This window comes from Simochromis diagramma, unplaced genomic scaffold (assembly GCF_900408965.1).
Source record: "Simochromis diagramma unplaced genomic scaffold, fSimDia1.1 OVJJ01000683.1, whole genome shotgun sequence".
Classification (NCBI taxonomy): domain Eukaryota; kingdom Metazoa; phylum Chordata; class Actinopteri; order Cichliformes; family Cichlidae; genus Simochromis; species Simochromis diagramma.
Window position 1 is genome coordinate 1 of NW_024387158.1, and position 118,834 is coordinate 118,834.

The window sequence follows — 118,834 nt, forward strand, 5'->3', positions numbered from 1 at the left end:
TGCCGAACGCATATTAGCCTGAGAGGCTGGCGTTGGATGTGCATTGTACACCGAGTTTTAAATCCCAACTCCTGGCTGTTAGTGAAAAATGCGAAGACCTTCTAGAGGAGTGCGTGCCTCACCATTACACGGTTCAGTAAAAGCAAGTTGCTTTTCTGGTAAACTGAGAGATTTTACTGACACTTCATACTTTTGCTCATACCCGTGGATACACAAAACTGACGTGCACTTGGCCAGTTGCACAACAAAACACGCCCAGAGGCCACAGTAATCAAACAATCATTATGTTGGTAGTACGCATTTCTCCCTCTGTGTCAATAGCTGTGCAAGAACTTCCCGCTAAGCCACCACAGTATATCTGATCCTCCGTGTTGTATTGCATCTCTTTCTTGTTGTTGTTTTCTGTCTCAAGCGGGACTTGTCTAACGCAAGTTATTTGACACTTGCGGTGGAAAAAAGCGTGTGAAAGAGACAGTTGACCTTTGCGCTAACATGATGCATTGGTCGTCGGGTCACTGAAGATGCCTTTAACGGCCTTGACCACCTCATCCAGAGGCTCAGGAGTAAAGATGCGGCGCGCTATGGGACATGACACCTTTCTTGGTTTGTTCTCCTTTTTTTTAATGCAAAAACTGCTAACACCAGCGGCACAAACAAGAAGCCCTCTAAATTGAATTCTCCAACTTTTAAATACAGAATGACCACTTAGCTTCTTAATTCATCCAGGATTACCTCTCCGCTCATGCTCCCACCATAACTGACTTTCAATCCAAGGAATGTGTACTCGTTGTCGTCAACTATAAATCATTATAAGTATCAACTAATCAGATGATTAGAGCTGAGGCTGCTGTTGCTGGCTGCAAACTGGACACATTTGAAGCATTGGTAGACAGGTTGTCACCATTGTCCATTATGGATAATCCTGACCAATCACTGTACCAGCTACTCTAACAAACAGATTTAGCTCTGCTGCTACAAAAACAGATATAGGAAATCTTTTATATGCCATCTCCCTCTATAACACTATATATGTCTGACCATACATTATTATAATTATAGTTAGTCGTTTCAGTGGCTGTAAAAAAAAAGAATTTCCCAAATACAGGATTAAAACATTTTTTTCTCATCAAATCTCATATGCAGTGGGTTTCACCACACAAGCAATTTTTATTCAAGTGAGTGTGATATTTAAATGCATCCTGTGTAGTCTCTGTCTGGTCTTGCGTATTATTACAAACATTTCATCAACTGTTGTTGTGATTTGGTGCTGTATAAATAAAACTGAAAAAAATGAATTGACAATATTTCTCTATTTCACACTTCAAATCAAACAATATCAAATGAAATGCCACTTTTGCTAAAAACTTGACAAACAGAAAAATGACAGAATTCATCAGAGTATTTTTTCGCCATGAACAGCAAGAATATAGCTGACGAGGAAGCCAAGTCCATAATGACTAGAGTGAGAGCTACATTATGGTGCAGGACAGTTGGAGGCTGATTAATCACCATCAAGATGAATCCTTTGTTAATAAAACAAAGGGAATGCATGTTAAAAAAAAACAAAAAAAAAAAACACTGACTTTGAAGGCGGACAGCAATCTAACATCAGCCTTTAACAGCTAATGGGGAAACGATCTCATTCTTTTAACAGATTTGCATTGTTATTTTAACGCCAAAACCCAACTCCAGATTTTTCAAAAATATTGTTAATAATCTCAGTAAAAGCAGGTTTGATTTGGGGAAATGAAATGAGTGACACTGTGACATGAGTAGATTATGCCAGAAAAGGCTGTATGAATACCATAGCTGAATTAAATAAATAACTTATCAAAATATTTTTACATACAATAACACACACACACACACACACACACATTGGCAGCTGGTACAACAGTTACACATGTGATGAATAACTACATCAGCGATTTTAGCAGAAGGTTGGTGGAAGGTTTGCAGTTGGCCCCAGAACATTTAAGAGGAGGACTGAGGCGGCGGCAGAGCAGAGTATTCCTCATTTTCAGAGTCACTGCTGTCCTCATCATTTCTCTCTTGGTCACTGCCTTCAGTACTCAGCTGGTCAAAGCCCTGACGACTATAACCCTTATGGGATGGAAAGAAGTTTCCCAGATTCAGACTGCCCACTGCTTTACCTAGTAAAGGTTAAATACCAGAGAGGAGGAAATGAAGATGTCAATATGACGATAAAAATCTACAGATTTAAGAGAAATAATTCTCAACTTAGAATGATGGCTTCAGTTTACACACTGGCAGTGCATTATATTGAGGATATTCATTCATCCCTGTGTAAAGCTATGGTCAATAAGATGATGACATAAGAGAGTAGGGCTGCTCGATTATGGCAAAAATGATAATCACGATTATTTTCACTGAAATTGAGATCACGATTATTTGACGATATTTATTTAACCCTTTAAGACCTACCATAGAACCAAGTCCGCCAGAGCTTATATTATTTTATTTTTTTTACATGCTGTAGTGCCATTTGTGGGAGCATTTCAAGTTGCTATACATCAATACAACTGTTATAGCCCATATTTTAATAATATGTATGCATTAAGTCCATAGTAACTACATTAATTGCAAACAAGTGCAATAAACTACAAAAAAATTGAAAATCGTTTTTGTTTTGTTTACATATATTTCTACTTGGAGAAATTTAAGAGGTTTATCCCTCAAAACTTTAAATACAAAAAAGTTGCAAAAAATAGTTTACAACAACAGGAAATTTATTTTGAGTGTCTTCATAGTTTTATTTTGGAGATACAGCAATTTTTATATACTGCAGGAAAAACAAAAAAAAACAATCCTATGATGCAAATTTGCAAAGAAAACAGCACGTGCATCAAAATAAACTATTTCCAGCAGTGCAATTCGAGTTCTAAGCATCCCAGAAACTATTCAGAAAAGTATAGAGTCAAACATGACTTATAAAAACACCAGTATAAGTATAGTATAGTATAGTTTTTTACTTAAGGCCTACAAGTAAAAAACTACATTTTCCGCAAAAATGACATCACTTCCGGTTTCGGGCAGGAAATGCGATAGTTCGAGTTGACGTCTTTTTCAAAGTGGGAAGTGTTAGGAACAGCTGATGGATCGGCAAAGCGTGTTTCTGGAGTATTATGTTTTTGTTCCTGCAAGCGCTTTTTATGCAATTTTTGCAAAGCTTTATGTGGAAGGAAACCGTGACCGAGGACAAGCTGATGGCATAAGATGTAAGTACAACTCCTCCGGTTTCATATGCAAAACAAATTATTGTGCTAGCTTACGTGGTTCAGGTTCTACAGGGATTTAAAAATAGTTACGCAAAACGGAGTGTGCTGCTCTGACCGGCTTTAAAGGGTTAACAATAACAATGTGTTGAATAATGACTTTAAAAAATAATATAATCCATAACCATAACCCATAATGTTTCCACACCACTGAAGTTTGTTTTTTTTTACCTCTCTTTTCAACCAACGGCAGTCACTCTCCTCTCCAAATAACTTCTGCTTAGCTTTCCGAGCTTCCCTCGGGTCCTCTTAATTGTTGTGAAGCGTGTTCGAAATGCAGAGGTGCGCTTGACTTACCACACGGAGCAGCGCGAGAGTAAAGCATGAGGGAGGGTCTAATAATCGGCTCAGTCATTTTTAATGATCGTTGAAAGCCCAGATCGTAATCGTGATTAAAATTCGATTACGGCTCTATTTTCATTTTCTGAAATGTTTTCTAGCCTGGTCATGCCTTCAACAGACACTAATGAAGATGAATGAACACTGCTTTAGACATAATGTGGTAAAGGAAGGGGCAGAAGGGGGTTAAATGTTAAAAGTTTTTATATATGACTGACATTTTACAATATTTTTCCTTAATAATGGTTTAGTATCAAAACATTTTTTTAAAGAAGACAAAAGAGAAGAAAGAAGGAAGAGTGATAACCTAAATTTGTGTTGGTTACAAGTAAATGGGTCTTAGCTAAAACAAAGTCAATAAATGATCTTCTCTCATAGCCTGTCGGTACTGCAAAACTGTTGTTTTTTTGTGACAGCTGAACTTTACAGTATGAGCATACTACTGGAAATCCAGCTGAATATATTCGGTAGTTAGTATATCTGACAAATGAAAAAAATACATGAAGTATCATAAACCTTATATTAAATAAAAACGAAGTCTGGTATTTATTAAATATTTAATGTAATGTAAACAACATACCCCTTATTTTTCCCAAAATGCCTCTCACTGAGCTGGGTTCAGCTTTGACCTCACGTTGATCTGCAAATGTTCAACAGTATTACCTTTAATGTTCATTGACTGTTAAGATAACCAAAGACAAGAGAGGAAACAGAGCAGAACAATGTGCACTGACTATAGCAAGAAGACAATGCAGTCAACAGTAGTTAAAATGGCCTAATTTCTATCTCATTTGTTGTTCAATATTAAAAACGAATGGATTTTCTGCACAGACTCCCATGGGTGTTTTCATACATACTTTTTTTCCTCCAGGAAATGAAGACTCCTATGGAGATCACAACAACCAGAGGAATGAGCAGCAGGGTGGTGATGATGACTGGGAGTACACGCTCTCCTTTGTTAAGCTTAGCTGGACTCTTCCTCTCTTTGTCTGCCTCTAACTGTGGTTGAGTTTTTTGGACCACAGTTTGCTTCTCTTGGATGGCTGCGGTCTTTGATGTGTCTTGCTTTACCTTAGTTTGGACAACGGCGTCCATTTCTATAGTGAGAGACATATTCTAGTTATCAGTGTTCCTTTTACACCAGTTCTGTAAAGCCTCAAAGATCCCAGCAACCACAACTGATAAGTGTGTGGCTGTAGCTCAGGAGGTAGAGCAGGTCACCTACTGATCAGAAGGTTGGTGGTTCAATCCCAGGCTCCTCTAGTCTGCATGCCAAGTATCCTTGGGCAAGATACTAACCCCAAGTTGCTCTCCGATGCATCCATCGGAGTGTGAATGTGGTTAGACAGCACTCAGTTTGGAGACAGTGCTTGTGAGAATGGGTGTAATTGGGTAAATGTGAGAGAGTAGAAAAGCACTATATAAGAATCAATCCAATAACAAAGGTGTTTTTATCACAAGCAATTGTGTCACCAGTCAACTGTGACGACCTTATGATACGTTACTTCCTTTGTGATGCCAGCTGAAGCAAACCTTTGATTCCTAGGTCTAGGCTGCTGGGGGCTTCCGATGACGAGTGTTTCTTATTCACTCATTTGTTTCACTCACAATGTGCTTACTGTTAGGAATAAAATGATTAAGTAAAGCTGTTTTTGTGATTTATATACATTTTGCAATTGTGACCATTAAGAGTTGGCACTCCATGTAATAAGGGTCAAAAGCATCAATTCAGTGCAATGATTGAATTGAATATTAGTTATTATTAATCTCTGGCTTTCTTCCACAGCTTTCCTTTGTTCCTCCTCATTCTTCCTCTCACCACCAACCGGTCGCGGCAGATGGCTGCCTCTCCTCTTTAAAAAAAAAGGGAGTTTTTCCTTTCCACTATTGCCAAAGTGCTTGCTCAAAGTGGGTCATCTGATTGCTGGGGTTTTCTCAGTAGGATACAATAATCTATTAACTGGTCTGTCTGATCATTATATGATTTTAACTGTTAGGAAATTGACTAAAAAACAACTGCAGTATTTTAGTACAAACAACCCTGGCCATGTAAAGACATTTAATCCCAAGTCTGAAACTGTAAAACTTGAACAGGAGTTTGCAAATTGCAATTGGGATCATCTTATAAAAATAGATGATTAAATTTGATAAATTAGCTTTTTCAAAGCAAGCAGATGATTGGTTTGAGTCGTATCTTCTTCAAAAGAGAGCAGAGTGTGAGGGTTGATAAAGGAAAGTCATCCATGTTGGAAAATAGAATGGGTATTCCTCAAGGATCTGTTCTTGGCCCATTGCTGTTTAGTTTGTTTAGGTGATGACTGGCGTCTTACTACTGGCAACGGCTCTATTCATCAGACTATCCTACCTGGAAGACGGCAGAAACCCATACACAAGCCGAGATAAGAGATGGACACACGACAACTTCCATCTAATGGACATGATACAAGACTAAATCTATCCGTGGATGAAAATTGCCTGATACAGATACGTGCTTAACAGGACCACAGAGAAAGACTGCTACGTCTGCTCACACATAAAGAGCACATCAAAATACCTAACCATATATGGGAAACACGCTGAAACATGTGCACTAATTCTGATCTCTGATCACACCTTCAGAGTGACTTGTGTAAACTGCACATCAACATCAACATCCTCATCCAGGAAGGAGCGCTCTCAGAATTGCTGTAATGCAACATCATGTAGCACTGGACATGATCCTGGCTGAGAATGGGGAATTGTGCGTCTTATTCAACACCGTGTGCTGGACCTACATACCAGATAATGTACATTCTTTAAACATGGCTTCAGATGCCATAGAGACTGTTGATCGGCGTTGGACTTTTCCTGATTTTATTTTATTTTATTTCATTTTGTTTTGTTTTATTTTATTTGTTTTATTTTGTTTTGCTTTTCTTTACTTCTATTATACCTTGTTTAAAGGCTGTAATCCCATAGATGATAAGTTTATTACTCACAGCATATGCAGATGTACCCGAACCGATGAAGATCATGAAGTCTTTCTTTTCCTATTTGTAATATGAAGATGAAGTGCAACTAATGATGTAATAACTGTAAATGCGAAAGACAAGTAGTTGCTTACTGATGACTAGTACATTTCATTCTCTGTTCAACAGGTGGGAATGTCAAGAGATTTTTGTTTTTACATAATTTGATCAGCTTCATGAAATGTGTTTTTCTTGTTTACTAAGCAATCTAAATGTCTATGTGACTTTTCACCTAATAACTTCTATGATGAACTTATCCAGCTACTGAAACCACTTCCTGTTTTTAGAGAACAGATGTAGAAAAGGGAAATAACCCGTTGCTTTGAGTCTGTGCAAAGACCTGACAGGAAACTGCAGGTTTGCAGAGCGTGCTTTTTCAGAAGTGAAGCTATAATCTTAAGTGTGTATGCGCTGATTCTGTTGATTCTGAGTGATGTTGTTATTTTCACACACACACACACACACACACACACACACACACACACACACACACACGTATAAAATAAAGTACGCAGGCAGTTGCAGCGCGCAGTTCGCAGGGTGCGTTCATTGCTGCCCACGCGTGTAAAAACGACTGCAGTGTTTGTGTTTTCTAACTCAGGTGTCTAAGCTGAAGAATTACAGGGTGATTTAAAGAAATCCCCTGTCAAAATGCTTTGCCTGCCAGTTGTCCAAAAGCAGTGTTGGGACTAACACGTTATTAACTACATCATTATTGTGGTAACGAGCATGGTAACTAGTTATTATACCAAAATCAGGAACGCGTTAGTCGTTACTGGGATTTAGATAGGGTCATTGTTCATTACTTTGTGTGGTGGCTATGCGGAGCTTCCACAGATTCAGTAACATTAGCAAGTGGTGGAGGCCAGCAGGTGGATGAGGGAAAGGGGACGCAGGAGGAGCAGAGACCTGAGGCGGCCGCCGGGCCGAGTGTGAACTGAACTTCAGGTAGTTATGACCTGCAGTCTCTCTGGGTCAGATATAAACCAAGTTTAGGTGGAGTTTATTTTCGTTATGCTGACTTTTTCCGTACTGCGTACTAGCTAGCATGCCGGAGTTTCTATACAGCTCATTTTGTTCATAAGGTTAATTATTAGAGTTGCCAATCGTACCGTAAAAAACAGAATCGTCTCGTATTCAGAGAAAATATTACGCGTTTCGTTTTGAGGTGAAAAGGAGCACGGTTTGTCCCGTACTTTAGCTACAATAAAAAAAGACACAAAGCTGGAGCTGCACAGCTGCCTCTTCTCCTCTCATTCTCTCCCCTCCCTCTCCCGTTTCTACTTCAGTCACGAAACTGACCAATGATCAGCTGATCGGCTTTTCTCTCTTGTTTGTTTATCTCCTACTTTGCGCCAGAAAGAGGAAACCAGCGGATGTCGCGCTAAACAACAGCAGCACGTTTAAGCTTGATCAGCTGTTGTTAGAATTTATTTAATATTAATTTCTAGTATCAGCTGATGTTTGCTGGAGCCACAGCTGTAAAAGCTGCTGGTCACTATATCGGTTTGGATATGTGGTGAGAGGGAGACATGAAAATGAAGCCAGGAGATGTCCTTACTGAATCATCAGAGCTGAACAGGTGATGGAGAAACAGGTTTACCTTTTAGGTGACATGAATGAGTTGAAGGGAAGTTATGAACTGTTTCTGAGAGACAAATAACACCAGGATCCTTTTTTTACGTAGTTGACAGCTGGTAACTGTGCAGGGCGGCTCTAGCAAAGTTTTGCCAGGGGGGCCAGGTAGGGCATTAACAGGGAGAGGGGGGCACAAGTAAATACTTCTCTTTCTTATTCTCATTTAAAATATCTAGCTTTTAAAAAATAATTATCTGAATCTTACAACAAACGATTGATAGATTGATGCATATATACCATCAAAACAGTGTACACCACTGTCACAACAGCGTTTGTTTTCATTCAAAGGCTTTACGATTTTTCCTATAATGGCGGGCTGGTCTCTAGTCAAAATGCCCGGGCCGATTTTTTGTCCCAGTGCAGCCCTGTATGCAGCTCATCTACAGTCTGATGTTGCCTACATCTTCCTATTCGGAAGGCAGAATTTCCGAGTTCTGAGTACAATCGAAAGCACCACGACTGCAGTTTTTGTGTTGGATGTAAAAAGCGCACATGACACTGTGATGCAGGCTAGAATCATGGCAGCGGTCAATGATGGTCCAGCCGTGGGATCTCTCTCCTGGAAATATGCACATTATTTTTTCCTTTATATTGGTAGGTGGCACAGTGCGCTTGTGGCAAGTAAGCAAGCTAGAAGACTGGCAATCTTGCTGGGTATCCAGTTAGGGAAGCAACACATTAACAAGAGAATTCTGAGTAAAACCAAAGTTACTTTCCCTAGTAGCTAGTTACTTTGAAAGTAACGAGTAACTTGAAGTAACTGAGTTACTTTTGATAGAAGTCACTAGTAATGTAACTAAGTTACTCATTTAAAGTAACTTACCCAACACTGTCCAAAAGCTAGCTGCTAGCTTTCTGCAGATAATGCCAATATACCAGCTAAATCACCTTGTGAAGCAGCAGACACTTTAACGGCACATCTGAATGATGTCCAACAATGGCTGGAACATAATCATCTTGTATTGAATTTTTAGAAAACAGTTTCTATCTGTTTTTCTATTAGGAAACAAAGTTTATCTGATGATTTTAAAATCAAGTTAAGGAATGAAGAAATAAAGAAGGCTAAAGATTTTAAGGTTTTAGGAATAATTTTAGATTCACATTCTAAATTTTATAAGCATGTAAAGAAGATTTCAAAGACGGTTAAGGTTAATCTGAATTGTTTTAAGTTAATTCGGCATTATATACCTACTTCAGCAGCTCAGTTATTTATGCATTCTATTGTATTATCCCATTTTTCATATTATATGACAGTTTGGACCCAAGCAGCACCATCTACAATTCAGCCTGTGATATCCTTATATAATCATTCTTTAAAAATAATGTATAAATAATCTGTTTGGTGGCATCATTGTCACATTTTAAAGAAATATAATCTACTTAGTTTTAGGAGTTTTAATCATTTGTGTTTTCTTAAATTAATTTTTTAACCCTTTAAGACCTACCATAGAACCAAGTCCGCCAGAGCTTATATTATATTTTTACATGCTGTGGAGCCATTTTTGGGAGCATTTCAAGTTGCTATACATCAATACAACCATTATAGCCCAAACTTTAATAATATGTCTGCATTAGGTGCATAGTAATTACATAAATTGCAAAAAAGTGCAATAAACTACAAAAAAATTGAAAATCGTTTTTGTTTTTTTAACATACATTTCTAGTTAGAGAAATTTAAGAGGCTTATCCCTCAAAACTGTAAATACAAAAAAGTTGCACAAACTAGTTTCCCACCACAGGAAATTTATTTTAAGTGTCTTCATAGTTTTATTTTTGAAATACACCAATTTTCATACACTGCAGGAAAAACGAAAATAAATATTATAATGCAAATTTGCAAAATAACAGCATATGCATCAAAATAAACTATTTCCAGCAGTGCAATATGAGTCCTAAGCATCCCAGAAACGACACAGAAAGTCATAAACTCAAACATAACTTTTAAAAACACAAGTATAGGCTCATAAGGCCCCGATCGTAAAAAACTACATTTCCGCAAAATGACGTCACTTCCGGTTTCGGGCAGGTCATGACGGACATGCGACAGTTCACGCTGATGGACGTAGGAAGTGTTACAAACAGCTGATCGGATCGGCAAAGCGTGTTTCTGGAATATTATGTTTTTGTTGCTGCAAGCGCTTTTAAGTGTGTTTCTGGAATATTATGTTTTTGTTGCTGCAAGCACTTTTTATGCAATTTTTGCAAAGCTATATGTGGAAGGAAACTGTGACCTAGGCCAAGCTGATGGCATAAGATGTAAGTACAGCTCATCCGGTTTCATATGCAAAAAAAAATTATTGCGCTAGCACACGTGGTTGCAGTGCTACCGGGATTTAAAAATAGTTACGCAAAATGGAGCGTGTCCGCTCCGACCGGCTTTAAAGGGTTAATGTATAAATAGGCTGGCCCCAGAGTGTCTTAATAGATACACACAAAGACAAGATAGTAATTGTATTACTAGGAGCATGGTGAACAGCAACTGCAAGATATCATATTGCAGATCTAAATTTGTTCATTCAGCATTTTCAATAGAGGCTTGCCATCTGTTGAACACACTTCCAACCAGTGATGGGAATAACGGTGTTACAAGTAACGGCGTAACGAGTAATCTAACTAATTACTATTCCTATCGTTACAACGCCGTTACAGTTACTAACAAGAAAATGCAGTCTGTTTCTATTTTTCAACAAACAGACGGTTGAAGCTGTGTTCAGCTTACCGCATCTTATATCAGCTGCACGGAAGTAGCTGACTATGTAAGTAATCTGGACGCTACAGCTTTAACCATCTGCGTGCGCTCCCGCGGACGATAATCACGATCACTGTCTAGCACAACACCTGGAGCTCAGGGGGCAAAACAATCGCATAAGTGCTGCTGTTTGACTGAGGAAGAATAAAGTAGTCGTGGTAAGCCAATCACATGACCACTTAAAGACAAAGCAAGAAGATGATATATACCAGTTTTTAAATTGTGTTGATAGGCCACGAGTCATGATAAACAATATATACGCGGCGTTTTTTCCTCAATAGTTTCGTCACGTTTACTGTCTAAGGACAGTGCTAGCAAGCACTCTCTGCTTATGACAAAACAAAAACCAAAAAAAACAGGGGAAGTTTTAGGAGTGACGGCGAGAGAGAGAGAGAGAGCAGAAAAAGAGAGAGAGCGAGTTTTATTTGTGATGTTTAGCATGTTTGGAGTGTGTAGTTAATGTGTTGTCTTGCGTAGTTAGTGTGTAGTGTTGTGGATAGTTTTGTATTGTGTGTCAGAACAATGAGGCGAGTGCTGTCTCCAGGTAGAAAAAGGAGTGATACACCTGCTGCTGTCAGACCTGCACCTGCGATGTTCTCCTTTATTATAGTGGACAGAAATTATTTTTTTGGGAGTGGCACAAATAATTTGTGTGGCATCTTATTGAATGCAGAACAGCTGATTGTTCTGTAAATAGTTTGAAATGGTTATTTAAAAAATCAAGGTAAAAGGTAAATGGATGCAATAATGGATAACTTTGTTGTTTGCAAAACTTGTGCATAGGATTTTAAAATTGACAATTTATACTTGCATTTAAGGTTATGAAATATGATTCATTAAACATGTTCGTGGTTGTTAGAGTATAACCTTTATAAAAATATAACCTTTTCTACTCTGATTTTATGTTTTTTGTCTGATTTTAGATCAATTGTGTTAATACAGTATGTCAAAATGAAAACATAACTGTAAATTCAGACATGTGAGGTTGTGCTGACAAGGATGATACCAAACAAGGCAAAGTAAATAGTTTTTAAAGGTAAAATGTGGAGGGAAAACCAAAAGTAGTTCAAAATGGCCAATTATACCCTGGACCCAGAGGGTTAAACTTTTTTTTAAAGTAACACAATAGTTACTTTTCAAGTAATTAATTACTTTTAGAATATTGTAACTAAGTTACTAACTCAGTTACTTTTTTGAAGAAGTAGCAACTATAATTAATTACTTTTTCAAAGTAACTTGCCCAACACTGCTTCCAAGTACTTAATGATTTTTGTTATTGCTTTTGTTGTTTTTTCATTTATTGTCTATTAATTGTAGTTGTATTTATGATGTATTTTGGTTTTATGAAAATATATGTTTTATTGTAAAATGTATGTATTGTGATTGTAAGACCAACAAGGGACAATGATTGTTACTAGGATAGCAATAGCTATAAACTTATGTGTGTTACATCAGTTTCATGTTTTGTACTTGGACTACGTTAAACTGCACAGTCCTTTTTAAAGAAATAAAACAATAAAATCCACAAATACCGTTCTGGTGTAATATAAATAGAATTGAACTGGATTGAAAAATTCCTTGATTCCTTAAAAAAATCCTTGCCATATATATAAATATTTCAGGTCTAAAAAATGGTATACAGCTGTTGAAAGAAAGAGGGGCATCCTAGTTAATGGAAAACGCAAGACATAGGTGAAGGAAAGCGATTTCACAGTTTTTCTGTGATTGCCTTGTAGCCGTCCCTGAAAATTTCACTATTTGGAATTCTTAAACTTCCTTTCTTGTAAGTGTGATGGATATCACCTTAACACTGTTTCAGAATGTCCAAAAGCAGTCATGTCATGCTGTGGAATTCTTCAAAGGTTGTAGCAATGGTACATGGTGACCTTAATCTGACATTAATATTCAAAAATATCCCATATAGGCAATGAATTTTGTATTCTGAATGCGATTATAGGCAGCATGGTGGCACGGTGGTTAGGTAGCACTGTTGCTGCACAGCAAGAAGGTCCTGAGTTCAACTCTTTCTGTGTGGAATTTGCATTTTCTCCCCGTGTTTGTATGGGGAGCGTGAATGGTTGTCTGTTTCTGTGTGTTAGCCCTGCGACAGACTGGCGACCTGTCCGCGGTGTACCCCGCCTCTCGCCCTATGACAGCTGGGATAGGCTCCAGCGCCCCCCGCGACCCTAAAAAGGATAAGCGGAAGCGAATGGATGGATGGATGGATGAATAAATGGGATTAAATGGGATTATTACATAGAAGACATTACGCTTTGCGCTAAGGCATGGCAAATGGATTGGTTCGTATATAGTGCTTTTCTACTCTGAGCTCCACTCAAAGAGAGAGCAACCTGGGGTTAATATCTTGCCAAAGGATATTTGGCATGCAGACTGGAGCAGACTAGGATTGAACCACCAACCTTCAGGTTAGTCGGTGACCTGCTCTACCACCTGAGCTTACAGCCACCCCCCTTAAGTGCCATCTATACATTATGATTGTGATATGTGAGCAAGTGATATGATTCACTCGTTGCACATTGCTTGCATTGGTTGCTAGTACACATTCCAGTTTCCTATGCCAAAAGTGTCAGTCAACATTTTCCTTTGATCTCATTAGGTCTCAATTTAAGTGGTTGCCTCAAAGTTAGGAAACTTTTAATTTGAAACCTTTTTCTTTTCAAATCACTATTTATTCCATCAGGCATCACTAGAAGTCACATCTTAAATGTCTGTGACTCACTGTTATGAATAGCTGCCTGCCCCTTATGGATTCAAAGATTATGTACCTGCTGCCTCCAGGTATCCAATTACTGACCTTCAAGTTCTTGAACTTCAATTCCAGCTTTCTTGACAGAATGATGCAACTCTTGAAAATAAAAGGTAATAATTAAAACAAAAAAATAATTGATGTATACAACCTAGTACTACTGTTCATCTGCAAAGCCAACAAAGAAGCAACCATAATTCAAGTCTTATAAGTCCGAAATAAATTAATCAATCAAAATTGGACTTAATACCCAAACATACTGTATGATAGATTTTGCTAGAACAATTAAAAGTTGGCAGCATTATTTTGATGAAGATAAACTTACTCTCTGTTGTAAACTTGTAGACAGATTTGCTGCTGGCATCCCCAACAAAAACACTGCCATCCCTAGTTTCAGCTATATCGTGAGGCATTTTGAACTCCTGCAATTGAAAGAGAAATACAAGTCACTTAAATTCTAGACAAAATGCATAGAGTGAAAGCTGCAGTTAGTTCGCACTTATTGCATTTCCTGATTCCGGGAACTGGCCCGGGTTTAATAACCTGTTGGGCCATTATGTGACAATGCGACCATGACAGTGTAGTGTCTGCACTGTCATGGTCCTAGGTCATTTGACCCAGTGTTTTAAGTTTTCTTGTGTTTTGATTTTGTATTGTTATTTATGTTTAGCTCCACTTTATTACTCTTGAGTTTATTCTGTAGTGTCTACGTTGTTTTCTGGGACTCTCCACCTGGGACTCTCCACCATTTGACCTTAGAACTGAAGAAGCTTCTCGGATGAGAGGTGAAACGTCTTCAAGCAACTTAAAGAAGTCCAGACGCTTTTCTTTGCAAGCTCCTTTGACTACGATGACCTGGATGACTGAGAACCTTCACAGACATCTACATTGTTTTGTTTAGCTTTTTGATTATAGATTGCCTCTTTTGTCTTTGCCCTTTATGTCTCTCTCTGTGTGTCAGTCTTTGTATATTTTGTCTGAGTTCTTGTGTCTGGTTTCCCTTCCCTTCTCATGTTTCATTCTATCGTCCCCCTGCTTGTGATGTTTATCAATGTTTCCCCAGTCTGTCATGTCTCTCTCGTCTCCTCTCACACTCCCTCGTGCTCTTTCGTGTTCCTTTGCTTCCTCTCGTCTGCCTCTCCTTCACTCCTGTGTCATGTTCCTCAGTTTCCTGTTTTGTCATGCAGGCCTTATGTCAAGAGATTTTTGTTTTTATATAATTTGATCAGCTTCATGAAATGTGTTTTTCTGTTTTTTAAGCAATCTAAATGTCTATGTGACTTTTCACCTAATAACTTTGTGATGAACTTATTCAGCTACTAAAACCACTTCCTGTTTTTAGAGAACAGATGTAGAAAACGGAAATAACCCGTTGCTTTGGGTTTGTGCAAAGACCTGACAGGAAACTGCAGGTTTGCAGAGCGTGCTTTTTTGCAGAAGTGAAGCTATAATCTTAAGTGTGCATGTGCTGATTCTGTTGATTCTGAGTGACGTTGTTATTTTCACACACACACACACACACACACACACACACACACACACACACACACACACACACAGATATAAGACCTATAAATAAAGAATGCAGGCAGTGGCCAGCCGCAGATCTCAGAAGTGACTGCCCACGCGTGTAAAGACGACTGCAGTGTTTGTGTTTTCTAACTCAGGTGTTTTAGCTGAAGAATTACAGGGTGATTTAAAGAAATCCCCTATCACCTTACATTTTCATGTTTGGTGTGTCTAGTTTTACTTGCCCTGTGGTGTAATGTTAATTCTTGTCAGCTGTGTCCCCCGTGTGTTCTCACTTTTCTCATTAGCCTTCTGTGTATTTACAGTGGCTTGCAAAAGTATTCGGCCCCCTTGAACTTTTCCACATTTTGTCACATTACAGCCACAAACGCGAATAAATTTTAATGGAATTCCACATGAAAGACCAATACAAAGTGGTGTACATGTGAGAAGTAAAACGAAAATCATACATGATTCCAAGCATTTTTTACACATAAATAACTGCAAAGTGGGGTGTGAGTAATTATTCAGCCCCTGTGGTCTGAGTGCAGTCAGTTGCCCATAGACATTGCCTGATGAGTGCTAATGACTAAATAGAGTGCACCTGTGTGCATGTCAGTACATGCCAATGTCATTACAAATACAGCTGCTCTGTGACGGCCTCAGAGGTTGTCTAAGAGAATATTGGGAGCAACAACACCATGAAGTCCAAAGAACACACCAGACAGGTCAGGGATAAAGTTATTGAGAAATTTAAAGCAGCCTTAGGCTACAAAAAGATTTCCCAAGCCTTGAACATCCCATGGAGCACTGTTTAAGTGATCACTCAGAAACGGAAGAAGTATGGCACAACTGTAAACTTACCAAGACAAGGTCGTCCACCTAAACTCACAGGCCGAACAAGGAGAGCGCATCAGAAATGCAGCCAAGAGGCCCATGGTGACTCTGGACGAGCTGCAGAGATCTACAACTCAGGTGGGGGAATCACCTGAACAACTATTAGTCGTGCACTGCACAAAGTTGGCCTTTATGGAAGAGTGGCAAGAAGAAAGCCATTGTTAACAGAAAACCATAAGAAGTCCCATTTGTCCCAAACTAACACTGCACATCACTCTGAACACACCATCCCCACTGTCAAATATGGTGTGGCAGCATCATGCTCTGGGGGTGCTTCTCTTCAGCAGGGGCAGGGAAGCTGGTCAGAGTTGATGGGAAGATGGATGGAGCCAAATACAGGGCAATCTTGAAAGAAAACCTCTTGGAGTCTGCAAAAGACTTGAGACTAGGGCGGAGGTTCACCTTCCAGCAGGACAACAACCCTAAACATAAAGCCAGGGCAACAATGGAATGGTTTAAAACAAAACATATCCATGTGTTAGAATGGCCCAGTCAAAGTCCAGATCTAAATCCAATCGAGAATCTGTGGCAAGATCTGAAAACTGCTGTTCACAAACGCTGTCCATCTAATCTGACTGAGCTGGAGCTGTTTAGCAAAGAAGAATGGGCAAAGATTTCAGTCTATAGATGTGCAGAGCTGGTAGAGACACACCTTAAAAGACTGGCAGCTGTAACTGCAGCAAAAGGTGGTTGTACAAAGTATTGACTGAGGGGGCTGAATAATTACGCACACCCCACTTTTCAGTTATTTATTTGTAAAAAATGTTTGGAATCATGTATGATTTTCGTTCCACTTCTCACGTGTACACCACTTTGTATTGGTCTTTCACGTGGAATTCCAATAAAACTGATTCATGTTTGTGGCTGTAATGTGACAAAATGTGGAAAAGTTCAAGGGGGGCGAATACTTTTGCAAGCCACAAATGCAGAGTTGTCCGAAACCAACTCCGGGGAAGAGTAGGATGATTCACCCCACGGAAGATTTTCCACTAGAGCAGGCTTGTGACGACACCCTACACCTGAGCTTTTGACCAAGGGATTGAAATTGATGGTAACTTTGTGCGTCCTGAAGCCATGTAGACACATGCTTTGTATTAAATAATTTATCGAGTAAGTCGTGACACTCGCATATGGGTAATGACAAAACTTGGGGGCGAATAATGGCCTGATTTTATTGGCCAGGCATCCAGGTGAATTTGTGCCGGTGGTGTGCATCCTGCCTGGAGCGTCAGATAGTTAAAAATCCCGCCATTCCAAAACCCCCTTTGCTCTCGTTACTATTGATGGAGGTCATGTTCGAGTGCACTTGCATGGACCTCATTGGGCCATTTCACTGGAGTGCATGCGGCTATGGCTTTGTATTAGTTCTGATGGATTATGCAACACGATGTCCTGAGGCCGTGCAGTTGCTCTTTCAGGTAATCTCCTGAGTTGGTATCCCGAAAGAGATCTTGACTGAACAGGGCACACAGGGTACATGTCTTGCACACTAAAGGAGCTGTAGGAATTACTGGGCATTAAATCTGTTTGGACCAGTGCCTACCACCTTCAGACTGACAGGTTGGTGGAGCGGCTGAATAAAACTTTAAAGTTGGACTTGATTAAGGAAAACTGGGAGGAAGGTCCAAGCCCAGCGAAAAATGAGAAATTCAATAAGTCCTGGACCTGAGAGCAAAGCTACACAATCTGGGGAGGTTATGATGGGAGAATTTGCTCCATGTCTAGGAATTTCAGCAGCACCTGTACAACCTAAGGGCTAACGTTTTCACCAGGAGATAAAGTGCTTGTGTTACTCTCATCTTCTAGCTTGAAATTACTCACCAATTGGCTACATGAAGGGTCCTTCCTTCATGTCACACAGCGACATGGAAAATATGTTTCACTCCTTTTTGCAGCGGCCTTCTTCATGTCAGATCTGTAGCATGATGTCTTGATAGCTCAAAATGCACTAAAATATTTTTAGACAATGTTCCCTAATCACTTTGACCACTCACCATAATTGCCTTCCAGCAACTGCCTACACTTCCCACAAAAACATAAATCAAGTTGAAGGAATACTTGGGAGAGAAGAACCAGAGGCACAGGTACAAGGGGACATAGAAATAGAAGTACTTCCACAGAGATCTTAAAATAGCAGACGCAGGCAGGCTTTTGATTTCAATAGACCTGTTATTAGAACATTTTGGGGGGGAAAGAACCTTTGATTGTATTAAAAAGTGTTTTTACCTTTTTGTTAGGGCTAAAGTTGTCCAAAATATCCTTGGTTGAATAATCTATAACAAAACCTCTAATTGGAACTGGACGAGATAGCGATTCCCCATTTACTGCAAAAATCAAGCCATCTTCACACAGAAGAAAGACACACACACATACACACACACACACACACACACACACACACAATTGTTAAGCATGTATACATGTAAGGCAGAAAGAGAGTTGTTGAGTAATAAAATAAATAAAAAGAACTCTTAAAATGAATGCATCTTGGATATTAGTTCAGAGTACGCATAAAGCTTGTAAACACCGGATCTACATATTTTTGCTAGAGGATGTCATTGTGACCTAACACAACAAAGGATGAACATTGATTAACATTAAAAAAAAATATTGAGGACACCACTTAGACTGAAAAGTAAAAAAAAAAAAAAAAACTGCAGAAGGTATGCACAAAAATATATTTTACAATAGCTTATTGCAGTAAGCAGCAAGAAAACAAGCTTAAGAGGAAACAATACGACTACTGACTTCTACTGAGTATTCAGTTAGTAAACTTACCCCCAGTAGGGCTGTAGGAGATAGCAAACACTTCCCCTCCAAATTCATCTTTTTTAATTTCCTTGACAAACTCTCCAGTTTCTGCTATAAAGCACTGGATGCGTCCATTCTCTCTATCTGCCACACAAATTTCCTTTTTATCAGGAAGTAACACCAGGCTGTGGGGAATATGAAAAGGTATTCGCCTTCTCCTGTCTGATGAGCCTATAGTCCAAAAGATAAGACAAGGTTAAAATAATGTAAATTGTGTCTGGAGACACTATGGTAGCAGTAATCTCTTAACCTTCTGGATCTATTTGTGTTAGTTTCATAAATCAAGAAACAGCAATGTTTGCAAATACAGCTTTGCATTTAAAATTGATACATGTACACTCCACAGCTAACACAAGTATAACTAATTATAATCTCCACAAAAACTTGTGTGGCAGAATAATAAAGAAATTATATTTTATGAGATGTCACCTTAGTGTCTAATACTTCTTTTTTTTTTTTTTTTTCTGAATAGAACTATATTGTTTGTAACAGCTTACAAACGACATTTGAAAATCAAATCATACAATATCTGCTGCTTCTCATACGGAGAGACATCCCCAATCACTGGGATTCACTGCATGGAGTGAATGAATCTACTGAAATATGACAAAGTGTGACAGCAAATGTAGCCCTCCCCTCCCCCACCTCTGTAGTAAACAATACATTTCCCAACGAGTTGTTATCACTTCTCCCGTAAGAATTAGAGCAAAACAAAAACAAGGTGATTTCTCGCGTAATAACTGTGATTGAATATGAAGATATAGACGAAACGGTGCAGGGCTGTGTCTAATACTTCTTACTACTTGTATGGTTTAAGCATTGTAGCAAATAGGCTAATATCCAAGCTTTGCAGAGTGTGTGTGTGTGTGTGTGTGTGTGTGTGTGTGTGTGTGTGTGTGTGTGGCTGGTGAGATACCTGCACCCCACTCAGACAGGTATTTGCCATCAGCAGAGAACTTTATTATCCTGGCATTACAGTAACCATCAGAGACAAAGATGTTCCCACTTTCAGTGTCAACTGCCACATCAGTGGGCTGGCAGAAATGGTTGTTGTCACTCCCTGGTATAAAGGCCTCTCCTAATGCCATCAAGGTTTTGTCTTTGCCATCACTGCTAACTTTTAACACCTGATGAGTATACAAAGTGAAGCATCTTAAACTTTCCCTTTTGCATTTGTGGTCATTTAAACTAAGTTAATTGATACAACATCCGCTTTAAATACGTAATCCTCAAACCTTATTCTTATAGGTAATATACAATTTCAAAATGTCTCCATCTTTTAATTTATTGGCAAATATGAAGTGCAATCTATACACACTCATTGAGAATGCACCTTACAAAAACAGCAGCTTACCTGATGAAGAGCCACATCAGTCACCCAGTAATTATTCTCTTTGTCTGCTGTTATTCCATGAGGCAAAAAAAACCTGCAACATCAGAGAAATGCTTCATTATAAGACAATTATGACTGTGTTTGAGATAGGGCTGCCACGATTTGTCGACTAGTCACGATTACGTCGACTATCAAAATCGTCGACGACTGATTTAATAGTCGACGTGTCGTTTGAAGCTTTGTAAGATCGCAAAAGACGCAGAAGTAGCAGGATTTAAGAGTGTAATAACGGACTGAAACAGAAGATGGCAGCACTGCATGTACAAGGATGCCAGCTGCCGTTAAACCCCGAAGAAGAAGAAGCAGCTGTGTCCCAGAATTCATAGCGCGGCCCAGCTTAGTTTCCAACAATGGCGGTAGCTAGTTAGTTTTAATATTACTCTTATTATTCTTTCTGGGTCACAAAATAAACGTTTAACATATTTTCAGGCGAGAATGTAGCTGTGTAAACCTCAAATATCGGCTCAGTTTATCAGGACACCACATATTTTCAAAAGCGCTCCGACGTTTTCGGAGACGTCTGTTACCCACTAGCTCGATAGCTAGCCGGGGGCTAGGTCACTAGCGCCGTGAGAACACCGGACTCCCGGCAAATTGTTTTCAAACCCACCGCCGTCTTTCGCGACTCAGGTTAAATATATATGAGTCACTTAGATAAATTAAAAATGTTGTTGTTTGGCTTTTTTTTTTATTTTTTTATTTTTTTTTTTTAGTATTTTATTTGTTCCTGAGTAAATCGGTTTGGCTGAGATTAAAGTTATAGTTTTTACACAGCTGAATAAACGTAAAGCAGACAGCTGATTATCAGAAGTGTGAGATGCTCGAGAATATACTCCGGTGTCCTGTTATATTTTAGATAGCAAGGAGTTTATTAAACTTTACCGAAACAATCTGCAAATTTCATTAAAATTGAATAAACTATCATCTTGTCTTTATTTTTAGTTAGCACCTTAAAAGCTTAAAGCTGTAAGCTAATGATAGTTATATAAGAGCAGATGCTGCTGGTGCAATAAGCTGTAGTTTTACGTCCAGTGGATGATGATCTGATTAGTCGACTAATCGCATAAATAATCGGTGACTAGTCGACTATCAAAATAATCGTTTGTGGCAGCCCTAGTTTGAGATGCCTGGTTGTCGGCACTCTAATTCACACACAAAAAAACAATAACAAAAAAACACAAAAGCTCTGTATCACTTACATGTTTCTGCCAGAAGCCTTCAAGATACTGCCCTTGGATGGATCCACAACTAAAATGGCAGACTGCTGAATTGGTCCTAGGGACCTCTGCTGGTATCTTGCCTGATTGTTAAAAGAGCTGGAAAACAAAAAACAAACAAAGAAAAAAAAAAAACATGAATGTATTTTTGCATTTTTATAAAAACAATGTGTGGTGATTTTTCTAGACGTCAAATGCAACAAAAAGTATTTTTGTTTAATAAGTAAATTGTCATCCACATCACATTATACAAAAAAGTGATTAGAGCTGACTTCGATTATGCACTTTTTTTTGTGTTATCTCATACTTATCCTTTCATCCTACAATCTACTGGTAAAAATCACTTTTTCAGCTTCCTTTCCTCCTATTCTTCATTTCTTAGACATGACTGGTAACTGGCATCCTATTAGACTAAAAAAGGTTGCGGTCTGAGGAGACACTAAATGCTTTTCTTAACTATAATAGTAATTTTTTGAACCATCAAGACTAAAACTTATTTGGATTTTTTGTTATACAATTAATAAAAATTGAATCGCTAATACGAGATCTGTGTTCTTTGCCAGTAAGGTGAAGGCATTACATTAGACTGAGAGTACACAACAATACTGAGAGGGTTTTTTTGGTGTTCTTTTGGTTGAAAAAGCTGTTTAAGAGAAGAATGGTTATAACTTAAGTAAAACAAACTTACTCTGCTCCCCAGTGGTGGTCACCTCTGTGAAAAATGACCAAGTTAGAATCTGAGTCAAGAGCAAGTCCTGACACCTGTCCTAGCTGAAGTGAACTCTGTGGCCAAGCTGAAACTTGCTCAAAATGGTAGTCTATAACAAACACACACACACACACACACACACACACACACACACACACACACACACAAGTTAAGGTATGCTCAACACAGTGTCAAAAGGTGGTACCTGGTATCTGATGATAATAAATAAATGTACACAGTGTGGTAAAGTGCACATACAATATATCAATAACAAAACTAGGGTAGTACCACTGAATCATAAATAACTGTTTACGGTGTTTACTGTTTACATAAATAACTGTTTACGGTGGCAGACAGAGATGGCAAGTAAAGTAGAAATCCTTCGTTACTTTACTTAAGTAGAATTTTCATTTGTACTTGAGTAGTTTTTTTCCAGATGTTTTACTTTTACTTTTGAAATGTTCTTATAATTTCTGATTTCATGTTTTTAAATCAGATATTGGGTTTGTACACATGACATTATGTTTTTTCATATTGTGAAATGTGATGCTAAACAAACTGAGGTAGACTAACTGTGTTATTTGCTGTACTGTGATGGCTTTAAAGTAAATAACACTGTTGAATTGCACAGAGGCCATCCAGTAAAATATTAGTATAAGCAGTAAATCAGCCAACAACTTGTAAAACATCAGCTGACATCTGGTTGAATTCAGGTGTGTAAATCTACAAAGAGCAGCAGGTCAGCTGATCACAGCCTGTACACTAAGAAAATCCACTGGAGCTCTCAATAAAAATTATTCTGAGTTGTGATTTTTTTCCCCCATAATGAGCCATTACAACTGATTTCAGGATTCCCCCACCTAAATCCTACTTTAACCCCTGACTGTACTTGTTTTCGTGTTTAATGGCAAAGTCACCCTCTACAACAGTGGTCCCCAACCTTTTTTGCGCCATGGACCAGTTTATGCCCGACAATATTTTCACGGACCGGCCTTTAAGGTGTCGCGGATAAATACAACAAAATAAAACTAGTACCGGTACCGAAAAAAAGAAGATTTATTCATAACACACGTGAAAAGACCCAGGAAAACCGAGTTAACGAAGAAAAAAAAAAAGATAACAAAATAATGCTAAAAACCAATAAAAACACTGAAAACCATACATTTCACACCCGAGTCTCACTCTCGCGGCCCGGTACCAAATGACTCACGGACCGGTACCGGTCTGTGGCCCGGGGGTTGGGGACCGCTGCTCTACAATGTAGGCAACAGAAAAAAGATACATGCATATTTACATACTTCAAATTTATGTAAGTGACTGTGCATTGGGCTTGTAATGCTTTTTTCAAGGTGTAAGAAACGTACACTTGCCTGAATGCAGACTGCACTGGAACTAGTGCCTACACTACAATTTAAACATCATTACATTGTTATTACATTGTTATCCTTAGCTTAAATTCAATTCAAATTTTTTAATTCAATTTTATTTATATAGCTACAAATCACAACAATAGTTGCCTCAAGGTGCTTTATATAGTAAGGTAAAGACCCTACAATAATACAAAAAGCTTCATATTCTTATAGTATTTGTGTGTGTGTGTGTGAGTGTGTGTGTGTGGAGAGAGCGAGAGAGCAAGACAAAGAGAGAGAGAGTGCAAAGTGTTAGAACTTACCCTGATCCACAGTTTCTAGTTTATTTGTATCCAGCACAACTGCGTAGTATGAGAGAAAAAAACCAAAATATGGTAACTAAATATGGTAGTTATACAATTAATTTTAAAAAGACAATGGACCACAGATGGAAAGAATTGTGAAAAATGACTAAAAATCTTAAATTAGCATGGATTTTATTCTACAAAAAACAACAAATGCTAAGTTAACAATTTGGATTAGAGATGGTTAGTATGAACAATATTTGATGTCGCTGTACCTGTGGATTGTCCCAGATGCATCACAGAATTCATATGGCTTGGACTGACATTAATGGGTACATTTGCCTCAGGGGGAATATGTTGGAACAGCTCTTCAGAACCCATCTCCATGCAGTTCATGTAAGGGATAGCATGTCTGCTTTCCATGTAATACATTATATAGAAGTTGCACATTTCATCATCAGAAGTACCGCTGTATTAAAAAAAGATAGATACCTGGTATTGATTTCTCACCTAGTTAGTATATGCAAATAATGTTTGTGTAAATAGTTTTATGTTGTAAGTGTAACATTAAGACCTTGTCTACAAACTTCTCAACATAGAGTACTATATTTCAGCAGCTATCCCTCTATAAATTAGCAATAATCACTGACAATTGAGGACTAGCATATTTATTTTAAATGACTAACTGTCACAGTTGGACACAATTTATTAATATCAACTACCAGCACAAGAAATACAAGATCCTTATCGGGGTCACAGGCCGGCACGAGCCTATCCCAGCTAACATTGCGCAAGAGGCAGGACATTACAGGGCACTTAGAACTAGACGTTTTTAATCATCTTACAATTTGTAAATGTCAGATGAAATCAAAACTAAAATGTGAAAGAAATAAGATGGTTGCATCTTAAGAGCTTTAGTCCATGTTAAGAAATTAGCATTACTGGGCCTTCATTCATTTCAATAAGGCAAGTGCAATTACTGGGCGATCGTGGCTCAAGAGTTGGGAGTTCGCCTTGTAATCGGAAGGTTGCCGGTTCGAGCCCCGGCTCGGACAGTCTCGGTCGTTGTGTCCTTGGGCAAGACACTTCACCCGTTGCCTACTGGTGGTGGTCAGAGGGCCCAGTGGCGCCAGTGTCCGGCAGCCTCGCCTCTGTCAGTGCGCCCCAGGGTGGCTGTTGGCTACAATGTAGCTTGCCATCACCATTGTGTGAATGTGTGTGTGAATGGGTGGATGACTGGATATGTAAAGCGCTTTGGGGTCCTTAGGGACTAGTAAAGCGCTATATAAATACAGGCCATTTACCATTTTACCATATACTAGCTGGCCTTACGGGCCAGGCACATACAAAAAACCCACATTCTAGATACATTCTTATGTGGAAAGGCAGGGCAGACTTTGGTACGAGACATTTTTTTAAATTAAGATCAATACAATTTTAGCACAGTGCTTTTTTAAATCTTAATGCTTGGAAACTTAATGCTTGGTTTCTTTATGCCTTCAGTGCATACCATATTGAGAAAAACAGTAAATGGATATAAGTCTTATACTTTTTCACTAAGGTTACATTAGGTTGAAGAACTCACCCAATGTAAGTTTTTGAGGTTTTACCCTCACCAGTGAACACACATCTGGCAGCAAGGGTATCACCATATTTCACAGTCACCTGCTTGTTAGCAGGATAGAAAGCCTAAAGAGAAAAAATCAGTCAGTCAGTGGTGAGCAAAGAGAAAACTAAACTGTACTTGAAAAGAAACAGACAACGTGGGCAAGAAAGAGAGGGAGCGTTAAAGAGAAAGAAAGAGAGGACCTGCTTTTACATTAGGTTTCTTGCAGTTTTTGTACCTAGGACAATTTTTTAGTTGTTTGTTAAGGTATTTAAAATTGCTGTATACATTATTCAGGCCTAAAAAGGCACCTACTTACAGTGCCTAGACGCTAGAGTTGTGTCTTGACGTAACAGATTAATCTCTTCATCATAGCTTCTGTTAATGAGTGAACATTTTGTCCTTAATCTTAATGTGTTAGAAGCAGGAAAAATGGCTGAGCTTAAGGATTTGAAAGATTTTGACTAGGGCCAAACTGTGATGCGCACATGATTGGATCAGAGCAGCTCCAAAACTGCAGTTCTTGTGGTGTATTCTGCAGTGGTCAGTATCTATCAGAAGTGGTCCAAGGAAAGATAACTGGTGGACCTGTCATGGTCCGGGTGAGTACGGGGTTTTTCCACTCCGCTGGGCTCCACCTTCAGGCAGAGACTCCAATCAGCTTCCACATCTGGTTCCAATCAAGTCACCAGCATATAAGACCAGCATTCACAACAGACCTCTGCTAGATCTTCTGCTAACTCACGTTCGTTAGTGCTAGGCCGCCAAGCCCTTGTGAGAGCCCTTAACTACTGCTTTTCTCCTCACCGTGTTTTCTTTGTCATAGGACCCACCTGGCAGTCGCACTTCCCAAGCTAAACTACTCACATCTCCGCCTGGACGCTGGTTTTGTCATCTGGTTGCTTCCTTTCCATCATTGGACTACACCTGCCTGCCTCCCTGCCAAGTCCCTCACTCCAAGTATATTCTGGATCCTCTCTGGACACTCCTCACCCGGAACCCCTTGGACACCCCCTCCTCACATGACACTTTAACCTGCAACGCGTAAGCCCTAACCACCATAGTCTAATCCTTCAGCTGTGATTCACTAGACTGCCACTGACTACTTGTCTCCTCTCATTATAGTGACTGCGTACCTTCATCCAAGCCGCTGCCCCTTTTTCCATTCCCAGGATCCATCCGTGAAATCTAGCACCTAGTCATAGCACTCAGAGTTTCATGTTCACAGTTTGGCCTCACAGTTCTCCGTTCATAGCATTCATAGTTTCCTGCTTTGTAAGTTCACTAGGCACTGTAAATAAAGCACTGTGTTCACGCCTGTTTTGCCTCCCTCTGTGTCTGCATTTGAGTCCACACCCACAGCCTGGCCCTCTCGGCCCTAACAGGACCAGCAACAAGGTCATGGGCAGCCAAGTGTGTCACTCCATATACATCACTGATGCACATAGGGAGCAAAGACTGGCCTGTGTGAATTGATCCAACAGATGAGCGAATGTGGCTGAAACTGCCAAAAAAAAGTGTGGTTCTGATAGAAATGTATCAGAATACACAGTGCAGACCAGTCAGGGTTCCCATGCTGAACCCTGTGCACCTCTAAAGCACAAACAATGGGCATTGTAAAGCATAAGAACTATAACACAGAGCAATGGAAAAAAGGTGGCCTAGTCTGGTGAATCATGTTTTCTTTTACAGTACATTATGTGGATGGCTTGATTTTCCAGTAATAGACATTCACACCAATGCTCTGTGGGAGATCTTTTTGTAGGGATCTAGCAATGCTCATACTGTTCCTTCTTGTACAAAGGAACACATACCAGTTATAATTGGGTAAGGAACTTGTACTCCCCAGCTCTCCTAAAGTAATTGCCTTTCTCCTTCATGCTCTTGAGAATAAGCTGAGAAACACAGCAAACCTTTGCAAATGGCACATATGAACGGGCCATCCTAGAGGAACTGGACTATCTATCCAACATTTTTTAAAGTCTAAGTATCACCTGGATATAAAGTATATATACAGTCAGGAAAGATGAGGATGGAAAAAATGTCAGGGCCCTCAACCTGGAAAACCATTGCCGTTTTGGGGCTTGTCTCATTCTTGACTCTCTTTTGTGTACCTGTTGTTCTTTTCACCAACATCAAGCAGCTGAAATTGATTAACAACCTTTCTAATATTTAACTGCCCGGATCAGTATCCCAGAAGTTTAATTGACTTGATACTATACTTTAAAAGTGTTCCTTCAATTTATTTAATGTATTTGATCCCCAAGCCAACCATGATTTAGAAACATATTTTTGAGCAGTATATAAAGAAATGAGAGTTTGCTCAAGCACAGTACTGTGTGGTTCCCAAAAATGGGCCTTTGATTTGATGACCTACCTGTGGTAGCTGAGGGGATTGTCTCCCAATCAGGGTCCACTTCCCATCTCGGATTCTGTAGCCACTGACCACTTTACCTGTGAAAAACAGACTAATTCATACTAACACTCATACTGATAAAAAAAAAATGATCTGAAAAAGTTAGAAAAGTATTTGTTTTTTCTCACCAAGGCGGTGTGTGTGGGTCCTGAAGGCAAATGGGTAGATTGGATATGAAGTATAATCGCATGCGACATCTGCATCTGTAACTAACACAGGAAAGCAAAGCAAGTCAGGACAGGCATCACTTTTCTTCTGACTTATCCATTCATGCATTCTATCAAGCATTTGTGAACAGACTGAAACAGCTGGCTTTACTTTTAAATATTTATTCAATTTGTCATGATGCATGCTCAATCATCCAGATAAGTAAATTCCAAAAGGTTGATTCTGTTCATCTGGACATAGTATATTCAAAGGGAGAAACGTTTCGTCACTCATGCAAGTGACCTCTTTAGTTTCAGCTGACTGCAGGTCTCCCCAACCTTATAAACAGTATATTGCACAATAACTGAAACCAGCCCACTAAACAAACACTGGGCTGTGAGGTCAGTTCCTTGATCATTAATATGGAAATTCTCATGACCATTGATCAACAACCATTGATCATAGACGATAGATCAATGGCCATGAGTACCATTCACAGAGAGTTATGGAATGGCTGCAATCACAGAAAAAAATGTGCAATGTACTGTTTATAAGGTTGGGAAAACCTGCAGTCAGCTGAGGCTGAAGAACTCACTTGGATGAGTGACGAAACATTTCTCGAAACGCTACGTCCAGATGAACAAAATCAACCTATTCAATTTGTTACTTACAAATAAAGACGCTATCCAAGTTAGTTTTGTTATATGACAAAGTACATAAACCCGTAAATGAGACTTTGTCACACACAAAACACACAAATGATTTACTGCAGGTTGGACTGTGCTATGTTAAAAGACTTATAGCATACCTCTTTGTCCTGGAAGGATAACTGTGTCCACAGACATGAGCAAATATATGCCAGCAATGAATGGCTGCCTTTTTAGAAGTCCAACAGAAGAACAAAAACAAAAAAGTTTATTTTCAGGTTATCGATGTTTATATTCTTTGATGTTCTCAACCAGAAAGCAGTCTTGAAGAAACAACTGTTAAAACATCTTCTAATTTATTTTGTTTCATTATTAACTGAAAAGTTCATATATTTAACTCATTACTTACGGCCTAGAAGTCATCCTTAAAGTAAGTCCTGAGCAATCTCTATGGTGATCTGCAACAGGCAAATAAGAGGGGACTATGATATTTATACAGTTATGCTGCGATTAACATAAATGATCAGAGCCTAACCAATGTAGATTTGGAGAAGATACTGATATTTGGTGTTTTAAAAATCTGATCTTCTAATGTATCAGACAATTTCTTTTTCTTTCCAACACAAAACATAAACAAACACTCATTATGTGAAGTCCTTTATTTACTCATTCATGCGCTGCACTACTCTGCTCATATCAGCTGGTGTGTTTTTGGCATTTCAAACACAGGTGTTGCAACTGGCAAATTGCAGTGCACCATCTGGTGGACAAATATGCAAAATCAACACTTTTGTTTACTTTATAAATTTTTATTTATTGGTTGTTATAAATGTTGATAGAGAGGGATCAATAAATAGCTAATATTAATAATATCAATGGCCCAATATTATTAATATTAATAATTAAAAATATTGGCCCATTGAAGTCAATGAACAAGTGACACAGAACAGCAGTTTCCTTGGCTTGCTTGGTTAGCTCAAATTGATCAGCCCAGGCTAGAAGGCCAGAGGCTAATTGGTGAAGTGCCAGTGTTTAAGAAAGTTGACACATTTTTACCAAATTTAGGTGGTACCCAAGTTAGATACAACTTGTGTGATATAGAGAAGATGGACTGTAGTGCGTGAAAGTTTGTAATAACTCCTTTAGCAAGTTAGCAAGGAAAGCCTTCATAAAGAAGAGAAGGTGTCAAATCCAGTTTAATAAAACTGGCAAGTGGAAGCTCAGCTAAAACTTTAAGAATAGCATTTCTGAGAAATCACTTGGTTGAGCAAATGTGCACCGTTTAACCAACAGTTTTGCCTTGTCTCTTGTAGATATAAAAACTTTATAAACTATATATTTTAATACGTTTTTTAAATCTGTTTTTCTAAGTTCTTAACAGCTGATTTTTTTTCCCAAAAGATATGTGTTCCTCTCATGACATATTTTATACAATCTGATGCATTTACTGTAAATTAAAGAAAGTATGAAATGTTTAAGCTCAGTCCTAAACATGTTGAGGAGAAATGTTAATCCATGGGGAACATTTTTATGCAAAATAATATTTTTATTTTTGATAATTTATGTACAATTTGCCAGTAATGAAGTGTTATGTGTAGTGAAGTGTTTCCTTGCTTCTTTTGCTAAAGGAATGGTTCTAAAAAAAATCCTGCACCTACTGTCATTGTCCACTAATGATAAATCATTTTGGGTAATATAGTAGATATTTATTTAACTATACAAGTAGGAAAATGTTATAGTTCTTCAGATAGGAAGGCGTGCAGAAAGGCAAAGGCATCCATGTAGAGTGAAGCTGAAGCATGTTATAGGAGGCCGTCAGCAGACAGGCAGCACAAAACAGTGTTTTGTGCACCTACTTCCCATTTCCTAGCAAAATATTAAGAAATGACTGGTGACTCAAGACTTTTGTACAATACTGTATTTAGGTTTGAGAGATTCACCAAAGGTTAAATGTAGAGAACCTACAACTGTGTGTTTGGTTGAAAAACAACAGAAAACTAATGTTAGAAATATCAGAAATGACTTTTATATACATCACCCAAAGCCTCTATAATCATAAATGGTAAATGTTCACGTTATTTTAAGTTGACAAGGGGTACCCGTCAGGGCTGTCCAATTGTTATTCGCCCTGGCCATAGAGCCCCTCTCTATTACACTCAAAACCCTGCCATCAATTGCGGGTATCCATAGGATGGATAAAGAGCATAGAGTGTCCCTTTATGCAGATGATCTGTTAATGTATGTATCTGATCCTGTTTCATCTGTCCCCAATATTATTCACACCTTAAGCAGCTTTGGCTCCTTCTCTGGGTACAAACTGAACTTCAGTAAAAGCGAATGTTATCCTGTTAACGATCTGGCTCTTCAAATACAGAATAGTGCTGCACCTTTCAAAACAGCCAAAAATGGCTTCAAATGCCTAGGCATAAATATAACAAGAGATCTGCATAATCTCTATGAAGAAAATTTCCAATCAGTCCATTGTTATTCGCCCTGGCCATAGAGCCCCTCTCTATTACACTCAAAACCTTGCCATCAATTGCGGGTATCCATAGGATGGATAAAGAGCATAGAGTGTCCCTTTATGCAGATGATCTGTTAATGTATGTATCTGATCCTGTTTCATCTGTCCCCAATATTATTCACACCTTAAGCAGCTTTGGCTCCTTCTCTGGGTACAAACTGAACTTCAGTAAAAGCGAATGTTATCCTGTTAACGATCTGGCTCTTCAAATACAGAATAGTGCTGCACCTTTCAAAACAGCCAAAAATGGCTTCAAATACCTAGGCATAAATATAACAAGAGATCTGCATAATCTCTATGAAGAAAATTTCTGTCCGTTATTTGAAAAGGTCAAATCAGACTTAAAGAAATGGAAGCCACTTCATTTGTCGTTGGCAGGGAAGGTAAATTGTATAAAAATGAACATACTCCCCAAGTTTCTTTATCTTTTTCAGTGTATCCCACTTTACCTTCCAAAATCATTTTTTAAATCTATTGATAAAGCTCTGATCTCTTACCATATACATACCATTATACATACCATAATAGACCCATTTCTGTAATATACTTACATATCTATATTATTGTTAATATATATTGTAATATATCTATATCACTAAAGCACTTCTGGATGGATGCAAACTGCATTTCGTTGCCCTGTACCTGTGGATGTGCAATGACAATAAAGTTGAATTCTATTCTATCTCATTTATATGGGATGGGAAAAAAACCAAGAATATGCCTGGATCGGTTACAGAGGCCTAAAGACCTAGGCGGCTTAGCCCTCTACTGCATGACTTTTTAATTTTTTGGGAAAACAATATTTCTCCCTATTTTGGGGGAGCTTTAGGGTCCCTAATAATATATCAATCATAAAATTTGACACCCTGCCCCCCCCAAAACAGATATTGGTTTGTTGCTTCAAGGCAACACTGTGTGACAAGGGTAGTAAAATGCCAAGTTATTCTATAATAAGTTGTATTAGTACAACAAGGATGAACAAATAAATAAACAACAAATAAACAATGTAAACCTTTCACAGAACAATAAAACACCAAAATACATCCAACATTTGACCCTAACCCCATGCACGCATGCGCGCACACACACACACACACACACACACACACACACACACACACACACACGCACGCACACACACACACGCACACACACACACACGCACACACACGCACACACGTTGTGTTTCCATCACTTTTGGGGACATTACATTAACTTACATTCATTTCCTGGAGACTTATCCTGACTCTACCCATCACAAGTCCCTGCCTGAACCTTACCCTAACCCTGACTCAAGCCTTCACCATGAAATTAAATGATTTACCTTGCAATTTGTCCCCATAAAGTAGGCGAGACCTCACAATGGGAGTGTGTAAACAAATTTGTGTCCCCACAACAATAAGTAATACACGCACGCCCACACACACACACACACACACACACACACACACACACACACACACACACACACACAGCAAAATTGGTTTGGCACGGATCTGGCCCACACAATGTGCTTACACATGACTCACATACCACAATGAATGGCGGCCCTTTGGTGGCCCAGACCTGGTTTGCCAGAGGTGACCCACACATGGGCCAGCACAAGGCCAGTTTCAGACACACTGGTGGTCCTGTGCTGGCCCATTTGTGGATTACGTCTGGCAAACCTGATCTGGGCCACCAAAGGGCCGCCATTCATTGCGGTATGTGGGCCATCTGTAGGTGATGTGCAGCCACGGGCAAGTTTTAGACACACTGCTGGCCCTATGCTGGCCCTATGCTGGCCCAGAACGGTTTCAGCTCTGGCCCCAGATGTCAGCCTAATGTGTACCTTAATCAAGCCATGCAATAACAACATGTGCCAGAACATGCAAAACAGTGCAAAAGTAACATGCCGAAACTCTGTTCAGACAGTGAATGGACTGATTTTTATATAGCGCTTTTCTACTCTCCCAGATTACTCAAACTGCTCTGTACAACATGCCACATTCCCCCACTTTTGCTTAACTGAGTGCTTCCTAACTACATTCATACACATTCACACTCTTGATATGCAGACTGGAGGAGCCAGGGATCGAACCACTAACCTTCCTATCAGTTTGTAACCTACTGTACCACCTGAGATATGGCATGCCATCGCATAAACAGTGGCGTCATTGCCAGACCTGGCACACATCTGGTTGGCATACACTGCCAAAACACCAGTCAGTCAGAAGTGCCAGCTTGATACCAGATCTGGGCCAGACCTGTTTTCTGTAGGCCTGGGCCACATAAACCAAGCCACAATCAAGCCAGATATGGCATGCCATCACATAGACAGTGCAATCTATGCCAGGCCTGATGACATACGTCTTATCATGCCAGAAGTCGGCCAGCAGTGCCGACTTGATACCAGATCCTGGCCAGACCTGCTTGTGGGCACTAACACACACACAGACACAGTTACTTTACCAACTGACCCCTGAGCTCCTAAGTATCCCCCAAACCTCATTCAGGGATCCACTCCTCTACTTCAATATCACTCCCTGAAAGCCATAAAAGGTATTTACATCCATGTCCTGTAATTATGAGTAGGATGTAAAGTAGAAAACATTGACTATGATCATATAAATGCACACAAACACATCTCTACACTCATATGCAAATGCATTATATTGCCTGAAAAAAATTGGGCTAACTGCGCAGTTTTGCCTTCAGGCAACGAATGAAAATTAACAGTTTTACTGTATAAATAAATTTACAAAAGTAGAACAAACGATCAAATATGCTTCTTAACATATTCATGCACATGCAAGTATTTTTTAATATACATTTATTTCACTATAAACATGTAAAATAGTGATCTTTATCTTGCCTCCTAATGGAGATGTCCCTCATGTAATGCAGCTTGCAGAAAGGGGTCCTCCCCCACCAAAATTAAAGTCACACCACCTTCAACTCCTCATTTTATTGGAAATAGATGTGTCTGGTAGCATTATTTGGAAAAAAAAAAGTTGTTTTTTTTTGAAGGGCCAGTGTAAGGCATGAAAATGTGGTTTTTTGCCTCAGGGCAACGCTATGCTGTAGAGGGAAAATTTCTGCCCGTTATTTGAAAAGGTCAAATCAGACTTAAAGAAATGGAAGCCACTTCATTTGTCGTTGGCAGGGAAGGTAAATTGTATAAAAATGAACATACTCCCCAAGTTTCTTTATCTTTTTCAGTGTATCCCACTTTACCTTCCAAAATCATTTTTTAAATCTATTGATAAAGCTCTGATCTCTTACCATATACATACCATTATACATACCATAATAGACCCATTTCTGTAATATACTTACATATCTATATTATTGTTAATATATATTGTAATATATCTATATCACTAAAGCACTTCTGGATGGATGCAAACTGCATTTCGTTGCCCTGTACCTGTGGATGTGCAATGACAATAAAGTTGAATTCTATTCTATTCTATCTCATTTATATGGGATGGGAAAAAACCAAGAATATGCCTGGATCGGTTACAGAGGCCTAAAGACCTAGGCGGCTTAGGCCTTCCAAATTTCCGCCATTACTATTGGTCCTCAAATGTTCAAAAAAATCATATACTGGCTCAATACCCCTGATGAAGACTGGTGCCAAATTGAAGCGGCATCTTGCATCGCCACCTCTCTTAGAGCCTTGGTCACCTCGAGCCTTCCAATCTCCTCACGGGAGCACACCACCAGTCTTATAGTTATTAACACCCTCAGAATATGGGCTCAATGTCGAAAGAACTTTGGGTTTGAAAATCTTCTTCATTTAACCCCTATACACAATAATCACCTTTTCCTTCCCGCCAGATTAGACTCTGAATTTGCTCTTTGGCAGAGACGAGGCCTCCATAAGTTTTCTGACATGTATATAGACGGTGTCTTGGCAAGTTTTCAGGATTTATCACACAAATTTGACCTCCCTCGGCCCAGCTTATTTAGATACTTCCAAGTTCGTCACTTCCTTCAGCATCACAACCCTGACTTTCCAAATATAACTCCACTTACTGCTCTAGATGATCTGTTGAAACTGACATTTAAGCCTAAAGGCCTAATCTCAAGAATTAGTAATTGTATAGCCTCCTTTCAGAATATAACAATGCCAAAGATCAAAGCAGACTGGGAGAATGAGCTGGGGATGGTTTTGGAGGAGGAGACCTGGGAGAGCGCCCTTTTAAGAGTAAACAACAGCACTTTCTGTGCCAAATTAAACATCATACAGTTCAGGATTCTACACCGCATTCATTACTCCAAGGCAAGACTAGCCAAAAATATTTCCAAACATAGAGATGCTGTGAGAGATGTAGAAATCCCTCTGCCGATTTAACACATATGTTTTGGTCATGTCCAACTTTAAAAGCCTACTGGTCAACAATTTTCAAAACATTGTCCGAGGCATTGAATGTTGAGCTTCAACCCAATGCAGTTATGGGCATATTTGGTGTCACAGAGAGAGGATATAGAACACTAAGGAAGAGTCATAAAAACATAATCACTTTCACTACACTGCTTGCACGCAGAAGGATACTGTTGCATTGGAAGTCAAAAAAGCCACCCAAAGCGGCTTTGTGGTTTAGTGACCTGACACAATTTATACAGTTGGAAAAGATAAAGTACGCTCTCAAGGGGTCGAAGGAGAGATTCTTTGCTGTTTGGGATACATTGCTAAAACATTTAAAGTAAATTAAAACCATATCCACCTGAAAGATGCTTGACAGCTGCCGTAAATCCTTTTTTTTTTTTTTTTCCTGTGTGATTGGGATTCATTTTGTGTAAACTATTCCCCTTTAAGGGCACATCTTCAAAAATGGTGAACTTCCTTGTACCTCATTTAAATTCACTTTATTCATTTATTTATTTTAATTTCTTTCTCCTTCTGGATCAGTGTCCAATATGTTCTTGGGGTGGAGTAAATATATAAAAAGGAGCATTGTGGCCTTGCTATATCTATGTCTTTGTACTACATTGTTGATGCTCAATAAAAACAAAAAAAGAAATATCAGAAATGATATATACACTACACTACACTAGAAGAAGTTATTGCACTTGGTATAAAAGATTGCAACATTTTATTTCAGAGGTGAATGGTCTTAGTGTAGTATTTAAAATTACTTTTCAAACTCTGGATCTTTCCAGATTTTTACTGAATTACTGCTGCTTTAATTTGAGCTGCTTAATTTGAGCACATAATATATATTTTTTTATTACATTATATTTATGTTTCAAAAGGACTCACCTTTGAAAGCACTAATATCTCCGTAATGAATCTGCAGTACAAAGTAGGACATTCCTGAACTTCTTCCAACTTTAAAGCCAACATCTGATAAAATACAGAGAATAGTGGTTAACAATGGACATAAGACCTCATGAATATAAACAGTAAAAGAAGAAGAGGGGAAAAAAAATGAGTAGCATACACTACATAACAATATTATACATAAAACCTACAGATTCTTCTTTTAACATAAATGTCAAAAATAAAACTCCACCCCCTTTCACTGCAGCAGTTCAATACAGAAAAAGTCATAGACGTACCTTTGGGTAATTTGGTAGGTGGTGCATTTCGAGCCCAGGCATACATAATTGCTGCTTCATCCTCACAAGTGCCTTGCACACTGCCACAGTCCCTTAATGAATTACCACAAAACAGTGAATCCCAAAGGCAGTTACAGAACAAAACAAACAACTATCTCCAGTTTAGCCATTTGCTGTGGAGCAAGCATATAGAGGCATTTACATAACGAAAGACAAACGCACAAGCAAATAATATTACAATATGAGAATATTTGTCATTAAGAACTCAATAGTAAGACTAAGTCAAGGACAGGTTGACCATTTGTCATTAAGCAATTCTACGGCCAAATTACAGTTGTATAGCATCAAATCAAAAGAACCATGTTGCATCAGCTGCACCCTTTCGGGTCGCCACAGTGAATGACCAGGCTCCATCTCATCATGGCATATGTCTAGCATCCCCCTCCCACACCAACCTTCTACATATCCTCCTTCAGTACATCCATTCAAAACTTCTCTGTGTTCTTCTGCTTTTTCTTCTGCTTATCAAATTCATATTCATGCAACATATTCAAGAATTTTTGTCCAGTATATCCACCATCTCTTTACTGCACACTTCAAAAATAGCTAAGCTTTGCCTCTCTTTCATTGGATCTTGCAGCATCTGCTTGCAGTCAGCATACATTATGTGTTCAGTGTAGCTATAAGGTAAATTTACAGTGACATTAGGAAAGACATAACCTAATAGAAAATTGTCCAATAGAATTTGTATGTTTTTTAGTTTGTGAATACATGTTGCTTTTCATATGTACCTTAAGCAAAAACAGCAGTCAAAACCACTGCTAAGCATTTTCACTTTGAAGTCATAGACGGTATATAACTACCAGGATGAAACTACATTTTCAGAATTAGTAACAAGGTTTAGTTTAGTTATTTGAAAAAATATTCAAGCCAAGGACTCAATTGATCTACAGTTCATTTTATTAGAGCACCTGTCATAAAGATAGGAAAATGTTATCAATCTGTCAAAAACTTACTTAAAATAAAAACATTAATTTCTTAGTTTTTTAAGGCAAAGTCTTGACACAGAGTGAAGTCTAGTTTTTATACCCAAATTTGAGCCAGCACACAGGATTTCTCTGAGAATAACTATAATTTGGCATCATATGATAATGTGCTTTACTACTTTTTCCTTGCTATTTTTGGAAATAGTAACATTTAAAAATTCATTGATAACAAGAATAATTACAGTTTAACACTAAAAACATAATTCATGTTAAAAATCTTGTGCACACAGGTTCTTAATAGATGCACCTAGGGTATAAATTTAAAAAAAAGTGTGCATATGAGACAAATATGTAAGAGAGCTTTCTTCCATTTGTACAACATCTCAAAAATTAGAAATCTCACATTAATGCTGAAAAACCTAATCACTGCTAAAGGGTTTCTCACAGTAATGTTTACAATTCTGTGGAAACGAGGAAGCCTGAACCAGCAACAGTTGTCATCACTCACAGAAAGGGGCGCAAGCGTGCTACTGAGGAAGGGCTGAGCTACCAGCTGACATGCAACACTGTAGGTGAGGCATTGTCACTGTGTCTGCAGGGAAAGGTATCACCTGCCTAACCTGGCTCATTTGGCCTGCAGGCTGAGGATTTACAATTATTTAAGAAGAATACTCATTTTTTATTGATTGTAACATTTGAACATTGTTGGAGTCACCTTCTTGGTGAACAGCAATGAAATACAATAATGAAAACAACTGACATGGTACCTTGAACATCTAACACGCTAACTGGGAGTTATACCTGAGACAGTAAAAAAAAAATACTTTTGTGTGCAGAGAGAGAAAGTTTTTGTGCTTGAGAGACCTCTTGGACTGACAACCTGAATAGAGCTTAAGTGGGGCCTCTTGGGTGGAAACATATCAGGTAAAATAGCGTATCCCTGCCAGTGGAGCCCCTTTAGGGACTGAGGCTTCCTCATTCTGAGGGTCGGGTGCCTCTAGGTGCCCAAAGGGGGACACAGAGACCACTCCCTTGCTGGTGGTGCACATACAGCTAGAAGGGGTACTACTCTCGTGCCAATGGGCAGAGAAATGGCAGGCCTGTGAGAGCTAGGTGCAAGTTTGGGATTCATATTACATTTGAAGATGATGCTTGCTTAAGTCATTTTTTATGCTGCATTTACATTTCCACAGTCAGTGGTTGTGGGTAACTAAAATAAAAAGCTATTATTGGTGCACTAAACAAAACTAGATTTGATCTGTGCTGATGTTCACAGCTAGCCATTATTTTAATAATGGTTAGGTATTTAAATAAGAATATAGCCTAAGATTACAGTTTTTTCCATTACAACTGTTGCTGGGTTTCAAAAATGGTGGTTTTGATTTTTCATGAATGAGATGCTCTTGTGACTCATCAAGTGGCGGCACTGACCAGCCAATTGGTGGCATGCAGTCTGACGACGTCACATTTTAGTACCTGCTCTGATGACTTTAAAAACCCAGCTGAGCAGATAGTATTTCAGTACCTGGTACTATGACCTAATAGAAACCCCTGAAAAGCATGGAGAACTGTGGCAAATCTATTCGAGTAAGTAATAATAAAAAAGGGGCTTAACTTGCACTTCTTACGCAAGGTCCTTTTTTTTGTTCCTGGGTCCTGGCTTTTTTCCTAACAACAAAAACACTAACAAAATTAATTTAAAGTTGGGCATTACCAAAAGCTGTGGGTGGACACAGGGGTCTGACAGCCAAACAGCAGCATGTGATGGACTGTATCCATACTGGCAAGAGGTATGAAGTCCACTGAAGAGAAAAACACTGGTTAAAAATTTCCACTTCAAATTGACAGTGAAGTTCACACATAACAAATCGCCTTATCGACTAACAGCCTGATTCTTTGAAAATACATCAGACTGGTCAATTGGAGAAAGATCATCACCACCCTCTAATTAATTTAAAGCTAGCAATGACTTAGTTCCCTGAAAAATGTTTCAAAATATGAAATTTTATCAAATTTTTTTAGTGAAATTAATAAAATATTATATTGTGAAAAGAAATTTACACAGGAGATATACAAAAGGTAATCATGGTGACACCATGTGATAGCAATGATGCCTTTAAAATTTCCATTTCAACTGTTGATATAAATTGAACTTGTCATTACTACTTTGTATCCAGCTTATAGGTCAGCTAGAAACATTTTTTTCTGTAATTGCCAATCACTGTAGGTTTTATAATATATAATAAATTAATAAAAGATAAAACTCACCAATATATGCATCTTGCCTAGTTGGAACTGGAAATGCCATGCAAAGGTAAGTGTCCGACTGAAATATTAAGGAAAACAATGACATCAATGAGTCCTAAATGGAGAAAACAAATAAACAAACACGTACACACACACACACGCACACACACACTAGTTAATACCCCTTGGCTTCAGCAGATCCCAGGAGGGATATCCAAGATTTCCGTCCAGGAAAGCGCAGTCTTAGAGCCTCTACTAGACAGGACCCTGACTAGTATCTAGGACTGCACTCTGGGGTCTGCTGAAGCCACTCACCTAGTTTGGGGGTCACTGCCCCACAGAGGTCACTGTGCTCATGGGGACCAATGTTGTTTTAACACTCCACATCTCTCGAACTTCTTGTGTTACTTCTTCTTGATGTTGCTATTAGAGCAGGGCGATATGGCCAAAAATATTCATCACGATATATATTTGAAAATTTGCGATAACGATATAACTGACGATATAATTGATGCGAGACAAAATACAACTCCACAACAAAAAAATGCCATCCATTTATTTTCACTTAAACAAGCAGCCGTTTTTTAGATGCATTAAAGCTATATAGAAATTTAACAGTGCAAATGCAAATTCCTTGCTGAAAGTTTAACCAAAAGGCATTTCCAGTAGAAATGGGCTGAGATATCCTGAGCATAACCATGTATAATATCCACTGAAGTTAAAAAGAGGTGCTTTGCAACATTAAACTGCAGTGTGCCAAATAAAAAAGTCAAATATGTATTTTTCGGACTATAAGGTGCACGGGATTATAAGACACATTAAGCGAAACAAAGCAGTCAGATAAATCAAACTTCATTCAACTCATTCTTCTTGTTTCCTCCACTTAGGTACCTTTGATTCATTAATGCTGTATTCTATCACAGCTGCTCTATTCCCATGTTGTTGCAGTATATTAATGACTAACCTCGTATTGTGGATGGATTATCTCAGTTGTTCTCCTAACTGAAGTTTGGTCCGTTTACAGCATCCTGCCATGCGATTGCATTTGTCTCTAACCATCAGGAACCTTCACGTTAACTTTTATCGAGTGGAAAAGTGTTAGCGTTCATCCTCTAGCTTCACTGTTTATGTTATGCTAACATAGCTGTATCGCTAGCGATCACGCAGCACATCATTATATACCACCTAGCCCAACTTCAGTAACCTTACAAACGTCACTGCTGTTTAGTTTTCTGTCTTCATTTATGTTGGAAGTGATAGCAGAGCTGTACATTTGAATTTTTTCAGAAATCTCTCAGTCAGAACATGCTATATCATGCTTAGGTAGTGAGCTAACTTCCGCTAACTTCCTGCTAACTTCTAACTCCATTAAATGTAATAAATTCTGTTTTCATGGATGCCTGGATGTTAAACTTCATAGTTACACCTGGCAAAGCAGCAATGCTGATCGTTTTATTAAAGATGAAAGAATTTAGACAGTTTTTAACTCTCAGTGATGCTGCAGTGTTCGTTTGACTTTGGGACTTGAAAGGGATGGAGTTTAGGACCAGTGTTGCCAACTCCTCAGTAAGGAAAATCGCTATTGGTTGTCCTAAAAGTCGCTAGAAGTCACTAAATGACGCCATCGCCTAATTTGCATAATTGGTCATGCTAATCTAATTGTAACCTATGTTGTTGGAGAGAGAAATAACATCGTGGAAGAGACATAAAGTGAGTAAAAAACGTTCTAAATGCATTTAGAGTTTATTTAGAACTACAAATTAAATTTCTTTTAGCAATTATTGTTTTTTTTAATGTCACAATTCCAACCCTGCTCCTTTACCCGGGCTTGGACCGGCAAAAGTGACCCGAAATAGGCACTCTGGTGGAGTTACTTTGTGTGTGTGTGTTTATAAGTAGTTTTAAACCTTGTGATCCACAAAACAGCATAAGAGTAAAAGAGTAAAAGAAGAACTGACTGCGTTGCAGCACCCGCTGCTTGTTGAGAGTAAAACGATACGCGCCTTCACGTCTTTTTTTAGCAACTTTTTTTAGAAAAAAAGTCGCTAAGGGGTCTGAAAACTCGCTAAATATAGCGACAAAGTCGCTTGCATGTCCAACAAAAAAAAAAAAAAGTGCTTTGGTGGGTATCTGACGGACAAACACCAAACCAGTTCCACACCACTGAAGTGGCACCATTTTTACAAAGCCATTCTGGCTCATCCGTTTCACTCAATGCGTTTTCTCCCTTCTCATTTTCCGCTGCCGCTATGCTTTTTCGGCCATGTGCGTATGAAAAGAAAGGCACTGTGCATGCACGTTTTATCCATATTCCATCGCGATACTTCATTTTCTTATCGTTGCCTAACATTGTACTGGTATTACTGTGAACAGTATAATATGGCCCAGCCCTAGTTGCTATCACTTTGTATCTATCACTACGGCCTTTTTCCTCTGCTTATCCACCACTGCTATGTCTGGTTGGTTAGTCAACTACTAGTTTCTCCATCTGCATCTGGTCTCACGAGATCTTACTTTTGTCATTCTCACCACCTTTACACAGCCATACTCAGCACAGATGTTCCTGTATGCCCTGTCTGAAACAATCTTGCACCCTATATTTATATGCCAGATTGTTTCAGGGTCATCTTTGACCCTGCATCTGGGGTTCCTGTCTGGTGTAGTGGACCCCAGTCTCTATAGATCTTGTGCTTAGAGCTTGTTCCCATTGCTGCCATGAGTCATGCGTCTGAGCCATCTTTCAGTCCAACCTTCTCCAACCATTGGTAAGAATTTTCTATATCAGCCACCTTTCCTGTCTATTGGTGGTGCATGCTGTGCAGGGCAGTTTCTGTTCTTCCTCAGGTTTCTGTTGCCCGGGGCATTTACATTTTAAACTATTTATTGGACTAGAACAACTTGAATTGTAGTAAATAACTGGAAAAATTGGGGTGTTCTAAAACGTTGACCAACTGTGTAAATAAAATTGAGTTGAATTTAACTGAATTCAAATCAATCCCAGTGAAAATCTGTGAGGTAAACTATAGACCAAAGGCCATGCCAGAAGACCATTACATCTGGAGGAACTTCTTTGAGATTGCCTAAATAAGGATGGGCTGGCATTGCTTATGAGATGAGGCCTGGCTTCAGGGTGGGGCACCCTATCCGGGGCAGAGTGAACTGTTCCTTGATGTTCTACTCTTCTAAATCCCTCTTTGTCTGGTCCCTCACCCAGAACCAATTTGCCATGGGAGACCCTACCAAGCGGCAAAGGCCTCCAGACAACATAGCCCCTGGGATCCTTGGGACACACAAACCCCTCCAGCACCAGCAGGTACCAATTCGCGGAGAAGCTATTCTATTCCATTCTATTTTAATTCTAAGCCTTCTTCTTCAAAGGTGTCTTCCTTTAAATGCATTATAGATCTTATACGTAATATCTTATAAGTATTTCAAGGATTATTGTCGCAGTGGTATATATGCGCTCACTGGTTTCAGTGATACTGTTAATAGGGATGGTGCATAGCGCAGTGTTTACATTTGTATACGTCTCCTCTGATGAGACATTGTGAGTGAGTTGGGGCAGTTGTGCTCTTGGTTGGGTGACTACTTTTAGTCTGGCCACATTGTCAGCTCAGTAGATGCATCGCAGGTGGCTATGTATCATCTAGTATGCCTTAATCAGTATTTAAAAAAATAATAATAATAATAAAACCCTTTCACTCTGAGGGGGGGTGATATGTTTCTCAAGCATGGGTGCTCTACCAGATGCCTGGAAGTTTGAGGCTTTGGCACAGTACTAATTGTGTAATTCTTGATAATGACCTTTGTTGTGCCTGAAATCTGCTTGAGCCAATCTTCCAGTTTCGGGGTTAGAGCCCTCAATTCTTCTATTATTAAGGAACACTGTGGATTTTACCTTCCAGATCTGCTTCAGTTATTCATTCAACCCTGGCACTTCTCCATTTTCTTGTGTTCCTTCTGGCTGATGTTGCTGTCCCTTGGGACTATCACATGTATCACAACTGTGGTCTTCTATTCCTTGTCAACCAACACTGTGTCTGGTTGGTGGCCAACCAGATCTGTCTGTCTGGAAGCCCTTCAGGACCTTAGCCCCATTATTCTCAACCACCTTTAGTGATGTATCCCATTAGGGGATACATCTGTTGTCTCTGGGGCAAAATTTCTCTCTTGGCTCTTGATGGAGGCAGTCGCACTTTCTCGCGTATTCTCTATCCCTAAGAGAGTCTCCCAGACTCTCTAAAAACCTAAAGAAGAATTATGGATTTGCTCAATTGGTCCCTTAATGGAACTGACAACTCCTAGGCTTGGGAGAGCCTAATTGTCCTGCAGAGACGTTTGCTGCCGGATACTCGATGGTCGGTTGCGTCGTGTGTCTTGTGACACTCTCGATGGAGGACATTGAATGAGATCTACCAATTCGGAACTATGATAACAGAGTTCTGGTTGATTGGAGCTGTCTCAGACCTGGCTTATCGAAGAACAAGAAGCGGCTACAGCTGTTCAAAATCCCATAAGGCTGGCCGACATGATAGACGATGGTCAGGGCTGTGAGTTTTTTTGGAGTAGTTGTTTGGATAAGAACTTGGAGAAGCTCATGGCTCTGCAATCTGGATAACATCTTGAAGAAGAAAAATGGGAATTGAGAGACCTGGTGACCAGTGACGGACATTAGACTACTGTAAAATTGGGAGCAGTTTGTTCGCACTAACCAACTACCATCTCATCTCATGCGCCTGAACACGGAACACACACACACACACACACACACGCATGTACACTGACACAGACCTACACACACACACACCCCACCCCCTCCAAACGCCTTCAAAGCTTATGTCTTCCGTGTTGTGAGATGTGATGATTCATGTGCTATGTGCTGAGTAGGGCTGCCACGATTAGTCGACTAGTCACGATTACGTCGACTATTAAAATCGGCGACAACTAATTTAACAGTTGACGCGTCGTTTGAAGCTTTGTAAGATCCCAAAAGACGCAGGAATAAGTAGTAGTATTTGCATGTACAAGTATGCCAGCTGCCGTTAACCCCCAAAGAAGAAGAAGCTGTGTCCCAGAATTCATAGCGCGGCCCAGCGCAGTAGTCAACAATGGCGGCAGCTAGTTAGTTTTAATATTACTCTTATTATTCTTTTTGGGTCACAAAATAAAGTTTAACATATTTTCAGGCGAGAATGTAGCTGTGTAAACCTCAAATATCTGCTCAGTTTATCAAGACACCACATATTTTCAAAAGCGCTCTGACGTTTTCAGAGACGTCTGTTACCCACTAGCTCGATAGTTAGCCAGGGTTCAAGGCTCATTAGAGCCTGTGAGAACACCGGACTCCAGGCAAATCGTTTTCAAACCCACCGCCGTCTTTCGCTACTCAGGTTAAACATGTAATATAAGTCACTTAGATAACTTAAAAATGTTATTGTTTGGCTTTTTTAGTATTTTATTTGTTCCTGAGTAAATCGGTTTGGCTGAGAAATAAAGTTATAGTTTTTACACAGCTGAATAAACGTCAAGCAGACAACTGATTATCAGAAGTGTGAGATGCTCAAGAATATACTCCGGTGTCCTGTTATATTTTAGATAGCAAGGAGCAGACGGCAGAGTTTATTAAACTTCACTGAAACAACCCGCAAATTTCATTAAAATTTAATAAAACTATCATCTTGTCTTTATTTTTAGTTAGCACATACCTTAAACACTTCAAGCTGACTAATCGCAAAAATAATCGGTGACTAGTCGACTATCGAAATAATTGTTTGTGGCAGCCCTAGTGCTGAGACGTTTTTTTTCTGTTCTCAAACTGATCTCCCTGTTGGAGCTCAGTCTGGGGGGAGTTCTTTTTCATCCTCATCTTTCCTCATGTTGTGCATTTTCCATTGTTATACCTCTCTGACCTGTCTTCCCCGTGTGATGTTTGTGTATGGTCGGAAGGGTAAGATGGCGCTGGCAAAGGTCAGAAAAGCAGAAAGGTGATCATGTATCCATCCAGAGTTGTGCCAGAAACTTGTTAATGGCTACCAAAAGCATTTGGTTAACGTACAACTTGTTTAAGGACACTGAATATTACTGGGCGTATATATAAATATATTTGAGCCTGCATGTATTAAATGTGTGGACAAAGAAAAATCATGTTTTAAAAATTAAACTTGTGCACTAAATTCTTTTATTTTAAAGTCATTAAATATATAAGCTATGCAATCATTCTACTTTATTTAAAAGAACAGGTCAAACAACTAATTATAAGCCCCAAATTACCATGGCATTCATACCCTTGATAAGTGCGCATAAACTTCTGAAACAAACAACTGATAGATAGGGCTGTTCCATATAACGATATATATTGGATGACGATATAAAAACATCTATCGTTTCATTTTACGCTATCGTTTGCTTCATGGTGTCGCAAAATAAACTGTTTACGGCAATATTTTTTCATCGTTTTGATGGTCACTGTAGTGGCTATATTAATTTCTTAAAGTTCTTTCTTTCTCTTATATTTAATATAACCACACTATGGACGGACAAGCACAACAACAAGTTAGCAACAACGACGGTAAAACCACCGCATGTCCGCTTGTTTATTTTCCACATAAACCTTTCACAATAAAGCTCAAGATCCTGTTGAGACTTTTCAAAATAAACTGAATCACGTGAAAGAGTATGAAGAGTGTTTACAGATGAGATGCAAAAAAGAGCCGTCAGGTGCTAAAAAATAAACCTTAGAGTCAAATGTTAGAACAGGCTTTTCCCTGCAGCACGCCGTGTAATAAATACTCACAAAGAAAACGGTGGCCATTACATCTTATGTTTGAGAAGGTATAGTTTCATGTATCGGTTAAAACATTAGACTCCAGGTACAAGACGCCCAGCTGGAAACACTTCACGCAAGTCGAGCTGCCCGAGATTCACAGAATATACAGAAAATTTTATATTTTTGTGATTTATATCATTATCGGGACGATAGATGTTTTATATCGGGATATGAGATTTTGGTCATATCGCACATCCCTACTGATAGACACACACCAACATTGAGTGGAAACAGACTTACCCCAGTTGGGATAACACCAGGCATGCGAAGATCCACAGAGAAGTTGTATGGATTTGCTATTATCTGCTGCTGATTAGTCCTGGACACACATTTACTGGGATTCAGAACATTTTCCTGAGAACTTCAGTAATACAGACACAATCAATTATTAATAACATGTTCAATTACACCAAAAACACATCAAAACAAGAACCAGCATACCATATCATATACCAATCCATACATTTTTGTGTTTTTATAATTAAAGTTGCTTTAACAGCCTAGTAAGGCTGTAGCTAGACAAAAAATAAAACAATATGTGTATATTTTTACCTTTTAGACACATGCAGAGTACTTTGTATTTTCAAACTGTGGCTGTAAAGAATGAATGTTAGCACCACCACACAGGATGCAGGAACTCCCATCATTCCAGTGATAATCAGTGTAATGTCTCTATGCTGAAAATGTAAAAATAGATGCTGTCACTGTCAAACAAAAATCCTGGAGCAGAAACCTGGAGAACAAAAACAAAAAACAAAAACATGCTAAATGCAAAAGTGACAGATATAGAACCCAATAAGGCAGCAATATATAATTATTTTGTTAACAAAATGTGTCCATTAGACAGTAAACACTGTTTAATTGACACATCTACCTGGTGAGTTTGATATAATATTAAAGCTTAGGGGAGTAAAGTTTAATGCGAGATAAAATATCATGATATTACAGAAATCACAACATTTCACGTTACTGAAAAGGTCAAGGTTGTTTTTGAATAGATGTAGAGATGGAAATTGATGGGAATTCACTTTCTATACTAGTCTTAGAATTTAAATCATAATGGAATTATCACAGAATTTTTCAACTGGCCCAAATTGGTTTCAGATTCATCTACAACTACAACATCTACAACTCTTTCCATTCATAGAGTGTGTTAATTATTATCCAGTAAGGATACCATTGTTCCCTAAAGGGTGGACAGGAAACTGCAGGATCTAGGATTGAGCAGCTCTCTCTGCAGCTGGATCCTTAACTTCCTGTCTGACAGACACCAGGTGGTCAGACTGGGCAGCATCACCTTATCCCCAGTCATAATGAAAACTGGTGCTCCACAGGGGTGTGTACTGGGCCCTCTCCTGTACTCACCCTACACCACAACTGCACGGCCACTAGCAACTCCAATTTCATTGTTTCAGGTTTTGTGGACAACACGACAGTGATGGGTCTTATCACCAAAGGTGATGAGGCAGCTTACAAGGTGCGAAGAGAATCATCTCATCCTTAATGTCACAAAGACAAAAGAGATGATAGTGGACTTCTGAAGGTGTAGAGAAGCAAATTTCCCCATTACCATCAATGGCGCTGCTGTGAGTGAGCAGCTTTCGTTTCCCAGGTGTACATCTGGCGGAGGATCTCACATTGTCAGTTCACAGGAACAAAATAGTGAAGTAAACACAGCAGCGCCTATTCTTTCTCAGGAGACTGAACAGATTCGGCATGGGCCGCCGCATCCTCAAGACCTTCCACCGCGGTGCCATTGAGACCATCCTCACTGGATGCATCACTACTTGGTATGGCAACAGCACTGCCTACAACCGCAAAGCTCTTCGGAGAGCGGTGCGGTGTTCCGAAAGGATAATTGGAGGGGAGCTTCCCACCCTCCAGGACATCTACAGCAAGCGGTGCCTGAGGAAAGCGGGAAGGGTTATCAAAGACTCAGGTCACCCCAGTCAAAGTCACTGTTCAACTACTTCCGTCAGGTAGGAGGTACTGGTCTATCTGGTCCGGAACCAGCAGATTGAGGGACAGCTTTTTCCATCAGGGCATCAGACTGCTGAACACTGACCACTTCACTGTCACTTTATTGAAACTATGACATTTTATGCACTCCATAAATGGCGTTTTGCACAATATTCATCTTCTGACTTTCTGCATATTCAGTAATTTGCACATATTCTTTTCATTTCTACATATATTTATACCATTCATTGCATATTTATCATTGGTATATTTATTTTTTACATTACATTTATTTCTGATATATATATATATATATATATATATATCTTATATTTTTGTTCATTTAATCAATTCAGGATTTATTGAATCGATATTGCATTATTTAAGAACTAAAATCAATTTGAATCGGGGAAATCAATTTTTTAAACCCACTCTAAGTCACATATGACATCTAACGGTCTTGTGGACATAATGGTTGATTTTGTAACATGAGGGTGTGCTGCCTCACGTTGTTTGATGAGCTCTAACAAAAGTTCCAAGCTAAATAATGCAATCATCACCACAAAAGTGATAAACTAAAATGCTCCCCCACGCCCCCGTATGTTTTGTGTCATTGTGGTATTTTAATGTCATCAGTCTGAAATGCACTGACTTCCTCAAAATGTCTTGCTTAACTCATAGCCTCATTGGTCCAACACAAGTACTAATTTATTAGTATTATTCATACATACAACAAATGCAGCAAAACAATTAACAGCAATGAAAAAGTAGTTCACTTCAGGTGAGCAGACTAGCAGGGCAAAGTTATGTCCATATGGTGTGATCAATAGTCCAATATAAAGCCCTAACCCCTGAGTCCAAACCCTATCCCTAATGCCTTGACTGCCACAGACAAGCAGGGATGAGGCGATTGGCATTTTGACTGCTAAAATGAATCCTGCAACTGTAACCAAATTGCTATATTGTTCCATTTTCAAGACCTCTTTGAATATTTAACCCAAAAGAGTTGATGGGCATGCCATGAGTCCAAATAAAATGACAGATTTTAGATGACATAGCACAAGACGCACTCTCATCAAGTCAGAAGTGCAGACTTAAAACTATGGGCTCAAATTGTGGTCATAAATATTTTGTACTTGTAAATCAGGATTTGTATGTGTAAAAATAATTTGTGTGTGTGTAAAAAAGTTTTGTATGTGTAAAAATAATTTGTGTGCGTGTAAAAAAGATTTGTATGTGTAAAAATAATTTGTGTGTGCGTAATAAAGATGTGTATTTGTAAAAAGAATTTGTGTGTGCGTAATAAAGATGTGTATGTGTAAAAATAATTTGTGTGTGCGTAAAAAAGATTTGTATGTGTAAAAAGAATTTGTGTGTGCGTAATAAAGATGTGTATGTGTAAAAAGAATTTGTGTGTGCGTAAAAAAGATTTGTATGTGTAAAAAGAATTTGTGTGTGGAGTTAGCCAAAAAATACGTGTGAAATTCTGCACTCAAGTTTCAAGTTACAAGTACGAATTTTGACCCTATTTTTCTTAATTTCATCTGATTGGCCAATGTCATATCAATCACAAATTTAACAATCCAATTGGAGAACAGATGGGTTTGGCTAATGGAGGGGTGCTTTATGGAGCTTCAGGTCCTTGAAGGGAATAAATGCCCTTTTACATGCCAGCCCAGCATTTTATTCATCACCACGATGGAAAACAGTCTGTGGTGGTCCGAGTTTGGTGATTTTTGTGTCACAGGTTTACGTGCTTAATACAGGGACCTCCAGAGCCTTTTCAACATCCATTGGATGTACAACGTACAGCTTATTGCACCAGCATGCATCTGCTCTTATATAACTATTATTAGCTTACAGCTTTAAGCCCCACGCCCCCGGTACCGGGGGCGAAAAGGAGGAGATCACATTTAATCGGTTATAACACGGGGTGAGAAATATAAGTCCAGACATGTGTGGTATCCACAGAAACCTCTGAATCTCAGCTAAAATGTCATATAAACCATTTCTACAACCACCAAACACATCGAAAACAAGCCATGATTAAAAGAGCAGTTACGTAAATGTGCAGAGGACCGCCAAACAAACAAAATCAAACCGGAAATTCTCCAGACTTCATGTAACCGGCTAAAGATAGGCTGGTTAGCTTCCAGAGCTATCACTGACTCCACACACCAAGTTTCACCACGATCAGACCAAAATTCCCTGAATGAGCCGCAAAAGAAGACCACAAAAACACATAGCGACGCAAATGCACTAAGACAGAGATTGGCTTACCGTCCCAATTTCCTCCGTTATTTTCGCTGGTAGACGGTAGCCACGTGATTATCAGAAGTTACCACGCCTACCTAGCCGCATCAGAGCCGTTTTACGTCAACAATCTCCATTTTAGACCCACCTACAGACACGTGACTGGACAGACGCCACATGCAGCAAATTTGGGCCCACGTGGATTTTGGCATTGTAACGTCTGATTGGTTGAAGTGACGTGAACGTGGCATCGTTACTTTGATTCTATTGGCTAAAACGATTAAAAAGAGGTGTCAATCATGCAAATTGACCAAAAGAAACCAAAGTTACAGCCCCTCTGAGTTTAAAGGGCCAGAGACCAATTAAACGCTTCATGCACACTGCAGAAAAGGGCCATTGCCATGTAAATGTGTGGTTAATTCTTCAAAAATATATTTTAAAAAAAGCATTTTTAGGCCTGTTAACCCTTTAGAGCCGGTCGTAGCGGGCACGCTCTGTTTTACGTAACTATTTTTAAATCCCGGTAGCTCTGCAACCACGTAAGATAGCGCAATAATTTTTTTTGCATATGAAACCGGAGGAGTTGTACTTACATCTTATGCCATCAGCTTGTCCTAGGTCACAGTTTCCTTCCACATATAGCTTTGCAAAAACTGCATAAAAAGCGCTTGCAGGAACAAAAACACAATATTCCAGAAACACGCTTTGCCGATCCGATCAGCTGTTCATAACACTTCCTACGTTGAAATAGACGTCAGCGCGAACTTTTGCATGTCCGCCATTACCTGCCCGAAACCGGAAGTGACGTCATTTTCGCGGAAATGTAGTCTTTTTTACCATCAGGGCCTCAGGGCCTATACTGGTCTTTTTAAAAGTTATGTTTGACTTTATGACTTTCTGTGTCGTTTCTGGGATGCTTAGGACTCATATTGCACTGTGGTAGGAAACTATTTTGTGCAACTTTTTTGTATTTACAGTTTTGAGGGATAAGCCTCTTAAATTTCTCTAACTAGAAATATATGTTAAAAAAGCAAAAACGATTTTCAATTTTTTTGTAGTTTATTGCACTTTTTTTGCAATTTATGTAATTACAATGCACTTAATGAATACATATTATTAAAATCTGGGCTATAATTGTTGTATTGATGTATAGCAACTTGAAATGCTCCCAAAAATGGCACCACAGCATGTAAAAATATAATATAAGCTCTGGCGGACTTGGTTCTATGGTAGGTCTTAAAGGGTTAATAAAATTTCCGTATTTTCACGACCATAAGGCGCACTGTGCTAAAAGGCGCAGTCTCAGTTATGTGTGCCCTTACTGTATTTAACACACACATAAGGCGCACTGGACCATAGGGCGCATACAAGTACCGTATGCGTATTTAAAAATAAAGCGGGAGCAAACCTGAATTCGGTACCTTACTCACATTTCTATTGCCGGTAATCGTCATCATCAACAACACACAAGCATACAAGTGTGCGTATTTAAAAATAAAGCAGGAGCAAAACAAAGTTTGGTACTCACATTTTTATCATCAATCAAACCCATCAAAGTCCTCATCCTCTGTGTCTGAATTGAACAGCTGCGCTAAATCTCCATCAAACATGCCAGGTTCACCGTCTTCACCGTCAGAGTCACTTTCCGTGCCGTGCGGCTCCTCGGAAACGATGCCGGCTTTTGCGAAAGCTTGAACAACAGTGCCAGCAGACATGTTAGCCCAAGCATCTACAATCCATTAGCAAATTGTGGCGTAACTCGCCCGGCGCTGCCTTCCACTCTTAGTGAAACTGTGGTCTCCACCGGTCATCCATCGCTCCCAGGCCGCTCGCAGCCTTACTTTGAACGTGCGGTTCACACCGATGTCCAGCGGTTGGAGTTCCTTTGTCAGGCCTCCCGGAATGACAGCAAGCTCACAGTTCATTTGCTTCACAAGTTTTTTCACATCGGCTGTGAGATGGGCACGCATAGAGTCACAGATCAACAGCGATGGTGATGCGTGGAAAAAAACCACCTGGTCTCCTTACATACACCTCCCTCAGCCAGTCTTTCATCATTTCCTCATCCATCCAGCCCTTTTCATTTGCCTTAATGATGATTTCTGCTGGAAACTTCTCTTTAGGCAAAGTCTTTCGCTTAAAAATCACCATAGGCGGCAGTTTCTGTCCATTAGCATGGCAGCCAAGCACAACAGTAAAAGAAGACTTTTCATACCCCGTTGTGCGTATCGCTACCCCTTCTTCTCCACAGTGTGACTCACCGGGATGTCAAAAGTGAGCGGGACCTCGTCCATGTTTGTGATGTGGCTGGGCTGGATGTTTTTGTCGCCGATGTGTTTGCTGCAGTAGGAGCGGAAGATGGCCAGCTTTTCCTTATACCGGTAATCCGCTGGAGGTTGCTGCGCTACCGTAGTCCTGGTCCGGATGGAAAAATGGCACCGTTTCATAAAACGAAAGCACCAAGACGGACCTCCTTGGAAATGTTCAATGTTCATCTCTTCAGCTAGTGAAACTGCTTTTAGCCGAATGGTGACCGTCGAAACGCTTCTCCCGCTCGCTCTTTGCTCGATGATCCACCGCTCGAGTCTTTCCTCCAACTCGGGCCACCTCGCCTTATGTCCGCGGAAACTCAGCTGCGTTTTCTTGACCTGCCGGAGCTTGTTTTCCAGCTTCCTCCATTTGCGAACCATCGATTCGTTAATCTTAAATTCTCTCGCCGCTGCTCGATTTCCATGTTCCTCCGCGTAGCTGATGGCCTTCAGTTTAAACTGTGCTTCGTAAGCGTGTCTCTTTGCCATTTTCAGGGTTGTTAAAACAACGATGTCCTGCATAATGCACATACCTGTTCTTTTATACAGGTATGTGCGATTGTCCCGGTATATACGATCAACGCCCACACTTCACCCTTTAACGTTCTCATGGTGTTCTCTGCTACGTCCTCCTTACAACACATAGGGCGCACCGCGCTATAGGGCGCGCCGCACTTTTTGAAGAAAATCTAAGACTTTTAAGTGCGCCTTATGGTCGTGAAAATACGGTTATTAATTTCTGCTCTTCAATACCTAAGAAATTCAACTGGCATGGTGTCCAATTGTGTGCCAAAATTGGACATTTTTGTACAACGTCTGGATATTCATGTATAGACAGGGCTGTAATTTTTCACTGTTTCACTTTAGAAACATAACTCTTTGCACAGATGATGTTTATATGTTGGTTACTGAAATCCTGGAACCAAATGTGATCTGAGGCATATTTTTAAAAGGGTTATATGCTAAAAATTAAAAAAAATAAAATTAGGCAAGGATAAAATATAATTACTTTTTCTGTGTTCCAGTCTCAGTAACTGTGACACAGTAATATCTGCTTCAATATTTACACCTCTGATGAAATCTCACAAGTGTTAGCTTTATTTTGATACCAGGATTGTAAGGACAGAGTTTGTAATAGAGATTGACAGACCACGTGACTTTCGCGCATTGCATGCCGGGAACTCGTGGCAAAACAATCCAAGTACCTGCATCAAATGCAAGCATTTGCAGCACCGCAAAACGTTCATTCTTCGGTTCCAATAAATTCTTGCTTTTTCTTTGCCCCCCAAAAAGGTATGTACAAAACGAAGGAGAACAATGCCGGTCCGTACAAAGACAGACTTGATGAAAAGTCAAAGAAAAGATACGAGGAAAAAAATCAAACCAGTGAAAGGGTCAGACCCTTACGAGCACACAGAGGGACAAAATACGTTAGCGTGCTGCCCAACTTTCACCACGCTCATATTTATAATTATACGCTTCTTGGAGTGAGTTCATACACTCGTGAAGTTTAGTAACTTCAGGTCACTGCAACAAGCCCAGGTACAGTTTACCGACGGATGGGTACAGGACCTTGAAATGCACCGTGTAGAAAGTAAAGACCATGGTACATATCATAAGTTTACCAGTCTCACAAATCGTCTTCATAAATACACATTCGTTAACCGTTTATTAATAAGACCTTTGAGCTCAACGGTAATTAATTAGTAATGGAAATAATTTCTGGTACGCATCACAGAAATGTAGCAGTGACAATAATATTGTATGCTGTAATCGTACTGGGCAATTAGTGATACAAAACAACTGTTTTATCCTGTGAATAAAAGTATATGTTTTTGTCAATGTACCATGGTAATAACAGAAGCGAAACACAATATTGTGTCAGGACAATTTACTATTTATGCACAATAAACAAAGGAGCATAGCGCGACAATTTCTGTTCAGCGCCAGACTTGCTTGTAACCTATATCACCAATTATGTTAAGAAAAATGACGTATTAACTACAACAGAAGACTGACCTTTGTGGAAATGCTTGGAGCAGACTAACCTGTGAGCTGGAGTGTTCTGAGACGTTATATTTGGTCTTTGAATGGCTGCAATCCAGGCCACCCGTCGCCTCTTTGTTACTTCGGAAACATGGCTCGAACAATTTCTCTTCAACGACGTAATCCGATAATCCGATAATAATAGTTAATAATACAACAGCTTCTTGCCAATTTTTGTGTTTCTTTTTATCGCTGTATAACTGATTTCAATTGAAAGCCTGCGTGCGCTAGTACCTCTTGCCACGAGTTCCCAGAATTCTTTGCGGGTTTACCCCTGAATGACGTCACATTTTCAATCTCTATTGCAGAGAAATAATCAATTAGATTTGGGCATTACATTTTCGAGCAGGAAGCTCAGAAACCCCCTTGGGGCTTAAGAGGTTAAGGTATGTGCTAACTAAAAAAAAAAGCCAAGATGATAGTTTATTAAATTTTAATGAAATTTGCAGATTGTTTCGGTGGAGTTTAATAAACTCAGCCGTCTGCGCCTTGCTATCTAAAATATAAAAGGACACCGGAGTATATTCTCGACCATCTCACACTTCTGATAATCAGTTGTCTGCTTGACGTGTATTCAGCTGTGTAAAAACTATAACTTTAATCTCAGCCAAACCGATTTACTCAGGAACAAATAAAATACTGAAAAAAAACCAAACAATAACATTTTTAAGTTATCTAAGTGACTCATATATCATGTTTAACCTGAGTAGCAAAAGACGGCGGTGGGCTTGAAAACAATTTGCCGGGAGTCCGGTGTTCTCACCGGCTCTATCGAGACTTGAGCTATGGTGTCCGGTATCAAGCTACGATACCGGACACTGCTTCTTCTTCTTCGGGGTTTAACAGCAGCTGGCATCCTTGTACATGCAGTGCTGTCATCTTCTGTTTCAGTCCATTATTACACTCTTAAATACTACTACTTATTCCTGCGTCTTTTGGGATCTTACAAAGCTTCAAACGACGCGTCGACTATTAAATTAGTCATCGACGATTTTGATAGTCGACGTAATCGTGACTAGTCGACTAATCGTGGCAGCCCTAACATCCATCCATCTTCTTTTGCTTTTCCGGGGCCTGGTCGCGAGGGCAGCAGCCTAAGCAGCCACCTCCTCCAGCTTGTCTGAAGGAACACCAAGGCGTTCCCAAACCAGCCGAGATATAATCTCTCCAGCGTGTCCTGGGTCTGCCCCAGGGCCTCCTCCTGGTGGGACATGCCCAGAACACCTCACCCAAGAGACACCTCAGGAGGCATCTTTGTCAGATGCCCAAACCACCTCAACTGGCTCTTTTTCATGTGGAGGAGCAGCGGCTTTACTCTGAGACCCTTCCAGATGGCTGAACCTCTCACCCTTTCTCTAAGGGAGAGGCCAGCAACCCTTCTGAGGAAGCTCATTTTTGCCGCTTGTGTCCGCGATCTCGTTCTTTCGGTCACTACCCACAGCTCTCTCTTCACCACAACGGACTGGTACCGGGTTCACATCACTGCAGCCACAGCACCAATCCGTCTGTCGATCTCCCGCTCTCTTCTCCCATCACTCGTGTACAAAACCCAGAGATACTTATACTCCTCTGACCCGGAGTAGGCCCTCCATCCTTTTCCAGCTAAGGACCATGGACTCAGTTTTGGAGGTGCTGATTCTCATTCCCACCGCTTCACAATGAGTTGCGAAATATTCCAGTGCGAGCTGGACGCCATCACCCAATGAAGCCAAAAGAACCACATCCTCCGCGAAAAGCTGAGATGAGATTCTGAGACCACCCAAGTGAAAGCCTTCCGCTATGTCTCTAGGCTAGAAATTCTGTCCATAAAAACTGTGAACAGAATCGGTGAAAAAAGGGAACCAGGGAACCCCTGGCATAGCCGGCAACTTACTGCCGGCTATGCAACGGTTGTATAAGGATCGAATGGCCCATAGCAATGGGCCAAACATCCCATACTCCAGGAGCACCCCCCACAGGACACTCCGAGGGACACAGTTGAATGCATTCTCCAAATCCACAAAACACATGTAGACTGGTTAGGCCAACTGTCATGCACCCTCAAGTATCCGTGAGAGGATAATAACCTGGTCCAGTGTTCCACGACCAGGATAAAAACCACATTGCTCCTCCTGTATCTGAGATTCGACAAACAGATGCACCCTACTTTCCAGCACCCTGGAACAGACTTTCCCAGGGAGGCTGAGGGGACGACATAGATATTGTCTGTCTTATTGTGGACACGAACTAATTTTTGGAGTGGCACAAATGATTTGTGTGGCATGATTATGATTATTATTTTACAAATAGTTATACAAAAAAAGCTTGAGACATTTTCTGCATTTTAATTCTGTTTTCATTGTAAAAAAAAATCTTTTTCCTACTGAGATTTTTTGTTTTGTGTGATTTTAGGTCTATTGTGTTAATACAGTATGTGAAAATGAAAATATAACTGTTAATTGAGACAAAACGCACATATTGACTCAAATTTGCCTTAAAATTCAACATGCCAAAAGAATATGCTGGAAGTGGATCAAGTGGATCAGGAAAACCTTTAGGCAAGTTTATGTGTGTGTCAGACTCTCTTGCAATTTATCTAGAGCTATAGTTCTAAATGCTTTCTGAAGGCCTTTCGGGGATTTTCAGAGAAAGCAGTATCTGAACAGTATTTGAAAGTCATGTCCTTAAGGAATAGTAAAAAATGCTATCTGAATGAGGCTTGTAGCAAAACGTGCTTTAAAACAGTCTTTTCAATTTTTTTCTTTTCAAATACTCAAAGACGTAAATGTGATGATAACATCATTATGGCAAAATCCAAACAACAACAACTGCTTTTCTCCTCTACTTGAAACATACTTGAAACCCAGAGAATGCTTATTAATGGCGAAAGAAAAATAACCGAGATGCTTTGCTTGCTTGGTGACTCATCATCTGTTAACAGATAACAGAGTAGGGTGGCTTTAACAGAGGAGGAGTGAGAAGGGGAAGCTCTGTTGACATCAGAACCCAGGAGACGGAGGAAACTATGGAAACAGGGCTATTCCCACACGTCAAAAACAATGCAAGGCTTACTGAACATCTTCACATGTATACTATTACGTACATACTAACATTAAGCATCTTTTAAAAAACAAAAAAAAAATCATTGCAATATAAGGGTAGACACGTTCATACATTTTATGACATGACAGCTGGTCGGTGCCTATAACGACAAGCGTGTAGCTATTACGTGAGAATTTATTTATTCGACTGATTGATTGATTGAGCGTTTGTTTTTAATAATGCAAAAATAGCACTGGCGTGACGACTAAACATGTCACGCCTGGACATAGACCGGAAGCTACAAAGGGAAAATGCATCGATTTAGCGAATCGATACATATACATGACCTTATATCTAAGCAAGCGAAATCTAAAGAAAAATGTAGCTAGGGGTTTCCTACAACTAGGTCTACCTTATCAGGTTACTAAAAAGGCAACTTTCATATCGGTTTTCCACATAAGCTAACGCCCGCCATCTGTTAAGCTTGTTCGTTTTTTGTCAGGTTATCAGTTTCACTACAATAGCAAAAGTACTATAGAGCTTGATTAAAGATTCTGAAGATATGAATTTTGAAAGTGAAAAGATACCTGCACGCTGCCACTCAGCGTCTTCCACTCGCCTGTTATTGTAATAACCTATGCTTCCTTGAGCTTAAGCAGTGGCGTCCACACTTTCACTTTTCAGAGTAAAAGCCGGCATTTCATTATTTATTATTTTCATATAGACTCAGAAAGGCCTCATCACAGTGTAGTTATTGCAACCCCTGAAACTTGAATATGGGGAATAAAAACGGAATATTTTGGGTAAGTCATATTTAGTTCGGTGAACTACTATGCTTTTATTCTGGAAATCTGAAAGGAAGTTTTGTTCTTGATACGGTTGATGGTGGATGGGGTAGCAGACATGTTGCTATCCTCAAAAAGTACCTCCTGAGTCATAACACCATGTGAACCCTAGTTACGGTAGGCATCTTCGTAAATAACGCTAATTAATAGATATGCTTCATCACCTCTATGTGGGCTTCCTTGTGTTATTGCTCTACATTAGCTAAACGTAAGATTGCTCTGCCTGACACCATTTAGCTGTATCTCATTGTTGTAATATAACTTAACATGAAATTATTTTACATTTGCACATTTGTTCCATTTTAAAACCGTGCGAAGAATATCACGCCCTGAAATGCACGTAGTCAAAGTCTTACGCATGCCCAAAAGCCACTATTTTATGCCTGCCGCCATCTGTGGTATTTAATTACTTGGGGATCTTTAGTGTGGGTTTATTATTATACTTTAAGCATGATAGATTCTCGTGTCCATTTTGAAATACTTTAACGTAAACCGTGTTTACCAAAAATGTTTGTTTCCTCTGCAAGTAAAGAAACTGTTTTAGTCTTAGGGTTTTTTTGTTTGTTTGTTTGTTTGATTTTAGACACTTAAACTTGGCACATTTAGCATTTCCCGAGAGTACAAATTTTAGGTCAACATTTTAAAACCATTTTCCAAATACACCCCTTACAACTTGGCAAAATAAACACTGCTTGTTAAGATAGCTTGTTTTTAAAAGTTTTTAAAAATTTCACTTTTAAATCCCCCAATAAGTCCAGAGAGCACAGTTTTTCGTTAGTATATGTAGTGGACTGCCGTTAATGTAATGCTTTTCTAGTCTTACTCATCTTTATAGCTGTAACTGTTCGTGCCACCTATTTCCTCCTCTTTGGATTCTGGTTCAAACATGTTCAGATACATTTTAAAAACCTGCCATTTTTACATGCATTAATCTGTTTTAGAATTAGTTTTCAAACATCCACACAGGTCAACGGTTGACATGGTGCAGATTCAGTATCTCTCTCTTTGAGTCCCCTTTCATTCTTCATCCATATCTCTTACTTGTTTTTTATTACTATTATTAATTTATAAAAACATAATAGATCCGACAACTGTATACACTCTATAGTGGTAATTAGTGGTCATATACCAACCATTTATTAAAATTTGTTATGTCCATAAATCTGCAGGGTTTGAAATCTCCCCATATGTTAGTCCTTGTTTGTCAACACACCATAGTCTACAATAAGTTTATGACTAAATTAGTTGTTCTTGGTTTACCAAGTAAAAGAATGCATTATTTTCTTTGTTTTTATTAAGTATTTAGGATTCCAGTGGTATAAAAAAATAGTGGGAAAAGACTTCACTAAAGATATATTTTATTTGCAGGAATGAACAAATAGAATTAGCTTTCCTAGGGTACAATGTAATGGTTCAAAATGGTCAATCCACCCATTTATCCATCCATTTTCTTCTGCTTTTCTAGGACCGATGTGTGAGCAGAAACCTAAACAGTCTTTGTTTAGGTTTCCAGCTTATCCAAAGGAACACAGAGGCATTTCACAAATTGTGAATTGTACAAAGGTCGAATAATAAAACACTTCGGTTCAGGTCAGACAGGCTGTTTCTCCAAATAACGCCCCTCCCAGTATCACTGTCATTGCCAATGTAAGCATTAAGTCTCCCGGTGGGGCAATGTAGGCAAAGAAGCGCAAATGACAGTCACCTGACCCAAAGGCACAGGGAACGCTCTTGTCCACTGGTAAAAACCACATGGTACTAGCAGTGCCCATTGCAGATTTTAGCCCTTCTGCAGGAGACTAGTTCCGAAGTCCAAGGTCATTTTCTTTTCTTTTTTTCCATTTCCAAACAATCTCGCTAGCAGTTGTCACCATCTTACCAAGCTTTTTGGGTGATTTTGTAGCCCTTTCCAGCCTTGTGCAGGTCTACAACCTTGTACTTGACGTCCTTTGACAGCTCTTTGTCTATGGAGATGGAGAGGGGGGAATGGAGGTTGAGGTCAGAATAAGTCTGCGGGAGCCAGAATTCTGGCTCCCACTGCTCAATGGAAATGAATCTACCATAAAAATTTATAGCCTTTTGTTGCTCAGAAGAGACTCAAATAATTAGTTCCCCCTCGCTATATCATCTCTAACTTTTAAATGCCTATTTTTATGCCTATTATGTATGTCATGTCATTGAACAAGTTTTACTGTTTTAACACACTGTTATTGGGCCTATTCGGCTAAGGAACTGTAATTTTAAGTGTTTCAGCCTGTTCAGTATAATGAGCATTTTCTCTATAAGCGTAACAAAACAAAGATTACATTTCTAAGAATTACTTACTTATACTACTTATACATAACTCATTGAAATATATAAAGTCATTGTACTCTACAGTATGTCAATCTGCAATACAGGGTTGACAAGTGACCAGACTTAAAAATTTGGCAGGGTATGAATAAATTATTTCTCCTACTATATACAGCAGTTGAATTGTCTTGTGTGTTTGTCTGTTTCATTAGAACTGATAAATGCAAAGTAAACCATTCCTCGTCATATAAGTGACTTTCTATATGCTATGCTACCTAGTTGCTTGGTTTTGTTGTTTAATAAGCAATGTCATTGTGTGGTTTTATGCTAATTTTATCAGACTGCAATGTACCGTCTTCCTTGAACTGCCCTGCTTAACTAACAGCAGATAGATGGGTGCAAAGAGAGTGCAGGGTTGGTGTTGGTTCCATTGAATGGAACTCTTAATGCTTTAGCATAGCAGTACCTTTTGGATAATTTCATGCTCCTAACAATTTGGGGGTGGCCTATTCCTGTTCCAACATATATGGGAACCAGTCACAAAGCAAGCTCCATAAAGACATGGACGAGGGAATTCGGTATGGAAGAACATGACTGGCCTGCACAGAATCTTGACCTCAACCTGATAGAACACCTTTGGGATAAATTAGAGCCTGCCTGTGAGCTAGAATAGAATAGAATTCAACTTTATTGTCATTGCACATGCACAGGTACAGGGCAACGAAATGCAGTTTGCATCCATCCAGAAGTGCTTTAGTGATATAGATATATTACAATATATATTAGCAATAATATAGATATGTGAGTATATTACAGAAATGGGTCTATTATGGAATGTGATAATGTACACGGTATGAAGTATGTTGTGAATATTCTATAACTATAAGTATGTACAGGCTGTAGTGAGTACAAGCTATGAACAGGATATAAATATGAAAAACTATACAGAATATGAAATAAATAACTTTACAGAATCTGAGATATACAGCTATACAGAAATGGGAACTATGCAAGTTGTAAACAGTTGTAGGATTAAAGATTATCGAATGTACAGAATGATTATTTACACAGAGCTATACAGTAGTGCAGTTAAGATAAGTGAGGGTGTAGATGGTTTCTACAGAGGCTATATAAAGTGCTAGTGGTTGTGAGTGGTGGTTCAGTCCATGTTATTATTGTGTGTTTGAGGGTACAGTTGTCCATTGTGTGTATGTTCAGTCCATGAGTTTAACGTGGGTCAGATGTCAGGAGGCAGAGTTCAGGAGTCTGACAGCTGTGGGGAAGAAGCTGTTCCGGTACCTGGTGGTCTTAGTCCGGAGGCTCCTGTAGCGCCTCCCAGAGGGCAGGAGGGTGAAGAGTCCATGTGATGGGTGACTGGGGTCTTTGATGATTTTCCCAGCCCTTTTCAGACACCGCTTCCTGTAGATGTCTTTTATGGCAGGAAGTGGTGCTCCGGCGATGCGCTGGGCAGTTTTCACGACCCTCTGCAACGCCTTCCGGTCCGAGGCAGAGCAGTTCCCGTACCAGACTGTTATACAGTTGGTCAGGATGCTCTCGATGGTGCAGCGATAGAAGTTCACCAGGATGTCTGAGGACAGGTGGTTCTTCCTCAGAGTCCTCAAGAAGAAGAGGCGCTGGTGAGCCTTCTTGACCAGCTTGGAGCAGTTGGTCGTCCAGGTGAGATCCTCGGAGATGTGGACTCCCAGGAACTTGAAGCTGCTCACACGCTCCACAGCCGTCCCCTTAATGTGGATGGGTGGATGTGGGTCAGCATTCCTCCTGTAGTCCACGATGAGCTCCTTGGTCTTCTCGGTGTTAAGCAGCAGGTTGTTTCTGTCGCACCACTCAGCCAGACGATCCACCTCCTCCCTGTAGGCGGCCTCATCGTTGTCACTGATGAGGCCAATCACCGTGGTGTCATCTGCAAACTTAATGATGGTGTTGGAACCATCAGCAGGTCTGCAGTCGTGGGTGAAGAGGGAGTAGAGGAAAGGGCTCATCACACAGCCTTGTGGTACACCGGTGTTCATTGTGATGGTAGATGAGCAGTGGTTATCCAGCCGGACATGTTGGGGGCGGTTGGTCAGGAAATCCAGTAACCATTTGCAGATGAGGGAACTGATGCCCAGGTCTGTCAGTTTCCTGATGAGTTGTGAGGGGTGGATTGTATTGAATGCTGAACTGAAGTCTATAAACAGCATTCTGGCGTAGGTGTTGTTGTTGTCCAGGTGTGAGAGGACAGAGTGCATTGCGATGGAGACTGCATCCTCTGTGCTCCTGTTCTGGCGGTATGCGAATTGGTGGGGGTCCAGGGTGGGGGGGAGACAGGATTTGAAGTGTGCTAGGACCAGTCGCTCTAAGCACTTAGTGATGATGGGGGTGAGTGCTACTGGGCGGTAATCATTGAGGCAAGATGGGTTGGAGTTTTTGGGTATCGGGACGATGGAGGTGGATTTGAAGCAGGCCGGTACCACAGCGTGGGCCAAGGACAGATTGAATATGTCTGTGAGCACTCCTGCAAGCTCCCCAGAACACGCTCTGAGAACACGCCCGGGGATGCCATCAGGGCCTGCAGCCTTGTGGACATTGATCCTGCTCAGCACCGCTCCTACATCGGTGGGGGAGAGAGTCAGAGGTTGGTGGTCTGGCGTCATGTCTGCTTTGGTTGTGGTTGTGGGGTTCCCTCGCTCAAAACGAGCATAAAAGTTGTTGAGCTCGTTGAGGAAGGAGACATCAGAGGATGCGGGGGAGGGTTTGGTGGTCCTGTAGTCTGTGATGGTCTGGAGTCCTTGCCACATGCGTCGGGGGTTGGAGTTGGAGAAGTGTTCTTCTACCTTCTTTTTGTAATGGTGTTTGGCTTTTTTGATGCCCTTCTTTAGATTAGCCCTGGTTGTACTGTAGGCGTGTGCATCTCCTGACCTAAAGGCAGTGTTGCGGGCCTTCAGGAGGAGACGAACATCCCGGTTCATCCAAGGCTTCTGGTTGGGGTACATGGTGATCCGTTTCTGGGTGGTGACACTGTCTGTGGTTTTGGAGATGTAATCCAGTACAGATGAGGCGTACTGGTCCAGGTCTGTGTGGGTGAACATATTCCAGTCTGTGTTTTTAAATCTGTCCTGGAGCACTGCGTCTGTCCCCTCTGGCCACACTTTAATTGTCCTCACAGCAGGTTTCACACGTTGGATGAGTGGTGAATACCGAGGTGTGAGGAACAGGGAGAGATGGTCCGATTGTCCAATGTGGGGGAGGGGTGTGGCTTTGTAGGCTCCAGCCAGGTTGGAATACACATGGTCTAAAGTCTTGTCTCCTCTGGTGTGGCAGGAGACATGTTGGTGGAATCTGGGGAGGACTGTCTTTAAGTTGGTGTGGTTGAAGTCACCAGCAACAATAAAAGCAGCCTCGGGGTGTTTATTCTGGTGTTTGTTAATGGCTGCAGAAAGTTCTTTCATGGCCAACCTAGCATTAGCGTCGGGGGGTATATACACGGCAGTGAGTATGATAGAAGTGAGTTCTCTGGGGAGATAATAAGGTCTGCATTTGACCATTAAAAACTCCGCATTAGGTGAGCAGTGACTCTCAGTAGTAGTGGAGTTCATGCACCAAGCATTGTTAATATAAATGCACAAACCTCCACCTCTGGTCTTGCCGGAGTCATCTGCTAGCCTGTCGGCTCGGTGTGTGTGGCGTCCTGCTAACTCGATAGCATTGTCCGGGCAGCTGTTGTTCAGCCATGTTTCGGTGAAAAACATGACATTTGAGTCCATAATCCGTCTGTTGTTAGTGATGGAGAGCCGTATCTCATCCATTTTGTTTGCCAGAGAACGGACATTGGCGAGAAAAATACTGGGTAAAGGCAGCCGGTGTGGTGTTAGCTTTAGCTTAGCCCGTAGCCCTCCGCGCCTACCTCGCCTTTGTTTACGATCTCGGCGCCGTCTGCGTGCACTTCCGCCCGGCCGGGGAGAGTGGGCAGCCTCCGGTGTTCTGGAGATCTCTGGGATGAGTCGGAGATCGGCGATAAAACTGTTGGAGTTGTGAGTCCAGATGTCCAGAAGCTCTTGTCTGCTGTAGGTCAGCAACGCACAGCAATTCTGGACGAATAATCCGGCATAGGCATTCTTGTCCAACATCAGTGCTTGACTTCACAAATGTGCTTCTGGAAAAATGGTCAGAAATTCCCATAAACACACTCCTAAACCTTGTAGAATGCCTTCCCAGAAGACCTGAGGCTGTCATAGCTGCAAAGGGTGGGCTGACAGGAAACATAGGAATTTGAAAATAATCGAATGTATTTTTAACATTACTCAATAAGACCGTCAGAATAAAATGAAATAAATACAAATGTTAGATAATACAAATGTGAAAAAAGTACTAGTAGTATTTAAACAAATCATTTGTGCAAATAGAAAATCAAAAATGGCTTCTCTTCATAAGTTCAAATAAAAGCTTCAAATTAAATCAAAAAGATTTTTTTTTCTAATCCAGAGTAACAAGTTTCCGAATTATTGATACACAGATCAACTACCTAACGTTAGAAAGAAGAGTTTACTTTTCAGAAGAAATGCTAATGCTAATGTGAGTGGAAAACAAACAACTAGGAGACAGTATAGCTAATACTTTTTAATGGTTTAATATTGCATTTCACTCATTAACTAACAAAACTGTAATGATGTTCACTTATCAAGCATCATCCTGGGAAGGTCCAACTATGGAGTGCCAGGACTGCCATAATGCATTAATTAAATACACCATTAAATAATTAATTAAATGTGGCAATAATTAATTAAAATTGGAATTAATTAATTAAATAAATAGTTATGACACATGTAATTAATTAATTATTGACACATTTAATTAATTATTTATGTATTTCACATTTTAATTAATTATTGACACATTTAATTAATTAATTATTGACACATTTAATTAATTATTTATGTATTTCACATTTTAATTAATTATTGACACATTTAAATAATTATTGACACATTTAATTAATTATTTAATGATATATTTATTTATTTCATTTTGGCAGTCATGGCGCCTGGCTCTCATCATGAAATAATTTTATCTGTCAGCCTCACCCATCAAACTCAGGGGGCGGGGTTAACGCTGATCGAGTCAAAACCATTGCTTTGGCCTGGTGGCCATTGTTTCTAGCACACAACAACCGGCATGTGGAAGCTAACAGAACTGAACTTTGAAAAACCCTGTTTGTGTGTCACCAAATACTGTTTTAATATTTTTTTTAGCCAAGAATGTAGTGGTTTAATCTTCATGTGTCTGGTCGGTTTGTCAAGATACAGCCTCTTTGCAAAAGTGCTTCGATGATTTCGGAGATGTCTGCCCTGTCTCACGGCAAAGCGTGGGATAGACCCGCTCGCCTCGCAAGCAATCCCACCGACAAAGCGCAGGCCCCGGTACACAGCTGTAGTAACCCCCGCTGACTTCTTTTACTGAGGTTATATTTATCGGGGTTTTATTTCCTGATGTTCGTATGTGTCCTACGTGTTTCAGTATAATTCTGAATTATAACTAACATTAAAAACATGTTTAAGGAGGAGAGAGAGCAAATAAATCTGTTTAACATCTGATCTTTGGGTTTTTGTTCAATAATCAGCGTGACCTGTGTATAAACGCATAAAAGAGATAACGTTGGTGTTTCTGTCATGTAGTAACTGCTGGCTTTAACTGTACAAAGGTTGTTCGACACTATGAAACACATACAGACTTCATGATGTTCGGCTAATATTTTTATTGTGAATATTAATCATGAGGGTAAACGGCCCTGTACACCACGGAGCGAGGTCAGCATATCCACGATATCCACGATATCCTCAGCTCCATGAGTTAACACAAAGTTTCCCAGCTGACTATCTAACTGCCAACTATTCCAGAGACGTGAAAATATACAGCATAAAGAAAAGTGTAAGAGACTCGGCAGCAGATTAGAATAACAGTTATACATTTAATAAATCACCAAATGAATCCAAGAAACGAGCAAACCTGTTCCGACAATTTGAGTTTGTAGTCCCTCAGCTGCAGACTCGCTGCTGTTTAAATGTTTGAAAAGGAAGATTAGATATAAACAAACGTCAAACATAGACTCAGTCTGCCTTCACATTTGATATGAGGCCAGCACGTATAGTGGCTGTGTCCTGTTTTAAGATCATACATGTAAAATTGTTGTCCGACCTCCGTCGATCCAGCCGCTCAGTCCGTGGTTACCATGGTTACTGCATAAGCAGCTATAATGTTAACAGCTGGCACTGAGGAAACCTCCCGGCAGCATGGGTGTTTATGTTTTTCATTGCAAAAGAACTGTCTGAATGGTTAACTGAAGTTAACTTGGATAAATTATAGTTAAGGAGTTTCACAGATAACGCCTACGTGAGCGACTGTTCACCTGAAATCAGCAGGCTATTACTGAAATACACGTGCTATATCATAAACTATGATATAAATAGGGAGGTCCTATTAACATGTTTAGTTTTAAAGGACACCTTCCTGCCTTAATTAGTCTCCTTCATGAGCAGTATTAGTTTTCTTCTAACATCCAGAAGTCTGCACGATGTGTTTCATAGTTTGTAACAAACCTTTGACAGGTAAACATAACATGACCGAAAAAGAAAAAAAAAAAAAAGAAAAAAAGAAAAAAAAAAGAGAGAGAGAGTGTTGACATAAGAAGAGAAAATGCTCTCAATTATGGAGACAGGCAAATGGTTCATTTATGTTTGATGTGTGTTTATTCCTCCCTAAATATCGTCGGTGAAGTTTGCCATGCACGTCAGATTTTCCTGCGCATTTTTTATACCTCTGCCAACAGAGAGAAAAAAAATCACATTCTAACAGACAGCTGGTGCTTAGAATACAGTTGAATAACTATTAAAAAACAGATGATATTTAGATGATAGTTCAGTCTAACACATGTGCCAGTGAACCATTAAACGTCTGTGAAACTATGCAGTTATGAAACGTAACATTAACCTCAGCCAAACCGATTTGCTCAGTTGTAAATAAAACAGCGAAGTAAACGTGACCCGACAGACAGAACCTGAGTGAATGAAGTCCAGCGTTTAACCACTGAGAGCTAAAACTCAGCTGAGGTTTCAAAGCTGTGTGCCGGTGATTGGACATCAGCCGCTGATGAAGCTGCTTCGCCTATAAAGTGCTCTGTAAGGAAACTCCAGCAGCTCTGCGCTCGGGGAAAACACTATATTTACTTATCTTGTGCAGAAAAATGCGCTGACATTGCTTTATATCGAGCACCGGCTACCCGGTTAAACTGTGAGTATCACCAGGTAACGTAGGCGTGTTTCTTGAATTAGCAGCAGGTGTTAAACAGCTGACAGATGAGGAGGAGGATGCATGCAGGTAAACTGAGGGTCTGTTGAGCTGATCGCTGGTTTCGTGAGAAAAATGTCAGCTCGTTATTTATGTTACAGAAGCACAGAGACACAAGACCAAGCGGAAAGAGACGATCGTTCGGTGAAAATGAGAATCTGCGAATGCAACATGTGGAACACGGAGAGTGGAATATGTAAACAAACCGGTTAACGTAACCCCCTGGGTGCACTCTGCATGCTAATTGTTAGCAGAGCTAGTGAAATCTCTGAAAACATCTGAGCACTTTTGCAAACATGTTCTATGTTGACAACCTGACCAGACATACGTCGCGACATTCGCGGCTAAAACACTGTTAAAAGTGTAGCTGGTGACAGAAAAACGGGGTATTTTAAAACTACACCACCACCATTGCTGCCTGTGATTTGATCTGCATTCTGGGATACCTGGCTGCCCCAAGTCTACACAAGCAATCGATTACCTAGGATCGACCTGTTTTGACTTACTTTGCACGGCAACCAATCAAATGTTAGAGAAGCTGCATGGGCAGCGTTAACCCCGCCCCCTGAGTTTGATGGGTGAGGCTGACAGATAAAATTATTTCATGATGAGAGCCAGGCGCCATGACTGCCAAAATGAAATAAATAAATATATCATTAAATAATTAATTAAATGTGTCAATAATTATTTAAATGTGTCAATAATTAATTAAAATGTGAAATACATAATTAATTAATTAAATGTGTCAATAATTAATTAATTAAATGTGTCAATAATTAATTAAAATGTGAAATACATAAATAATTAATTAAATGTGTCAATAATTAATTAATTACATGTGTCATAACTATTTATTTAATTAATTAATTCCAATTTTAATTAATTATTGCCACATTTAATTAATTATTTAATGGTGTATTTAATTAATGCATTATGGCAGTCCTGGCACTCCATATCCAACAGGATAGCTAACATAAACATTACTGTACAAACAGTAACAGCGTTTATGTCTGCGTAGGTTCATGGTAATCTAAGAAGCTTGGAAAGAAAAGCGACCAGACTTCTTTAAGTTTCTTGAAGACGTTTTACTTCTTGTTCAAGAAGCTTCTTCAGCCTTTTAAATGCTCGTACACTGAATTATTGCTGTTTTGGAACAAAAGCACAGATTTGCACAGACTGCATTTAACTTTGTTTTTATATATTTTTAAATCTGTTTCCATTTTGTTCTGTCCTCATGCTTTGCCGTTCACACTACATACTTCATTAGTATTGTGAGCAGTTTTGGCAGACAATATAGATCTGTAGCTCCCTGTAGTGTATTGCAGCTAGAAAAAACACATTTATGAGGTATTGACAGGTCGGCCATAAAAACAAACTTTTGGTTCCAGTCTTGCAAGGGCGTCTCTCACATTTAGGGCCCTGGTGGTCAGTCCCACTTTTCTCCTCACTAAGTAGGTGACGCCCATATTCATCAGTTTCTGCTTGCAATAGTCTGTTTGAAATACTCATTCAAACATGTTTATGTTTGGATGAGTGGGTTTTGTTAGACCCTATGAAAAAAACATGTCGTAGTTAGACTGTTTGAAAAGTGTCTCAGATATACAAATAGAAATACAAATTCAAATTTTATTTGTCACATACACAGTCATACATAGTACGACATGCAGTGAAATGCTTGTTGCTGTGCAATGCCGAACCAAACGTAGACGTAAAAGTAAACATAAAACTAAACATAAAATTAAACTAGCAAGTAATTTACATAATATACAAATTTAAAAATTAACTGTAAAAAATGTACAATAAAATTAAAGGTAAAAAAAAACAATTAACAAAACAAAAGTAGAATGTGCAGATAAACAAATTTAAGAAATTATAAAAGTTTGCAAACAAACAGTGTGCAAGTAGAGAGTGTGCAAACAAACAGTGTGCAGAGTAACAGTTTGCAGTGGAATAAATAGTTCCTGATGTATACAGGGAGTGCAGAATTATTAGGCAAATGAGTATTTTGTCCACATCATCCTCTTCATGCATGTTGTCTTACTCCAAGCTGTATAGGCTCGAAAGCCTACTACCAATTAAGCATATTAGGTGATGTGCATCTCTGTAATGAGAAGGGGTGTGGTCTAATGACATCAACACCCTATATCAGGTGTGCATAATTATTAGGCAACGTCCTTTCCTTTGGCAAAATGGGTTAAAAGAAGGACTTGACAGGCTCAGAAAAGTCAAAAATAGTGAGATATCTTGCAGAGGGATGCAGCAGTCTCAAAATTGCAAAGCTTCTGAAGCGTGATCATCGAACAATCAAGCGTTTCATTCAAAATAGTCAACAGTTTATTAAATTATATGATAGTTTATTAAATTTTAATGAAATTTGCAGATTGTTTTGGTGAAGTTTAATAACCTCCTTGCTATCTAAAATATAACGGGACACCGGAGTATATTCTCGAGCATCTCACACTTCTGATAATCAGTTGTCTGCTGGACGTTTATTCAGCTGTGCAAAAACTATAACTTTGATCTCAGCCAAACCGATTTACTCAGGAATAAATAAAATACTAAAAAAAACCAAACAATAACATTTTTAAGTTATCTAAGTGACTTATATATGTTTAACCTGAGTAGCGAAAGATGGCGGTGGGTTTGAAAACGATTTGCCAGGAGTCCGGTGTTCTCACCGGCTCTAGTGAGCCTTGCCCCCGGCTAGCTATCGAGCTAGTGGGTAACAGACGTCTCCGAAAACGTCGGAGCGCTTTTGAAAATATGTGGTGTCTTGATAAACTGAGCAGATATTTCAAGTTTACACAGCCACATTCTCGCCTGAAAATATGTTAAACGTTTATTTTGTGACCCAGAAAGAATAATAAAAGAAATATTAAAACTAACTAGCTGCCGCCATTGTTGGAAACTGAGCAGGGCCGCGCTATGAATTCTGGGATAGGTTGGGCCACGAAGTATACACCCGACCCATCTTTCAAATCTGGGGAAATAAAGGGTGCATTTGTCGGCCGCATTTGTCGGAGTCTTCGAATTTGGACAGTCTTCGTCATGTCGCTGTAACGTAATTGGCCTACAAATGCGGACACAGGAGGATGCGGTTTCTGAATTTGGACACAGCTACGATACCGGACACTGCTTCTTCTTCTTCTTCTTCTCGGGGGTTAACGGCAGCTGGCATCCTTGTACATGCATTGCTGCCATCTTCTGTTTCAGTCCGCTATTACACTCTTAAATACTACTACTTATTCCTGCGTCTTTTGGGATCTTACAAAGCTTCAAACGACGCGTCGACTATTAAATTAGTCGTCGACGATTTTGATAGTCAACATAATTGTGACTAGCCAAGTAATCGTGGCAGCCCTATAGCAAATGATGCATTTGGCTAAGCACACCACTTTTTGAAGATCTCGTCTGTCCTTCTTGGTGCTGTTCCCATACCAGGTGCAGATATTTCCCCATCTGGATGCTCTCAATGGTGCAGAAGTAAAAGTTCTTAAGCGTGCTCAGCTGGAAATGGAAGTCTCTAAATCTTCTGAGGAAGAAGAGACACTGACAGGCTTTCTTAACCAGGGTGTTAATGTGACATGGGCATGACAGGTCCTGAGTGATGTGGACACCCAGGTACTGGAAGCTATCCACTCTCTCCACTGGCGCACCACTGATGTTTAGCGGCTCGTAATTCCTCGCCTGCTTTGTACTGAAGTCCACAATCAGCTCCTTTGTCTTGCTGAAGTTTAGGAGGAGATTGTTCTCCTGGCACCATTTGACTAATCTAGAGTATGTAGTTATTAGAACTAGTTATTTTAGTCATTTTCATCCATACTAAAGATTAGCGATATTTCTAATTTCTTAATTGACTAACCATAAAAAAAAGTTGTACGAACCGACAAGTCTAAAGAAACACTCATTTAAATTTAAGAACTGTTTAAAAAAAAGTCAAAAATTAATAACAAACGTTTTTTAAACCATTAATCACATTCTTCAATAAATGAATCATGCCGCTTAACTGTACAACACCTTGCATCATGCATTATCAAAATTGTACGTTTTACTCCAGACAGACAACAACTAAGAACACTTAAAACAAACCGATGGTAAATATGATATGAAAACATGTTGCTACAAAAGATGTTCATGTACTGTTAAAGTATGAAAAATTGACATTGGAAAAGTGTGGCGCATTGTGGCGTTCATTATGAATGATGCATGCTGTTTGAAAATTCATAACAACCACTTCAGTAAAACTAAAATTCTAAAACAACAAAACAAGAACTCATCCAGCCATTTTCTTCCACGTATCTAAATTCCAGAGGCGGCAGCCCAGGCCTCCCTCTCGCCACCTCCTCCAAGTTATCCAGGGAATCATCAAGCTTTTCCGAGGCCAGCCAATAAATGTAATCTCTCTCGTGTTGTCCCGAGTCTATGCCAGGGCCTCTTCTTGGTAAGACATGCTTAGTTGGAACACCCTACTTAGGAGAGAACCACCTTAGCCGTCTCCATTCGATGTGGAGGACTAGCAGTTTTACTCTGAACCCCTCCATAATGACTGAATGCCTCACCCTGTCGCTAAGGGAGTGCCCATCCACCTTTTGGAGAAAATTTCAGCTGCCGGTATCTGCGAACTAACTAATAGTGTTTACAAAAACATGAAGCAGAGATTAATAGATCCAGGTGTATCTCAATAACAACCCTCCATCTGGTGGCAGATGGTTACATAACATTTAGGACACAATATCAGAATCAGAAAACTTTATTATTCCCCAAGAAAATTATGCTTATAGTTGCTCCAAGACAATAAAAACAGTAACAGACTGAACTAAATTAAATACAATTCAATATATTACAAAGTTACAAAAATTAGGAATAGCTTTAATGTATGCAAATAGCTCAATTATAAATATCCAGAATATTACAGAGATTAAATACACATGATTAGGGCTGCACGATTTTGCATAAAATCTGCACATCAACTTCGTAACAGTTGAGACTGAACATAAAAACAATAAATAAACATAAAAACAACAAATGTCTCACGTTTTGTGGTTGCCGCAAAATGTTGTACTGCTTGAAATTCCGTCTCCACCATTGCTCGACACTGCGTGTATAGAGCAGGTAGTGCAACAATAGAAAAATAGTTGCGGGACGGCACTGTGTAGCGTTTGTCTAGGGTGTTGATCATTTTCCTAAATCCCTTGTTTTGCACAGTGGTGATGGGAGCCATATCTTTGGTCAGGTGATAAGTAATAGCCTCCGTAATTTCTTTGTGCCTGCAGGAGTTCGACGGGTATAGGGAAGCGCTGTATAAGGTTCCCGTTATTGATGTTTGGGTGGTTGACCGGGACGGATTTTCTCCTGTCACTTTCTCGTCATCCCTGACGTGCTCTCCGTTGTTTTTTCCCTGCTAATTTTAGCATCGCACGGCACAGCTTCTGTATCACGTGGTATAAGGCTCCGCCCTTGTCATTTGTTGAGCAGGAAGAGTGAGCGCTTGTTTTCATGCAGATTACGTCCCGGATCAAAATGTGGTACAATCGTCGTCGTCTTTTTTTTTTTTTTTTTTTTTTTTTTTTTTTAAATCGTTGTCATTTGGAAATGAGATCGCACATAAGTATGAATCGAGATCGCGATTTTCTAACGATTAATCGTGCAGCCCTACACATGATTGATATTTTACTCTAAACTGTAAAAATTTGTTACTTGTTATTTTCTCAGCAGCGGGACAGAGTCATTCACTACTTTTGATTTTCCCTCCACATTTTACCTTTAAAAACTATTTACTTTGCCTTGTTTGGTATCATCCTTTTCAGCACAACCTCACGTGTCTGAATTTACAGTTATGTTTTCATTTTGACATACTGTATTAACACAATTGATCTAAAATCAGACAAAAAATATAAAATCAGAGTAGAAAAAGTTATATTTTTACTGTAACAACCACAAACATGTTTAATGAATCATATTTTTAACCATAACTTTAAATGCAAATATGAATTGTCAATTTTAAAATCCTATGCACAAGTTTTGCAAACAACAAAGTTATTTGTATCCATTTACCTTTTACCTTGATTTTTTTAAATAACCATTTCAGACTATTTACAGAACAATCAGCTGTTCTGCATTCAATAAGATGCCACACAAATTATTTGTGCCACTCCAAAAAAATAATTTCTATCCACTATAAAGGAGAACATGATGGGCTGATACCTGCAGGTCTGACAGCAGCAGGTGTATCACCCTTGTTTCTACCTGGAGACAGCAGTTGCCTCATTGTTCTGACACAGAACACAAAACTATCCACAACACTACACACTAACTACACAAGACAACACATTAACTACACACTCCAAACACGCTAAACGTCACAAATCTCTCACATCTCAAAACTCGCTCACTCTCTTTTTCTGCTGTCTTTCTCACTCTCTCTCTCTCTCACACACACACACACACACACTCTCTCTCCCTCCGTCACTCCTAAAACGTCCCCTGTTTTTTTGCTCATAAGCAGAGAGTGCTTGCTAGCGCAGTCGTTAGACGGTAAACGTCATGAAACTATTCAGGAAAAAACGCCGCATATATTGTTTATCATGACTCTGGTTTTACGTGGCCTATCAACACAATTTAAAAACTGGTATTTATCACCTTGTTGCTTTGTCTTTAAGTGGTCATGTGATTGGCTTACCACGACTACTTTATTCTTCCTCAGTCAAACAGCAGCACTCATGCGATTGTTTTGCCCCCTGAGCTCCAGGTGTTGTGCTAGACTGATCGGGAGCGTGCGCAGCTGCTTAAAGCTGTAGCGTCCAGATTACTTACGTAGTCAGCTACTTCCGTGCAACTGATATAAGATGCAGTAAGCTAAACACAGCTTCAACCGTTTGTTTGTTAAAAAATAGTAACGGACCGCATTTTCTTGTTAGTGACTGTAACGGCATTGTAACGATAAGAATAGTAATTAGTTAGATTACTCGTTACTGAAAAACGTAACGCCGTTACTTGTAACGCCGTTATTCCCATCACTGGTTTTAAGACATGACAGGAATTGACAGGGACAGCCAGTCACTCATGATGAAACACAGCTGAGATTTGAAAAATAGTGACTGTGAGTGGCTGGCACAAAAGTAGATGTACAGTTATCAAGAACATTACCTCTATCCCTGGTATAGATTTGTTTTGGATTTATTCCCAGTAATAAAGTTGAGCACACCAAAATGAATGAAGGTGTGTTCACTATTTTAAAGTAAGTAATAGTGATGGTAAATTTGATTCTTTTTACTGAATCGAGTTTTAATGAGTCACTCACCAAAGTGATTCGGGGTTTTTTGAGTCATTTGATTCACTGAGTCAGTTGACCAGAGAGTGCAAAAAATTTACATTTTCACTCAAACTTAATTTGTTTCTCTTTTCATGTAAATCCCACTGCTAAGCTGAATGATTCTAAAAAAAAACCCAACTATTTTATAGAGCAAAAAAGAGCAAAAACATTTCTAAAATCAAGCAATTTCCTATCAAAATTGCTTAATAAACATTTGTTTTTGTTTTTTTATTAGTATTTTCCTTAAATGTGTTAAATATATATTTTCTCATCTAAATGTCCACTGAGCTATGAGCCAGGGGGCGGTAATGCACCTTAACATTGGTTGCCAACCAAGAAGAAGAAGAAGCTGTGAGCCAGGAGGGAGGGGGTGAGTGAGTGAGTGATTTGTTTGCTCGCTCTATGATTCAGCACAGGAGGGAGGGGGTGAGCGAGTCCTGAGTGATTCGCTTACGGTTACGATTCAGCACAGGAGGGAGGGGGTTAGTGAGTGAGTGATTCGTTCGCTCTATGATTCAGCACAGGAGGGAGGGGGTGAGCGAGTCCTGAGTGATTTGCTTACGCTTACGATTCAACACAGGAAGGGAGGGGGTGAGTAGCTCAAATATGTTGTTAGCATGTTAGCAGAGCGATGCTACTGTGAACCGAGGAGCTATTTTCTTGATGTGAGCTTCTACTCAGGGTTTTTTCTTCCAGTTCAGAGCAGAAATGCTTTTGTTAAGAAACTGGCTGTTGTTTCCCCCCCCGCAATTTTAATTATAAGCTAGATAGTCAAAGGAGCTTGCAAAGAAAAGCCTCTGGACTTCTTTAAGTTGCTTGAAGACGTTTCACCTCTCATCCGAGAAGCTTCTTCAGTTCTAAGGTCAAATGGTGGAGAGTCCCAGATATAAACCTAGTGGGAGTAACCCCCCACAGAGGGACAAAAGGACCCCCTGATGATCCTCTAATCGCCTGAGCCAAGGTGTGAAACTGGGCGTGGGTCCCAATCAGCCAGAGTTTTGGGTGTGTTCATTGTGAAACCTGGCCCCACCTTATCATGCGAATTCCTGAGGTCAGATGGCCCAGGATGTGAGTGGGCGTCTTCAAGCAACTTAAAGAAGTCCAGAGGCTTTTCTTTGCAAGCTCCTTTGACTACGATGACCTGGATGACTGAGAACCTTCACAGACATAAGCTAGATATATTTCTACTAAGCGAATTAGTTTGCTAACAGAAACAGGGATGAGTCAGTGAGTCAGTTGGGCTTGTGAATCATGATTCACGAGTCAGTAAAGTGATTCTCGAGTTTTGAACGATTCGTTCACGAATCGAACATCACTGGTAAGTAATTTGTTACTTCGTTACATTTGTTAATACTGGGAGAATAAGAAAATAGGCTAGTGGATATTTTTCCTGAAAATCTTTAAAGAAAAACTATTTTCCACCATTTACTACTTTAACCAGGATGGTACCACAGGACCACCACACACCATTGTTAAGGCTACACAGCAGGTACAGCTGACCACACAATATACCTCTGACCACAGTGGCCAAAGGGTGTGAGAATAAGGCAGGAAAATACTGCTTTTCAGCCTCGTGTTGTCCTACTCTTTAATATCTGTAGCTGTAATTAGTACACTTACAATATCCCTTTTGTCATTCCTCTTTTTATTTTAGATGCAGGGCACAGTGGGTCAGCGCAGCAGGACTACTGTGGCCTACATTGTTCCAGTAGTTGGAATATGTGCTGCTGCTTTCCTTCTTACCAATATCTTCATTTACCTCTATCTGGACCCTGTGTATCAGCCTGGTTTGCAGCAAGTTTCACCTCTGGTGGGCTGTGTGCCTCAACACTTTAAAATGCCAAACATGAAAGACTGCACCGCCTGGCTCCAGTGTTTACAAATAAATGCTGAAGTACACGAGCTGAAGCTGATTGACCAGGGAGCAGTGAAGAAGGTAGACAGATTTTATATATATATATATATATATATATATATATATATATATGTGTGTGTGTGTGTGTGTGTGTGTGTGTGTGTGTGTGTGTATTGGCTAAGTTTGTATGTGTATCAAATAAATGTAATGTCAAGAGATTCCATGTTAATTTCCCATTGTAACTTTAGCAACTTATCATAGTTGTGACACTGGACAACATGTCACAACAAAATACAAAGCACGCTGATGTTATACAGGTCCCACATTGTTTAATGTTCAAAAAAGAAAGTTTTAGGGCAAATTGCTTGTAACTTAATTGTAACATTCACATTCGTTGCCATGAAAAAAAAAATCTCTCTTGAGCTCTTGAGAGTGCCTCTTGATGAGGTGCAGAGGTGGACGATGAACTCAACCTGGATGTCTATTGTCTCATGTAGTCTTTTACTGAATTCACTAAATGCCAGAGTGGGTGTAATTTACCTCTGCAGTGGAGTCGGGGGGGGTCGCCCCATGCTCTGTGGTGGTGCTACTGCTGTGGGCCCGTGTCTGAGTCGCCTGGGCCCCCTGCTTTTGATGGCTTCTGGGGAATGAGGGTGACTATGGGGGTCAACAGGGGAGCTGATATTTTATTTAAATACAATAAAATCAAATAAAATTGATGATAATAATAATAAGATTGAATGAAATATGACATTCAAGTGGACCAGTATAGCAAAAGCCGTAATGGTCTACTTGGTAAAATAAATCTGTTGGGCATTTTTCTTGGCCTTTAGACAATAACTCTGATTCTAATTGCTACAGTGTCAGACGGGACATACATAAAGAAGAAGAAAAAAGCATAAATAAAGCTAAAATAATTGATTATGTCATAAAGTAATACATGGCAGGTTTGTACAGTTAAAATACAGATTTTGTTAAAAAATATTAATTTTTATCATTGGCAACAGTCAGTAGACCTTGTGAATCTCATCTATTTGGTTTTCTTTCCTCAGGTTTATTTGGCAGAGTGGAGAGGCCAGAAGGTAGCTCTGTCAAGGCTATCATCTCTCAATTACTTGGAGGATTTTCTCCATGGATTGTCAATGTTACAGGCCCTGCAGAGCCCCCAGGTGGTTCAATTGGTGGGGTTTTGCCTTGAAGAGCACATCATTTTGACAGAACACCACCCGTTTGGCTCATTGCTTAATCTGGATGATGTTCTTGAAAAAGAGCAGCACCAGCAACACAACAATTGGGAGATGCGGCTGAGGCTAGCTATAGATTACGTCACCATCCTCCATTACCTTCATAACAGCCCAGTTGGGCGACGAGTTATGTGCGATTCAAACAGCCTTGAGAAAACTCTGTCCCAATTTCTACTGACAAATGACTTTCATCTAGTAGTGAATGACCTTGATGCACTTCCTGAAGTGGATATGTCCAGAAACTTGTCAGTGAAATGTGGCCATCGGGAGCTCACTGGAGATTTTGTTGCCCCAGAGCAGCTATGGCCATTCAGAAACAATGGAAAGCCATTTTCAGACAATCTCATGCCAGAGTATGATGAGAAGACCGATATTTGGAAGATCCCAGATGTGACGTGGTTCCTTATGGGAAAGGTACCTGGTGGGGATTTAGTCCATTTCCATCTTTTTCAGATCCATGAGAAGTGCAAGAAGAAGAATCCCACCGACCGCCCTTCAGCTTTTGATGTTTTGAAGGTTTACAAATCAGTCTACAGCAGCATGGTACGAGACAGTGCTGGGTTTAGAGATATGCTGTAGAGCAGCGGTCCCCAACCTTTTTTGCGCCACGGACCGGTTTATGCCCGACAATATTTTCACGGACCGGCCTTTAAGGTGTCGCGGATAAATACAACAAAATAAAACTAGTACCGGTACCGAAAAAAAGAAGATTTATTCATAACACAGTTAACGTTAACGAGTTAATGATAAAAACGATAACAAAATAATGGTGAAAACCGATAAAAACCTTGAAAACCATACATTTCACACCTGAGCCTCAACTCTTGCGGCCCGGTACCAAACGACTCACGGACCGGTACCGGTCCGAGGCCCGGGGGTTGGGGACCACTGCTGTAGAGTAATACCTCATTTGAAGAGACTATCAATATACAAGAACTATCCAAGCTACGGTTTGGCTATCTCATGTACTTTAATAAATGCACTTCACTTGTTCTGTCTGTCAATCTTTCAGCAAATATTTCTGTATGTTTAGAAATGATGATAGAGCTGGAGTTCTTAATAATATCAACCAGGGCATACCATGGAATTTCCACCTTGAAATTCTATACATAATACCCCATAAGGACAGTTTATATTAAAAAAAAAAAAAAAAGGTTTCCTTGAAATTCTTGGAGTGTATAAGTATTCACAGCCTTTGCAGTATTAATCAAAATTGATTTTAGCTGCATTCTATTTTCATTGATCATTTGTCAGCTGTTTTTACAACTTGACTGAGGTCCACCTGTGGTGATTTCAGTTGATTAGACATGATTTGGAAAGGTACACACCTGTCTGTGTAAGGTCCCATAGTTGATAGTGCATGTTGGAGCACAAACCAAGAAAAAAAGTCCAACGAATTGTCTGTAGTCCTCGAAGTCAGGGTTGTGTTGAGCGATAGATCTGGAGAACGGTACAAAAAAAAAAAAATTGCTGCAGCATTGAAGATCTCAGTGAGCACATTTACATGATGGCCTCTGTCATCCATAAATGGAAGAAGTCTGGAATCAGCAGGACTCTTGCTAAAGCAAGCCATCCAACCAATGCGAGCAATTGGTAAAGAAGGGCCAAGAAGCCAGTGCTCTCTCTGACAGAGCTCCAGCTCTTGTTGTGTGGAGAGAGGACAACCTTGGAGAAAGACAACTATTTCTGCTGCACTCCACCAATCAGGCCTGTATGGTAGAGTGTCAAGACAGAAGCCACTATTCACTAAATGGTACGACAGCATGCCTGGACTTTGCAAAAAGGCACCTGAAGGACACTCAAAAAACAAGAAAAACAAAAATGTCTGGCTAATGAATTGCCCTAAATGCCAAGACAAATAAACAAAGCAAAAGGAAAACGAGAAACCGCAACTACAAATAACTTTCATGTTCAAAAAAGAGCAGGAAGACACAACCTACAGATATATCTATCTCTATAGATATATCTTTTATATAGCCTTTTTTTTTTTTTTTTTTTTTAAACAGAGAAAACAGCAGTTAATTATACAGAACAACCAACAATCTGCAGCCTACCTGGGTCTCACTTGCTGTTCATTTAAATTAGCAGTTTAGATTGTTTAGAATAAATGGTAGATCACAAAAAGTTAGGATAAACCTGCTCTTTACATTTCCCATTGTTTAGATATTTTTCCCCTTTGGTTGATATTTTAAATCCCATATGGACCAAGGTTTGTTACCTGGTTCTAAAAACGAATAGAAAATAGAAAATGCAATGTTTGTTTTCTCGTGATTTGAACTGTTCTGTTTTCTTATTCCACCTTATGGCTGGAATAGTATAATGTTCAGACATTATTTATTTGTAACTGCATCAAAGACATATACATTAAATATTGAAATTCAACCTCATGGTTACTTCTCCGTTTAGGTGACATAGTACACTTTTGATTGATCAGGTCTGTGAATATGTAACTATTTATGACTATTACTATAAGAAATGGACATTAATCAAATTTAAAAAGCCATTTTTTGTTTTTTGAGTCTTATTTGTTTTGGGATATGGATGCTGGGCTTTGGGGTAGACATTTTCTTTATATGTAGGGAGTAATACTGACTAGTTGGCTTCGATAGAGGTGTGCTTGCCGTTGACAAAGACCCATCTGACTCAGCATCATCAGGATATCTCTGTGAAATGCCTTTGTCAAGATAGCATAAAAAAATGGGTTGGTGCAAGAGTTGAGAGGATAGAAAAGAACCAGCAGCACCTGTGGAGAAAAAGACATAACCCTTATTATAAATGAGGGAGGCAGGGGGGGTGCATTAAATATTACAATTATGTAAAGTTATACCTTGGAATCTGTGACAGTTATCATCGGGTGGTGGAAAGCTGCAGACAGGCCGTAGAAACAAATGGGAGCCAGACATAAAAAGTTGGTGAAAATAATAACAGCCATGCGTTTGGCCATGCTCGCGTCGTATCTGCTGGAGTTATGATTGGGATTGTGTACCATAAAATAGATGTGGATGTAACATAAGCATACTACCATAAAAGCAGTGACATTAACAATCAAGACAGAAATAATGTATGTCCGTGCAGCAGTTGTCCCAGTGTCTATAGGTAAGCAGATGCTTACTTTCTGGTAACTGCTCACACCAACTACTGGCAGCAGTGCAAGAAACGCACACAACAACCAGCCAACAAGCATTAGCACAGATGCATGACGCAACCTCATTTTTCTGTCTGGCCTGATAGCTGAGAAGATGGCATTCCAGCGCTGAAGACTGATTAGAGTTAATGTGAACACAGACAACTCACTGGCAAACACAGATAATATTCCTACTATATTGCAGCCACTTCCTGTTTGCCAGGTAATCGCATAGTGATGATAATTGGAGCGTGTGTAGAAATCCACAAATGCAATGACCAGCAAGTAGAACCCCATACAGCAATCTGCAAATGCCAGGTGACCTATAAGAAAACGGGTAACAGACATTTTCTGTCGACTGGTCAACAGGATGAAGAGCACCAATAGGTTTGCTGAAATGGCAAATAAACTGACGACCCAGACCAATATCCTCAGGATGTCTTTACTCATCACATCTTCACAGGGGTTCAAAGCATCAGGCAGGGGGGTGCATGAGGGTCCATCATCTGCGTCAAGTTCATTACACAGCGAAAAGTCAAAAACTTCACTGAGATGCTCTGAATATGTTTTTACATAGAACAAAGTATCATCCTGAGACTTCTTGGTTGGGCAAATCAGGCTGTTGGGATTGCTATTTGCACTGCCATGAGTTGGAATACCAAACTTTTTAGATTTCAGATGTTGTGAGATGTTGTACTCCAGATACCTCTGAGAGAGCATTGCAGAAGACAGCTGCAGCTTTCCTGAAGAAGCCCATGTCAGGTTGCAGATAACTGCCTCAGAGTGTCTTGCACAGAAATGAAAAGAGTTATTTTTCAGGGAATGAATTACAAGCATATTTTCAAATACAAATTTTGTGACGAAAGTGGGTTGTTGTTTAACTACATTTAAATTGTAAATAAAAACAATGCAATAATCTTCAAATCATTTAAAGCCTATTTTTAATTAAAAATGCAAAGGCAAGTGACCATATGTGCTTTTTTTGTTACTATTAAAACAGTTAGGACATAGTCTATGTTTACCACTGAGTTTCATTATCTCTTCTTTTAAGAACACTGTAAATGAAAGTCTTTTTACATTAACTATTCCTGTGATTTTTGTCATATTTTTCTATTTCATAAAATATCTTTTGAATTGTTGAGAGGTTTGGAACACAGGCAGGTCAAGTTAGCACCTACATGCTTTACTCTGGACTGTTGTTATACATTCAGAATTTGGTTTGGCTATCATTCAAATAAACATGTGTTTCTCCAAAGCCACACTCAACATTAATGGGGATACGGAGATGCACAAGATATGTACATTAATGAACCCCATAGATGTTGACTTTTAAACTGTGCACTAATAACATGTCCCTCTCCTCTTAAGCCAGAGGATGTGATGTCCATGATTTCTTTTGAATTTCTGATGTGGAAGTCATGCAATGAATTTGAAATAAAGCCTGAATTTTGTCATTATACAACTTTTCCAAATTTTTTTCTAACTCACTTTAATTTAAACTTGCTGTTGTATTACATTTAAAGTTATAATTAGTTTATTAATATGAACATTTATTATGTTGTCTTTGCACTATTTTAAATAGAATGTAAATTTGCAAATAATATATTTTTTTCCTTTTTTGGAAATGTGTTTATTACACCATGAATTACTACATGTGATGCAAAGTGTAAAAAGTAAAAACCCACAATGGTTTTCACTTGTCACTTTGTGATGTCAGAGTGTTGGATCTTGTCTGAGATACAGACAGTACTCGACAATAGTTTCCACCTAAAGACTAAAATAGTCTTAAAAAGTATAACATAATATGTAGTATTATAACCACATTGTGATAGCAATCGCAATAGTCAAAAAACAGCAATTAATCACAACAATATATAAACAACACACATTGCAAGTTGTTATGACCTTATGTAGGGTTTGATGTTACAATTAGCTCACTTTTTTGTTTCTGTAAATTTATAGCAGTCATTGAGCAGGTTATATAGGACAGCATAGTGAATGTTAAGTCAGTATAAATTCTATGTAATGTTTGGCTAAAGATGGAAACAGACAAAACAAAAGCTGCAATCTACAGTGCATCTTTTTTCAACTGTCAAATGTTTAAATGCTAAATTATTGCCATGTTCTAAGTAACTATTTTTTCATACACTAAAATTTTTAGCTAGTAGCTAGTTACAGCTTTTGAGAATAACCAAGGCCTAATACTATGGACATTACAACAGAAAGGAGAAAGGAGTACACAAGTAAAAGAAAAACGGAATATTTTCCCAAGACTTACCCTTGCCCTCTTTTCAGCATTTTAAGACCACAGCAATGGCTTGGGAAGGTCAATTCAGCGCTTTGTAAGTGAACAAAAGCTCTTAAGGGGGGCAGCATTTTTAAGGCCCATGTGTTTTTAGCTCGGAGCTTTTCAATGTTCTTCATACCTTTTGATGGTAAAGAGTGTACTGTGGTATCTGAAAGATCTCTGGATTGACAGACAAATAGTTAAGAATTAATTCATTGGGCTACAGAGCTCTCTCTCTCTGTCTTTCTGTCTTTATATAAAGGAAGGGTGGGAGAGAGAATAAAAGAGAGAGAGAGAGATTTTTGTCAAGAACACTTTGTCTTTTGTGAATTCTGTACTCACAGGTGAGTTGGGCCTTGAATCACACCATAAAATGCAAATTCCTCTATTTGTTCTAAATCCAAATTCCTATCAAGATACCTGAATATATGGGAAAAGATGGGGAACAAAATGACATGATAAAAACTATTTAGTTTTACCAAACCTTCAGTTTTAAAATGTATTTTTTTCTGAAAAGTGTGTTTAGTAAAATGAAACTGACAAGAATAACAAAGAAATGAACTGTTGTACAATGTTTCATGTCCATTTTGAATTAAACAACAACAACAAAAAAGATTGAAAACCATAATCAATGACATTAGAACATTTTAAAGTATCTGAAACAGTATACCTACAACTACCAAAGGGGCCAACATTATTTGGCCCTGCCCAGAAATTTTAGTCATTAAAATTGCTTGTTCACTTGAGGCTATAATCTACCTATGACTTATCCCATCTATCAAGCACGTTAGTAAAGTTCTGACACAAACTATATAGACAAGAAATAAATAAATAGAAGATGTGAATTGAATCTTGTGTCTTATCAGTTTAGTGAATAAATCAAAAGTTCATACACTTCCTCCAGTTTGGTTCCATTGAAAGCATAGTCCTGGATCTCTTTCACACCATTGCTATTCAGCACACTAAAAAAGGGGAAGAAAACCCTGTAAATCTTAAATCTTCATAATTAAATTTGTTGTTAAACGTTAGTTCCATCTCTATGTTTCACACTGACATGTATGCCATTGGAAACGACATTAAATACATTCTGTTGTCATAATCTGCAGGGTATGCATATTGGAAAACGATTTTAAATCAAGCCATCAAGATATGACTGATGTGCAAACCTGCATCTTTAACATAAGGCGTATAACCAAAAGTATTGTAGTTGGTAGAGTTCTCAAATATACTGGGCTACAATCTCTGGTCAGGTGTGGTAACTCCTCCAGTCTGCATCTTTGGGCAAGATACTGAACCCCCAGTTGTCCTTGAAACATTCATCTGAGTGGGAGTGTGTGCCGCTGTTTGACAAAACACTTAGTCATAGAAAACAATTGCTGTATGTTTGTCTGTTTGATTGGATGGAAAAAAGCTTATAGTAAAAAGTGTTCCAATTACTCATTTACTCATGAAGTACCAGTCTATTTACAGTTGCTGTGATAAACAGTCCCCAGCCCTCAGTTTGAGGCGTGGGTCTGCAAAACCAAAGGGGAGGGAAAAGTCAGGAGTGTGAAGCAGAGGTTCCTCACAGAGAGCCTTCTTCACCTGTACAAATGCCACCTGGCACTGCTCCGTCCACTGGAAGGAGATCCTTCAAGGGGCTGGTCAGATCCACAAAGTTCAGGATAAACAAGTGGCAATAACCAGCCAGCCCCAAGAACTGCCCTTTTTGTTGGTCATGGGAGGCAGGCAGGATGCGATGGGTGCTGTTTTATCCATCTGAGGAACTGTTTCAAAATGGTGCCCTATGAGCGAGCTGCTACTGGGGAGAACAAATCTGCAAAACACTGTTGCAATGCAGTAACATCCACTCTCTTGGCCTCTGTGAGGTGGTCAACACAATGGAGGGAGGTGGGAATGGTTGAATTTAGCACCTCCAGCCCCAACTCATCTCTTTCCATCACTATAGCTCACCAGAGAAGCAGTTTGAGCCTCTTTCCATGCTTTGAGGACGTTGAAGTGATAACATCTCATGGACAGAAGGAAGGAAGGAAGGAAGGAAGGAAGGAAGGAAGGAAGGAAGGAAGGAATTTTATCCCAAACCATGACCGTCTTTCTAGACCTAACCAATAACCATATGCCAGCAAGTATGAAGAGTCATCACCAAGCTCCATTAACATGGCAAATTAAGAGATAAAATGTGTTGCATTATTAGTCATTGACATTAAATTAAACTCACATAGTCAAAGTATTCAGAGATATTCCAGTAAAGGAATTAGCAGGTATGACTTGGATAAAAACATTCTCCACCATCTCTCTGTTAAAAAGGAGCAAACACACACACAAAGGCTTCAAGTCAAATTATTAGAGGAATGTGCAGCAGAATATTTATGACTAAATGCTACATACAATATAAAATGGTCTTGGCTGGAGTGAATATGCTGTAGCCCAGGAAAGGTGGTGAGACCTGTGTTTGTGATCCCACTGTATTAAAAGAAAGCTGAGTCAAGAACCAATAAATGTACATAACTTTTATGTTGCTTATTTGGAAAATAAACAATACAGTCATGATATAAATAAACAAATAAAATCATACTTACAGATATTTTAAATTAGGCAGATTCTTAAAAGCGTCTTGATCAATATATGACAGTGTTTTGATGCCATTTAGTTGTCTGTTGGACATGAAAACATACACAGAGACACAAACACAAAATATTTGCATTTTTTCATGTAATGCTTTTTTGCCTAAAAATTTTTTCAGTCTAAGATATCTCCAAAACTGTTTTAATTATAGAAACATCCATAGAAATCTTTTCGCAAGTTATCTACTGTAACACTTTCAACCTGTTATACATGTGTTTGAGTATATGAGTATCTGACAGGAAAGGGGGCTTGTCATATTGGGGCTTGTTATATAAAAATGCAAAACTAATGACAAGGGTTTAATAGCACAGTAACCCTGTACTTGAAAGGAGAAGCTGGTGGGATTTAGGAACCGAGAAGAACCATGTAAGGATTGAATAATCTGCTGAAATAATCGGTACATTACTGTATAATTATGTTTTACATCTAACCAACCCATCTCCAACATTTAAAAAAGCCAGGTCTTTGAAAATCATTTTGCCAGTACTACTGCAGGACAGAGGCAACATGATAAAAGACTTATTTGTATTTACTGAAGCATAAATCCATTCATTTGATAATTAATTTCAATTACATGTTAAATTTTTGTGCATGAAATTTACATACATGTGTGTGACCCTGGACAGGTTGTAGAAAGAATGCCTTTCAAGATATCTTAATGTACTGTCATCAGATATGTATCTGAAAAACACACAGACAAAATACAACTTCTGATTTGAAGATTGAGAGATTTAGAAAGAAATAGAAAGAGAAATACTGTTAATTGTCTGAACAACTTTTAAAGACAAAAATGATGGTCACTGAATCAAATTTGATATCTTCTGATAAGAACATTATTAGATACAGATCCTGGATGGATAAGAAGCACAACTATGAATAAGAATGAAAAAAAAAATATAGCTGATAATAAAGCTCTAGAAACTCACAACTCTGATGTATGGGCCGAAGCCATTTATTGACAAGACAATAAATGGCTTGTTCTCCAAAACTTAAAACTCACCACTGCAGCTCTACTGCAACCTCCTAGCAACATATTAACCTTTACTTAAAATACATTACTATTCAGCTATCTTAACTAATCATAGGCTGATTTCTAACCTTCTTTTTATTTTAAACATTCTTGAAAGAACAGTTGTAAAACGGCACAGTATAATTCCCAGAAGAATGGGTTATTTGAAGAGTTTCAGTCAGGATCTAGAGTTCATCATAACACAGAAACAGCACTAGTGAAGGTTACTAATGTTCTCTGACAGTGGACTCATCGTTTGCTTGTCCTGCTACACCTTAGTACAGCACCTGATACCTCTCACCAGTGTTGGTCAAGTTACTTGAAAAAAGTAATCAGTAACTAATTACTGATTACTTCCCCAAAAAAGTAATCCCGTTACTTTACTGATTACTTATTTTCAAAAGTAATTAATTACTTAGTTACTTAGTTACTTTTTAAAAACACGATTTACAACCTGAATAGGAGATAAAGCGATAGATCTTTCAGCCCAATTCTACTTTTTCTACATAATCCATCATACAAAATGTAATCAAATGGAAAGGTCCCTTTTTAAAACTTGTTTTATTAGTTTTAATCTTTTAACTTTATGCATCAAGCAAAAATTTAATTATATGCAACATTCTCTGACTGGAAGAAATTTGTTTAATATTTAAACCTATTTTTTGCACATTCCAGCACAATTCTTTTTTGTGTGTGTGTTTACACTCACTCTTTCAAATAGATGCAAGTAAAACAGCAGAAAATAAATAAAATCAAAGACTAGCGGTCCTTTTGCTCTATTTTCACCTGTAAAGCAGGAGTGTGGTAGGCGGAGGTTTACCCTGGTGCAGGTGTGCCGCAGCAGTCAGTGGAAGAATCCGCGAGTTTCTCTGTGAATTTCCCATTACGTCGTAGCGCACTCGGTGCTTGCTTGGAAGTTTAGGGGTTTTTTTTCGCTGTAAAAAGAAGTTTTCTTCCCACGCACAACGGACACTAATGTTTTTGTCACTTTTTATGGAATCATACTTAAAGTAAGGTCAGTACTTCCACGCTTTAAACGCTGCACGCTCATACTCTCTCCATACTCGATATATTATCCATTGTTGATCTGCACACAGATGTTGTCACGAACGTCGCACTTGCTTATGTCACTGTCAGGAGATATTCTCGCAAAAAATTCACGGTTTTAGTAACGCAGTAACGCAGCGTTCCTACGGGAAAGTAACGGTAATCTAATTACTGTTTTTGCAATAGTAATCGCTTACTTTACTCGTTGCTTGAAAAAAGTAATCTGATTACAGTAACGCATTACAAGTAACGCGTTACTGCCCATCTCTGCTCACCACACAAAATTTGCTAAGTTCCAGGGGGTTCTATGCAGTAACCAGTTCAATTTAAATAAGACATGCTTTCCTTAGAAAATATTATTAGATGACATACCATACATTTTCACTGCTATGCAGATGATACCAGCTTTATTTATGCATGAAGGCAGATAACAGAAACCAATTAGTTAAGCTACAGGCATGTCTTACAGACTTAAAGGCTGTCAGGGTACCTGCGTCACTGACTAAAGTGTTTTGTGTTCATGGGTTTTTTGAATGTTGTTTATTCATTAATTTTTATTCTCTGTGCGACCTATGTTTCTTAGTCTAGTTTCTACCATTCTTGAGTTTATTTCTAGTTAGGTTGTCCTGTGTATTATATGCAGTGTCCCCACTATCACTGAAGAGTGATAGTGTTGACAACTTCAGACAGAAACAAGGGTATGCTTTTAATAAATTGCTTTCCTCTTTTAGTCACAGAAAATGGCTGGCTCTCCCTGAGCCTGGTTCTTCCAGAGGTTTCTTCCTGCTAAAACTGAGCTTTTCCTTCCCTCCGTGACCAAGTACGGGCTCAGGGGGTTATTTGATTGAGATTTTTTCTCTACTGTAGTAATAAAGCAACCTGAGGTAACTGTTCTTGTGATTTGGCACTGCATTAATTAAATGTAATCTAATTGAAATTAACCAATTGCATGTATTCAAATGTCTTTTATCTGATTCCGGCAAAAACTGAGGTTCGAGTTGAATGAATCTATGGTTGTATGGATGATTTTGTGTCTATTTATGAATACATAAGTCAATATGTTTTAACCTAATCTTTAATGTGCGGTTTTTATTAAAACCGTGATGCACTTTGTTTTCTGTTTTTTGAAATGTGCTACACAAATGAAGCTGTTATTACTAAACATGACAGCGTTGTTATGAAATGAAAGACTACATTTTAGAAATGAAAAATGTCCAGAAGAGCAAGGCACAACAGAAGATGTTACTTCATTCTGGCCACTCTTGTGGTCTTTACGGAATCATTTCATTTTTATTTGTGTTAGGGCGGGGTGCGCCGGTGTGTTTTTTGAAACAGGACCCAAAAGCAGATGTGGACGAGGTGTTGCAAGTTTAAACAGAAAGCGATCCTTTATTTGGATGATTGCAGGGGTTAAACAAGGAAACCTAAGCAAACTTAAAAAAAAACCCACTAAGAAACAAATACTACGAAGTTCTATGACTGTGGTGGGGATAACAGACGACCCGACAATGACATTCAGAAAACAGAGGACTTAAATACACACATGAGGTGATCAGGGGAAGTGGAGACACATGAGGAAACAGCTGACTAGGATAAACATAATGATGCACAGGCAAGAGTAAAACTAACCACATGAACACAGAACACAAGACCCTTTTCAAAATAAAACAGGAAACATGCAGACTTAGACACGACAACACAACTTAACAGGCCTAACACGCATGACAGACTAGACAAGGAACCAAACATAACCACACAGACATGACACATGAACCAGGGAAACTTAGTACAGGGGAGATGACATAACTAAGAAACAGGACTACACAGTAATCTAGAAATTAACTAGGTGCACTAAGCTAAGGCACAAAATAAATACAAAAGATACATAAACTCAAACACTGGGTCGCTTGACCCAGGACCATGACAATTTGCTCTTTATGACTGTGTGTTTAATGACAAAATACCTTAGTAAGGTATTTTGAATTTAAATCAGAGTTTGCAGTGTGACAAGGATGTCTCTTTTTTTGATCACAGTGGTAAGTTGTTGAACATATAACCTGTTCCACTAGATGCCATTTTTAACACACATTTGGTACAGTACTAATAACTGTGCAGTACTCTGTTTTTGGTAACTATTGTCCTTGATGTAAATATGTAAAAAAAAATGTGTATGTTTCTGTTCTGTGTCCTGTATACTGTTTGTTTGTATATGTGTTTTTCTTGCTGCTGTTACAACCAAATTTCCTCTTGTGGGACAATTAAAGGATTATTCTATTCTATTCTATTCTATTCTATTCTATTCTATTCTATTAAAAGGCTGCTCAAACCACAATAGCTGGTTAATACATTTCTCTGACTAGAGGACCAAAAATAAAACAAACAAGAGTAGTCCACAGGCTACATACTTTGTAAACTCCTTCTACCAAAAGTAGAGCTCTCTGCGTTTAACCAGACCAGTGAGCTATGAATACTCTACCCCTTCTGAACCATACATTCCACCTCAATCAGCTCTGCATTAGCAACATACACTGATTTTCATTTCTGCATCAACCATCATGTCATCTATAAGACCCAGGGCAGTATATACTTCAGTTCTGTTTTAACTTTTACTTGAGGGGAAGGAAAAAAATGCCCGTAATGTTAATAGTTAGAATAGTTAAAAGTTTTGTTGAAAGTCTCATTTTTATTAAGCATATAGGAAACATATACTAAGAGATAACAGTGCCTTTAAGTCTCATATAAAATATAATATATAATAAGAGGTTTATTTTTATTACAATAACTGTAATTTTTGTCTTCAGTCAGTACTTGCAATAGAGGATCATGAAGGTAATTGGTTAAGCACTAGTTTACTGTCAATATTGTTTATTTACTTTGTTGAGTAGTAATCTACTAGATTGAAAGAAAGAGGATAGTTTTGTAGAAAGTATCTTACATTTGTGAAATATTGGCCAAGTTTGCAAATGCATTCTCAGGAATGGAATACATTCTTGTCCCCAGAAGCCATCTAAAAGAGAAATTGAAGGCATTTCAGTCTAACCACAACAGTCACAGAAATCAGCGGTTAAGGACTGTGGTTACTTACACTTCCTTTGTGCTGGAATGGAAAACAGGAATAACCTCAACTCCAAAGCACGACACACTGTGGATTTCCCACTCACACTGGCAATGAGGTGGACAATACTCCAGATGAATAGTAGTCTTGACAAGGATAAAAGTTAAAATAGTAATATGAAAAACAGAATTCATTGTAAAAGCAGTACTTGTGAAGACTCTGCTCATTTGAGTTTTCAAAGCCACTGGGCTGTCCTGGATTTTGGCCAATTGCAAGTGCTCCACAACTGCCCTTCAAAATAAGATTTTGAATATAATTTTCTACTTGTATAATGCAGATTATACAGTAAATATGTTAGGTATATATTTGATCAGTATTAAGAGTTTAAATCTCATTAAATCTTATATCATCATTATTCTTTTGATACTTTTAATACTTTCATTAAACCCTAAAGGCATTTTTTTTTGCCTAGGCTGTTCATTTCTTATTTCATCTGAAATAAAATTAAAATAAAAACTTGCTGTCAACGGACCACTGAGGCAGGCAGAACTTATACTATTTCTAGTACTAAAGGTTTATTTAGGTGTTTATTTAAAACACGAACGTGAATCAATAATCCAAACACAAGATTAGCATTATGAAAGTTCCGGTACCACAGGGTTATTCCACAGGTTCAAATCATTCCACAGAAATTCCATCATGAGCCCTGATTACCTCACCACTGCAAGGAAAGTTTCTTCAAAGGAATGCGCACAGGGAAAAAAAATGTATGTTTTGTTTTAGGGACAAGGAGTGCAAACACAGAGAAAAGGAGACAAGCTTCTCTAAAGCTTCTAAAATGGAGCACATATTTCTACTTGCTGACTTTATATGGAGAATACTGCCTAACTCTACATTTGTATTATTAATTCTTTACTTACTCCAAGGCCTTTAAAGACCACTGAGGCTACTGTGGAACAAATAAAAACAAGACTGTCTTTTAAACATTAATTCAATGAAATATTCTATTATAAACTACCAGATTCTCCCATGTATTAATAAATTAATAAAATTATCTTTATTTGTGACTGATCAGATGCTGGCGACAGGGTGAACTCAGCATCTTGATATGCAGTTTCACGCTTGAGTAACATAATCAGACTGGCAAGAAAGAGGAAGCAGAACTAAACATGACCAATGTTCCCTGTTAGCTGCGCGCGTGTGCAATTGCGCACTGCTGGCATGGTCTCTGCGCAAAAAAAAATCTGCGTTGCGCACAAAAAAATCTAACCTGAATTGAAATTAAAATAAATACTTTAACAATTCTGTTTTGCAGTGTTAGTCAGTAAGTGACTGGCTGCTCCCATATGGCATTAGAACGATGCCACCTTATCCCATAGTCCAGCCAATAATGCGATTCACATTCGTATATACGCAGGTAATCAACGTCATTGACAGGCTATGACAGCATCCTGTCACACACACCGGTGTTTTAGCTAGCAAAGTGGCGTGGCTGATGTGGAGTGAAGCCACGTTTATTGACAGCGTTTACAACCATTGGAGATGTGAGCAGGACAGACGGAACAATTGACGGGAAAAGTGTGGACTTTATACCAGTTTTTAAATTGTGTTGATAGGCCTCGTAAAACCAGAGTTATGATAAAAATATATGCAATGTTTGGATTTCTTCCTGGATACTATCGTTGTTTATATTTACTGCGGGAAGAAACGGTAAAAACTGTGTTTTATAAGGAAAGCGCTTGAAAGCACTCTCCGCCTGTGAGCAAAAACGACAACAAAAAAACCCACCCTTTCCTATTGGTCGAAAAATGTACCATGTCGACCAATCAAAAAATGATATGGCAACATGGCATTTAGTTGTTTAGGGAGGGGGAATCTCCAAAAGTTGAATCTGTTCATCTGGACGTAGCGTTTTGTGGGAGAAACGTTCGTCACTCATCCAAGTGACTTCTCAGTCTCAGCTGACTGCAGGTTTCCCCAATCTTATAAACAGTACATTTGCATAATGACTGAAACCAGCCCCCTGAAGGAACAATGGGCTGGGAGGTCAGTTCCTTAATCATAATTATTAAAGTTCTCATGACCATTGATCAACAACCACTGACCAAAACCCACTGATCAAAGACCACTGATCAATGGCCATGAGTCCCATTCACAGAGAGTTGGGGAATGGCTGCAATCTCAGCATTGTAAGATGGTGACAGATGTACCCTTAGGCCCCCTCCTCGATTCAGAGATGGTCTTTCCCTTTTCACGTAAATGGCCTCCTTGACTCTGCGCTCAAACCAGCGTTCCTCCCTGTCCAGAATGTGTACATCCTCATCATTGAAAGAGTGTCCACTGGCCTGTAGGTGTAAATAGACTGCAGAGTCCTGGCCTGACGAGGTAGCTCTTCTGTGTTGTGCCATCCGCTTCGCCAGAGGTTGTTTGGTTTCCCCGATGTATAAATCCTGGCAATCCTTCTGGCACTTGACAGCGTACACTATGTTACTCTGTTTGGGTCGGGGGACCCGATCCTCGGGGTGGACCAATTTTTGGCGCAGCGTGTTTTGGGGTTTAAAAGCCACAGAGACCCGGTGTTTAGAAAAAATGCATCTCAACTGTTCCGATACTCCTGATACATACGGGATCACTACAGGTTTTTGCTTGGGCAGCGGTTGTCCTTCTCTCCTGGATCGGCTCGAGCTTTCTTTAGAAGCCTTCCCAGCTTTGACAAAAGTCCAGCTGGGAAACCACATTTACTCAGGGTCTTCTTGATGTGCTGTTCTTCTGCCTCCCTGGCCGCTGTGTCAGTGGGGATGGTGTTCGCTCTGTGTTGTACCATCCTGATGACACCCAGTTTGTGCTCCAGTGGATGATGAGAGTCAAACCTTAGGTACTGATCCATATGCGTAGGTTTACGGTACACGTCAGCTTTTAGATGTCCCCCATTACTAATGGAAATCTCACAGTCTAAGAAGGCTAACCTGCCACTTTTCATATCCTCCCTGGTGAATTTGATGTGTCTGTGTGATGGCATCAGCCACACAGGGGTAAATTAGTCCATTTTTCACTTTATTAGTTTGCTTTGCAGTTTTCTTCATTAATATAATTCATTAATCATTTGGTTAAACCTAACACTGGTATTATGAGGCGCGCACATAGTAACATTGTGTGGTTTTTCTAAAATGTTTTGTTATATTAATTATGTTTCTCTTTCTTTGAGTTACCTGGGTTTGGGGCGGTGGCTGTTTCCTGTCTGGGCAAAAGACGTGGCTGAGGACTCTGGGGACAAAATGCCTGCTCAGCAGGACCAACCATGGGCTTACCAGGAGCAGGGGTGTTTTAGGTTTAGTTAGGTTATTCTGTGCTTAATTAATATTAGTGTGTGTTTTTGTTTTTCCCACCTATTGTGTTCAAATGGTTTGGCCAAATCATTATAAAAGCTACCCTCATGTGTCTTTGTAATTAGGTCAGTTTGTGAGTTAAGTTGTGTCTCACTTTGTTTTGTTTAAGTTTCTGGAAATTACTTTTTGTAGAGTTATATTTAGTTGACCTGTTTTATGGGCCTGCTAAGTAGTGATGGGCAGATGAAGCTTCATGAAGCACTGAAGCTTTTCATCCAGTTGGTTCACCCCAGCGCAAAGCTTCTTGAAGCTTCATTTGCTCTAGTAGGACACCTACTGGACGTAAAAGTATTAGTTGGCATGAATTTGAAGAGTGTGGCCTTTTTGCACACAGCCTGTAAATGTCAACAACTAAAGGAGTGTGTAAAACATCTATATTGTAGTGATGGCAGTATACTGTGTATATTTATACTGGCAGTATGGAAAATTATTATTTGGAAATGCTTAAAATGTAAATGATCATTTACTGTGAGGTGAGGTTGGGGTGTGGACAGTGGTTGTGCTTTTGTAACGTTGAGGTATGGACAGCTACACACTGAGGCTTTGAGCCTCAGTCCTGCCTGTTCACATTTTATTCAGTAAAAACTAAATTTTCACTGCTTTTATGACCTTTTAGTGGGGAGAACATAGCTAGGATTTAATGGTTTAACAAATCTTTTGAATCCTTTGTCCTGCACAATGCTAAATGGCTGGGAGTCCTCAATCACCATGCTAACCAGGTCTTCATCTATTTGAGATTGTTCTCCTGAGGAAAGACAATAAAAACAAAGCACAAATATAAATATCACACACGTAACTTATTACAGCTGTATAATATTGTTATATCATTTAGTAACATTACTGCATGCTATATTATCATGGCATTTGATGGCTCACCTGGTCTTGCTCCACAATCGGTGTTCCCCTTATTCTCATGCAAAGCTCTGTAGTGCCTAAGCATGGATGAGGTGTTGTTGTTATATCCCAGCTCCCTGGCACATAGCAAACACTTCACCTTGTACAAAAGTACAGACAGCTTAACATAAGTTTTATTGCACCATCAGTATTATGAAAATACATCTTCTGTAGAAATTTACATACCTTGTTGGGAGGAATAAAATGAAAATATTCCCACACAGGGGAGGACATCCTCCTCTTCTTAGCTGGCTCCATTCTCTCCTGACTTTCTCTCCTCACTCTCCTAAACCTCCAAATTGTCTCCAAACTGTCTCTAACTCTCACTAACCGCAACTCTCCATCAAACACCCACATTTCTTGAATGAAGTCTGAGGGGTTTATATCTGTCATAGCTCGCGGCAAAGTTCGAACCACTTCATGAACCAGTCACGTGGTACAGCCGGGCAGCGAGGCTTCGGACGTCATCATTTTGAGCTCCTCCCATAAATGAAGCAAGCCTTGATACGCGCATCGTGGAAACGCCCCCTCCATTACTCGACACAAGCTTCGAAGCCTCGATACAGAACGTCACATCACTACTGCTAAGTATGGTTTTGAATTTCGTTAATTTTGGACTTTTTGAGGGTTAAAATAAAGAAAACCCTTTTTGAAGATATTTTTTTGCCTGTGTCCTCTTTGCTTTGGCTGCTTGGTCCCTCACAATTGGTGGCAGCAGTGGGATCTGCCAGTTGAGGACACAGTATTTTTTCCTTTGAGGTTTTTTCACCCCCAGAAAAAAAGGAAAATGCATCGGGGAGGAAAGGTGGAAAAGAAGGAAGGAGTAACTGTTCAGAAGGAAGCTGATGCTGAGGAGGAAATTGGAGTCTCTGAAATGGTGGAGAGCACTGAGGTTGAAGAAAGGGAGCCATCTCTGTCAGATCTGATGTCAATATTGCAAGCTCATATGGGTCAACAGGAGGCTCGGGAAGCAAGGCAAGAAGAGGTAACTGCACGACAAGAACAAAAATTCAAAGCATTGCAACATCAGTTTCAGCTTTTACAGTTAGAGGTGCAGTCCCGGACATCACCAGTACCAGAGCTACCATTACCTACCACAGAGTCACCAGAGTCAAGGGAGCTACCTCACATTTCTAGTTCTCCTCAAGCTCAAGCTGAATCCATTCAGTCATTATCAGGTCAGTTTTCATTGCATGAACCCAGACTGGAAAAGTTGACTGATAGTGAGGATATTGAGCATTTTTTGACTACATTTGAACGCATTGCCTTAGCATATCGTTGGGAAAAAACAGATTGGGTTTTTCGATTAATACCACTGCTAACGGGCAAGGCAAGAGGGGCATACGTTCATATGGATATTGATGAGTCTCTCAGCTATGACAAAGTTAAAGCTGCAATTTTGTCCAAGTATGATGTTAACCCTGAGACCTACAGGCAGTGATTCCGTTCACTGGAAGTCAGGCTTGATGAGAACCCTAAGGAGTTGTATGCTTGACTTAAAGATCTGTACGGGAAATGGATTCAGCCAAGAGGTAAAACGAACCAAGAAATTGGTGAAATAATCATCCTTGAACAATATTTGAGAATGTTGTCCCCTGAGCTACAGGTTTGGATTCGAGAGCACAATCCGTCTTCTGCAGCGAAGGCAGCTGAGCTGGCAGAAGTGTTTGTAGCTGCCAGGAGGAAAGGGCAACCTTGGACCTGTAATGCAAATAAAATGCCAAAGGAAGGCCCCAAATCAGCCCAGATGTATCATCAAAGGCCATTGTCAGCAGATAAAACTCCTGTGGGTGAGAACCAGTTTGCTGGCAGACCATTAAAAAATTCAAAAAAGATCTTTTGTTACCTCTGTGGGTTAGAGGGCCACACAAAGCCAATGTGCCCAAAAACCTCAGCTAAGATGGTTCAAATGTGTTTCATGCCACGTCCACAAGCTGAACAGGGGCTCCAGTGTGACCAGACTGTTAAAATGATAAAAATTGAAGCTAATGGAACAACTTTAAGAGCTTTACTTGATTCTGGCAGTTCTCGTACACTGATACACAGAGATTTTGTGCCCCCCAATATTGTCCGTGTCAGTGATACCATCCCCATTTGTTGCGTGCACGGAGATGAGAAGATGTACTCAACAGCTGACATGTACATTAAAGTGAATGGACAGACTTACCTTTTAAATATTGGGGTGGTTGATAACCTGCCTTATTCAGCTATTCTGGGACGAGATTTTCCAGTGCTTTTTGATTTGTTGGAGTCAGACCAGAATCATCAATGCAATGTGGCTGTTACTAGAGCCCAAGCTCAAAAATCTAGTGAAACCTCAGAAGTTTTCAGTGCCTTGCCATTTTTTAATGAGGAATGGGAAGGTGCACCTGTGAAGCCTCGGAAAAGTCGCAGACAGAGGAGACAGGAGAAGTTCCAGCATACTATAGTACACCCAGAAATGCATACTGACCCAGACTTGCCTTTGGGACTTCAAATTCCTGGCAATATAATAGAGTTGCAAAAAACTGATCCTAGTTTAGCTTCCTGTTTTCAGCGAGCAATAGACAAGGACCAAGTAGAGGAGGCAGGCATTAACGAAAGTGACTATGTCTTGCAAAATGGCATACTTTACCATCAGATGGGCTCACTTCTGAAGCTAGTGGTCCCCCAAGAAGTTAGAGAAACCGTGCTTAATTTGGGACACTCTATTCCCTGGTCTGGCCACCTTGGTAAGCACAAAACCACAGCTCGTATTAAACAACATTTTTTCTGGCCTGGCCTCCATAGAGATGTAGCCTACTTCTGTAAGAGCTGTCCTCAGTGCCAGATGACATCCTCCAAAGTCCCTTCCAAAGCTCCACTCCAACCACTGCCTATTATTGGTACCCCATTTGAGCGCCTCGGAATGGATATTGTTGGACCCGTTGAGAAGAGTAAGTCAGGGAATCGCTATATGCTTGTAATCACTGATTATGCAACTAAATATCCAGAGGTCTTCCCACTGAAATCCATCAAGGCAAAATCAGTAGCTTTCTGCCTCGTACAGCTCTTTGCAAGAGTAGGGTTCCCACAGGAAATACTGACTGATCAGGGGAGTAACTTTATGTCCAACTTACTAAAACAGGTGTACAAGCTGCTGGGCATTAGAAGCCTGAGGACCACCCCATACCATCCTCAGACTGATGGGCTAACAGAACGGTTCAATCAGACTCTGAAGCAGATGCTCCGGAAGGTGGTAGATAAGAATGGTGCTGATTGGGATCAGTGGCTTCCTTATCTTCTCTTTGCCTACAGGGAAGTGCCACAAGCCTCCACTGGTTTCTCTCCGTTCGAACTTCTGTATGGGTATGAGGTACAAGGACCTCTAGCCCTGTTAAGAAACATCTGGGAGGGAGGCAAGGAAAAGATGGACTCTGTTAACATTGTTTCCTATGTTGTGCAGATGAGGGAGCGACTGCAGAAAATGAGTGAGCTTGCTCAGTCAAATATGACCAAAATCCAGCAGAAACAGAAGTTTTGGTATGACCGAGCAGCTCGTCAGAGGTCTTTTAGTCCTGGACAAAAGGTGTTGGTGCTCCTCCCCACTGACAAAAACAAGCTATTGGCTAAGTGGCAAGGGCCCTTTGAGGTTCAGAAGAAATTGGGGTCCACTACTTACCAAGTGTTCATCCCTGGAAAGCCACGCTCCAGCAGGGTTCTGCACATAAATCTTTTGAAGGAATGGGCGCAGCGCCCTGAAAAGACAGCAGAGGTGATGCTCATAAGGGGTGTGCCAGAGGAAGAAGAGGTTGGTGAGCAATACTTGCCTTCTGGTGATGTGGTAGATTTTGACCTTAGTCATCTGCCAGATGATAAACAGCTTCAGGTGAGAGCTGCATGCAACTCTGAGGTGCTTCAAGTGAATCCTGGCCGAACAGATATTGTTGAGCATGACATTGTCATTAAAGAGGGCGTCGCAGTAAAGCGTTTGAGCTACAGGATCCCTGAACGTCTGCTAATATCCCTGAAGAAGGAAATCGACCTCATGTTGTCCTTGGGGATCATCGAGCCATCAAAGACTGAGTGGTGTAATCCAGTGGTCCTGGTGCCAAAGAAGGATGAAAGCATGAGGTTCTGTATAGACTTCAGGTACCTAAACTCAATATCACTGTTTGATTCATACCCCACGCCACGCATTGATGATTTGCTGGAGCGGCTGGGGAAGGCAAAGTACTTGACCTGTGCAAGGGATATTGGCAGGTGCCACTAACGGAGCAATCAAAGAAGTTGACTGCCTTTTGAACACCTTGGGGTCTCTTCCAATTTACAGTGATGCCATTCAGGCTGCATGGGGCTCCAGCAACCTTTCAGAGATTAATGGACCAAGTACTATGTGGTTTCTCAGATTTTGCATCTGCATAGCTTGATGATATTGTCATCTACAGCACCACATGGGAGGAACACTTGGAACATCTGCATGCTGTCTTCGACCGTCTTGGCACTGCTGGGTTGACGGTGAACCCCTCTAAGTGTGTTTTTGCCTCTGCTGAGACTGCATACCTGGGCCATGTGATCGGGAATGGGGTGATCAAGCCTCAGGTCAGTAAGATCCAAGCCACTGAGTCTTGTCCTCTCCCACAGACAAGGAAGCAACTAAGATCCTTTTTGGGCATGGCAGGCTTTTATCGTCGGTTCATACCACGATTCTCCACCAGGGCAGCTCTACTAACGGACTTGATAGGCATCAAGTGTCCTAATCAGATTAACTGGACAGAGGAGGCTATAGCAGCTTTCAAGGACATCAGTCAATCACTGAGTAGCGAACCAGTTTTGTACAGTCCAGACTTTAATGAGCCCTTTTTCCTTCAAACGGATGCATCTCATAGGGGTCTGGGAGCAGTGCTACTTCAAGGTTTGGAAGGAGAACGTCATCCTGTTGCTTATATCAGCCGAAAGCTGTTCCCAAGAGAGGTTCGGTATTCAACAGTGGAAAAGGAGGCCCTTGCCATCAAGTGGGCCCTTGATTCCTTCAGGTACTACCTTCTTGGAAGAGAATTCACCCTGGAGACGGATCACAGTGCACTTCCGTGAATGGAAAAGATGAAAGATAAGAACGGAAGGATCACAAGATGGTACCTTGCTCTGCAACCTTTCCGGTTTGTCATCAAGCACATTCCTGGGAAGAACAACGTTACCGCCAACTTCCTCTCTCGCTGTACCAGCGAGAGTCCTGAAGAGGGGGGTGTGTGATGGCATCAGCCACACAGGGGTAAATTAGTCCATTTTTCACTTTATTACAGGGAGTGCAGAATTATTAGGCAAATGAGTATTTTGTCCACATCATCCTCTTCATGCATGTTGTCTTACTCCAAGCTGTATAGGCTCGAAAGCCTACTACCAATTAAGCATATTAGGTGATGTGCATCTCTGTAATGAGAAGGGGTCTAATGACATCAACACCCTATATCAGGTGTGCATAATTATTAGGCAACTTCCTTTCCTTTGGCAAAATGGGTCAAAAGAAGGACTTGACAGGCTCAGAAAAGTCAAAAATAGTGAGATATCTTGCAGAGGGATGCAGCAGTCTCAAAATTGCAAAGCTTCTGAAGCGTGATCATCGAACAATCAAGCGTTTCATTCAAAATAGTCAACAGGGTCGCAAGAAGCGTGTGGAAAAACCAAGGCGCAATATAACTGCCCATGAACTGAGAAAAGTCAAGCGTGCAGCTGCCAAGATGCCACTTGCCACCAGTTTGGCCATATTTCAGAGCTGCAACATTACTCTGATGTAATGTCTGATGTAAATTTTATTCTCATATTCGCTATATACAGTACAGTATATAGAGAGACGAGACGACGAGGCTCCAGTTACAGCAGTGCAAATAAACAAACAATAAATATAAGAAGAGTAAGAAAATAAATATCCACTTTAGGACTAGGGGTAAAGAGATCAATAACAATTTAAAATTTATAATTTACAGTTTGATGATTTAAAATCTCACATGCAACCTGTTGCAAGTGGAGGGGACCCTGCTGCTTCCAAATAGAGCACATTTCATTCATAATGTTGTAAATCCAAGCCCATTATGTATTCATGATTTGAATCCTGGGTTGTGTGAAATCCCAGCAATACACCCTAGACAAAGTGAATCTGTGAACTAAGGTGTAGGTCTGTTAGGTTATGTTGTGGTGATCCTCGGGTTGGGGGATGAGGGTTCATACGGGAGTGGAAAATTAAAACCAATGGAAGATGGACAAGAAAAGTTCAAAGCCATCAGGTCCTCAGTTTAGAAAATAGAGAAAATAAGTGGAGGAGAAATGAGCAAAAGATACAGGCAAGCAGATGTGTCATTGGATCATGGCAGGTCATGTATACTGAAACAATCAGAACCAGAATACTTTATTAATCCCTAAGGAAATTATGTAGGTTACAGTTGCTACAAAAAGAAATGGTAAAAATAGTAACAGTAACAGACTAAACTCCAAACAATACATTATGTTACAGATTTTAATATTAATTATACATTGTCAATTGTTGTTTTGTCCTTTTCTCATTTTATGACAAATTATGATGGCTGTTTGGTAGCCGTTTGCATACTATGCATACTCTCTCTCTCTTTATGTGTGTGTGTGTTGTCGTGGAAATTTATTAACAAAGCCTGCAGACCCGATGAGCAGTTAAAACCCAACACTTTATTTCCCATGCATGAGGAGAGACGTCAGTCAGGCGGCACTGAGAGTCGTCTCTGACAATGAACAGTTCAGGTCCCTTTTAAAACACAGTCATAGAACAAAAGGCTTTTACAGTTGCAGTTCACACCTTGGTTCTAAACAGAAAACCCTCTATCACCTTTGAGACTCTCCCCCACTGTGGGGCCAAGCCTACCTGTGTGAGCTTCCATCTCCTGGGAGACATTCACCAGGTTCTCACCGTCTGTTTCCCAGTGTGAATGAGGTGTGAACCAGACATACTAAACTAAGTAACATCAAAGCATTTCATCAAGACAATACATTCAAGAGAAATCCCACTACAATTCCCACCCTCTTGATTGCATCCTAATCACTAATACCAAGGATTTCTCTTCCTAACATTCTGTTAATTACATCAGCAATATTGCACACTCAAAAAGGTTTCACAATATGCATCATTCTTACAGTGTCAGGAAAAATAACTTCACTCATCACAATCATCCTCGCTCTCGTTATCATCAATGTAATCTTCCGCTTTCAACAGGGTAAGCTGCAATTTGGGAGACTCGCTTTCTCTTGTCAGTGCCACTGTGATTAATCTACTCAATAGGGTACGGAGGCATGGGATCAGACAGCAACCGCAGCATGTCAGAATGGCAATACAAGTGGCTATGGACATTAGCAACGACATCACTATGGCCTTATACTTCCCAAACTGTCTGTTGAACCACCCGTCTAAGAGGTTATTAAGTAATAATAGTCCTCTGTCATTTGGGATGACAGTGGTTGCAAACCTTCCAAGGCTCTGGCACTCTCCAGGCGCTGCCTGGAGCTGTGTTGTTTGGAATGAAAGTGCAGCACAGAGGACCCACCATAGTGCAGACCCCCCCCTTTTCAGCCAAGAGTATGTCCAGAGCCATTCGATTCTGCCAGGCCATCAAGGGTGTGGCAGCCAGCTGTTCAGATAGGCCCACCACTGCATCCCGTGTCAGATTGGCCAGTCGCTGGACGTTGTAATGGACATAGTTTATTCTGTCCATATTCTTATTCGGAGTTACCCATAAGAAGATGGACTCGAACCCCCCTGGAACCTGGTTAGCCAATTTAAACTCATCAGGGTCACCTCTGGGGACACCTATAGTGTCTATATAAGTTGGGGAGTTTTTAGTCAAATCAAAATCTTGCGTTGGTGGTCCTACGGGCCCTTCCCACATGGGTCTCTGCAGAGACGTGGGACCCTGCTAACACTATAGAGATTTAAAATGTGACATCATTCAGGGGTAAAACCGCAAAGGATTCTGGGAACTCGTGGCAAGAGGTACTAGCGCACACAGGCTTTCAATTGAAATCAGTTACAGAGTGATAAAAAGAAACACAAAAAATGGCAAGAAGCTGTTGTATTATTAACTGCAATAGCCGGTCGCATGACAGCCACGGGAAGCCGACGGGTAAAGAGATCAGTTGTTATTGGATTACGTCGTTGAAGAGAAATTGTTCAAGTCTTGTCCTGTCTTATTGTGTCGTGAGACTGTTTTTATTAAGTAGGCCTACCTTTTTCTGGTTTGCCTGGTTTTATTCTATTATATTCTGGACTGTTGCTTGTAACCAGATCGGCTGAAGCGATCCTCTGCCCGAGTGTCGTGCTGGGAACTTTAAATCGCCTCAGTTGCTGGTCTCAGCCTGTGGGGAGCCAGACCGGCTTGCAATTGAGGCTTGGACAATTACCACCAGCACGAGATGTAGTTTGACCCGTGGGGCATAAGCCTTCCAGTGTGGTGTGCGTGTGTGATTTTTTTTATTAACGTTATTAAAGTTTGTTTTAGTTTTTTTTATGATCTGTAGCGAGCCTGACGCTCAGTGTCCTTTTATTCTTTTAACGTATTTCTGTGTTTTATTTCGGTGAACGGAGGATGGCACGTCACAGTGGCCCTGGGACCTCAGGTGGTGGGTCGTTTTCACACTTTCTTTTGTACAGCACCGGGTGGGCTGTAGTGATTTTCTTTTTGTGTGATTTTCTTTTGGGTCCACGGCTGCTGGTAAGTCCGAGTTCCATGATTGTTTTATTTTTTACTTTAGGACACTGTCAACAACGACGCTACATTTTGTTCTTTTAATCTTTTATTTATTTTAACGATAAATAAAACTGTATTAATATTGGAGCCAACCTGCCTCAGTGTGCATCCTTGAATCTGTGTGGCCTCTTTTTATTCCTTTTATCTATTCTTCCTGAATATATATTTCCTCAGGGTGAAATTCCCCTATGTGGCGTTGTCATTTTATTATTATTTCTTTTATAACCCCGCCGACCACTTGGTCACGCAGAGAAAAGTGAGACATGCTCAACTCAACTCTCCGGAAGCCATAAAATAGACGTCTGGAGGCATGCAGTTGCGAGTCCCTTGTATGAATTCTGTAACAAGCAGCCCCTCCTCCAGCTTCTATCGTATATAATAGTCAGATTGCGTGATTTTAATGCCATTATAGCAGGAAATTAAACTTATTTTCAGCTTGCACATCAAATCTCTGGCAAGCAACTTGACCGGGCACAGGTCTGACCACAGAAACCCGTGTGTGAATTTTCTACTCTGTCCGTCTACACAACACAGGGTGAAAGTTTCTCTCTGTATGGTTCCTGATGCGGACACAGAATGAGTGAACCTCTCACCCAGCATGGGCTGGGGTGGGTGGTCCCGGAATCTACAAGAAATTCTACTTCCTGATTACAAACTAACATTTTATACAAGGGTAGTGATTATAAGGCACGCTATTTAAATGTACATATGTACCAGCTGGTGACACAGAAACCGTTCTACATGCTCAAAAGTGTGTTGTATTAAAGTGTGTGTGTCTGTGTGTACTTTCTACATCAGTGTGTGTGTGTGTGTGTGTGTGTGTGATTTTCACTTCCCTGTTCTGATGAGGTGGGCAAACCACAGCCTGAAGCGTTCTCTGGCGTCCTTTCCTTCCAGTCTCAGTCCGCCTGCACCCACCACTGGCCCTGGTCACTTGGTCGTTTTAGTGTTGATGATGTTCGCGTCTTGGATAGCCTCGGTTAGGGCAATTCCGCTTCCAGTGTCCAAGCTTACCACAGGATAAGCAGGCATCTAGGTCTCCTCACCACTGCTGTCGTTGTTGATCGCGTCGTCGATCACGTCGTCGATCACGTCGTTGATCACATCGTCGATCACATCGTCGATCACATCGTCGATCACATCGTCGATCACGTCCTCCCCCCCGGCCTCGGCCGCGCCACCTGCCTTTACAGTGGAAGCCACCCCGCGGGTTCGCTGCGGCCTTTTACAGAGTTAAGGCTGCGTTGTGGAGGCGGGCATGGCATCGTAGTTCCATTAGCCGAGGTTCATTTTCCCTCCCCACTTGCGAACACCTTACTTCGGCTGCCACATCTGATCTTAGTCCCCGTAAAAATATGGCCGCAGAGATGGTGCTCACATGTGGAGGCGGTGACGCCTGTCATGTCATCCTTCCCATTAGCTTCAAACACATTTATCATACGAAGTAGGGCTGCCACAAACGATTATTTTGATAGTCGACTAGTCACCGATTATTTATGCGATTAGTCGACTAATCAGATCATCATCCACTGGACGTAAAACTACAGCTTATTGCACCAGCAGCATCTGCTCTAATATAACTATCATTAGCTTACAGCTTTAAGCTTTTACGGTGCTAACTAAAAATAAAGACAAGATGATAGTTTATTCAATTTTAATGAAATTTGCAGATTGTTTCGGTAAAGTTTAATAAACTCCTTGCTATCTAAAATATAACAGGACACCGGAGTATATTCTCGAGCATCTCACACTTCTGATAATCAGCTGTCTGCTTTACGTTTATTCAGCTGTGTAAAAACTATAACTTTAATCTCAGCCAAACCGATTTACTCAGGAACAAATAAAATACTAAAAAAAAAAAAAAAAAAAAAAAAAAGCCAAAACAACATTTTTAATTTATCTAAGTGACTCATATATATTTAACCTGAGTCGCGAAAGACGGCGGTGGGTTTGAAAACAATTTGCCGGGAGTCCGGTGTTCTCACGGCGCTAGTGACCTAGCCCCCGGCTAGCTATCGAGCTAGTGGGTAACAGACGTCTCCGAAAACGTCGGAGCGCTTTTGAAAATATGTGGTGTCCTGATAAACTGAGCCGATATTTGAGGTTTACACAGCTACATTCTCGCCTGAAAATATGTTAAACGTTTATTTTGTGACCCAGAAAGAATAATAAGAGTAATATTAAAACTAACTAGCTACCGCCATTGTTGGAAACTAAGCTGGGCCGCGCTATGAATTCTGGGACACAGCTGCTTCTTCTTCTTCGGGGTTTAACGGCAGCTGGCATCCTTGTACATGCAGTGCTGCCATCTTCTGTTTCAGTCCGTTATTACACTCTTAAATCCTGCTACTTCTGCGTCTTTTGCGATCTTACAAAGCTTCAAACGACACGTCGACTATTAAATCAGTCGTCGACGGTTTTGATAGTCGACGTAATCGTGACTAGTCGACAAATCGTGGCAGCCCTAATACGAAGTATGAAATAATCCACAGATTCGACCTGTCTTTGCTTGTAAGCCTGACAATATCCATGGTTTTCTTCATGCTCGTAAGTCAGGTGTCTTACCCCCAGCGTAGGGTCAGGTAAGGAATCCAGATCGGCATCGGCTTTCAGTCCCTGCAAAACAGCTTGTACTAGGGCACAAGGAGAAGCACAAACAGTGTGTGAACAGGGAAATTATGTTTTGTTCTCCATGTTATACGGAGGCAGAAGAGGCGCTGAGGCAGATTCTGCATCAGCCTCCCTTCCATGCACTTCTCTAGGCAACTCTTTCAGAGCTGCTTTCTTTTCCCTCCTTTCTGCTTCCATCATCCACATTTTCAAACATTCCTTCTCATCGCTTACCCTACGCAAATCTACAGTGTTAACTTTCCCTTATTTCAATAATTTCGCTTCCTCCTCCCGCAACTGTTTCTCTACTTTCTTTAACTGGTTAACACTCAGCGATCCCTTCCCGGGAAACCCGTTTACTTTTTGCCACTTAACAACATATTTCATACACCCAATTCCCCATTTCTTACCCATACAGTCAAATATTGAGTTTTGTCCCTGGCTGCCCGGTGGAACGTCTGCCGCTCTACTGGATCTAGATCCCATTTTACTAAACGAGGCGTCAGAGGTGTGGACTCGAGTCACATGACTTGGACTCGAGTCAGACTCGAGTCATTAATTTTATGACTTTAGACTTGACTTGAAAAAATGTTCTAAGACTTGTGACTTGACTTGGACTTTTACACCAATGACTTGGGACTTGAATTGGACTTGAACCGGTTTACTTGAAAAGACTTGATATTTTACCCCTAATATAAAATTTAACATGCATATTATATAGAGATTGAAAATGTGACGTCATTCACGGGTAGAACCGCAAAGGATTCTGGGAACTCGTGGCAAGCGGTACTAGCGCACGCAGGCTTTCAATTAAAATCAGTTATACAGCAATAAAAAGAAACACAAAAATGTCAAGAAGCTGTTGTATTATTAACTGCAATAGCCGGTCGCATGACAGCCACGGGAAGCCGACGGGTAAAGAGATCGGTTGTTATCGGATTACGTCGTTGAAGAGAAATTGTTCGAGCCATGTTTCCGAAGTAACAAAGAGGCGACTGGATTGCAGCCATTCAAAGACCAATTATAACGTCCCAGAACACTCCAGCTCACAGGTTAGTCTGCTCCAAGCATTTCCACAAAGGTCAGTCTGCTGTTGTAGTTAATGCGTCATTTTTCTTAACATAATTGGTGATATAGGTTACAAGCAAGTCTGGCGCTGAACAGAAATTGTCGCGCTATGCTCCTTTGTTTATTGTGCATAAATAGTAAATTGTCCTGACACAATATTGCGTTTCGCTTCTGTTATTATGGTACATTGACAAAAACATATACTTTTATTCACAGGGTAAAACAGTTGTTTTGTATCACTAATTGCCCAGTGCGATTACAGCATACAATATTATTGTCACTGCTACATTTCTGTGATGCTACCAGAATTTATTTCCACTGCTAATTAATTACCATTGAGCTCAAAGGTCCTATTAATAAACGGTTAACGAATGTGTATTTATGACGACGATTTGTGAGACTGGTAAGCTTATGATACGTACGATGGTCTTTACTTTCTACACGGTGCATTTCAAGGTCCTGTACCCATCCGTCGGTAAACTGTACCTGGGCTTGTTGCAGTGACCTGAAGTTACTAAACTTCATGAGTGTGTGCACTCACTCCAAGAAGCGTATAATTATAAATATGCATATAAATATGCTACGATGAGATAGCTGACTTCATCTAACTAGCAAATGTTTTCCAGGCTACGTTGGTGATGCAGTTTTTTTTTTAAATGATATTTTAAAAAAAATATCATTTATTTATGTATGATATTTTTGTCATGCGATTTTAAAGCCGGTCCTACAACCGCATCCAAGAATAACATGCAGCTTATCTTAGAACTGTCGGTGAAAATTATTCTTGGAGCTAGGTTTAATTGAGCTGCATTTTAAAGAGGTGCAATTTCACAATTTGTGTATATTTTCTAAGTTCACTATTTTGTCATGTGTTGAGAAAAACACAGATTTAAAATTTACATGGTCTAATATTTACATTTAGCATATAACTGCAACATGCTTTTTTCCGGGTTTTTTTAAAGACTCGAAAGGACTTGAAATTCAAAATTTCAGACTTGTGACTTTACTTGGACTTTTACACCAGTGACTTGAGACTCGACTCTGACTTGCCTGACATTACTTGAGACTTGACTTGAGACTTGAGGATAAAGACTTGAGACTTAGTTGAGACTTGCAAAACAATGACTTGGTCCCACCTCTGCGAGGCGTCCCCCGTGAGGTCCTTGCCTTCTACGGACCAAGGAACGAACACCGCCACTCCGTGCACTATAATACGCAGAAATGGACTCCGACAGTGTACCCGAACCGCTGTCCCTGTGACGTACTTGGACAGGGCCGGCTTCTCCCCAACAGCGCACTCGATCCAATGTCCTTGTGATGGACCGTACCCAACACAAGCCTGGGGCCTCAAACCGCCAGGATTTTTCTCCCAGAGACTCGAACTCCTCTGGCGCCAGAGGGAGTGTTCTCCCAGGGCGCCAAACAGGCTAGGACATCCGCTGCACAGACTCATGCTCATAATATAAGTCAGAGCTTTATAAAAATAAATAAATAAGTAAAGTTTTGTTTTCAAAAAAAGTAATCCCGTTACTTTACTGATTACTTATTTTCAAAAGTAATTAATTACTTAGTTACTTAGTTACTTTTTTAAAAACACGATTTACAACCTGAATAGGTGATAAAGCGATAGATCTTTCAGCCCAATTCTACTTTTTCTGCATAATCCATCATACAAAATGTAATCAAATGGAAAAGTATCTTTTTTTAACTTGTTTTATCAGTTTTAATCTTTTAACTTTATGCATCAAGCAAAAATTTAATTATATGCACCATTCTCTGACTTGAATAAATTAGTTTAACATTTAAACCTATTTTCTGCACATAAAATAAAATATTTTTTGTGTTTACACTCAGTCTTTCAAATAGATGCAAGTAAAACACAGCAGAAAATAAATAAAGTCAAAGACTAGCTGTCCTTTTTGCTCTATTTTCACCTGTAAAGCAGGAGTGGCGTAGGCGGAGGTTTGCCCTGGTGCAGGTGTGCCGCAGCGGTCAGTTGAAGAATCCGCGAGTTTCTCTGTGAATTTCCCATTACGTCGTTGCGCACTCGGTGTTTAGGGGTTTTTTTTCGCTGTAAAAAGAAGTTTTCTTCCCACGCACAACGGACACTAATGTTTTTGTCACTTTTTATGGAATCAAACTCAAAGTAAGGTCAGTACTTCCACACTTTAAACGCTCCATGCTCATACTCTCTCCTGCACGCGATATATTATCCATTGTTGATCTGCACACAGCTGTTGTCACGAACGTTGCACTCACTTACGTCACTGTCATGAGACATTCTAGCAAAAAAATCACGGTTTTAGTAACACAGTAACGCAGTAACGCAGCGTTCCTACGGGAAAGTAACGGTAATCTAATTACCTTTTTTGCAGTAGTAATCCCTTACTTTACTCGTTACTTGAAAAAAGTAATCAGATTCCAGTAAAGCGTTACAAATAACGCGTTACTGCCCATCTCTGTAACACACACACTGAGACAAACAAAACAAGAATAACAAAATATGGAGATGAGACTGGGACAGACATGAACAGACCAGAAATCAAAAACTATAAATACAAACTCAGAGGAACCAGAAAGTAACACCCTCAACTAGAACATAATTAACTTCTCACTATCAAAAAAGTGAATAACGAGTCCAAAACAAAACTCAAAAACTGGATAATGCCAGGAAGAAAAACAGGATAATGACACTTGTAATATATGTCAAACTGACCACTTTAAGTTATAGAGGATAAGTTGATCTAAAATACTGCAGCAATAATACGGACAGGGACTAGAAAGAGAAAGCATATTTCTCCTATCTAGCTTCTCTTCATTGGCTCCCTGTTGAATCGAGAGTACAATTTAAAATCCTTCATGTCACACATCAGGCAGGGCTCTAGAGTGCGACCAAATTTTTCAGTGGTGCGACTAAAAAAAAAATATTTGGTTGCACCTGTGCGACCAACTGTTCGGGTAGCAAAAAAAAAAAAAAAATCTGCAACCTTCCCTGTGGTCAACAACAGACACACATTATGCCCCTATCGTGGACTAAACCAATCAGAGATAGTAAGGGGCAGGGACCTCTCTGATTGGCCGTGGTCCAGTTGAAAGTGCAGGTGGAAGTGGGAGGTGAGTAGCTTGAATAAAGCGATATCAATTCATTAAATCCTGAATCGACTTTTAAATATAACTGTGTTTTGCCAGAAACGCCAGATTCTCAGATTAAAGCTCACAAAACCATTTCAACAACAACCAAACAGCAAATGAGAGCAGGTACACGGATTCCACACAAAGACGTAAACACAGAACGGACCCCACGCATCAGAATCAGCTTTGTCTTTCTCGGCTTTCTCACCCGACGGCCCGTAGACGGACACGCTGTCGGAACTTAGCGATTCTGATGCGTCCGGTCCGCGCTGTGTTTACGTCTTTTTGCGCTGATTCTGAGCTGCAGGTTTTGTCTCTCTCCAACCAAAATTCACCAAGCCAGCAGCAAAAGAAGCAGCAAACTGCGCTTCACATTTGATCTATGTCGTCATGAATTTTGCTGTTTTGCTTCCACAACTATTAAAATCACACTTCATGCACAGCTAGCTCTCTCTCTATCTCTCTCTGTACTTCAAGAACAGTTTCCCGTCTCCAATCTCTGTTTTCTGTATTATTCATTCGCTTATTACCTACCACTCTACCGTTGTTTACAGCGCTGTCGGCTGCTGTCTTTTTCTTTTTCTTTTTTTCACTTAAATGACCTCGGACAAGAAAGCCTATTTTTTCTGTTGTTCAATACTGAAGAAATTTAAACTTTATATGCAGAACATTGTAGAATATTTTTAAGGTTATCTGCTATAAAAAGCCAGACCAGGAAAATCTCCTTCATGTTTTTCTGTGTTTTATTCTCAGTTACTTTCACACAAAGGCATCTGCTGTGATGTTCACAATTCTGATGAAGTCAGTACTGATAAATGATCAGAATTATAATATTTCTGACTGTCTGAGGCTAAGTTGAATCGAATCGGGACTTTGAAAACTGGAATCGAATGGATTATAGAAATCAGTGATGATACCCAGCCCTAGTGAGCAGCCTAGGCACGACAGAAGTGGATGTAGCTGTAATAGGAAAAGAACTATTGCTAGCCAGTGCTCTGACACGGTGTCATCAATCTTTGAATGCTGAAAAAGCACAGTGTATCCAGAAAAACACATTATATTATATAAATTATTATAAAATTTGTGTGCGCCAAACTTTTGTGCCGGTACGCCTAACTTTTTAAAGTTAGGCGTACCGGTACGCCCATGGCAAAAAGTTAGTCTAGAGCCCTGTCAGGTCTTAAATAATGAGACACCATCTTAACTTAATGACCTCATACTACCGTATAACCCCAATAGAGCACATCAATGTCAGACTGCAGGCTTATTTGGTAGTGGAATGGGAGGCAGAGCCTTCAGCTTTCAGGCCCCTCTTCTGTGGAAGCAGCTTCAGATTTAGGAGACAGACACTCTCTCTAACTTTTAATATTAGGCCTAAAACTTTCCTTTTTGATAAAATATATAGTTAGGGCTTGATTCGGTGACCCTGAATCCTCCTGGAATCCTGGAATCTCTGTGGTAGAGTATCACTTCCTGTTCCTGCTCAAACACAGTGGTGTTTCTGAGTAGCTTATTTGCTTAGCAATTTAATTAACAACTTTTAAATACATTCTTCTTTCATAGTATAATCTTCACGTGCTTCATCCGAAGCACACTTTCTGTGTACTCACTACCTAATTTATAGCCAAAGTATTCACTCACTGTCTCTGTACTGTTTCGCTAGCTTAGCTTAGCTCGTAGCCGACTCGTTAGCACCATGGCTACTTCACCTGTCCCTCCTGCACTTTCTTGCTCATTGTGTCAGATGTTTAGTTACTCCTCGGCCTCCTTTAGCAGTAATGATATCTGTAACAAATGTAGCATATTTACAGCGCTGGAGGCCAGGATTACTGAATTGGAGACTTGGCTTCGCACCCTTCATTCACCCATAGCTAGCCAGGCCCCTGTAGCTGGTGCAGCCGAAGATAGCGTAGGCCCCGCTAGCTGTTCCCCGGCAGACCCCAAGCAGCTGGGGAAAGAGGGCGGCTGGGTCACGGTGAGGAGGAAGCATAGTCCTAAACAGAAGCCCCAGGTACACCACCAACCCGTTCATGTGTCTAACCGTTTTTCCCCACTCGGCGACACACCCGCCGGGGGTCAAACTCTGGTAATTGGTGATTCTGTTCTCAGACATGTGAAGCTAGAGACACCGGCAACCATAGTCAATTGTCTTCCAGGGGCCAGAGCAGGCGACATTGAAGGAAATTTAAAACTGCTGGCTAAGGGTAAACGTAAATTCAGTAAGATCATAATTCACGTCGGCAGTAATGACACCCGGTTACGCCAATCGGAGGTCACTAAAATCAATATTGAATCGGTGTGCAACTTTGCCAAAACAATGTCGGACTCTGTAGTTTTCTCTGGTTCCCTCCCCAATCAGACCAGGAGTGACATGTTTAGCCGCATGTTCTCCTTAAATTGCTGGCTGTCTGAGTGGTGTCCCAGAAACGATGTGGGCTTCATAGATAATTGGCAAACCTTCTGGAGGAAACCTGGTCTTGTTAGGAGAGACGGCATCCATCCCACTTTGGATGGAGCAGCTCTCATTTCTAGAAATATGGACACATTTATTAAACCCCCCAAAATATGACTATCCAGAGTTGGGACCAGGAAGCAGAGTTGCAGTCTTACACGCCTCTCTGCAGCTTCTCTCCTCCTGCTACCCCCCCAAAAACCCATCTCCATAGAGACTGTGTCAGCTCCCAAATAGACAAAAAACAAACTAAAAACCATCAACAAACAACTTAAACATAAACAATTACAAAGAAAGAACAATACAGTATCCACATCTGAACCAAAGAGTAAAACAGTGAAATCTGGATTATTAAATATTAGGTCTCTCTCCTCCAAGTCTCTGTTAGTACATGACTTAATAATTGATCAACAAATTGATTTACTCTGCCTTACAGAAACCAGGTTGCAGCAGGATGATTATGTTAGTTTAAATGAATCAACACCCCCGAGTCATTCTAACTACCAGAAACCTCGAAGCACAGGCCGAGGGGGCGGTGTGGCAGCAATTTTTCACACCAGCCTATTAATTAATGAAAGACCAAGACAGACTTTTAATTCATTTGAAAGCCTGATGCTTAGCCTCGTCCACCCCAGCTGTAAAACTCAGAAACCAGTCTTACTTGTTATCATCTATCGTCCACCTGGGCCTTACACAGAGTTTCTGTCTGATTTCTCAGACTTTTTATCTGATTTAGTTCTCAGCTCAGATAAAATAATTATTGTGGGTGATTTTAACATCCATGTAGATGCTAAAAATGACAGCCTCAACATGGCATTTAATCTGTTATTAGACTCAATTGGTTTCTCTCAAAATGTAAAAGAACCCACCCACCACTTTAATCACACTCTAGATCTTGTTTTAACATATGGCATAGAAACTGAACATTTAACAGTGTTTCCTGAAAACCCTCTCCTGTCTGATCATTTCCTGATAACATTTACATTTACAATAATTGATTACACAGCGGTGGAGAGTAGACTTTATCACAGTAGATGTCTTTCTGAAAGCGCTGTAACTAAGTTTAAGAATATAATCCACCCACTGTTATCATCTTCAATGCCCTGTACCAACATAGAGCAGAGCAGCTATCTGAACGCTACCCCAACAGAAGTCGATTATCTTGTTAATAATTTCACCTCCTCACTACGTACGACTCTGGATACTGTAGCTCCTGTGAAAACTAAGGCCTCAAATCAGAAGTACCTGACTCCGTGATATAATTCTCAAACACGTACCCTAAAGCAGATGACTCGTAATCTGGAGAGGAAATGGCGTGTCACAAATTTAGAGGATCATCATTTAGCCTGGAGAAATAGTTTGCTGCTTTATAAGAAAGCCCTCCGCAAAGCCAGAACATCGTACTATTCATCACTGATTGAAGTAAATAAGAACAACCCCAGGTTTCTCTTCAGCACTGTAGCCAGGCTGACAAAAAGTCAGAGCTCTTTTGAGCCAACCATCCCTTTAACGTTAACTAGTAATGACTTCATGAACTTCTTCACAAATAAAATTTTTATCATTAGAGAAAAAATTACCAGTAATCATCCCACAGATGTAATATTATCTACAGCTACTCTTAGTACCATTGATGTTAAGTTAGACTCTTTTTCTCCAATTGATCTTTCTGAGTTAACTTCAATAATTACTTCCTCCAAGCCATCAACGTGTCTTTTAGACCCCATTCCTACAAAAATGCTCAAAGAAGTCCTGCCATTAATTAATTCTTCAATCTTAAATATGATCAACCTATCTCTAATGATCGGCTATGTACCACAGGCCTTCAAGCTAGCTGTAGTTAAACCTTTACTCAAAAAGCCATCTCTAGACCCAGCAGTCTTAGCTAATTATAGGCCAATCTCCAACCTTCCTTTCATATCAAAAATCCTTGAAAGAGTAGTTGTCAAACAGCTAACAGATCATCTGCAGAGGAATGGTTTATTTGAAGAGTTTCAGTCAGGTTTCAGAGCTCATCACAGCACAGAAACAGCTTTAGTGAAGGTTACAAATGATCTTCTTATGGCCTCTGACAGTGGACTCATCTCTGTGCTTGTCCTGCTAGACCTTAGTGCAGCATTCGATACTGTCGACCATAATATCCTATTAGAGCGATTAGAACATGCTGTAGGTATTACAGGTACTGCACTGCAGTGGTTTGTATCATATCTATCTAATAGACTCCAATATGTGCATGTAAATGGAGAGTCCTCTTCACACACTGAGGTTAATTATGGAGTTCCACAGGGTTCAGTGCTAGGACCAATTCTGTTTCCATTATACATGCTTCCCTTAGGCAGTATCATTAGAAGACATACCATACATTTTCACTGCTATGCAGATGACACCCAGCTCTATCTGTCCATGAAGCCAGATAACACACACCAATTAGTTAAACTGCAGGAATGTCTTAAAGACATAAAGACCTGGATGGCCGCTAACTTTCTGCTTCTTAATTCAGATAAAACTGAGGTTATTGTATTCGGCCCTGAAAAGCCTAGAAATATGGTATCTAACCAGATTCTTACTCTGGATGGCATTACCTTGGCCTCCAGTAACACTGTGAGGAACCTTGGAGTCATTTTTGACCAGGACATGTCCTTCAATGCACATATTAAACAAATATGTAAGACTGCGTTCTTCCATTTGCGCAGCATCTCTAAAATTAGAAATATCCTGTCTCAGAGTGACGCTGAAAAACTAGTTCATGCATTTATTACTTCCAGGCTGGACTACTGTAATTCATTATTATCAGGATGTCCAAAAAACTCACTGAAAAGCCTTCAGCTAATCCAAAATGCTGCAGCAAGAGTCCTGACAGGGACTAGAAAGAGAGAGCATATTTCTCCTGTTTTGGCTTCCCTTCATTGGCTTCCTGTTAAATCCAGAATTGAATTCAAAATCCTGCTCCTCACATACAAGGTCTTAAATAATCAGGCCCCATCTTATCTCAATGACCTTGTAGTACCATATCACCCTATTAGAGCACTTCGCTCTTGCTCTGCAGGCCTACTTGTTGTTCCTAGAGTATTTAAAAGTAGAATGGGAGGCAGAGCCTTCAGCTTTCAGGCCCCTCTTCTGTGGAACCAGCTTCCAGTTTGGATTCGGGAGACAGACATTATCTCTACTTTTAAGATTAGGCTTAAAACTTTCCTTTTTGCTAAAGCATATAGTTAGGGCTGGACCAGGTGACCCTGAATCCTCCCTTAGTTATGCTGCAATAGACATAGGCTGCCGGGGGATTCCCATAATGCATTGAGTTTTTCCTTTCCAGTCACCTTTCTCACTCACTATGTGTTAACAGACCTCTCTGCATTGAATCATATCTGTTATTAACCTCTGTCTCTCTTCCACAGCATGTCTTTTATCCTGTCTTCCTTCTCTCACCCCAACCGGTCGCAGCAGATGGCCGCCCCTCCCTGAGCCTGGTTCTGCCGGAGGTTTCTTCCTGTTAAAAGGGAGTTTTTCCTTCCCACTGTTGCCAAAGTGCTTGCTCATAGGGGGTCATATGATTGTTGGGGGTTTTTCTCTGTATCTATGAAGCGCCTTGAGGCGACTTATGTTGTGATTTGGCGCTATATAAATAAAATTGAATTGAATTGAATCCTGTCTGGGGGCTCTAAACCAGCAGACTGAGGAAACCACATAGTGAGTCACAAAGTGAATTAAAGTTAGCAAGCTTCGTGTTAGCACACTAACACGAATCTTGCTAGTGTTAGTATGTTAGTATGTTATTTTGTTAGCAGCATAATGCAGTTGTTTCTGTCCTGTATGCAGTTTGCACTGTACCATTGCTCTGTTGTCCTTTTGTAAAGTAAAAATAAAATTAATGTCCAATTCCACCCTATAGACTGCACCATTATTTTCCTCCTCCAGCACTGGAATGGAAATCATGTGATTGTAGCACAAGTGCAAGTGGAACCGATAAGCAAAATCGTTAAGCAAGCAGACTAACATTTATAAAGCATTAAACTAC

General features: G+C 39.9%; 3 protein-coding genes across 7 annotated transcripts; 1 reads left to right on the forward strand and 2 right to left on the reverse strand.

Annotated features, from left to right (window-relative positions):
• Positions 1 to 1,138: 1,138 nt before the first annotated feature.
• Positions 1,139 to 59,209, reverse strand: pam (peptidylglycine alpha-amidating monooxygenase). 5 transcript variants are annotated; one of them, XM_040048729.1, is made up of 25 exons: positions 59,109 to 59,209; positions 47,486 to 47,666; positions 47,174 to 47,294; positions 40,129 to 40,186; positions 39,575 to 39,662; positions 36,875 to 36,966; positions 36,576 to 36,659; positions 29,213 to 29,261; positions 28,965 to 29,032; positions 28,138 to 28,218; positions 27,971 to 28,047; positions 25,573 to 25,676; positions 24,263 to 24,456; positions 24,006 to 24,044; positions 22,313 to 22,442; positions 21,607 to 21,723; positions 20,369 to 20,441; positions 19,931 to 20,141; positions 18,982 to 19,185; positions 18,430 to 18,545; positions 14,123 to 14,219; positions 13,846 to 13,896; positions 4,493 to 4,732; positions 4,216 to 4,275; positions 1,139 to 2,153 (listed from the first exon to the last, which is right to left on the reverse strand). In XM_040048729.1, the coding sequence occupies exons 2-25, from the start codon at positions 47,578 to 47,580 to the stop codon at positions 1,975 to 1,977; spliced, it is 2,628 nt and encodes an 875-aa protein (XP_039904663.1). In that variant the 5' UTR covers positions 47,581 to 47,666; positions 59,109 to 59,209; the 3' UTR covers positions 1,139 to 1,974. The 5 variants fall into 5 exon arrangements, with proteins under 5 accessions (XP_039904663.1, XP_039904666.1, XP_039904665.1 ...); XM_040048732.1 differs by having other exon boundaries at positions 47,486 to 47,610; positions 59,109 to 59,196; XM_040048731.1 differs by lacking the exon at positions 59,109 to 59,209 and adding an exon at positions 48,504 to 49,130.
• Positions 59,210 to 59,367: 158 nt separating this feature from the next.
• Positions 59,368 to 80,087, forward strand: pomk (protein O-mannose kinase). Its single transcript, XM_040048737.1, has 3 exons — positions 59,368 to 59,483; positions 77,966 to 78,247; positions 79,219 to 80,087. The coding sequence occupies exons 2-3, from the start codon at positions 77,966 to 77,968 to the stop codon at positions 79,987 to 79,989; spliced, it is 1,053 nt and encodes a 350-aa protein (XP_039904671.1). The 5' UTR covers positions 59,368 to 59,483; the 3' UTR covers positions 79,990 to 80,087.
• Positions 80,088 to 81,387: 1,300 nt separating this feature from the next.
• On the reverse strand, positions 81,388 to 95,901 carry LOC120744381 (thyrotropin receptor-like; the record flags this gene model as incomplete). The annotated part of the gene is made up of 12 exons (XM_040048735.1): positions 81,388 to 82,153; positions 82,238 to 83,321; positions 84,813 to 85,001; positions 85,164 to 85,241; positions 85,715 to 85,783; positions 87,040 to 87,117; positions 87,210 to 87,284; positions 87,401 to 87,475; positions 88,053 to 88,127; positions 92,438 to 92,509; positions 92,588 to 92,703; positions 95,767 to 95,901. Coding segments are annotated over 12 exons (2,220 nt in total), but the record flags the coding sequence as incomplete, so codon positions are not given.
• Positions 95,902 to 118,834: the final 22,933 nt, after the last annotated feature.

Coding starts and splice junctions, on each gene's coding strand:
- pomk (XM_040048737.1), top strand. CDS start 77,966: ATGCAGGGCACAGTGGGTCAGCGCAGCAGGACTACTGTGGCCTACATT. Junction 78,248..79,218: donor ACCAGGGAGCAGTGAAGAAG/GTAGACAGATTT, acceptor TTCTTTCCTCAG/GTTTATTTGGCAGAGTGGAG.
- pam (XM_040048729.1), bottom strand. CDS start 47,580: ATGATGGGAGTTCCTGCATCCTGTGTGGTGGTGCTAACATTCATTCTT. Junction 14,220..18,429: donor ACTTTAGCCCTAACAAAAAG/GTAAAAACACTT, acceptor TTTCAATTGCAG/GAGTTCAAAATGCCTCACGA. Junction 4,733..13,845: donor TGAAGTTCAAGAACTTGAAG/GTCAGTAATTGG, acceptor CTCTCACTATAG/AAATGGACGCCGTTGTCCAA.